The 111618-nt window shown below is 37.6% G+C and overlaps 1 protein-coding gene across 1 annotated transcript; it reads left to right on the forward strand.

The window, feature by feature from the left end:
• The first annotated feature begins 1646 nt into the window (after positions 1–1646).
• LRRC63 (leucine rich repeat containing 63) lies at positions 1647–70742 on the forward strand. The gene is made up of 12 exons (XM_014789935.2): positions 1647–1807; positions 3156–3270; positions 3369–3700; positions 4716–4831; positions 16011–16700; positions 17169–17237; positions 20609–20769; positions 38373–38471; positions 43219–43355; positions 54428–54511; positions 59109–59348; positions 70502–70742. The coding sequence occupies exons 1-12, from the start codon at positions 1647–1649 to the stop codon at positions 70740–70742; spliced, it is 2445 nt and encodes an 814-aa protein (XP_014645421.2).
• Positions 70743–111618: the final 40876 nt, after the last annotated feature.

Here is a 111618-nt window from a genome sequence, read left to right on the forward strand (position 1 = left end):
AATCCTCACAATACTCTGAGTTAGGTACCATTTTATCCCAGTTTTACAGGTGGGGAAACCACAGGGGCTTAGGAGGTTAAGCAGCTAGTCCAAGGGCACAGAGCTAACAAGTGGCAGCCAGGGATTTGAACCCAGCCAAGCGGAGCTATGCTATGCTGCCTTTGAAATCTGATGCAGATATTAGAAATTTCAATTAATGTGATAATTGTGAAGTAGGATAAAACAAAAAGCCAACACTTGGAACATTGTCTTCCACATGGTAAGCAACCAACATTGACATTTCATCACTCACAGCACTAAAGGCAATGTTGCTTAGTCAACCTAACATTAAAGAAACAAATATTAGTTACATTTTTTTGGTGAAGGACATAATCACACAATATACACAGATATCTAATATCACCTGGGTGCAGGCAAACAGTCCAAAACCATCACCAAAGCTAAGGAAATGCAAAATTGTTTCTGAATATTTGGGGTAGTGTGAATAAATAACACTATACTACCCAAGCAACGTAATAAAAAAATGTTAAAATTTTAAAAACCTCAAGTAGTTATAATTATAGAGAAGCAAAGCCTTTGAAAATGTTTTAAAATTTAATTGCAATGTCTAAGATTACAAAGCCTCAAATGAATCATTATAAGTTGTTTTCATAAAGCTTAAAGTTTAGCACCTAGTAAAGTACCTTATGCACCATACATTTCCGATAAATCGTTCTGGAACGAATGACTGAATTCATGAAGCTCCTTTTAAAAACAGATAGGCATTGTCCTTTCATTACGTTTGGGAATTTTTTTAAATTTTACGATGCAGGTTGCATGACATTTCCTTACTAGCAATGATTTTTTGAAAAGAATCTCAGGATCAATCTCTAGTTCAAACAAAGTAAAGGAAATAACTATCACCTTGAAAGGCAAAAATAACTAAATAACTGGACCCCAAATAATTAAGAACAGAAATGAAGTTTTTGTCTTTGCAGTGAGACAGCAGAGGTCAAAGGAAAACCAGCTTCTTCAAAATATTTTTATTAACATTTATGAAAATACAAAACTGCTCTCTACCAAGCAGCATGAAAAAACATGAAATAAATGTACACATTTAAGCCACTGTGACTGGTGAAGAGCAAAGACATTTCCCAGTATATATAATTAAACAGTCAGGTAAATTCCAACCAAGAAAATACCTCTTCTCAAAAGCATTTTAGTGCCCTGGGTTACCCTGGGGACTCAACACTTTACCCAGTGTGCACTCAAAAATAACTATTGATTTTTTAAAAGAACTTCTGAAAACTAATATGAGCATAAAAATACAAATTTACTCCAGCTATTTCCATAAGGCAAAATGTTAGATTAAATCCACACTGACCAAACTGTTCAGTAAACTTCTACCCCGTTTCAAAGGAAAACAAACAAACAAATAAATAAACGAGAGGAGAGAGGTATATGGAAAATAGTGAAGATTTCTAGCAATAATTTCTACACATTTCCAACAGAGCTGTGGCCTTTCACCAACAGCAAATCTGAGATTTCCCAAGAACTCCCCACTCATTAGGAAAATCAATAGCATTACCTGCAGGGTGCCTAGGGTGCTTTTGCATAAGGCTTTTATCTCATTTTAGCAACATAAAAACAAAAAGCAACAACGCAGGATGTACCTAACCTTGGCGCTCACCATTACCCTGGCCTCCTCAATACAGTCTGCTAAAAGAGCCAAATTGTTGTGGTTCACTTTGACAAGTTTGATCACATGGTCCTGCCAAATTGCAAAGCTAACAGGACAAACAAATGGGCTGACTATACCGTACATCAGGTAAAGCAGACCCTTAAAATCAGAGTGAACCATATTATTTAAAGAGACATGATTATTTTTAAAAAAGGAAATTGAGGTAGTAATATTTTCAAAAATAATAAAAAATTAATAAAATAAAAATAATAATCCAAATTGCATGTGATTTGTGCTTTCTAACTCCAGCCTGCATTTGCACATCATTTCCATAGATGAAGCATGTAAGATGTTAGAATAACTGATAGATACACATAAAACACACCAAGCCATGGATTTAATTTGCATAATACCTGTCTTATTTGTCTAAATGTTTGGTGCTAGGTAATAGAAGTAGTAAGCAGTAGAAGACAAAATATTCACACCTAAGGAGGTTACATATTAAACAGCTCTAATTTGTGCCCGGTATTTGCTAGAAGAAATCTGTAGGCAGTGAAGCCTGATGTCCGATTCCATGTGTGACAAAGCATTTTTTAAAAAACTATTGATAAGCGCATTGCCTTGATTTTGACTATGCAGTATTAAGCATCAATTTTAAAGGCCAAGAATTGGTCAATAAAACTGAATCCCAGTAGTTCTCATGGTTCAAACAACTTTTAAAAGCGTAGGAACCTGACAATTTATATATTGGAACATACACATTTTTTTATGCTTAAAAATATAAACATTTTTCACACTTACAAAATATGCACAACAAATATTACTTGAGACAAAACCTAGCAATCAGATCTGCCTATTGTTGTCAACTTTCTTGTCTGAGAAGCTAAACAATCTGTGAAACAGGCAAAAGTAGAATAAATTCATGGTCTGGGATGACAGTCTAATGGGGACACAGTAATCTCACATGGAAAAGAAACCATATGCTAATACTGTAAAGGAAAACAAGGTGCATAATATTTCCCAGAGTCTGATGAAATACTTTTTTTACTTTTCCACTTTTTTCATTGACCAATTTAAAATAATGCTTGGGAGAAAAAGGAAGACTTGGTTAGGGAGTAAATTTTGCAAGATCCCAAAAGCTAGAAAGATTTATACAGAAGTCTCTCCCTTCCAACACCTGTTACTAAAGTTCCTACATTTGTACTTAAAAGAAAAAAGGAAATACTGGAAGGGGGCTCCATCTACCACACTTTCTGAGTTGGGATTTACACATCTACCTAACGAGTTCTCTCGTGCGCTCTTCCTCCCTCAAAACTCCAGAGAAACATGCACATACATGCAAACACACACGATATATTGATCACTGTACGTACAGCGGAGACAACTCACAAAACGACAACCAGAACAAATGACTATGACGGTGAGAAATAGGTTTCTTTTCAAGTCTGCTTGGATCCTTAATTCCCCTATTCCTAAACAATTCCTCTTCATCTAGGAACTTTGAAGGATCAGAAACACAAAACAGGCTGCATTCAAGGAAAAGAAAGAAACCAGAATGTTCGCTTTTCGGGGGCACTGCCAAATCAGCAACGGGACCCGGCTGCCCCCAAGTGCAGTTTAAAGAATGCCAGCCCAGACCCTAGATACTCGAGTTAACCATGGTGTAATTGGGAAGAGTAAATAAATAAGAGTGGTCATTGTCATTAAGAATAAATATAGTAATAACGAGTGTCACCACGGGTTCCGTACAGCAGCTGCACAAGAGCGGACTTCTCCTCCAGCCCCTACCGCCCGCGGCCTCCCGGCCAGCCCCACACAGCGGCCGAGGAAGGCAACTGGACTCAGCGCGCACGGCGCCGTGGGGCGGGGCCGGCTCCGCGGGGCTCCGCCGGCGCGCGCACAGCCCGACCCCGCCCTCCCCGCCCGGCCCCGCCCTCCAACCCGGCGCCTGCGCGTCCCGCAAGCAGAGCGGGTGTCTCTGCTTCTGGTTGCTAGGGCGTGTCTGCTTGGCCTCGGGCCTCAACTTGCCAGCTGGGGAAGGTGGCCTGGGTGTTTTCTTTCTTTCGAAACAGCATCCATCGGGAAGACCAGGGACTTCGCTTGACCTTTTCCTCACAGCCTAAATTCCGAGGAAAAGGAGATAAAAGAGGAAAGACCGGTTGTTTTGAAAAGCAGCTGATTGCCCTAAAGGATAGTGTAGGAGTCCAACGTTTCCAAGCATCTCTTCCGATAATACGGAAGGCAAATTACATCAAGTGGGACGTACTACCAGGGAACAAACCTTGAGGGCTTGTGTGCAAAGTTATGTTTTGGGAATAAAACGACCCATTCACGCAGCTCCAAAGCGTTCCCTTGTAGACTGTCAAAGGAGTAGCGATGTGCCGGGCACTTTGATGTTGCCCTGAGAACTAAGCGCACATATTTAGGGTCTATCTTCTGGCATCGTTTCTAAACAGTACTAATGGGGACAGCGATCCTGGAAAATCTCATTATGTTGAAGACTGTCTTCTTTTTGGATTAAATAATTATGGCTCGACTATAGTGGTTGAAAATTAAAATGTCATTATTACAGAAAGAATACAACCTTTTTGGAATAGTTATATATTGTGAGTCTCCAGAGGCAATCACAGAGGGACTTCCTTATCTTTTTGACCAAAAATTCTTTCCAAATTTATAAAGTGATAACATTTTGGAGATAGAGAAAAAAATGAGTGTCGTTTCTACCGTTCTGGAAAATCGGTATTTACTAGCTGAAATAGCCCTAGCAGACTGAATGTTTTGCTAACGTGGGAAATTTTAGAATGATCCTGATTGGTAATAGTATATGTATTTTAAAATTCTGTATTAATTATAAACTTAAATTTTAGCTAGATTCTTTCTAGAAGTTTTAAAGAATTATTTTCTTACCCTCTTTTTCTTTTATAGGAATTCTGCTTGGACTCGCTATAGTATTGGCACAGACTGATTTTCATTAAGATGTAATCTAGATTCTAATGATTTTTCAGCAACAATTCAAACATATTCAAAAACTTTTCAATTCTCACTTAACCACTAGCTGTGAAAAACAGTGCTTATTATTAGTTAAAATGCAAAACCACCCACAACTTCTTCGAAGACCTTTACCTCCAAAACTCCCTAAGCTGCCTTTATATAAGAAGAAAGTCCGTACAGGTATGTGTATTAATCACATATGTTATTAACTTTATTTATTTTTCATAGAAATTTTTCAACCTGCACAGCTCAGAATTACAATACTTAAAGATATTCACTAATAACCAGTAACTTAGAAATGTTTATTGCAAGATGATAACATCCAATTCAATTCTACATGTACAGTCGATCCTCATTATTTGTGGATTCTGTAGGTGTGAATTTACCTAACTGCTAAAACTTATTTGTAACTCCCAAAGTTACAAATTTGTGCTGTGCTTTGTCTTTTTAACTCAACAATATATCATGAAGAACATTTCAGAGCAGTATATAGAGCTCTGTCTCCTTTTATGGTAGGTGACTGTGTGCAGAAGAGTATATATGGTAATCTCCGTCATTCGTGGCTGTGCGCAGCACAGTGAAAACGCACATGTTCCCAGCTGAGATTGAATGAGGATACACTCCACCTTCTCATTTCAGCTCTCATACTGTAAACAACTGTCCTTTTCTCCGTCTATTTAGTGCCATATTTTTCAAATTTTTGTGCTTTTTGTTGGTGATTTCACTCCGTGCAGAGCTACAGTAGTTTGTAGATGTGAGAAAGCACTGGGGCAGGAATGGGGCTTGAACTAAGACTTGAGGAATTAGTAAAAACAGAATGAAATATGTTTAATTATAGAGGAGACCTGTGTAGTTTTTGAAGGCAGAGGAGAGTCAATTGGAAAAGTAGTAATTTAATACACTAGGAAAAAAAAGAAAAGAAATTGTGGGGAAATGTGTCAAAAATACAGAAGTGTGGATTTGAGAAGACAGATATCATCTTCACTGGGAAGATTTCCCTAAGCACCTCTTCCCTCTGCACCCAGTCAGAGTGCCTTCCTGTATGCTCCCATAGTATATCCCATACTTACCCCTACCAAGCACTTATCCTTCTCTAGGATAACTGTTTACCTGCCTAGTTTCTAAATTGTAAAATCTTTGATGGTAGTAAGTTTTGTGTAGTGTGATTGTATCCTCAGCATTATGTGTGCAGCTGGCACATGGTAGGTGTTAAATGTTTGTTGGATTAATTAATGAGAACAATGTGTGTGTTGTATTAATCAAGAAAGGTGGATTCCATAAGGTTTAGGGTAGACTTCAAAAGAAGAAAATGATTTAAATTGCTTAGTAAGGGAAGGTATTCCATGCAGTGTGATGAACATAAGAAGGGAAGTTATAAATGGGCAGTATGGCCTTTGTGATTGTCAGTAATATTTAGGGTACCTAAGGGTTCTCATTGGAAAGTAACAGGTCATCACATAGCAAGGTTAGATGAAGTGCATCCAGTTCACGTAGATTTTTGTATACCAAATTAAAAAATCTGAATTATGTCTGATAGGATTCAGATACTTTGATGAAAACACTATAAGGCTATGTCAGAAAATCAAGGGGAAAGTTAAGTCGATGTAGACTAGGATGACAGCAGTGAAAGTCAGAAGGGAAAATCTGGGGTTTTTTGATCACTTAACTATGAGAGAAGAAGGTTAAAATGCAATAGTCTGTGTGAAAGCACTTTGTAAAGTATAAAACCACTGTATAGTTGTAAGATGTTATAATACTTCTCACTTGGCCTACAATTATTTGCTGACTTGCAGCGACCTGGAACAGTGCAAAATGGTCTAGGATGGAAGTCCAGGGATTTGACTTCTGGTCTTAGCTCCAATACTAATGTGATGTACGGCTTTAGCAAGTCATTTAGTCAGAGGGTCTTATCTTTCTATTCTGAAATAGCAGAACTTAATTAGATCACTGATTTTCAATCCTTTTCTCCACTCTAAACCAAAAGAGAATGGGACACAAATCCATCAGAACAATAGCTCACTTCTTCAGTGACTCTTATGGTGGAAAAGGAAAGAGAGCATGCCCTCTTAAGGTGAGGGGTGGGGTGGAAGGGGAAGAGGTGGGGAATTAGAAGCTTTTGAGTTGACATGTATAATTTGAATAAAGCCTGAAGGTGATTGATTGGATGTGTTAAATATGAGGAATGAGGAATGGGAGGTGTGGTAGACTGGAAAATGACCCCCCCCAAAAGCCTGGAACCTGTGAATGTTATCTTATATGGCAAAAAAAAAAAAAAAAAAAAAATTATATGGGGTTGCAGATATGATCAAGTTAAGGATCTTAAGATGGAAAGATTGTTTTGAATTATTCAAGTGGGCCCTAAATGCAATCACATATATTCTTATAACAGAGAGGCAGAGGGAGATTTCACACTACATAGGAGAAGGTGATATGAAGATGGAGCAAAGAGAGATTTGAAGATGCTAGCCTTGAAGATTGCAGTGATGTGGCCACAGCCATGGAATGCTGGGAGCCAACAGAAGCTAAAAGAGGCAGGGAATGGATTCTCCGTGAAAGACTCCAGAGAGAGCATGGCTTTACTGACACCTTGATTTTAGCTCAGTGATGCTAATTTTGGGCGTCTGCCCTCCAGAAGTGTAAGAGAATATGTTTCTGTTGTTTTAAGCCACCAAGCTTCTGGTAAATTGTTACAGCATCCAGAGGAAACTAATACAAGAGGAATCAAGGATTCCAGTTTGTGTGTGTGTGTGTATGTAACTAGATAGCAGGTGTACCTCTATGAGATAAAGGAAAACAGAAATTGCTGATGAGTTTGTTTTGGACGTGATATGTATGAGATGTTTGAGGTGCTTAGGGCTTCCAGATCCAGATTTTAGAATGTTCTTGTATATGGAAAATGAGTTAGAGTGAGAAGAGGGATGATGTTAGAACCCTTAAGAATGCTATATGGTAAATTGAGAAAGAGAAAGATTTGCCTAGAAAGGAAAGATAAATTACCAGAATGGTAGGAATGGAGAAATGATAGACTGTTATCATGGGAGCCAAGGGGAGAGTGAATTTCATGGAGAAGAGATTAAAATATCAAATGCTAAAAAAGAGGTCAAGTAAAGATAAATAAGGATGTGTATCCATTGGGTTTAGCAACAAGATATCAATAATAACTTTGTGATTACAGTTTTCATAGTAGAAGTGGTAAATTTCAGGTCATAATGGTTTGAAAAATAAATAGAAGGAGACTTCTGGTTTTAGCTTCGAAATATAGAGGTTAGAAGTCATTACTCTCGTCTTCATAACAAGAAAAAAGTGAACAAACTGATAATGACTTTTCTTAGATCCATCAGAGAATTCAGCTCCCTGAGCAAACCACCATCCTGAAATCTGGAGAGAGATATAGAGAATATAGAGAATCACAGCTGAGAATCACAGCTTATTGGGATCATAAGATGCTTAAGCCAATAACTTAAGCCATTAACTGTAGGAACACATACATGCCAAATTTGACAAATTGCTAGAGGTTGAGTGTGGACCAGCTAGAGAGTTAAAACTTTCTGAGAGCTTAGTCATAGGGGGGCCTCTACACTGTCATGGAACCCAGTAGACCCAGCAGGTTCTCATGAAGATCAGAGAAAAATTTGCTCAAATTTCCTCCAGAAGAAGGAAGAAAGTAGCCATTTTTAAACACTCCCAGAGCATTCACCATAACAAAGACCTGCCCTTTAAGGGAGACTAGATTATCAGAGCCTTATCTGACCTGGGGGAAGAGCAAATTAGGCAACATTAGCCCCCTGTAGCCTTTCTGTCTCATGTAAGGGGAGGAAAAGTCTAAGAAACACTTCTGAAAGCCAGAGCCCAGGGATTCAGGCACACTAAAAAACTGAGATTTAATCATAAGAATATAGAACAGTTCTTTTCCCCAACACCTTACCACCTCATCAACAGGGCTCTGATACAGTAACAATGAATTAAAACTGAGAGAGCTGTGAGATTCAGATTTTATTTAAGAAGGAGTTTGTAGGGAAACCCAAATACAATAAAAAGGGAACTAGAAGAAACTTATGCCTCTGACACCTGGAGCTACAACTACTTCAGTTCCTGTTACCCAATACATCATGTCCGGCTTTCAACAAAAAATTACAAATTATGCTTAAAGACTAGAAAAAACATAGCATGAAGAGAAAAAGCAAGCATCAGAAGCATACTCAGATATGACACAGATATTAAAATTTTCAGACAGGGAATCGAAAATAACTGTGATTGATATATTAAGAGCCTTGATGGAAAAAGTAGACAACATGCAAGAACAGATGAGTAATGTAAGCAGAGATATGGAAACTCTAAGGAAAAGCCAAAAGGAAATGTTAAAAATAAAAATAAAAACACTGTCATAGAAATGAAAAATACCTTTAATGGGCTCATCAGTCCTGACATGACTGACGAAAGAATCTGTGAGCTAGAAGCTGGGCCAATTGATAATTCTCACACTGAAATGCAAAAAAAAAAAAAAAAAGAATAAACAAAAAAGAAGAACAGAATACTCAACACCTATGGGAAAATTACAAAGGGTATAACGTGCGTAATGGAAGTATCAGAGGAGATGAAAGAGTGAAGAGAGCAGAAAAAATATTTGAAGTAATAATGGCTGAGAATTTTCCAAAATTGATGACAAACCAAACCACAGATCCAGGAAGCTCAGGGAACAAAAAACACTTAGGCATATTATTTATATTCAAACTGCAGAAAACTAAACACAAAAGGAAGATCTTGAAAGAAGCCCAGGGGAGAGGGGAGAAATACCTACCTATAGAGGAAAAAGATAAGAATTACATTGGATTTCTTGTCAGAAACCATGCAAGCAAGAAAAGAGTAGAGTGACATATTTAAAGTGTCTACAGAAAAAAACCCGACCAAACTAGAATCTGTATCCAGTGAAATTATCCTTCAAAAGTAAAGGAGAAATAGACTTTCTCAGACAAACAAAAGTTGTTGCTGGTAGATCTACCTTGCAAGAAGTGTTTAAAAGAAGTTCTTTTATGCTAAAAGAAAAATTATATAGGTCAGAAACTCAGATCTACTTAAAGGAAGAGTGTCAGAGAAGGAACAAATGAAGGAAAATAAAAACTTTTGCATTTCTTATTCTTACTTGATCTAATAGATAACTGTTTGTTCTAAGCAATAATATCAGCAACGTATTGAATGATTATAGCATAGGGAAAAATGAAATGAATGACGGCAATGTTACAAGAAGCAGGTGAGAGGAATTGGGAATACTCTTTGAAAAGATACCTGCAATACCCATTAGGCGGTGTACTGTTATCTGAAAGCAGACTTGATTAGTTGTAAATGTATATTGCAAACTCTAGGGCAACCACTTAAAAATTTTAAAAAGAAGTATAATATAGATGTACACCTGAAATTTAGATAATGTTATAAACCAATGTTACCTCAATTAAAAAAAAAAAAATAAATGATCAAAAAAGTAAAAAAAAAAAAAGAAGTATAATTGATATGCTAAGAGAGGAGGGAAACTGAACCATAAAATGCTTAATTCAAACCAGAGAAGGCAGAAAAAGAAGGGAAGATTTTAAAAAAGAAGAAACAAAACAAGTGCAATGAATAGAAAACTTGACAAACGTGGCAGGTATTAAGCCAACAACGTCAATAATTCATTAAAATGTGAATGGTCTAAGTACACCAATTAAATGACAGAAACTATCAGAGTAGATAAAAAATAAGACCCAACTATATGTTGTCTATAAGAAACTTACATTAAATATAAAAACGCAGATGAATTAAAAGTAAAGGGATAGAGAAAGATATACCATACTAACACTAATTGAAAGAAAGCTGAAGTAGCTATATTGATTTCAGACAGAGCAGACTTCAGAACAAGAAAATTTATTAGGGATAAACCAGGGCAATACTTAATGATAAAGGGGTCAGTTCTCCAAGAAGATATAACAATCCTTAACTTATTTGCACCTAAAAGAGAGAGTCAAAATATTTGAGGAAAAAACTGCTAGAATTGTAAGGAGAACTAGAGAAATCCATTATTATAGTTGGAGACTTGCACACCCCTCTATCAGTAATTGGCAGATCCAGCAGGCAGGAAATCAATAAGGATATAGTGGAACCGAATAACACCATCAATCAATAGGATCCAATTGACGTTTATAGAATACTTCATCGAACAGCAGCAGAAAACACATTCTTCTCAAACTCACTTGGGACATTCACCTAGATAGACCACATTCTGGGCCATAAAACATACTTCTAAAAGAACAGGAATCATACATTGTTTGCTCTCAGAATACAATGGAATTAAACTAAAAGTCAATACCAAAATGATATCTGGAAATCCCCAAATATTTGGAGATTAAACAACACACTTAAATAGCACATGGGTCAAAAAAGTCACAAGAGATATTTAAAAATGTTTGGAACTAAAAACAAAAATATGACATCAAAATTTGTGGCATGCAGCAAAAGCAGGGCTTAGAGGATATATATAGCATTGAATGCATATATTAGAAAAAGATTGATCTAAAATAAATAATCTAAGATTTTACCTTAGCAAACTAGAAAAAGAACAGTATAAACCTAGAGCAGGGAGAAAAAAAAATAATAATAAAAGTTAAAGCAGAAATCAATGAAGTTGAAAAAAGGAAATCAATTGAGGAAATCAACAAAACAAAAGCTCGTTTTAGGAAAATATTAATAAAAGTGATAAAATTCTAACCAGGCTAAACAAGAAAAAAGAGAGAAGACACAAATTGCTAATACCATAAATGGAAGAGGGTTCACCATTTCTGATTCCATGGACATTACAAGGAAAATAAAGGGATACTACGAACAACTCTAGGCCCACACATTTGCTAACATAGATGAAATGGACAAAGCCTCTGAAAGACATAAACTACCAAAACTCAAGCAAGGAGAAATACATAATATATTGTAAATAATCTTTATAAATGATCTATTATTATTGGCCTGAATAGGCCAATATCTTTTAAAGAAATTGAATCAGTAATTAATAACCTCCAAAACAGAAAGCAGCAGGCCCAGATAGGGTCACTGGTGAATTCTACTAAACATTTAAAGAGGAAATTATATTGATTCTCTACAATCTCTTCCAGAAGATAGAAGCAGAGGGAACACTTCCTAAACCAGTCTATGAGGGCAGCATACCTTAATACCAAAACCAGACAAAGACATTACAAGAAAAGAAAACTACAGACCAATATCTCTCATGAACATAGATGCAAAAATCCTCAACAAAATATTAGCAAATTGAATCCAACATAGTATAAAAATATTTATATACCACAAGTAAGTGGGATTTATTCTAGATATACAAGACTGGTTCAACATTCAATAATCAATTAATGTAACCCTTCACATCAATAGGCTAAGGAAGAAAAAATCACATGATCACATCAATAGATGTAGAAAAAGCATTTGTCAAAATCCAACATGCATTCATGAAGAAACTCTTAGCAAATTAGGAATAGAGAACTTTCTCAACTTGATAAAGAACATCTACCACAAATCCTACAGCTAACATTATCCTTAATGGTGATAAACTAGATGCTTTCCTCCTAAAATCTGGAACAAGGAAAGGATGTCCCCTTTCACTACTGCTATTCAACAATTGTACTAGAAAGTCCTATGCAATAAGACAAGAAAATGAAATAAAAGGTGTACATGTTGAGAAGAAAGAAATAAAACTGTCTTTCTTCTTTGTTCTATGTAGAAAATCCCAAAGAATCAACAAAAGAGCTCTTGGAAATACTAAACAATTATGGCAATATTACAGGATACAAGATTAATATACAAAAATCAATTGCTTTCCTATATACCAATAATAAACAATTAGAATTTGAAATTCAGAACACTACACCTTATGTCAGTATCAAAACTCACTACAATTTATTTAGACATAAATCTAACAATATATGTACAGGATTTATATGAGGAAAACTACAAAACTGTGATGAAAGAAATCAAAGATCTAAATAAATGGAAAGGTATTCCATGTTCATGAATAGGAAGACTCGATGTTAAGATGTCAATTCTTCTAAACTCGATCTATATATTCAACACAATCCCAGTCAAAATGTCAGCAAGTTACTTTATGTATATTGACAAAATTATTCTAAAGTTTATATGTAAAAGCAAAAGACCTAGAATAGCCAATATAAGACTGAAGATGATTAAGGAAGTAGGATTGTTACTCCCCAATTTCAAGACTTTGTAGTAATAAAGCTACAGTAAGCAAGACAGTGTTGTATTGGCAAAAGAATAGACAAATAGATCAAAGGATGAGAATCGAGAGCCAAGAAATAGACACACACAAATATAGTCAACTGATCTTTGACAAAGAAGCAAAAACAATTCAATGGATAAAATATAGTCTTTTTAATGAATGGCACTGGAACAAGTTAACTGGGCATCCACACACACAAAAAATGAACCTAGACCAGACCAAATCCAAAACACTGACAACACCAAATGCTGAAGAGGAGCAAGAAGAACTCTTATTCATTGCTGGAGGGAATGCAAAATGGTACAGCCACTTCTGAAGGCAGTTTGGCAGTTTTGTACAAAGCTAAAAGTACTCTTTTTTTTTTTTTTTTTGCTGAGGAAGACCGGCTCTGAGCTAACATCTATTGCCAATCCTCCTCCTTTTTTTTTTTTTTTTGCCACAAAGCGCCAGTAGATAGTTGTATGTCATAGTTGCACATCCTTCTAGTCGCTGTATGTGGGACGCGGCCTTAGCATGGCCAGAGAAGCGGTGCGTCGGTGTGCGCCCGGGATCCAAACCCAGGCTGCCAGTAGCGGAGCGCACGCACTTAACCGCTAAGCCACGGGGTCAGCCCGCTAAACGTACTCTTACCATACAATCCAGCAATTGAACTCCTGGATATTTAACCAATTGAGATTAAAACTTACATCCACACACAAACCTGCACATGCATATTTATATCAACTTTATTCATAATTGCTCCAAACTGGAAGGAATTCAATAGGTGAATAGATAAACAAACTGTGGTACATCCACACAGTGGAATTTTATTTAATGAAAAGAAGAAATGAGCTATCAGGACATATAAAGACATAGAGGAACTTGAACTGCATATTGCTAAGTGAAAGAAGCCAGTCTGAAAATGTTACATACTGTAGGAGTCCAACTACATGGCATTCTGGAAAAAGCAAAACTGTAGAACAGTAAAAAACAAAATCAGTGGTTGCCAGAAGTTCAAGGAGAGGGGGAAGGGATGAATAGAAGAAGCACAGGGAATTTTTAGGGTGATGAAAATTTGTATGATACTGTAATGGTGGATGCATGACATTATGCATTTGTCAAAACCTATAGAACTGTACAACACAAAGAGTAAACTATGGACTTTGATTAATCATGTATCAATATTGTTTCATTAATTGCAATAAACATACCACACTAATGCAAGATGTTAATAATAGATGAAATTCTGTGCAGGAGAGGGGGGTATATGGTAACTGTACTCTCTTGCTCAACTTTTTTATATATCTAAAACTATTCTAAAAATAAAGTCTCCTAATTTATTAAAAAGTTAGAGAATAAATAAAGCAAAACAACAGAGCAGAGCAAAACAGAGCAGAGATGAGAGGAAAGGAAGTCAAACCAATGAGTGTAAATTACTTCAGTTTGCTATTGAAGGGAAGGATAAATATGGTGGGATGGTGGTGGTTGGAAGGAGTTCTGGAGTCTATTGAGGGTTTTTCTCGTGTTATCATGTTTTGTTCTAACACGGGAGAGAGAGAAAATAAAGTTGAAGATAGTGGTGTAAACATTTTATCGAATGAGCTAACTTTGAGTAGTTCCATGTAAACAGGAAGCAAACATTATTCTTCTCCTACTCCTGCCCTGCAAACTCACATAGCATGCATCTTTCTCCCAAGACTTTTTTAGTCACTTTCCTCTATTAGCCTTATCTCATTTTCAGATATTAAACAACTAGTCTAACCTAAACCAGTAATTTCATCCAGCCTGCAATCAAACCTTGCCCCTTTCCCAGCTCAGACTAGGTCTGCTAACCTTTAGACAAGCCAAGGGAAACAGGAGCATGATAAGTCCTTCCTCCTTGTTCTTTTACTTCTCTTTCCCAACTCATATTATAGTTTCTGGCTTCTCCATAGGTGGAGCTAGGAGTGGGGACGAGTTGAGGAATTAAGAGTTAAGAATTAAGGTGAGAATCAGACATCAGTCTCTGCACCCCCTTGAAATGCCAGGAGATACAGGTCAAGTAGTTTCAAGGATTCTCTTGCTTTACTCTAGTTGGGACACAGCACTGGGAAGGCCAATGTATTTTTGCTACTCAGTGAGGGAGGTGGGTACGGGAGTGATGAGATGTTATTTTCTTTTGTAGTATACACTCCTGTTCTCTATAAATGATTCTCTGAGAATCCCCCTCATTTGGTTTGAGGTAGAGGAAAAACCATGCTCCTTCACCACCATAGGGAGGGGAAGATCAGGGAAACATATAGCACTCCAGTAGCTCTATTCAGAAGAAATCCTCTCTCTGAACCTAGATCAATCTCTAGCCATCTCTTATATATAGACAACAGGTGGGTGAGAGTTCAACTTGTTTTGGCCATCCTTTTTCAAGTCTCGCCTTAATAAATCTATTATCTCTGTATTAAAATGTAGAGGTCCTCATCATTTATTGTACTCAACTGAGAATAGAAAAAATATCATTTAACATCCTGTCACGTGAAAGAATATTTGATGTAGGGAGGTGCCTAAGAATGCAGGCACAATGCATTTTCTGGACCCAAGAGAGAAAGGAGTACTTAGTGTTGTAACCTAAATGAACTTGTGGTACCTTGTAGCCAGTATCAGAATGTTATCAAGTTCAAAAGACACCTTGGTCTGGGGTCTGGCATTGAAAAGAAATGTAAATCTTTTCTCAAAGAAGTTTCAAATGGGGAAAAGATAATGATAAATAATAAATAGCAAAACTTTATCCAAGTCATTTTTACCCATCCACAGTGCCAGGGTTTTAGTGGCACCTGCTCAAAAATCTCCCTTAATACTCTACTCTTCTCTCCATCAATTCTATTCTTCCAGGAGTAGCTCCTTACCCATTCTAAATCTAATACAATTTAGCCTTTTCACTTCTCCAATTGTTTAGCCAAACTTTATCCCAGTCGGCTAAACAAAAGTCCTGATAGCTGAGCGAGTATACGCAGAAACATTTTTAGAAGGTGAGAGGGGGTGAGTGGATAAAGAAGAGCTATGAATGCTAAAACATTAATAGTTTTGTCCCTGACACCTTGATAAATATAATCTAATTGTGTTATTTTCCTTTTTCCGGTTTAGCGAAAACTGTTGAAACTCAGCCACCACGTGTAAAGTTCGCTCAAGATGAAACCATTTCAACTGAAAGAGATAAAATTAGTTTTCGCGATGTTTCAAGAAATCAATCACAAACACTTTTCAATATCCAAAATCTCTTTTCTGGTCGTCATATACAAAAAAGAGTGACTACTATTTCAACACCCGAAAAAACGTCTAAGAAAGGCTATTGGCACATTCCAGAGATTGCCACTGGTTCCAAATTTTTTCCAAGTTTTCATTCAGCTTCAAGTCAAGTTTTGGGGAAAGAAACAAGCCAAATGGAAAGTTCAAGAAAATCAAAAGAAAAGCCATCGAAAATAAAAAATGTTTATGTTGATAACATGCTAACAGACGTTCTGATTTTCTCCTCAGCATTCTCTAAACCTTCAAGTGCCCCTTCCCCAGTTACCACTCCCACACTCGCGGAAGTTCACTCTGAGTATCTACATTTACCAAACAGTAGGACCTTTACTTTTAACCAACCTCTGATGGATTTAACTAGAACAGTACCAAGTCCTCTACCAAGAAGTATACCTGTTAAAGCAGAAAGACAGTTGTCTGACGGTTCACAACAAAGTACTACAGTGGTACTAAGTATTAGTCATTTTCCAGGTACCATCTCCCTACCACCACCAACTTTACCAAGAAAACCTCGAAGACTGTCTATGATAGGTAAATCCATTTGGAACATGGTCTGTAATAATGGGCTCAAGTAAAGCAAAAGGGAGAGAAGGCATGCAAGCAAATGGTGGCTCCCCACATTGGGTTTGCAGGATGGGATCATGGGATCGCTTTTTACCTATACATTTACTATATGGGCCAAAATGCAGTAACAGAAGTCCTTACCTTGCAGGACTGCCAAGGTAAAACTGGGTTATTTGACTCAGATGGTGGTGGGAACCAGATGAGGGAATTCAAAGGATCAGAAAAGCTAATATAAAGGACGAGTGATGAACAATTATTCAGAAGGTGATCTAGATGAGCTCTAGAAGCAGAATGCTGATGGATGCCTTCATGGGCACATTTTCATGGATAATACCGATTCATTAAAAGATGGATAATTATAATAAAATCATTAACACCCTCAACATGAATTTTCACAAGTGTCCAAAAGTTGTCCCATTTTTTTCTTTTTTCTAGAAAATCTTGTAACAGAATATGAAAATGCGGAAAATGTCCCAAGGCAAAAAATGCCAAGCCTACCTGAAGGTAAATGCTAAGTTTATACCATTCTTTTAAAATCTGTATATAAGATTATCTCTCTATAAAAGTATTCAGGATTTTGTGTGTTTGTGTATGTGTATGTGATTCACACATATGTCTCATCTCATTATCAGTTCTTTAAGCCATTTACTCAGCAACTATTTTTTAAGTATTGACTATAAACCAAACTTTGTACTGATATTGGGAACATAAAAGGCGGAGTATTCTTAATATGGATGGGGCAGATAGACATGCAATAATGAGAGTTAACTACTTGCCATGTGCCAGGCACTGTTCTAAGTGCTTTGACTATAGTTACCTAGCAGAAACAAATGAAAAATCATCTTTAAAGAAAGATTACATCATCCTATACCTCACATTATTTCTGTAAACAATTTCACAAATACAATGTGTAGTAAGCAATTCATAATTACGAGGCACACCAAGAGAGAGAAAAAATGAATGAAAACTAGCAGAAACAGTAAGCAGTAGAAACATACCCACAGGAGTTCCAGGTATTAGAATTATCAGATACAGATGAAATAACCTGATGACCTCTGGTTCTGTCCAAGATTCAGTAGCTTGTATCGGACAAACCCTCCCACCAAAATCAACTATTAAATTTGCCCAAAATATATAAAATAGCTATTGAAGTTATTGGAGAGTAACCATTGCAGGCATGACTTGAATGGCTATAATCTTTGAAATAAGGGAAGTTTATGAGTTAGCTCTACATTTACCTGGGTATTTCCCTGAGGGCTTTTGTGGTGCCAGATAATAGACCCCAAGTAGAAAGTAGTAGTATTACTGGATTGAGGAGATCGCAGTCAGACTTCAGAGCTTCCAATTTAGCTGTGACTTGAGGGGCAAAATCTCAAAGAGGAGAGAAGTGAATCCAGCTATCTACATACAAACTCCCTTAAGGGTATTGGCTGATTTCTAAGCTGTGCATGTGCAGGACAATACTCTAAGAAAAACAGCAGAAAACATCAGCTGAAATACTAAGGAATTGAGCACAGATTTTCACAGTTGCACAGGAAATGGTCATTGGAGTTCAAGCTCTGCCACAGTGGAGAGGCTTGGTAAACACACTGGGCTTTCAGTTGAAGACTCAGAGGACCTACGCCTTAAGAATAAGGATGATGTTCTGGGAGAAAAGACAAAACTAAAATAGATTATTCCTAACAAAACTCAAAATCAATCCTTGATAAATCAAAGTGATATTTTCAGCCTAAGTGAAGAAAATCAGCACTTGTTAGAGAGACATAGTATTATCCAGACTCTTTAAAATTTTTGTCTGCAATGTCCAGCATTAAATTAAAAAATCACAAGGCATCCTAAAAACAGGATAAAATGTCTGAAAACCAGTAGAAAGAAATGGACGATAGAAACAGACCCATAGCTTCAGATATTAGAGTTTTCAAATAAGGATTTTAAAATAACTGTGATTACTATGTTCAAGAAAATAAAGAAAAAGTTGCAGAATTTTACCAGAGAAGTGGAATTTTTGTTTTTAAAAAATGAGTCAAATAAAATTCTAGAACAGAAAAAATAATATAACAAATTAATGATTCAATAGATGTGTTTAACAGGGGATTATACACAGAAGAACACTCCAACCTTAGAACTTTTTTCCAGTTTTATTAAGATATAATTGACATATAACACTGTATAAATTTATTTTTTATTTTATTTTTTTGTGTGAGGAGATCAGCCCTATGCTAACATCTGCCAATCCTCCTCTTTTTTTGCTAAGGAAGACTGGCCCTGGGCTAACATCCATGCCCATCTTCCTCCACTTTATATGGGACGCTGCCACAGCATGGCTTGCCAAGCAGTGCGTCAGTGCGCGCCCAGGATCCGAACCGGCGAACCCCAGGCCGCCGCAGTGGAGCGCATGCACTTAACCGCTTGCGCTACCCGGCCAGCCTCAAGACTGTATAAATTTAAGGTGTACAACATAATGATTTGATATATGTATAATCGTGAAATGATTACCACAATAAGTTTGGTTAACGTCTATCACCTCAAGTAGTTACATTTTTTTCTTGTGATGAGAAATTTTAAGATTTGCTCTCTTAGTGGCTTTCAAATATACAGTATAGTTTTGTTAGCTATAGCAACATTAGGACTTTCTGAGCCCACTATTCCTCCCAGTAGTTCTGTATCACTGTCTGTGACATAAATTAGCTTTTGGATGTCCTCCATATCATAAGTCTAAACAACTCATTCTGCCATTTCTGTATTGAATTTATTCCATTCTGGTGGTTTCTTCTTGGAAAAGTTTCAGGTAAGTTTAAGAGTCCACAGATCCTTCAGAGATCTATCAGCAAATTTCTAACCACCTCCCCACCTCCATCTCCCTCCTTTCCACTCAAAAACCAACTGCTTGGGCTTAGACCATGAGGGTGGGTGAGCTGGGAGCAGGCCACAGACTTACGTCTTAACTTACTCTCCTTTCCTTTTTGCTCCATTCCATCTCCCAAGACAAGGAATCTCTGTATCATATTATACATCTTACTTTATTCTGTGGTTAATGTTCACGTCTATTGATCTGAAATGGGCACACAGGGCCTATTTTAGAAATCAAAAAGTGAACGTTGTTTTCTTTGTTCTAGGACGCATTATTCCTTTCATTGAAGGAATGACATAAGAATTATCGAGATAGTAAAATATGTTGCTGCAAGTAATGCAGCAAGAATGACTGGGAATGTAAAATATATTTCATAAAATTTCAAAATATTTTCCTGCTGCACTTGGGTGTATACTTGGATAGGCCATTTTTGATGGAAGGCAAAACTCACAAGGGTCATGATAAAGTAAATTTAGATGGTCTCTGTTTGGCTAACTCCTGAGTTGTTTGGGTTTTTACCCTTTCTTGTGTGAGGTCTTCAAACTAAGGGAAGACTTGAATTACATAGGGCATTTGAATCATGCATCAAGGTGATATTAGGGGAAAAAGTGAGGTTGCTCCCTGGGAGGTGATCTCTATCTAAGTGATGTTTATATGATGTCCTTTACTAGTTTTGTGAAGCAAGAAGTTGTTTATGTAATTCACAGTAAAATTAAAAAAAATATTTTTACATATAGTACAAAAAGAGTGAGATTGATGGAATCTAAATTATCTAGGTAGAAATCTATGAGCATATGATTTTCTTTTTGAAAGACAGTTGTGCTCTCTAATGTTAAAAAAAAAAAAAGTTTGGCAAACAGACTAGCCGAGATTGGATGGGTGAAGATTATGGGGAATCTCTTCCAGAAGATCTGTACAGCTAACCTATTTATGATGATTTATTGTTATCATAACATAAAAACTTTTTACCTTTAACTCTGAGTGATAATACATTTAATTTTCATGTTTTATTCTCTTTGTGTAGGTCTCATTAAACCTAGAAAAAAAGAAGAATCAGAGGGATATGTTATATACGGTGAAGCCTTTAAGACTATTGCCGCCACACAATATGAAACAATAACAGCCATGACCAACCTGGCCATAACAAACTGTCAAATACATGGAAGAAATGCACTTAATCTTAAGGTATGCTAGATCTTTTTAATGGCAATTTCCCGTTGTATTATCAATTATTTTTGCTTTAGGTTTCCTAACTTAGATTAGTTTCCATAGTATTGAAGGAATCTTTCTTGTTGCAATAGAGATTTCCCTGGAACACATTCAAATTGCATCTCTAAACCTATCTGTTCTAGTTTGCCTTCATTCCAGTTTTAAAAAATGCTCGGATCCAAAGCAATTATAGTGCTTTTTACACCTAGCATGATAAGAAAATTGGGAGTCAGAGTTATCATATTTTTGTTATCAGCAATCTTTGGCTCTTGTGCCAAATTTAGCACTAGGCTAGCTTTTCACTGAACACAAGCCCAGTATGCTTAATAACAATGATAATAGTTACCATCTATTAAGCACCCGCTATGTGCAAAACGAATGTTACTCTTAAAACTTACAATTCAGGGGCCGGCCCAGTGGCGCAAGTGATTAGGTGCACGTGCTCCGCTGTGGTGGCCTGGGGTTCGCCGGTTCGGATCCTGGGCACGCACCGATGCACCACTTGTCAAGCCATGCTGTGGCGGTGTCCCATATAAAGTAGAGGAAGATGGGCATGGATGTTAGCCCGGGGCCAGTCTTCCTCAGCAAAAAAAAAAGAGGAGGATTGGCAGATGTTAGCTCAGGGCCAATCTTCCTCACAAACAAACAAACAAACAAACAAACAAAAAAACTTACAATTCAGAAAAGTAGGTATTATGATCTTCATTTTACAGCTGAGAGCACTGAAGCCCAATGAAAGTAACTTGCACAAGATCACACAGCAAGCAAGTGGTAGTGCTTGGGTTTGAACTCAGAACTCTTTGGCCTCAAAATCTATGCTCTTTTATTGTAAATAAGTTCAAACTCATAGAAAAATTGCAAAAATAGGAAAAGCTGCAGGGAGAATTTCTTTGGGAAATTAAGGCATTCAAAAATGCCTATGTAGCGACCAGCCCAGTGGTGTAGTGGTTAAGTTTGCACACTCTACTTTGGTGGCTTGGGGTTCACAGTTTCGGATCCTGGGTGCGGACCTACACACTGCTTATCAAGCCATGCTGTGACAGGTGTTCCTCGTGTAAAGTAGAGGAAGATGGGCACAGACGTTAGCCCAGGGCTAATCTTCCTCACCAAAAAAAAAAAAAAAAGCCTATGTATACTACGGAATTTAGAAAGTCAGGTGCATGCACAGGGCAGGACACATTCTCAGAAAAGACCTCAGAAGACCCTAAGTTTTCACCTCTGGCTGATCTCTAGGTATGACATATGCAGGAAGTTAAGGCAGAGTTTTTAAATGGCCTAGCTACTCATTGAAGGGGTGCCCTTGCATAGAGCCAATCTGAAAAAGACTAGGAAAAGTATTGTTCTCTCTCTCTCTGTGTCTCTCTCTCCCTTCCTCCCTCTCTTCTCTCTCTCTCTCTCTCTCCTAGTGTATAGGGAAATCTCTGTCAAAACACTGAACACAAGCTAAAGGAAAAGAGATTGCAAAGATGACACATGAAAAAGAATATAGACCTAACAAAAATAGTTTAGAAAAATTACTTAACAAACCAACAGCTACAGCCCACAGCAAGCAACACAAAGAAATCCTGAAAAGGGGGAAGAATCTGATTTTTAGAGTTACCACATTATAACATTCAAAGTATCCTGTTTTCAGCAATAGATTATAGCACATGAAAAGAAAAAAGAAATATGGCTTTCTCATAGAATAAATTAACAGAAATTGTCTCTGAGGGAGCACAAACATTGGACTTACTAGAAAAAGACTTGAACTGTCTTGAATATGCTCAAATAGCTAAAGAAAATCATGGACAAAGAGCTAAAGAAAACCAGAGGAATGATGTGTCAATAGAGATTATTAAGAAAGAGACAGAAATTACAAAAAGGAATCAAAAAGAAATTCTGGAACTGAAAAATACAATAACTGGGGACCAGCCTGGTGGCATAGTGGTTAAGTTTGCACATTCCACCTCAGTGGCCTGGGGTTCATGGGTTCACATTTGGTCACGGACCTACACACTGCTCATCAAGCCATGCTGTGGAAGTGTTGCACATACAAAAAAAAAAAAAAAAAGAGGAAGATTGGCGCAGATGTTAGCTCAGTGACAATCTTCCTCAGCAAAAATAATAATAATAATAATAATAATAATAACTGAAATGAAAAAGTTACTGGAAGTTTTCAATAGTAGATTTAAACAAGCAGAAGAAAGAATCAGAGAACTGGAAGACAGGTCAATTGAAATCATCAAGTATGATGAACAGAAAGAAAAAAATGAAGAAAAAGTAACAGAGCCTAAGGGACCTGTGAGACACCATCAAGAGTACCAATATATAGATAATGAAAGTCCTAGAAAAAGAGGAGAGAAAAAGGCAGAAAGAATATTTGAAGAAATAATGGCTAAAACCTTCCCAGATTTGATTAAAGATGCAAATCTATATATCCAAGAAGCTCAACAAACTCCAAGAAAGATAAACACAAAGAGATCCACACTGAGATACATTGTAATGAAATTGTCAAAAGCCAGAGAGAATCTTGAATGCAGCAAGAGAGGAGTGGTTTGTCATGTATAAGGGGTCTTCAAACTTAGTAACCAATTTGTCATCAGAAACCATGGAAGCCAGAAAAGAATAGGATGACATTTTTAAAGTGATAAAAGAAAAGCAATACCTCAACCAAAAGTTCTATATCCAGCAAAATTGTCCTTCAAAAACAAATAAGAAATTAAGATGTTCCCTGATAAACAAAAGTTGAGGGAGTTTGTTTTTAGTACACCTGCCCTATATGAAATGCTAAAGGCTGCAATGAAGAGACATTAGAGAACAAACTGAAGCCTTAAAAAGAAATGAAGGACTCTGACAAAGGTAATTATATAGGTAAATATAAAAGCCAGTATTATTCTATTTTTGGTGTGTAACACTTCTTTTTATTTCCTATATTATTTAAAAGACAAATCCATGATGCAACAATTATAAATCTATATTAATGGACACACAATGTATAAAGATGTAATTTGTGACAAAGCAACATAAAGTGGGGGGTGGGGGAGATGGAGTTGTATAGGAACAAATATTTTGTGTGCTGTTGAATTTAACTTGGCATCAATCCAAACTAGATTATTATAAATTTAGGATGCCAATTTTAGTCTCCATAGTAACCACTACTAAGAAACTATCCAAAAACGTACACAAAAGGGAATGAGTAAATGAGGAACAACCACAACAAAATATTCTGGAAAAGACAAAACTATGGAGACAGTAAAAATATCAGTGGTTGCCAGGGATGTGGGAGGAGGGAAGAAAGAATGAGGAGGAGGGGCACAGGGGATTTTTAGGGCAGTGAAATTATTCTGTATGATACTGTGATAATGTATACATTTGTCAAAACCTGTAGAATATACAGCACAAAGTCTGAACTGTAATGGAAATTAGGGACTTGGGTTGATAATGATGTGCTAATGTTGGTCCATTGATTATAAGAAATATATCATACTGGTGTGTGAGATGTTGATGTTGGGAGAGGCTGTGGGTATGTGTGGGGAAGGGGTATGTAGAGATAAAGATCTCAAATCAATAACATAACTTTACACTTTAACAAAGTTGAATAAAAGAGCAAACTAAACCCAAAACTAGCAGAAAGAAGGAAATAATAAAGATTAGAACAGAGATAAATGAAATAGAGGATAGAAAAGCAGTAGAGAGAATCAACAAAACCAAAAGTTAGTTCTTCGGAAAGATCAATAAAATTGACAGACTTTTACCTAGACTAAGAAGAGGAGAGAAAAGATACAAATGACTAAAATAAAAAATGAAGATGGAGACATTACTACTGGCCTTACAGAAATAAAAGGGACATAAGAGAATACTATGAACAATTATATGCCAACAAATTAAACACTCTAAAATGAAATGGAAAATTGTCTAGAAAAATACAAATTACCAAAACTGACTCAACAACAAATAGAAATCTGAGAAGACTTATAATAAGTAAAGAGATTGAACAAATAGTCAAAAACCTCCCCAAAAAGAAAAGTCCAGGACCAGATGGCTTCATTGGTGAATTCTGCTGAACATTTAAAGAAAAATGAACACCTATACTTCTCAAACTCTTCCAGAAAATAAAAAAAAAAAAGGAGGGAACACCTCTAATAGTATTCTGGACCTAATTCCACCATGGAGAGGGAGGATCCTCACACCAACTAGCAATTCTCAGACACAAGCTAGGTGTCCTACAATTCAACTCAATTTTGACACTATCTACCCAGAGATAACATCAGAGTCCACAGGTAAAGTACTCAGTTCCACAAGACTGCTCTCCACTTCAGATGCCAGTCACAAGCCCAAGTTGTTACCTGTGCTTCTGACCAACTGGCTACAGATTGGAGGTTCCAAAGACCCCCTCAAACTCAGGATGACAATCACAAGTCCAGGTTGTTACCTGTGCTTCTGTCCTACTGGCTATAAACCAGAGGTTCCCGTGACCCCCAATCTTGGGTTTGATTAATTTGCTAGAGTGGTTCACAGAACTCAGAAAACCCATTTACTTACTAGATTACTGGTTTATTACAAAGGATATTAAAGGATATGAATCAACAGCTAGATGAAGAGATACATAGGGCAAGATATGGGGAAAATGTGCAGAGCTTTCATGTCCTCTCTAGATGTCACTTTCCCCAAATCTCCATATTTTCACCAACCTGGATGCTCTCTGAACTCTGTCCTTGTGGTTTTTCTGGAGACTGCATTACATAGGTATAATGATTAAATCATTGGCCATTGGTGATTGAAGTCAATCAACTCACTGGTGATTGAACTCCTACCCAGGAGGTGAGAGGGTTTGGGACTAAAAGTTCCAAACTTTTAATCACATGATTTGTTCTCCTGGCAACTAGCCCCCATCCTTAGGTGCTTTCCAAAAGTCACCGCAATAACATAAACCAAATTGTTATGGAAAATGGCTTGTTATGAATAACAAGACACCTACTTCACCTTTATGGCTCTGAAGCAATTTCAGAAACTAGGGACAAGAGACCAAGTATTATGACAAAAGATGATCCCATTGCTCTTATCGTTCAAGAAATTCTAAGGGTTTTGGGTGCTGTGAGCCAGGAACTGTGGGCTAAGACCAAATATATATGTGGTCATTTAAATGTCCCAACCTATAACACATTCTATTCTGTCAGTATAACCCAGATGCCAAAGGAAGACAAAGACACCACAAGAAAACCACCGACCAACATCTCTTATGAATATAAGTCATGCATGGCTTAATGACAGGGATATGTTCTGAGAAATGTATCTTTAGGCAATTTTGTCATTGTGTGAAAATCATACAGTGTGCTTACACAAACCTAGATGGCATAGCCTACTACACATGTAGGCTATATAGTACTAATCTTATGGAACCATCATTGTATATGCAGTTTGTCATTGACCAAAATGTGTTATGCAGCACATGACTGTAGATAAAAAATCCTCGGCAAAATACTAGCAAATTGAATACAAAAAAAATTAAAAGGATTATACATGATGACCAAGTGACATTTATTTTTGAAACGAAAGGATGGTTCAACATAAGAAAATCCATGTAATAAACTACACTAATGAATGAAGGAAAAAAAAAAACATGATCATCTTAACTGATGTAGAAAATGCGTTTGACAAAATCCAATATCATTTCATGATTTAAAAAAAAAACACTCAGGGGCCAGCCCGGTGGTGTAGTTGTTAAGTTCATGCATTCAGCTTCTGCAGAAGCCCAGGGTTCACAGGTTTGGATCCCGGGTATGAACCAATGCACTGCTTGTCAGCCATGCTATGGTGGCGTCCCATATAAAGTAGAGGAAGATGGGCACAGATGTTAGCCCAGGGCCGCTCTTCCTCAGCAAAAAAAGAGGAGGATTGGCATTGGATGTTAAGTCAGGGCTAATCGTCCTCACAAAAAAGAAAAGAAAAGAAAAACACTCAGAAACCTAGCAATAGAAGGATACTTCCTCATCATGAGGAGCATTTAGGAAAACCCATGGCTCAATATGAAACACTCAAAGCTTTCCCTCTAAGATTAGGAACAAAACAAGGAAGGATACTTTCACTGCTGCTATACAACATTGTACTGGAGGTCCTAGCCAGAGCAATTAGGCAAAAAAAAGAAATAACAGTCATCCAAATCAGAGAGGAAAACATAAAACTATCTCCATATGTGGATGGCATGATTCTATATATAGAAAATCTCAAAGAATCCATAAGGAGGCTACTAGAGCTAACAAAAAAATTCAGCAAAGTTTCAGGGTATAAGATCAACACACAAAAATCTATTGTGTTTCCATACACCAACAATGAATATTCTGAAAGGAAATTAAGAAAATAATTCTATTTACAATACCACCCAACAGAAAAAAAATGGACAAAATATTTGAAAAGATAGTTCACCAAAACAGAGATACAAATGACCCTTATAAACATGAAAAGATGCTCAACCTCACTCAAAATAAGAGCAATGAAATTTAAAACTCCACAAAGATACAATTTCTCTCTTAACAGATTGGGAAAAGTTTGATGGCATATCTTATTGGTGAGATTGTAGTATTGTTAGGAAGAATACAGAATGGTGCATTCCTATGGAGAGAATTTAGGATATTTGTCAAATTTACATATGCAATTACCGTTTCACCTTGCCATCCCACTTTATGCTCGCAAAGTATAAAATGACGTATGCATAGACCACTTATTGCAGCATTATTTGTAATATTAAAAGACTGAAAACAACACAAATGATCATCAATAGGGGCTAGTTGAGTAACTATAGTATTTCTACACAAAGGAGACAGCTATAAGGGAGAGAAATATTTAAAAAGTGAGAAAGAGCTTGATATACTGCTGAATCATCTGAAGCATTTTTCATGATATATTATTAAGTTAAAAAGACAAAGAACAACACAATGTTTATGATAGGCAACATTTTGTTTAAGAAAAGGGTAGGGAATACTTTTAACAAGAAAAAATGGCAGGAGAAAACAAAAATATTAAAAATATGTGTATATGGATAGGGAGGAAATTGTGTGGATAGAACAGAGATAAAAACTAAACTTCTTTGAGTGACCTTCATTTTATAGTTTTGACTTTGGAACTGTATAAGATTTTACTAATTAAAAATGAAATTAAACCAAAAAGAAGAAAAAAACAAATCATCCTCTAAAATTAAATATATCCATATAGATATATAGATATATAAGGGTGTGTGTGTGTGTGTGTGTGTGTGTGTGTGTACTAAATGAAACAAATAAACCTACCTAAAATAAAGTTGGAAAAATAACCACATAAACAAGAAATATATCAAGTGACTATAAAACACAACATTTTGACCATAGTTTCTTAGTGAGGACATATTCTAAGGACAAAAATTCAAATGTTAGTGTTAACTATTTCTAGTGAAACTACTGTTGTTATTTTGAGACTATTATATTTGTTGTGGGAGGTGTATGTGCTAACACAACAAAGGAAAGCATCAGTGAATGTAAGATAGGTAATTAAAAGTTATCCAAACTATAACACAAAGGGAAGAAAGATGGAAAAAACAAAGCCACAAAAAACCCAGAGCATCGAAGAACAGTACAACAATATCAAATCCATATGATAGTGATAACATGTATATAATTACATACCATACTTATAAGTGGAATCATAGAGGGAGAAGAGAGAGATTCAGGTAGAAAAAACTTTTGAAGAAATAACGGCTAAGAATTTTCCAATATTGATCAAAAGCAGTAACCCACAGATCCAAGAACTTTAGCGAAGGCCAAACAAGATAAATACAAAGCAAACTGCCACTAGGCATATTATATTTGAATTGTGGAAAACCAAAGGTAAAACATTTCTAAAAGCAGCTAGAGTAGAAAGATTTACCCCAGGGAACAACAATGCAAATTATAGCTGACTTCTTGTCAGAAACAATGGAAGCCAGAAAACAATGGAATAACATCATTAAAGTGCTGAAAGAAAAAAAATCTCACACCAGAATTCTATAGCCAGCAAAAATATCCTTCAAAAATGAATACATAACAAGACATTTTCAGGCAAAAAAAAATCTGAGCATTCAGCTCCAGCAGATCTCTTCTATAAGAAAATGTTGAAAGTAAGCTTGAAGAAGAAAGGGAAATGTCAGATACAAACCTGGTTATGCAGGAAAGAATGAATAGCAGCATAAATAGTACATAAATGGTAAATACATCAGTAAATAAAAAGGACCTTTTAAAAGAACCTTTAAATCTCTTTAAAAGACTACCAGTTATTTAAAATAAATACATTAAAAATATATTATGGAAATTATAACCAATATAAAAACAAAATATTGGGCAACATGAGTACAAAGGGTTGGGAGAGGCTAAATGTATGTTTCTATTGTAAGGTTCTTACTTTATTCATGAAGTAGTAGACTATTTTCTGAAGGTTGCTTGTGATAAGTTGAGGTGCATATTGTAATCTTTAAAGAAACTACTTTTATTTATTCATTTTTGTGAGGAAGACTAGCCCTGAGCTAACATCTGATGCCAATCCTCCTCTTTTTTCTTAAGGAAGATTGGCCCTGGGCTAACATCCGTGCCCATCTTCCTCTACTTTATATGGGACACCGCCACAGTGTGGCTCAACAAGCGGTGCGCGGGTGCGCGCCCGGGATCCGAACCTGCAAACCCGGGCCACTGAAGCAGAGAGCACGCACTTAACCACTTGTGCCACCAGGCCAGCCCCCTAAAGAAACTACTTTTAGAAAGTGCTAGGAAGAATAACTGAAAAATCATTAAAAGAAATAAAATGGAATCTTAAAAAATATTCTGTTCACAATGAGGAAGGCAAAAAAAGAATAGAGGAACAAAGAGTGGATGGGACAAATAGAAAATGAGCACCAAAATGGTAAAGTTAAATCTAATAATTAATTAATATATTAATAATTATGTTAAATATGGATGTGCTAAACACTCCAATAAAAAATACAGATTGTCAGACTAGATAACAAAGTATGACCCAAATATATACTATTTACAAGAAATATACTTTAAATATAAAGACACTGATGGTTAAAAGTAAACTGTGGTAAATGATAACACTAGGCATTATAAAGCTGTTCTGGCTATATTATCAAAGTAAAAGATAACACTAAAGACAAAGAGTATTACCAAATATAAAGAGAGACTGTTTTAAAATGTCTAAAGGATCAATTCATCAAGAAAACGTGATAACCTAAATGTGGATAGATGTGACCAGAATGCTTCAAAATTCATAAAGCAAAAATTGACAGAACTAAAGTAAGAAATAGACCAATGCACAATCATAACTGGAGATTAGAGACTTTAACATCTCTTGCTCAAGAATTGATACAACAAGTAGTCAAAAACAATTCTGTAAAAATATAGAAGATCAGGGGGCCGGCCTGGTGGCCTGGTGGTTAAGTTTGGTGTGCTCCACTTTGGCAGCCCAGGTTTGGTTCCCAGGAGCAGACCTATACCACTTGTCAGCGGCCATGCTTTGGTGCCAACCCACACACAAAATAGAGGAAGATTGGCAACAGATGTTAGCTCAGGGTGAATCTTTCTCAGCAAAAAAAAAAAAGACCAGAAATAACTCTATCAACTAACTTGACCCAGTTAATATTTATGGAATCCTAGACCCAACAACTGCAGAATATACATGGTTTTTAGGTGCACATGGAACAATCTCAAGACAGAACATATGTTGGACCATAAAACATGTCTCAGTGAATTTCAAAAGATTGAAATATTACAGTTTGTTATCTGACACCAACAGAATTAAAATAGAAGTCAAAAACAGTAAGATACCTAGAAAAACACTAAATATTGGGAAATTAAACAACACACTAAAAAAATAGGTCAAAAAAGAGAACACAAAGGAAATTAAAATATTTCAAACTGGATGCAGACACAACAGATCAGAATCAGTAAGAAACAGCTAAAGGAATCTTTCAAGGGAAATGTATAGGTTTAAATGCATGTACTAGAAAAGAAGAAAGGTATAAAAATCAGTGATCTATGCTTCCATCTTAAGGAAGCAGGAAAAAAAGAGCAAATTAAACCCCCAGTAAGTAGGGAAATGGCAATAAGAGTGAAAATCAATGAAGTAGGAAATGGACAAACAACATAGACAAGTCAACAAAGTCAAAACTTGTTTCTTTTAAAAAGATTAATAAAAATGCTAAACCCATAATACGATTGATTAAGGGAAAAAAAGAAAACTCTAAATGCCAAATTCAAAATAAAAAAGGGATATCACTGCGTTTCCTACAGACATTAAGATAGAAAATAGTGAAATATTAAGAACAACATTTTGCCAGTAAATGCAACAACTTGGATGAAAAGGAAAAATTCCTTGAAAAACACAACTTACTGAAACAGGGACAACAAGAGCAGAACATCAAAATAGTCTTGTATCTGTAAAAAATCCAATTGAAATTTTAATTAAGAGCCTTCACACAAGGAAAGCTCCAGGCACATAGCACTGGTGAGTCTATCAAACGTTTAAGGAAGAAATAATATCAATTTACACTAACTCCTTCAGAAAGTAGACACTTGCTGACTCATTTTATGATGCCTGGATAATTCTCACACCAAAGCCAAGCAAGAATACTACAAGAAGGGAAAATTATGGACCAATTCATTGTTAGTGCTGTGGCGTCAATTTCAGTTCCTAGACACCCTGTGTACAGCAGAGCAGAACCCTGCTGGGTCTTTTAATGCCATCCTCTCACCTTCCAGTGCTATATCAGACAATGCTCCACTGCTATTCACAGGTTTTTCATGGCCTACTCTGTCTTAGCCTGGAAGCTCTGCTGAAACTTGTCCACCATGGGTGACCCTGCTGGTATTTGAAATGTCGGTGGCATAGCTTTCAGCATCATGGCAACATGCTGCCGCCGCAGAATGACAACAACAGACAGGTGGTGTGGTTCCCTGACCAGGAAACGAACCTGGGCCTTGGGGGTGAGAGCACTGAATCTTAATCACTAGACCATCAGGGCTGGCTATAGACCAATATTCTTCATAAATATAAGTGCAAATATCCTTAACAAAATATTAGCAAATCAAATCCAACAATTTCAAAAATTAAAACAGGATAATGTATCATGACCAAATGAAGCTTTCCCAAGAAATTCAAAGGTGTTTTCATATTTGAAAATCAATGTTTATTCTCAACAATGTCATCTCAATAGATGCAAAACCTTTCCAAAATTCAACACCCATTTAAGATTAAAAAAATAAACAAACCTCTAAGTAAACTAGGGTTAAAAGAAACATTTCATGATCAAATAAAAGGTGTCTATGAAAAATCTGCAACCAATGTCGTATAATCAATAAAGATTAACTACTTTCTCCCTAAGATTGGAAGCAAGGCAAGAAAAAATTTCCCTTCATTTTTATTCTACATTGTAATGAAGCTTCTAGCCACTTAAATAAGGTAAGGAAGAAAAAGGCATAAAGATTGGAAAGGCAGAAGTAAAACTGTCTTCATTAGCAGATGGCATAATTGTGTATGTAGAAAATCTTAAGGAACCTCCAAAAAAAATCCTACTAATAAGTAAATTTGGCATGGTTGTTGGAAGCAAAGTCAATATTTAAAAAATTGACACATGAGTGTCACCAGGGACAAAGTCATAGGGGCCATCTAAAATTTTGCCTTTCACATAAATTAAAACAGCAACAACAACAATAAAAAACAAGACAGAAGACTTCAACAGATCGTTCACAAAGGATGACATACTAACAGCCAATCAGAACATGAAAACATTCTCAACATCACTGTTCATCAAGGATGACAAATTAAAACCACCATGAGATACCACAGCACACTCACTAGAATGACTAAAATTAAAAACTCTAACAATATTCCCTTATTTTCTCTTATTTGTTTTTCAAAGAACCAACTTTTTTTTTTTTTGTGAGGAAGATCAGCCCTGAACTAACATCCATGCCAATCCTCCTCTTTTTGCTGAGGAAGACTGGCCCTGAGCTAACATCTATTGCCAATCCTTCTCCCTTTTTTCCCTTTTTCTCCCCAAGGCCCCAGTAGATAGTTGTATGTCATAGCTGCACATCCTTCTAGTTGCTGTATGTGGGACGCTGCCTCAGCATGGCCGGACAAGTGGTGCATCGGTGCGCGCCCGGGGTTCCAAACCCAGGCTGCCAGTAGTGGAGCGCGCGCACTTAACCGCTAAGCTGTGGGGCCGGCCCCCAAAGAACCAACTTTTTGATTTGCTCATTCTTTCCATTCTGTATTTTTTATTTTATTAATTTTTGGTCTTATCTTTATTATTGATACCTTTCTATTTTTGGAGGGGTTCATTTGCTGTTCTTTTTCTAACTTCTTTTTATAAATATAGGCATCACTGATTTTCAGCCTTTCTTTTTCTTATTTATGTATTTAAGGCTATAAATTTTCCTGTAATCATGACTTTAACTGCATCTCCCAAGGTTTGATATGTCATATTTTTTAATATTTTAATTTTGAAATAATTTAAGTTACAGAAGAGTTGCAAGAAAAGTACAAAGAAAACTGCGGACATTATGCTTCATCATCCCTGAATACTATAGTGCACATTTCTGCAGGCAAGAACACTCTTCTACATAACCACAGAGAAGCCCTCAAAATCAAGAAATTAATATTGATCCATTACTCTATCCAATCAAGAGACCCCATTCAAATTTTACCAATTTACCCAATAATGTTCTTTATTAAAAAAATGATCCCATCCAGGGTCACATGTTGTATATAGTTGTTTTAGTTTCTTTCAAGCTGGTATGTTTCCAGCTTTCTTTGTCTTTCATGACTTTGAAGCTTTTTAAGGTAACAGCCAGTTATTTTGTAAAACGTCCACTAGTGTAGGTTTGTCTTATATTTCTCACGATTAGATATAGGTCATTCACCTTTGGCACTGATATCTCAAAAACTTTTCCTCAATCTTATCTTATCACATGGTACATGATTTCAGTTTATCCCATTACTAATAGTGTTCACTTTGATTACTTGTCACTTTGATTACTTGTTTAAGGTGCTATCTTCAGGACTTCTCCACTGTTACTCTTTTCCATTTGTATTTAGTAAGTATATTGTGGTACTTTGAAAGTAATCCTCTTTCTCATCAAATTTTCAACTTATTTATTTATTAATTTACAACCATTTTATTTGGTGTGTATAATCTGTTATGCCATTATTTATTTTTATTCTAAAGTTTCCCCAGATTTCGCTAAAAACCCATTCATTGGTTTCTGTGTCCTTTTGACATATTCCCATCATTTTTCCAGGCTTATTCTGCACTCTCTCTGCCCTAGCCCTGGAGTCTGTCATTCCTCCAAGGACCCTTGGTTATTTTTAGTGGAGAAGCCAAGATCTGGGTGCTAGGTGCTCATTGATATTAGGGTACTATAGACTCTTTCAGTGGGTGAAATCAGGTAATTGGCATATGCACAAACACACACACATTGAAAACTGAATTCATAGCAATACATCCAATTCTAATCTAACACTACAAGAGTCATTCTAATTTTCTCCCATTTGTAACTCTCTTCTCCAACAGGGAGAAATTTGGCTTCCATTATCCTTATCATATTTACTTTTTCAACCAATTTGCTATATGTAACCAACCTTGCTTCTTTTGCTGTCATCCCCTCACACATGTATAATGCTTCCTTTCCTTGCTTGGGATCTTAGGCACTCCCCTATGTTGACACCCTCCTCACATTATTTGGGTTTTTTCACCCTACACTGGAATTTCTCTTGGGTAGATGTCTTCCCTGCCCTACTCAGGCTATAACTGATTATGTCAGGCTGATCCTGTCCTGCCCACATAGATGTCTTTCATTTTGGCTGATTTTAAGATTTTCTCTGTCTTTGAATTTAAGATGTTTTACTATGATGTGCCTAGGTGTAGTTTTTAAAGTATTTATCTTCCTATGGTTCATAGAATTTTTTTGCATCTATGGCTTTATATCTCTCATGAGATCTGGCAAATTTTTGTCAGTGTCTCTTCAAATATTGCTCCTGTCTCATTCTTCATGTCCTCTTATTGGAACCTAGTTACCTGTGTCTTAGACTTTTTCATCTTGTGCCATATATCTCTTACTCTCTTTCCTGTATTTTCCATTCCTTTTACTCTGTGCTTTATTCTAAGTATTTTTTTCTTACCTAAATTCTAGTTCAATTATTGTTTTTTCAGCTCTGTGAAATCTGCTGTTAAACCCTTTACCAAGTCTTTAATTTTGGTTATTTTATTATAATCTAAATTTTTTATTTAAATACTTATATTGTTTAAATTTTTACTTTAAATTCTTTATCTTATAATTTAATTTCTTGAGCCTATTAGTTGAGGTTTGTATTTTTTTTTAAATGCATCTAATACATCCAACATGTAGATTCTCCATGTGCCTGTTTCTATGGTTTATTATTTCTCTTGATTTTTTATCCAGTCATTTTCTTTTTGCATATATTAATTTTTATTGCATGATAGGTATTGTGTAGAGATAGTTTGAGGCCCCAGATGATATCTTCTTCCAGAGAATTTTTATTGTTACTTCTGGCAGGCAGAGAGGTGAGGGCATGTTCACCTTAATCCTATCAGAGAATAAACTGGTTTAGTGCTGGGCTTCAATCTTTGTAGCGCTTTCCTGTTAACTTTTTCTCCTACGGCTATAGCCTTTCAGCCATCTCACACCAAGTCTGAGGCCCCTTCTTCTTGGTAAGCCCTGAATTTCAATTTTTGTCTCCCTAGCCCTGTGAGAACTCTGGCTATAGTTCTACTCAGCTTCTCGACCACAGCTTTGGGTTAGGCAAATAACTTGAGGAGAAAAATCATGTTGAGTGTTGTGTTTACCACCCTGAGATTCCCTTCTCTCTGAAATTTTGGTTCATTAAATCCTAGCTACCTTGGTAATTCCCCAAGCCTCTGTTGTGTTATGTTTGTTTCCCTTTTTGGTTTTAGTGGGAGGATTGGTTTGAAACAAGGTTGTTGACCATTAATAGAAGTGAAAAATCAGATTATCTGGTTTTGAAGTGAATTACTTTAAATCAGAGGTTGGCAAGCTTTTTCGGTAAAGGACTAGATAGTAAAATTTTAGACTTTGAGGGCTACATGGTCTCTGTCACAACTACTCAACTCTGCTGTGTAGTGCAAAGGCAGCCATACACAATACCTAAACTTATGAGCATGGCTGTGTTCCAACAAAACTTTATTTAGAAAAACAGGTGGCAGACTGTTCTTTGCTGATGCCTGCTTTAAATGGAGGGAGAATACAGCTTTTAAAGAGTTGAGTGGAGCTAGTAAAGAAAAAAATTTATTTCCACGGCCATTAATATTATTTTTAAAAATATTTGACTCCAGAGTAGAATCCTGAGCTCTGTGGGGGTAATATAAAAGAAATAAAAGTCATAATTTCTGATCCATCTCAGGGGCTTATTAAAGAAACAGGTTTTAAATGAATAAGAATTTACACAAAACATATGTACTGATTAATATAATACAGACTCAGTGTATAAGTGCTTAAATGTTGTTAGAGCAATTTGAGAGATTGAGAAAGCCTCCACATTCCTAGAGCTGTTGAGTTCTTCACATCCCTTCAATGACAACCACAACAAACAGGTTTTATGTTGTGATGGTAAAAGAGAGATCCAGGGTACCTGTGGTGGGTAGGGTGAAGTCCACAGTGAAGGTCCTTTGGATTCCATGAGGCAACATGAAGTCCTGGATATTCATTCATTCAGCAAATAATTATTGATTTATTTATTTTTTGTGAGGAAGATTAGCCCTGAGCTAACATCCCTTGCCAATCCTCCTCTTTTTGCTGAGGAAGATTGGCCCTGCACTAACATCTGTGCCCGTATTCCCCTACTTTATATGGGATGCCACCACAGAATGGCTTGATAAGCAATGCATTGGTCCACACTCAGGATCCGAACCCGCGAACCCCAGGCTGCTGAAGCGGAGTGCATGAACTTAACCGCTATGCCATTGGGCCAGCCCCCATTCAGCAAATATTTATTAAGAACCCACTATGTACCAGTGGTAAACTATGTATCTCACTATGTATCAGTGTGCAAAACAGAAAAAAATGCCTATTTTATGGAGCTTTTACTTTAGTAGGGTGGGGTGAGACCATACATACATGCTTTCATACATACATCTGTACATGTCTGCCCTGTGGTGATAAGAGCTATGAAGAAAAATAAAGAAGTGGATGGGACAGGGAGCCCTCAGTGGAGCACTGGTTTGAGAGGTTGCTATTTATGATAAGTTGGTCAGGGAAGGCATCTCTAGTTGGATGACTATGAGCAGACAGCTGACTATAAGCAGGCTGCTGAATGCAGTGAGAAGATAATTCAAGGGAATAGATGGGGGAAAAGCTTTCCAGGCAGAAGGAAATGTAAAGGCACTAGTTATCTGAGCACACTAAGTGGAATGATTAGAGACTGTGACAGACACATTTCTGCTACATAGTTTAGTGTACCACCAGTTCTGCAGAGAAGAGAACATGTTTAATGACAAGAAGAAAGAACACCTACTTTTGTCTACTACTAACATATAGACATTTACAAATATTAATTCTTTAAGAAGAGGTCAGTCTTGAAACCAGTACTGTCAATTCCAAGATTCTTTAGCCGTGAACCTTTTCATTCTTATATAGTACATGCCATAGCCTAAGGCATTGGCAGCAACACCTCTCTTCATTACAAGCTGTTTCTTTCAGTTGATCACTACCCATTCTAAGATCCTTAAGAAACAAATGTTCCAACCTCCCTGGAGCATTAAAGATACTGGGGACACCAGGCATATCTTAGACAATTTGGGCTACTGTGATAAAATACCATAGACTGATTGGCTTAAACAACAAATGTTTATTTCTCACAGTTTTGGTGGTTAGGATGTCCAAGATGGAGGCATCAGCTGATCTTGTTCCTGGTGAGAGGTCTCTTGTTCACAGCTACTTTCTTGCTGTATCCTCACGTGGCAGAGAGAGAGAGAGCTCTGTTCCTCTCCTCTTCTTAGAAGGCCACTAATCCCATCATGAGGGCTCCACCCTTAAGATCTTATCTAACCCTAATTACTTCCCAAAGGCTTCACCTCTAAAAACCATGACATTGGGAATTAGGGCTCCAACATATGAATTTTGGGAGAAATTGGCATCTTTAAGCAAGAAGTTTTAGATAGATGTTAGACCGATAGAAAGATAACAGAGAAATAGAAGTAGAGACATGAAAAAAAAACAGATAAAAGAGATAATTAAATATAAAATATATTTAATTACTTATATTTCAGCATGTAGTGGACAATAAATGTTTGCTTGTTATTAATTGAAATGATGCCTGTCACACATATAAAACTATACTTATACATAAATACTTAGTAGTATTTCTATTTTGTTTTTAACCTTTACATATTTAAGAAGTTATTATCATGGCAGACTAAAATAAATGAATGGAAGATGAGTATAGGCTTGTTAGCATATTGTGTCAAATACTGTCACTCAGATTATGTGCTCATTATTTTTTTTACTTTTGTATAAAATATTTTGTGCATTGTTAATAATTAACCTCTTATCACTTTCTTTTAGGGCTTTTTTATCCTGAATTGTCCAGACTTAACACCCTTGGCTTTCCAACTGGTATATCTTAACTTATCATTTAATGATATCAGTTGCTTTCCCACAGAAGTGAGTCCATTTTATTATTGTGTATATTACAATAATTTCTTATTATGAATAATAGTTGTAATTTAAAAATAGACGCTTATGATACCATGGAGTTACTGTAAAGTAAATATATTTTGGATTACATCCCAAAAGTCTTATTTTCAGAAGCACCAAAAATACAATACATCTTTCTTAGGAAGCCCCATGACATAATCCTCAAAGACTGTGTTATATAGTTAGGCTCTCAAATATGTTCTCATAATGATACAATGTACATAAAATGTTTTATTCTTCTAACTTTGAATAAAACCTAAGATAAACCTTATCGATGTGTTAATCAGGAGCTTTAGAAACAAAGTTTAGTGACCCAGTAATATGAAGATATAACAAGTTTTAATTATCACAGGATGAAATAGGATATTCTGCTTAATAAAACATATCAAGGATAATCAGATATGGGGTGGGCTAATTCAGCATCATTTTAAATAAATGAGTCATTATGAGTAATTAAGACTGATTACATTTTCAATCGTTAGTCATTGCTTCATTGGTCACTGAATTATTGGTTGTTTTATGAATTGACTTCCAGAATATTGACTTTTAGTGAATTGATTTCTAGAAATTGACTTGCTTTCTATTTCAAACATATATTTTCCATAATTTCTCTATAATATTGTTTTTATTTTCACTAGAAGAGTTATTTTATCTTTTCTAATACGTAATACCAGTTTTATTAATTTGACTAGGACAAATTGGCAAGAATTCCCAAGGAATATAGGGATCTTAGTTCTTCACATTAATAATTTTAATCTTTCTTTTAAATAGTCATAGATTAAGCTTAAGTACCTGCCAGAGAATACTCTATCCACTAAAAAGGAATGTATAAATATAAGGAGGCTCTTCAGATGTAAATTATAAAGTGTTCATTTAAAAAGTGAAAGAAATCAATAAAACTTGCCATTAAAGTGCAGATCTGTATTATATAGCTATAAATAAAATGTTCCAATGAAGTTGGAAATATCCAGGTTTGGAAGGGCACAGGGTAGGCTAATGATGCCCAGTTATTAGCATAGTGTAAATGCAATGATTAGAAGACCAGAGGCTGGTGTAAGTGTGGTAATTGAAATTATTACAAGTTTTATAGAATATTCAAGACGGTGGACTCAGGCAGAGGACAGAGTCTACTAAAATAGTTTAGGATAGGAAAAGGTAGAAGCAGAAATGGTATATAAAAAGCTTAAAATAACAAACCCTATAAATATATACTTGGTCTCATTTCTTTTTTCAACTTCTTTAAAAGATTAAATCATATACAGTAATAATTAATTAAAATAATGTATTGTTAGGTCTGTAACACATATGGATGTAATATGTATAACAATATAGTACAAAAAAAGGAAGAGGGAATAGAACTACTTAGGTACAACATGTCCATATCTCACTGGAATTAAGTTAGTGTAAATCTGAAGTAGATTCAGATAAGTTAAAATGTATGTTACAGCCACTAAAGCAATCACTAAGAAAATAACTCGAGTATATAGTGAAAAAAAATCATTAAAGTAATTAAAATGTTTATACTAAAAAATATTCAGTTGATGCAAAAGAAGGTAGTAAGGGAGGAACAGAAAGAACATAAGACTTATAGAAAACTATAAGTAAAATGGTAATGTAAAACCAACCATGTCAATAATAACATTAAATGTGAATACATCAAACAATCCAATCAAAAGATACAGATTGTCAGACTGGATTAAAAAAACAAGCTCCAATGACATGCTACTACAGGAGATATGCTTAAGATCGAAAGATACAAAGAGATTAAAAGTATAAGTATGGGGAAAGATATTGCTTGTCAAAGGCAACCAAAAGAAAGCTGAAGTGACTATACTAATATCAGACAAAATAGATTTTAAAACAAAACAATGTTACTAGAGATAAAGAGGGACATTTTGTAAATCTCTCAGGATGAAATAACAATTATAAACATATATGTACTTTCAATACAACCCCAGAGTATATAAAGCAAAAAGTGAAAGAATTGAAGGAAGAAATAGAAAATTCAACAATAATAGTCAGACACTTCAGTACCCCACTTTCAATAATGCATAGAACAACTAGGCAGAAGATCAACAGGGAAATAGAAAATTTGAACAATACTATAAACCAATTACACCTAACAGGCATCTATGGTAGCCTCCAACCAGAAGCAGCAGAATACATAATTCTCAAATTCATATGGAATATTTTCCAGGATAGACCATATGTTAGGCTACAAAACAAGTCTCAATAAATTTGAAAGAATTGAAAATCACAAAAAGTATATATTTTTGGCTACAATGGGATGTAATTAGAAATCAATAACTGAAAGAAATTTGGAAATGTATGGAAATTAAAGAACATGCTCTTAAATAACCAATGATTCATGAGGAAATCAAAAGAGAAATTAGAAAATACTTTGAGATGAATGAAAATGAAAACACAACATACCAAAATTTATAGGACTCATCTATAACAGTGTTCAGGGGGAAATTTATAGTTGTAAATGCCTGAATTAAAAAAGAAAAAATCAATAACTTAACCTTCCATCTTAAGCCACTAGAAAAAGAGAGTAAATCAACCTAAACAAAGAATAAGGAAAGAGATAATAAAAATTAGCACAGAAATTAGTGAAATAGAGAATAGAAAAAAAGAGAAAAATCAACAAAACCTAGAGTTGTTACTTTGAAAAGATAACATTGACTAACCTTACATAGACTGACCAAGAAAAAAAGAAGACTCAATAACTAAAATTAGGAATGAAGGAGGGGACATCACTACCAACCTTACAGAAATAAAAAAATTTTCAAAGAATACTACAAATAACGGTGTACCAACTAACTAGATAACTTAGACGAAATGGGCATATACCTAAAAAGACACAAGAATGGACTCAAGAAGAAATACAAAGTCCGAATGGCTCTATAAAAAGGAAAGAGTTTCAATAGTAATTTAAAAACTTTTCACAAAGAAAAGTCTAGGACCAGATAGCTTCATTGGTGAATTCTACCCGTCTTAAGAAGAATTAACATCAATCCTTTACAAACTCTTCCAAAAAATAGAATAGAAAGGAACACTTCCCAATTCAAACTATTAAACTAGTATTACACTGGTACCAAAACTAGACAAAGATATGGAAAGAAAAGCAAACTACAGAACAATATCTCTTATGAATATAGATTCAAAAATCTCAACAAAATGCTAACAAACCAAATATATAAAGAGGATTTTACAACATGACTAGGTGAGATTTATCCCAAGAATGCAAGGTTGGTTAAATACACAAAAATCAATCAATGTAATACACCACATTAATGTAGTGAAGGGAGAAAAGTACACAATTATCTCAATAGACAGAAAAAAGACATTTTACAAAATCCGACATCCTGTCCTGACAAAAACACACAATACCTGAAAGTTTTCCTCTAAGATCAGGAACAAGGTGAAGATGTCTACTTTTGAACCTTTTATTCAACATTTTACTGGAATTTCTAGCTAAGGCAATTAGGCAAGAGAAAGAAATAAAAGGCATATAGATTTGAAAGGAAGGAGTTAAACTATCTCTAGTTGTAGATGACATGGTCTTGTACATAGAAATCATGAAGGAATTCACTAAAAAACTATTAGAACTAGTGAATGAGTTTAGCAATGTTGTAGTGTACAAGATCAATATACAAAAATCAATTGTATTTCTACGCACTAGTGACAAACAATCCTGACAATAAAATTAAGAAAAAATTCTATTTACATGAAAAAGAATAAAATATTTAGGACTAGGTTTAACAAAAGTACTAAACTTATACTGTGAAAATTATAGAACACTGTTAAAAGAATTAAGAGACTTACTTAGATGGCAAGACATCCCATGTTCATGGATCTGAAGACTTAATATTTTTAGGATGGCAATTACTCTCAAATTGAGAGAGTAATTTCAGATTCATTGCAATCTCTATGAAAATACAACTTGCCTTTTTTGTGGAATTTGACATGCTGATCCTAAAGTTCACATGGAAATGCAAGGGACTCGCATTTCCAAGCCAAAAGCATTTTCCAGCCAAAACAATCTTCAAAAAGGAAAAACAAACTTGGAGGACTTATACTTCTTGATTACAAGAATGAGCATTCCCTACTCCACCAATTTTAGATCTTTATGATGAAAAGGTTTAATTTAATGTAAAAGGGAGCTAATGTAAGACCTTATTAAGATTCACCAGAGAGCAACAAATATATTAATCAAGCAAAGATCATAGATTTAAATAGTGTATTCTATTTTTAAATTTCATATGAAAAATCAGTGTATGCAAAATTACTATGACATTAGAGTAAAATAATCCGGCTATGATACCTGACACCCCACTGATTAGTAAGGTTAATTCAACTTATTTTCCTGGTTCTTCAGATATCTCCTTCCTCCCTCATTCTTTGCAAAATTGCCTCTTATGAAACCATCAGCTTGATGAAACATATTGACTTTCCCATTTAGAAAAGAACCATTCATGAGTCAAGAGTATATGAGTACAGTAGTTGCACTGTCTTACCATATAATACATATTAATGCTGGCCAGTTGTTTTGAAGGCTTTCCAAAGGTATTTGTTGTGATATGTGATACAGCCAATTAATGTTACTATACTGATGCTACTACATTAGTTCAAACGGTTTATAAAACATAACAAACAGGGATTTGCATACTTTATTATTCTACTCATTTTGTTTCTCTTTTCTGTGCCTCAGATACTTTGTCTTCAGAATTTACAAATACTGAACCTGAGAAGTAATCCTATCAAAGAAATTCCTTCTGAAATTCAACAACTTAAGTTCCTTAGAGTTTTCAACGTTGCCTTTAATTTGATTACTACTCTTCCTCCTGGGTAAGTTTGATAGTCTGAGATTATAAACACAGAAAATAAAGAGCTTATAATTTAGAAAAGGATCAATTTCCTTTTTGAAAGAAGCTAGCAACTTTTTAGCCATTTAATAATTCTTATTCTGTTTCAATTAGCTGATTTTCTTCTTATTATTGTGTTAAAAATAATCCTACCAGCTATCTAGATGGCAAATAATATGGGGCTAGTGAATACACATCTAGAGATCCAACGAACACAAATCATATAAAGAAGCTCAGGTGAGAACCTTGCACTTCTCCCTTAACAGCCTTTGTGGATAAGGACAGAACACTGAACTTGGAATTAGGAAATCTAGACTTTTAACTTCCAAGTTGATAATTATCTATTTGATCTGAAGAAAGTCATTTCACCATTCTCAGCCTCAATTTCCTAATCTAAAACTAAGAAATTATCCTGTATGGTACCTAAGATCCTTTAAACTCTAATAGGAAAGTTGATTTTGGGTATAAAAGAGATGGATTTTTTCCTCTATATGGACTGGTAATTATTTAACTCCTAATGAAAGTTTTAAACAAAAACCTTAACCGAATGCCAAAACAAGATACCCCTTCCAGATAGAGCTTAACAAATCGAATGTAGGTTAAGGGCAAAGGGACAGGGACTTGTAAATAGTTGAACAACATTTTGCAATGGAAGATTCTTATAGTAATTAACGAAGTACATCAAAATTCACTTATAAAGTTAGTTCACCTAGCATTGTTTGGAAATAACAGTGCAAAAAATTCTACATTCATACACTCTAAAACTATTCAATCATTTAAAAGAATTAAAAAGTATGTAAAAATTATACCATTTCTGTATAAAAATACACATATACACATCACACGTTACACACAATATATATAAAAAGAAACACTAAGGAAGTAAGAACTGCATTATGGGTATTTTATTTCTTTTTGACTCATCTATGTTTTTCCACAGTAACATGAATTGTATTTTCTCTCCCTTGATACTAGAATTAGCCATTTCTCTAAGGAAACCCTGTTTCCTTTTTATTGGAGGATGGTATTTAAAAACCAAGCAATGAGTGCATCTCGTTGCTATTGAGATGATATTGCTTCTAGACGCTCTCAGTGGACAGAGCTAAGTAATATATGTATGTATACTAATCTGTGTGTACACACATATCTATAATTGTTTCTGTGTGTATATAAATATACACACACACCCCTACATATATATATATATACACACACACACACACACACACACGCACAACTACATACATGTATGTATATATATATGCATCTAAACGTGAATTCATACTGGATAATCTATAATTATAATTATGTACTTTAAATAACCACAACTGTCATTTAAACAAAATGTAAAAATTCCTATAGCAGCTAAAATTTGATCATAATTAAAGGGTCAACATTGTTCATTGTTTAGAGATTAGGCAAATTAGTTTGAACTATTGGTTATAATCAAAAAATTTTAAGGAGCTATTTCTCAAAAATATCAGTTTCTAAAATAAGGCAATATATTTTTTATTAAATAACATAGGACATGTATGCAAATCAAAGGAAGATTGACAGCATATTGAAGCCAAGAATGAAAAGCACAATGGGAAATATGGGAATAGTAATAATATAATTATTATAGTAATTAATAGGGGGATTAACTTTATTGACCTCAGAGAAGATTTAGAGCAAGCTCTGACATATGTGAAAATGTTAATTTGCGGAGCTTTTAGATGAAAACTCACATAGAGGACACTTATATAGTGAGAAATGAGGGTGTTGAATTCTTTGTGTTTAAAGATTGTTGTCAGAACTCTAGCTTGCTGAGCAAAGAAGACCTGACATAGAGTGGCAGGACTTAGGGAGCAGTAACTGGATGAAATTGAGTGAAATGCAGTGAACCAAACAATTATATCATTGGCTGTTATTACCGTTACCAGCAATTGCACTGATGAACTTTGAATATTATATTTTCATTTTTGTCATTAATTCAGTAGATGTTTATGAAGTATCTACTGGGTGCTCCTAGGAGCTCACCACCTAGGGGGAAGGCAAACAATTGAATACAATTGATTAAAGTAAACTAATGAAGATGCACATTGTAAAATTCCAGGCAGTTGCATGTAACCCAATCTGAAGAGTCAGAATGACTCCCTGGAAGAGATGATATTTGATCCAAGTGTGAATGAGTATGAATTAGCCAGGTTAAAGGTGAGAGAGAGCAAGGGATGGTTGGCATGATGATGGGGTGGATATTTCTTCAAACAAAAGTGGCCAGCCCAATGGCGTAATGGTTAAGTTCGTGCACTTGGCTTCGGTGGCCAGGGGTTCGCAGGTTCGGATCCCAGGCACAGACTGATGCACCGCTTGTCAGGCCATGCTGTGGCAGCGTCCCATATAAAGTAGAAGAAGATGGGCATGGATGTTAGCCATGTCTTCCTCAGCAAAAAGAGGAGGATTGGCAAGGGATGTTACCTCAGGGTTAATCTTCCTCACAAAAAATAAATTAATTAATTAAAAAAAGTGACAGCATGTATGCAAAGAAGAGAGATGTGAAGAAACTTATATAATGTGGTATGGGAATTACAAGCAGTTTGCTGTTTTTGAAGCTTAGAAAGCAAGGCGATGTGGTGAGAAATGAGCCTGGTGCAGTAAACAGGAACCAGATTATCTGGGGGCCTTGTAAGCTAAGGCAAAGAGTTTGTACTTTATGCTGTATGCAATGAGGAGCCATTAAAGGGTTTTCCATAGAGGAGTGGTGGAGTCTGACTTATATTTTAGCTCATGCTGGTGGCAGTGCGAAGGATGGATGTGAGGGGATAAAACAGAATACAAGGTGACCAGCTGGGAGGCCATCATAGTAGTACAGGCAAGAGATGAAAAGAACTTGGATCAGAGCAACAATAGCACAGAGAAAAAGGAGCAAATTGTTAAGAAACTGAAGTAAAATCTGCAAGATCTGGTATTGATTAGACATTGAAGGTGTAGGGAATAGAGAAGTCAAGGTAAAAAGAAGTCAAGGTGACTCCAGATGTCTAGCTAAAGCAGAATAATTCAATCATGTAAAATATATTTATTGAGTATTTATGAAATACCAGGTTCTGTGCTAAGACTTGGGTTTAAATTGGGAAGTGAAAGGGTCATGATCCATTCCCTTATGAAGTTTAGAATCCAGGGAAAGATACAGGAATATTAACAAAAGTCACAATAAATATATAAATATAACACATTCTAAGGGCTATGAAGAGATGTCAGGAGGGACGTGAATTAAAGTGAGTCACTAAGAAAAGCTTATCTGAGGAAATGGCATTTAAGCAGAAACTTACAAGTCCAGGCTAAGAATGATGAAAATAATATTTCATACGGTGGGAATAACATATGTGAAGCAAGTAAGAGCTTGGACTCTTCAAAGGCTGACAAAAAGCCAGTGTGGTTTAGGATATAATGAGATGAGAGTATGGTCCCAGGTGAGATTCAAGAATTTAAGAGGGGCTACATTCTATGAAGTCTTGCAGGTCATGTGAAGAAATTTATATTTGATTTTAAGTTCATTGAGAAGCCATTGGTAGGTTTTAAGCAGGAGAGTGACAAGACTAAAGTTGAGAAGGTTTGAAGGAAGGAAAATAATGAGTTCAGTTTTAAGTTAATAAGTTGGTTCTGAATTATGTTGCCTATCACAAAGTTGGATAGTTTTGCTGAGCAAAGAAGACATGACATAGAGTGGCAGGACTTAGGGAGCAGTAACTGGATGAAATTGAGTGAAATTCAGTGAACCAAATAATTATATAATTGGCTGTTATTACCATTACCATTTTTTGTGCTGGAGATAAAAGATTTGAATTATCAATACATAATAATTGAAACCAAGGAGAATGTGTAGAGCAATCTTCTGAGGAGATATTCCTGGAGAAATACCAGTGTTTCAGGCATGGACAGAGGAGAAGGAATTATAAAGGCTGATAAAAAATGCTCAAATTGTATAAATTGAACCAGATGTATCATGGAAGCCAAGCAAGTGGATTATTTCAAAAAAGGATTACCAACAGTGCTGAATACAATAGAGAAACTTGGTAAGATTAAAGATTAGAACAGTTTCAGTGGAATGATGAGAATAAAGGCCAGTCTGAGGTAGGATGAAATGGAAGGAGGAGAGAAACTGGTAATGGAGAGTGAAGACCACTCTTTGGAGAAACTTGGATGCAATATGGAAGAGAGAGATTAGATAAAATCTCAAAGGAATGTGGGATCTTAGAAATGCTTTTTGTTGTTATTTGTTTTTTAAAGACTTAGGCATATTCACAGAATGATGGAAAGGAACCAGTAGGGGATAGAATGAAGATATGAAAGGACGACTGATGGTGCAAAATTTCACAAAAGGTGAGAGAGAAAGGGGTTATGGGCACAGATGGAGATGTTGATATTGAACAGGAGGATTAACCCTCATCTCCTAAAACTGGAGGTGGATAGTAAGAATGAGTATGGAAAATATACAGTTATATGGGTAAGATATAGGAAATTTGCTTGGTCAACAAAGATTTACTTAGCCCCTACTATGTATCAGTTGAAGATTACTCTGAAATGACTTAAGATTATCTTTGAGAGCAGAAAGAGTGAAGACCGAGAAGACGACAGTTGTGATGATTTGGTATTAATTTTGAGAGGAACGCAAAAGAGAACAAAGCATGCAAAAAATGAAACTTTGACAGACATGATGTGGGCTTTGCTGAGACTGGAAACCATGAATTTATAGTAACCCTAATCTACATTACTGTGTGATTTTTTTCAGTAGCTCTCAGTCACTCACAGGTAAGAGGGAGAAGGTAGATTTTAGCCTCAATAAAAAGACGTCTATGAGAATGTCTTTAGCAGCTTTATTCATAACAGCCTGAAACAGGAAACAATTCAAATGTTCATCAACAGGACAATGGAAAAACTAATTATTTTACTTGCAATAGCCAAAAGGTGGTAACAATCCAAATGTACATTAGCAGATTAATGGATAAACAAAATGTGACATACGTACAATAGGGTATTATTCATCCTTTAAAAGGAATTAAATTCTGGTATATGCTACAACAAAGATGATTCTTGAAAATATTACGCTAAGTAGAGTAAGTCAGACACAAAAGGACAAATATCTTATGATTACACTTATACAAAGTACTTAGAATAGGCAAATTCATAGAGACAGAAAGTGAAATAGAGGTTACTAGGGATTTGGGTAGGGAAGAGAAGGAGGAATGGGGAGTTATTGTTTAATGGGTGTAGAATTTCTGTTTGGGATGATGGAAAATTTCTAGAAATAGATAGTGGTGATGGTTGCACAATGCTACTAAATGGTACACTTAGAAAAGATTAAAATAGCAGATTTTATGTTATATATATTCTACCACAATAAAAAAAGTACTTATTAGTACCCTGGATTTTTTCCCCTTGCCTCCTATTCTTTCTTCTTTCTAAAAATTTTTTGAGGTATAATTTACATACAATATAATGCACAGATCTTAGGTATTTGATTCAAAGAGTTTAATACATGTATACACCAGTGTAACCATCATCCAAAACAAAATATTGGGCATTTCTATTACTCCAGAAAGTTCCCTCATGGACATTCCAGTCAATCTCCACACTTCTAACATCATAGATTTGTTGTGCCTGTTCTAGAAAATCATATAAATTGATTCATACGACAAACATTTTTTGTACTTGTCTGACATCTTTCACTCAACATAATATTTTTAAGATTCAACCATGTTGTTGTATGTATCAGTATTCCATTCCTTTTTTATAAAGACTAGTATCCCATGGCCTCACCCATTTCAGCAAAAGCCAAAAATAGAGATGGGGATATCTAGGAAAGATCTATAGACAAGCCTTACGTGTCATGAAATGAATTCCCACTACACGGGTGGGAGACCCACAAGGTTCTTGAAAGTTTTATACCAGCAGAAACACTTCCAGCTTTGATCAAAGGGGCAAAAAGAGTATGAAATGAAAAAAGACTGTCAGACTCCATAAATTCTACAAGCAGGAAATAAGTTGATAAAACTATTCACCTGCAAATGTGTGCTAACTTTCATGAAAAAGGAAGGATGACTCAAAGAGTGGAGACAGGAGCCCAGGAAGACAGAGGCAGCCAGCCAGTGAATATGTTATATTACATGGCAAAATGAATTAAGACTGGAGATGAAATTAAAGTTTCTAATAAACTCGCCTTAAAATAGGAAGATTATCCTAGATTATCTGGGTGATCCTACTCTAATCACATGAGCTCTTAAAAATGGAAGAGGGAGGCAGAAGCATGGGTCAGAGAGAGGCAAAATGAAGACTTAACTTGCTGGGCTGGCCCCATGGCTTAGCAGTTAAGCGCGTGCGCTCCGCTACTGGCAGCCCGGGTTCGGATCCCGGGCACGCACCAACGCACCGCTTCTCCGGCCATGCTGAGGCTGCTTCCCACATACAGCAACTAGAAGGATGTGCAACTATGACATACAACTGTCTACTGGGGCTTTGGGGGAAAAAAAAAGGAGGAGGATAGGCAATAGATGTTAGCTCAGAGCCGGTCTTCCTCAGCAAAAAAAAAAGAGGAGGATTGGCATGGATGTTAGCTCAGGGCTGATCTTCCTCACAAAACAAGAACAAAAACAAAAACAAAAGACTTAACTTACTGTTGCTGGTTTTGAAAATGGAGGGAGGGGGCCATGAGTCAAGGAATGTGACAGTTTGTAGAACCTGGGAACAGCCTTCAGCTTATAGCCAGCAAGAAAACTGAGACATCAGCTCCACAGCCAAAAGGAACTGAATTCTGCTAACAATCTGAATGAGCAAAGAAACAGATTCTCCCTAGAGCCTCCAGATAGGAGTGCAGCCCTGATGATGCCTTAAGTTTAGTATGGGGAGACCCATGCCAGACTCTGACCTATAAGATAATAAATGCATCATTTTAAGCCATTAAATTTGTGTTGCAATTTGTTATGGCAGCAATAGAAAACTAATACAAAACCAGTCAAAAAGTTTTACTATTGAGGAGATTACATTCTCATAGTGGGAGACAGTCAATAAACTACACACACATATATAAAATAAGTTAGCAGTATAAATTTAGCAGTTCAAATAAACTTTAGCAGTATTTTCTTAAATAAAATAGTTGGTTACCTAATTTGTTTGAAATCATAGTGTTAGGATTTAAATTAAGATAGATACTTTTTCTAGATTTATTCAACATAGAAAAAATGGTTGTTTATTTTATTGGCTAAGCATTGTATTTAAAAAGGTTTTTTCCTATTTTTGTCATTATTAGTCCAAATTTTTCTTACTGTTCCTATGTTTTTTAAAAATATATGTTTATTCCAAGATATATTATTTTGGTGACTTCTCAAAGTTATTCTAAAAATATGATGGAGGTCTTTTGCTATTTGCATTCCTAACTAGATCTTTCCAGTTTCATGAGACTCACAGTGACATAGTGGAAAAAGCAAGGTAGTTTCTGAGCCAAGCTCTGCATCTTAGATGCTACAAACTTTGGCAAGCTACTGACCCAATCTTGACTGCAGTTTCTACCTGAAAGATGAGAAAAATTGCACCTGTTTTCAAGGATGTCATAAAAATTAGACACAATCTAGTAAATTCTTTTAAAAATTCTTTTAATTATTTCAACAGATTTTCCCCCTTGACCTAAATTTCTAAAACAAAATAAAATATCCAATATTTTTTAAATTATGTAACGGTTGATTGTGGCAATGTAGGCCAAATTAGAAGTAAATAAGGAAAAAAAAAGTCTATTTGGTTAAAGCACAAATTCACTGAGGCCTAAATTTTTGTTCCTAATATTTTGCTTTGACTGGCTTAGAGCATAAAGTATGAAGCACCATGGAGATAGGAAAGCCCAGGGTTTGGAGGCAGAAAGAACTGGGTTCTCATCCTAGGTATGCCCCTTATAGTTACAGTTATGCCCCTTATTATACCTATATGAAGGTATAATCAATTCTCCCGTGTTATGTTTGGAGTTTTGTAACCAGGAAAAGCTCTTTGATTTGTCTTTTTAATTCTCTTGTAAAATAAAGACAATGAATCATTTCAAAAATCTAAAAGGTTTCTTCTTTTTCCCAAAGCTTTGGGATAGAAAAGACAAGAAAAGGAAAGGACAGAAAAAAAGAAGAAGAAAGAAAAGGAAAGATGCACATTCTGATGATGTCATTATCCTTTCAGTTGAACACAGAAAAGCACATATTTCATGAACAAATACTATTTACTGCCAAAACAATTTTTTAGACTCAAACCTGAGGTTATGCAAACATAACTGTCACAAAGGTAAAAAACTTTTTCTCAGTGGATAGCAGGAGAAAAATGACATGAGAATTGCTACTTTTAACTAACAGAATCAAGTTTTCACTTTACTTCTTTGATTCAATTTGATTTAATTAGCAAGTATGTTCTTTGGGAAAAAGAAGCTATTTAGAACAAAGAGCCTAACAACATACTTGAGAACCCTGTAGTAAGAGCTGATTCTGGAAATGTACACATTTATTTCCCCATATTGTTATTGATTAAAGATAGGGATTAAATTATGTTGTATTCATATATCTGAAAGAAAGGGCTAGCTATATTTAACTTCATATTGACTTGGGTAAGTTACTTAATCTCTTGTAGCGTCCAATTTTTTTGTGTGTGAGGCAGATCAGCCCTGAGCTAACATCCATGCCAATCCCCCTCTTTTTCTGAGGAGGGCTGGCCCTGAGCTATCATCCGTGCCTGTCTTCCTCCACTTTATGTGAGACATCGCCACAGCATGGCCTGACGAGCGGTGTGTAGGTGCACGCCCAGGATCCGAACCCGGGCCGCCAGCAGCGGAGCACACGCGCTTAACTGCTACCCCATGGGGCTGGCCCAGTAGCTTCAGATTTTTAATCTGTAAAAAATATTAACAGTCTTGCAGTGGTCCAGTGAAAGATCATTCTAAATTGCCATGAGCACATAGTAGGCTCTCGATAAATGATATTTATATTGCCATGGTGGTGATTAACGGTATTATATGCAATTATTAATGCTAGCCTAATTTTCCAAGCCATCAGCAGGGCTTTAGTTTAAGTCGCTCATTGCTCAATGATGTCCTGATAAATAAAGCAATGAAATAAATGTAAAACATTCTACACATCTAAAAATTATGATAGATTTGGTGCTAGTGGGGTATAAAGTATCAAACCAAACTGATGTCTAAACAGATTTTCTCTCTAAAATCATATATATAGATGAGGTAAATTTCAACTCTAGAACCTATGAAGTTTCTTAATTAGCTTCTTCAAAGCTGTCTGCAAGCGCTATTAAATATCATGATCAACAGGAATATAACATCAGTGGTAAAAGCCTGGAACCAGACTAGTTTGCCAGTACTGAAGTAATAAGGGAAGACAAAATGATTCTAGAAACTGCCTGAGGCCAATAAAATAAAATAACATAATTTTGAACTGAAAAATGGAACAGATGGTATTAACATTTTCTTTACAGAGATGATAAGAAGTCTGAGAAGAACACTGAACTGAAAAGGCATTTCTTTTATTTTTCTGTTCATTCTCATTAATTTCTCAGAGCAAATGATTTTAAGGTAACTGGGATCACCATTGCTCTCATTCAATTGAGATTTACTAAGCACTTATCATGTAGGCACTGTGCAGAGCATTGGATATATAAAAATGTAAAATTGAATCCTTGGCCTCCAGAACCTCATAGTTTAGGAGACAATTATGACACAATGTGATAAGTTCTATGGTAGAGGTAAGCAGAGAGGTACAGAAGAGGCAGCTTACCTGGACTGAAAGATTCCAGAAGAGTTCCTTGGAAGAGGTGATATCTGAGCCAAGGCTTAAAAAATGAAGACACTGATAGAAGAGTCAAGTTTGGGGGAATTGTATACGGTCGGTATTGGGAGATATGTGAGAACTGGCTAATTCAGGGAATTTTAGCAAATAAATGCTGGACCGTCAATGAATATGGGGCGGGTGTGTGAGAGGTGAGCTGGACAAGTGGTCTGAGGCCACATCCTGAGGACTATTATATGCCACGCTAAGATAATAGGAAGTTAATGAAATATTGTGCTCATGATGCTTCAATTAATAATTATGCAAGTAATTTGTCATCTTTTATTTATATGGGAAACAGAAAGGTATTTGAGAACAGTATACACAAAAAGGGGGATATGTACGAGGGATTTTGGTAAATGTCCCGCTTAGTTCTTCAATTTCAGTCTTTAAGAAGCAACTCCAACTCCCACCTCCTAGGAGACAGGGCTCTCCGTGTTACAGAATCTTTGTGTTCTTTGGTTCTTACTTTTAAGTTCTTAGCTTAATGGAAAGAAAGACCAAAGATGTTTCACTAGGAAAATCTTAATGCAACTACACTAGGTTGAATAGTGTCCCTCAAAAATTCGTGTCCATGCAGAACCTCAGAATGTGACCTTATTTGGATATAGGATCTTTGCAGATATAATTAGTTACGTTAATATGAGGTCATACTGCATTAGGGTGGGCTCTAAATCCAATAAATGGCACTCTGGCCATGTGAAGACAAAGGCACAGATTGGAGTTATGCTGACACAAAGCAAGAAACACCAAGGATTGCCAGAAACCACCAGAAGCTAGGAGAGAAGCAAAGAATAGTTTCTCCCTCAGAGCCTCCAGCCGACACCTTGATTTCGGACTTCTGGGCTCCTGAACTGTGAAAGAATAAAGTTCTGTTGTTTTAAACTGCCCAGATTGTGTTAATTTTTTATGTCGCCCTTGGAAACTAATACAGCAATCAGGAAAAATTATATCTAAATGTTGTTAGGAATTTCTCAGGTGGCTTTTTCTAGACAGGGCTTTTCTACTCCAAACATTCAAACCAGTCTGAAGGGATAGATGAATAATTTTTAGGAACTTTCATTGTAATTACACTACCTATAATGAAAAGAAGTCAATATAAATTTCAAGATCTTAGAAAAATACAGTTTCTCTGTACTTCTACCTATATTCAAGTATTTGATTCTTTATTTATGCCCAGTAATGACAAACATATAATCATTTTTTCTTTTTATTTAAGGTTATTTTCCTTGTTCCATCTTGAGACATTTGATATTTCCTACAATAATATTGCTTTTATTCCAAATGAAATCCAGAAACTCAGGTATTTTGGAAGTAGTAAGTACACACAAAGTCATAGGCCCCTTAAGGGTATATTTGATGATGATCATGATGGTGACGATTGAGTCTTTTCATTTGTTTAATAGCTGTAAAGCATAATATGTAAAGCGTGAAGTTTACCAAAAGGTAATTTGAATGATTGGTGTATAGTATTTTTAATATATAACATTTTCAGTAATTATTTAAAGGACACTACTGATGCCCACTTAATAGAATGACAAACTACTTTTGTCCATTTTTCATGTGTGCACCTGCAGTTATTATCAGTTTTATTTATTCTTTGTAAGGAAGTACATATATACAAAGTGCTAATAATACACAGTGTAATTTTAATACTAAGATCTAATTCTTTCTCACATTAATTTTTTTTTTAAAGATTTTATTTATTTATTTATTTCCCCCTCCAAAGCCCCGGTAGATTGTTGTATGTCATAGCTGCACATCCTTCTAGTTGCTGTACGTGGGACGCGGCCTCAGCATGGCGGGAGAAGTGGTGCTTCGGTGCGCGCCCGGGATTCGAACCCGGGTCGCCAGCAGCGGAGCACGCGCACTTAACCACTAAGCCAGGGGGCCAGCCCCTCACATTAATTTTTAAAAAATCTCTGAGGTTCATCTATGTCCTTCTGGGACAGTAACCATACTATTTTTATTACGACTTTAGGATAATTTTTAATAACTAGTAGGGAGATTATTTTTCAATAGTCTTTTAACTATTCTCTTTAAATCGTGATCTTTAAGATAATTCGAAGCCCCTCCTCCCCCAAAAAACACAGACATCAAATTGAGATTTTGACTGGAATTGCACTGTTTACATGTAAATGTTGAAGAATTTACATTTCTGATGATAATAAATTTTTCTGTCCTGAAACAAAATGTATTTTCTCATTTGTTCAGATCTTGTTTTATGTTCTTCCTAAAAATTTATGACTCGCTTCATACAAGTTCTTTATCTTTCTTACTAACCTTCTCTAAGTATTTTATAATTGTGTTGCTACTATGAATGTAATATTTTCTCTGATTTCCATTTCTACCTGACTATTGCCAGTGCAGAATAGAGAAAAGCTATGTACTTCTTTACATTAATTTAAAATCAAGCTATGTAACCAAATTATCTTAGTTCTGGTTGAGTTTTCTAGGAGCATTTATCTTCAGTAAAACGAGATAATTTTATCTCTGCTTTTAAAATATTTATACCAATTATTTAATCTCTATGTGACGATCTTTGTATTTTAAAAGGGGATTTCAGCCTCTTCGCATTTGTTATGACTGATTTATTTATCTTTTTGTCTTTTATTTTACTTTGTATTTACTAATTACTTACTTTCTCCTTTTCGTTTTTCCTTTTTGTGTGTGTATGTGATTTTTCTTTCAGGATGCTGTTTGTTCTCTTTTTTCTCACTTGTTAATTTTGGAACTCTACTGTACTTTCCCAGTCTTAATGGCTATCTTTCCTTTCCCCAAACTCACAAACAAACATGTTTTTCTTTAATATTTTATAAAAGCAAGATGTAAGCTAGTTCCCCCACCATGATGATCTTTCTCCCCACTGCTGCCTTCCACCAGTAGTTGAGCCCTTTAGAATACTTTTATTTTCCCACTTTCCCTCCAAATGCATTCACCCCTTATCTAACTCTAGGTTTTGCTGAGAGAGTTTAGAAACTTTTGTTTCAGATTCTCATTAGCATTTCCCTTTGCATTTTGTCTCTTTTTATTTGAAGACTATTTATTTAGCACTTAGCTCTCACAAGCATTTTCAGTCATTCCCCGTTTATATTTAACTCTGTGTATTTCAAGATTCATTGCTTACTGCACTCCTTTCATCTCCTCTTCAACCTGGAGATGTCTCCTTTGATTCATTGGCCCTTTAGAGATTTTCTTTATTTATTTTCGTCAGATGGAGTACGTGCATGATTTTCTCTCTGAACCTTTAATCCTGGTAGATACATGGTGTCTCGAATGGGTGGGCAGTCTTGCCTTGCAGCCCTTCTCACAAGCAGTGTCCATCAGCACGTCCTCCTCTAGCTTCCAGTGTCGCAGACGAGGCACCTGAGGCCAGCTTGATTTCTTTCTCTTTGTAAGTAGTTCTTATTGTTATCTGGAAAGACTGAGATTTTTCTCATAATCCTTCATCTTCGAGAATTTTATCAGATTATCCTTAAGAGTGTGTCTTTCTTTTTTTAACCTAGCTTCCCTGGAATTAAACGAGCTCTTAGGTAGCCAGCTCTAGTGTTGTTTTTAGTTAAGGTAATATGTTTAATTATTGCCTCTCCTCCTCCATTTATTTCATTTTCTCTTCCTGCAATGCCTTTAATTTTATCTTAGGTCTCCTGTATCTGTCTACAGCATTTATATCTTTCCTCATGATTTTTCTCTATAGTTTTACTCTGAGTTATTTCTTCTACTTTGTTTTTGCCTCTAATTCAGATCTCCTCAAAGACCATGTTCTTCTTCAGTTCACCCACTTAATTTTTTGAGCTTTACAAATCGTGTATTTTGGTTTTAAGAAAGTCTTTGTGTGTGTGTGTGAGTGCGTGTATGCACGTGCCATATTTGCCTCTCATTGTTTCTCCTGCCCCCCGCTCCAACTTTTTGTCTGTCTCCACAGAATGTGCTTGCTTCAGGAACACTATTCCGTGTGTTTTGTTTTTCTCCTCTGGCTGCTCTGTCTTCTGCCAGGTCCAATGGCAGTATCAGAGCATCATTCAGGGCACCGAGAGCGTCAGTGGTGTAGCAGGAGGAAGTTTCTCTGCTTCCTAGGATGCTCAGCTGCAAAGGCTGTCTAAACATGGAGCTCCTCTAGCTTTAAAGATTGTTTAGCCTACCGAGCTCCCCCAGAACTCACTGAGAGGAAGGGTGCACCCAAACTGGTGGGGCCTCTCAGATAAATCAACTCAGGCAGGGGCAGCCTCATCCGTGGGTGTTCTGGAGACCCTCACTGGCGTTTCCCTAGAGAGCACCACCCTAATTCTGGTTGTTCTCTGCTGCTGGCCCTGAGGCTTGTGTTTGATGTAGAGGAAAAAAGTGACCATGCCAGCTCTCTCCTTCAGGACTGAAGCAGAGCCTGGGGTCTCCCTTACCTTTTGCAGACTGTGAGAAGTGCAATAGTCAAACTGTGGTTGAGGGATGAAGATAGCTGAGACGCCATCTTCCTAACCTCCTTGCTTCAAATAATGACCTGCTTTGACCATGTTTTAATGTTGTGAACAGGAGTCATAATTAAAGAACTTGAATCGTGTGGGTAAGAGATGTGAAACTAGACTGCAAATGAAAACCTCTGGGCCCCCAGCTGCTTGTTACCTGAAGGCCGTGTGTCAGCCTCTTCACCCCAACACATTTGACAAGTTGGACTAGCCTTTGATTTGATTTTCATATGTTCCCCCATGAACAGACACTTTTCTGCCTGTTTCCCACACTAATTAAAAAGGAGATAAGTGACTGTAAAAAACACCATCAAGACAAGTGCATTAACAGACATTTGATCCTATCCAAGACATCTATAAGACATATGGTCCGTGTCAAAAGGTCCTTGATATTTGGTTCTCTCCAAAATGTCCCTAAGACATTTGGTCTATCAGAAATTTGGTCCATGCCAAAAGATCCTTAACGTTTGGTCCTGTCCAAAACACCCATCAGCATATTTGGTCCATGCCGAATGGTTTTGGATGGGACCAAATATCAAGGATCTTTTGACATGGACCTAATCTCTCCATAGATGTTTCCAACAGGACCAAATATGACCAGATATTAAGAAGCTTTTGGCATGGACCAAATGTCTAATGGACACTTGGGACAAGACTAGATGGTCCTGCAAATATCAAGGAACTTTTGGTATGGACTAAATATGACCAGATATTGAGGATGTTTTGGCATGGGCCAAATGTCTGATGGACAGTTTGGACAGGACCAAATGGTCCTGCAAATATCAAGGACCTTTTGGTGTCGACCAAATATCTTATGGACCAAATGTCTTATTGACATTTTGGACGGGACCAAATGTCCTGTAAGGGATGTGCTATAAAATGAGAAAATCAGTAATGTTGATTCTCTTTGAGTAAAGGAATAAGAGTTATTAGAAGCAACTGACACAGTAAAAACCAAGGGGACTCAGGTGATGAAAAGTTAAAGTACAATATAACACATAATACCTTTTGATGTGTTAATTTCACTGTTTTAATAGGGCTTGAATGAAAAAATATGCATTGGTGTATAATTTGTCTGTGAAAATATATTTTTTCTTTGTATCATTATACTATACTACATTGTATTTTATGTAATGTAACATTCATTCCTCTTGCAATGTTTGTGAATATTATTTCTTTTCCCATAGTGATGACATGTTGCAAAGACCTGAAATACATGCTTTAACTTTATTATTCACACAAATGCACTTATTTGCATAATAACACACGGGTTCAGTTGCTTTTTAAGTTAATTCTCTTGATTCTAAGGAAATACTTAAACATTTGTATTTTATTGCTACTAAGTTTAATACCAATTTTCAAGACCATTGGGACAGATTTTTACTTCAGTATTATAAATTGCATGGATACCTTTTAAAATATAGTTTCCTTTATTTGCAGATCACTTGAAAAATTGCTTGTTGATGGGAATGACCTGACTGCTTTTCCACCTGGAATTTTGAAGCTTAACCTGAAAAGTATCCTGTTTGAGAATAATTATACTCATCCTAGTCTTTGGAGAGAAAACTCTTTGAATAGTCCACAGAGTCTTACTCAACTTACTTCTTTGTTCTTTTTAAAAAATAATCTATGGAAACGTTATGATGTGATCCCAGGGAAAATTCAAAAGTTACTAAAATGGTGAGCAAATTCTGAAGCCCTCTTTTAAGGATTTGAAATGTTCTTCATTACAGGCCCAGATGACAGTTTTACTACTAAAACACACACACACACATTCACACACACACACACACGTACCCCACACCACACACCAAAATATACACACAGTTCTTCAAATTGCTCCTTGAGGCTCTGCAGGCATTGTAATGTAGTCTGAATTCAGCCCATCTTCTAATATTCTCAAGTTATTACTTAAATCCAATGTGAGGTATAGATTGCTGAAGTGTGGCTGGCAACATCTACACAGTTGTGGTATAAATCTTTTCTATGAATTACTAAGGTCATAGAAGTAGGTTCTTCCAAGAAAAGATTCTCTAGTCCCAGGCACACTATGCAGGACAATGCTTTACTCTACTCTCACTTCTTAGAGACCTGGAATACAGCAGACACGCATAGGGCAACCTCTCTTCCTCGGGAAGACTAGTGTGAGTCTAGTGTGAGACTAGACTCACACCATCAATGACTAGTGTGAGAATCACTGCCTACTCTCAGGACTGGGGTTCTTAAACCCCACACTTTCAGTCCACTCAGGCTTATCTCACTTACTTCAGATGGTATAAAACTATTTTTACTGCAGTATTGATCATCAGTGCTTGTATTATTGATTTAACAAATATTAGTTGTATGCCTAAGTAAAATGTCTTCCCAGGAGTATATAAATTACCAGTATTGACTCAATAAAAGGCAGGAAAACCTGAACAGACTGGTAAACATTGGAGAAATTTAAAAAGGTGATTAAAAATCTGCCAATAAAAAAGGAACCAGGCTCGGGGCCGGCCCCATGGCTTAGCGGGTAAGTGCATGCACTCTGCTACTGGCGGCCTGGGTTCGGATCCTGGGCGTGCACTGACGCACGCCTTGTCTGGCCATGCTGAGGCAGTGTCCCACATACAGCGACTAGAGGGATGTGCAACTGTGACAGACAACTATCTACTGGGGCTTTGGGGAGAAAAAAGGAAAAGAAAGGAGGAGGATTGGCTTGGATGTTAGCTCAGGGCTGATCTTCCTCACAAAAAAAAAAAGGAACCAGGCCCGAAGTTTTCAATTTTAATGCACTGAAATGTCAATGCTCATAAGATTTGAATGCACACGAGAAAGTAAGAAAAATGTCCAAGGACAAAAAATTTTTTAAAAGAATTAAGACCTAACTAGTGAGTGGTAAACAGATATGGGACCAAGAGATTTGAATGCACCACAAAGTAGGGAAACTGAATCTGACATTTCTGAGTCAAATCTGTACCCAAAAATGAACTAAGTGGTCCCAGAGCAGTGAATATGTCTCTTCCAGAAGAACAAACGTTTCTGAGAGAAACGTTATCAATTTAGACTTTGAAGATTCCAGATAATTAAGTTCAAATGAATATTATCTCACAATTTAAAGAAATTTCCAAAGACATGAGGAAATAAGCCACCAAGAGTAGAATCAGCAAAAACAATCAACAGATGCAAATCTCCAAGGATCTAAGGTATTAGAATTGATAACAGAATATGAAATATCTACTTGAAGTGTTTAAAGAAATAAAATATAATTTTAAAAATAATTAAGGAGGAAAAGACCATCAAATGTGACCAGGCAAATATGAAAAAGAAATTTTAAATGAAATGAAATTCTAGAAACTAAAAGTGTAATAGTTGAAATTAACTTGGTGCATGGGCTAAACAGACAATTATACACACATGAAGAGAAATCTGAAGAAATTATTGTTTATATGCAGACAAGAGGTAAAGAAATATGGACAATAAAAAAAGAAGATTTAACATACACTTAGAGTCCCCGAAAGCGAGAATCAAGAGAATGTTGACAGTCATTGTCCAGTGAGATAATGACTGTAACTTCTCAGAAGTAATGAAAGATGTGAATTCACAGACGCTGAAAGCTCTCCACAAGCTAAGAAAAACTCCTTGTGGTACAACTGAAGAACACCAAAGGCAACAACAAAGACTTAAAATCAGCTAGGAAGAAAAGTCACTTACAAAGAACAACAAATCAACTGGCAGCAACAGTGGAATGATAACTGAAGAGATGTTATTTTGCCCAGCAAAACTAACTTTCAAGAACAAAGGAGAAAGATTGGCATTTCCAGAAAGAAAAAAAACAGAGAATTTACTCTGCATAGGTTTTCACTAAAGGACCTTGCAAAGGATGTGCATCTGAAAGCAAGAAAATGACTCCAGAAGCAAGTTATGAGATGTAAGAAAGAATGGAGGGAAAATAAATTGGAAAATATGTAGGTAAACAAACATGATCTCTATGATCTGTGAAATAATAATAACAACATTGTCGAGAGTGTGGCATTAAAAAGACGATGTAACTAAAACCAAACATCAAACAATTAGAAATATAATTTTGAAAAGGTACTTTTTATGATAGCAAGAAAAAACATAATGTACCTAGGAATATATCAAGTGAAATATGTACAAGATATTTATGGAGAAAAAAATTAAAACTTTACAAAAAGGTAAAGAAGGCTGAATTAAATGAGAGAGAGATACATATTCAGGTATAATAAGATTCAATACCAAAATATATTAGTTCTCCCAAAATAGAGCTACATATTCAATGTATTCTGGTCAAAATCCCAACAGAATTTTCTGAGACACCGACAAGCTGATTATAAAATGTGTATGGAAAAGCAGAGACTCCAAAATAGCCAAAACAAACTTGAAAAAGAAGCCTAACATAGGGACTTGGCCTACCAGATATAAAGACTTATTATAGAATTAGAGAAAGGAACACAGTTGGTTTCATGTGCAAGGAAAGAGAATTTAACCAATGGAACAGAATGCATAGCCCAGTTGTGTTCTCATGCATGTGTAAAAACTTGATATTGGACAAAATAGCACTGTGGATCAGTAAAGAAAGGATAGACTTTTCAATAAACGATACTGAGACATTTGGCGGTCTATAAGGAAACAATATATAGTGATCCCTGCTATGTATATATATGTCACTATCATATACAAAATCATTTCCAGTTGGATTAATGATTTAAATATGAAAAGCAAAAGCTCAAAGCCTTTACAAGCAAGTATAGGAGACTATCTGTATGACTTCACAGTAGGGAGAGATACCTTAAACAAAACACAAAAAATATAAACAGTAAAGCAAAGCTTCATAATTTGACAAAAATGTAATATTTCCACATAATATGACACTATCAATGAAATTAAGAGACAAGCCATTAACTGAAAGGAGATAGTGCAACGCTCGTAACTGTTGAAACATGTATGTATGTCTCCCACAAATCAATAAGAAAAGATAGAATCCACAGAAAAGTGGTTATGTGATAGGAATATGCAATTCATGGGTGACGATATATAGATAGATGACAAACAAGAATGTTAAATCTCACTAGTAATCAAGGAATTGCAATGTAAAAAAGCAACATTAGATTTTTTTATCTATCTTTTTATAAAACTAAAAAGATTAAGTGTTAGCTTTGGATGCCTGAAAGGAGGATTATTGTGTACATTGGTGGCGCTGTAAATTGGTGAAGGCTTTGTGGAAGGCAATTTGACAATACCTTACTTGCTCCTTAAAATAGAAATGTGTTTTAGGAATCTGTCTTATAGAAATAATTATATGTGAACACAAATTTAGGCAAAGGAATGATAATTGCAGCCCAAATGTGCATCAATAAAAAAGTGGTAAAATAAATTATGATGTATTCCTGTTGTGGAACATTTTAATGCCACTAATAAGAATGAAGTAAAACAAAATGTATTGACACAGAAAGCTGTCCAAGACATTTTGTTAAATCAGAAAAGCAAGCTGTACACGCAGATACATACATACAGAGTGAGTGAACACACACATGAGAGCAATTCCATTTATGTAAAGAACAGTCACGTGCTCGGAGCTACAGAGTACAACCCGAACTATGAGCTTTGGGTATTCTGGAGAGGGGAGCCAGTGTGAGTGAAGGGAGGAATAAAAAGGGAAATTCTGTGTTTTCCTCTGCACACTTCTATATTGTTTGGAAATTTTACAAGGACAGGTTTTCATGTAAATAAAAAGTGATACAAGTGAATGATGAATAAAAGGGGCTAGAGAAGGAGTGATTACAACTACTTCCAGGAAAGTAGGGAAAAGATTCAGGCCTTTGTCAAGAGTTGGGTCAGAAGACTCATGTTCCATAGAATTTTACTTTAACTTCCTTGGGCATGCGAATGATAGAAATGTTTAACCAGAGGTGTAGACTAAAGTTTCAAAAGTATCACTCAGTTCCACTAAACTATAAAGCCTTGAGAGTACTTAATACTCAGAATTCATCTTTACTAAAAATAACTCATTATGTCTTTTAACATCTTTATAGCCTTCCATTTTTCATTATTGTGCAAAAATCTTTGAATTTTGATGAAATTGTTATATTACTACAATTTACTTTTCCATGTAATTTTATTAACATCAGTGTATTTTCTCAAATACCTATTACTTACTTGGGGAGAGTAATAGAAATAGTTAGAGAGAATTAGGAAATAATAACTCAGGCCACCAAACCCACTTATTTTGAAGATGTCATTCACCAAGAGTTTAGGTGACCTGCTCAACCAAATTTTTTTTTTCATTTTAATATAATTTTATTTTTTAATCAACATAAGTATTTAGTTTAAAAGATGAAACATTTACTACTGATATTATAAAGAAAATCAGTCATCCCTGCCCACATCTCTTTTCCTCCCTCACTCTTTGCTCCCTGAGTCACCTATTGCGAAACTCTTTTTTCAGTTCTCTTCTGGTGTTTGCGTCCATATTTTTAAAATTTTATTTTCAATTGTGGTAAAATACATGCAAAATAAAATTTATCGTCTTGACCATTTTTAACTGTACTGTTCAGTAATAAGTACATTAATATTATTGTGCAATCTCCAGAACTCTTTTCATCTTTCAAAACTGGAACTTTATACCCATTAAACAATAACTCCCCATTTCCTTCTCCCCCTCACCCCTGGAACACAGCCTTCTCCTTTCTGTCTCTATGAATTTGACTACTCTAGGAACCCCCATATGAGTGGAATCATACAATATTTGTCTTTTTGTGATTGGCTTATTTCACTTAGCATAATGTCCTCAAGGTTCATCCATGTTGTAGCACGTGTCAGAATTTCCTTCCTTTTAAAGGTGGAATAAAAGTCCATTGTGTGTATATACCACATTTTGTTTATCCGTTCATCTGTCCATGGACATTTGTGTTTCCGCCTTTTGGCTATTGTGAATAATGCTGCTATGAACATGGATGTACAAATATCTCTTCAAAATCCTGCTTTCCATTCTTTTGGGTAAATACCCAGAAATGAAATTGCTGGATCATATGATAATTCTATTTTTAACTTTTTGAGGAACCACTCTGTTTTCCACAGTGGCTGTACCATTTTACATTCCCACCAGCAGTGCGCAGGGTTCCAATTTCTTCAAATCCTCACCAACACTTGTTATTTTGTAGTTTTTTGATGGTAGCCATCCTAATTGGTGTGAGGTGGTATCTCACTGTGGTATTATTATTTATTTTTTGTGTGTGTGAGGAAGATCAGCCCTGAGCTAACATCTATTGCCAATCCTCCTCCTTTTTTTCCTCAAAGCCCCAGTAGATAGTTGTATGTCATAGTTGCACAGCCTTCTAGTTGCTGTATGTGGGACGCGGCCTCAGCATGGCCAGAGAAGCGGTGCGTCGGTGCGCGCCCGGGATCCGAACCTGGGCCGCCAGTAGCGGAGCGAGCACACTTAACCGCTAAGCCACGGGGCCGGCCCCTCACTGTGGTATTGATTTACATTTGCCTAATGGTGAATGATGTTAAGCATCTTTTCATGTGGTTGTTGGCCATCTGTATATCTTCCAAACTTTGGAGAAATATCTGTTTAAGTCCCTTGCCTATTTTTTAATTGGGTTGTTTGTGTTTTCTGTTGTCGAGTTGTAGTTGTCTATATATTCTGGATATTAACTTCTTATCATATATATGATTTGGAAATATTTTCTCCCAATCATCAGTTACCTTTTCACACTGTTGATGGTGCTCTTTAATGCAACAAAAGTTTTTAATTTTAATGAAGTACTATTTATCTTTTTTTTCTTTTATTTGCTCCCTGTGCTTTTGGTGTCACGTTTAAGAAATTATTGCCAAGTACAATGTCATGAAGCTTTCCCAGTATGTTTTCTTCTAAGAGTTCAGTAGTTTTAGATCTTATGGTCAGGTTTTTATCCAATTTGAGTTAATTTTTGTATATGGTATAAGGTGAGAGTCTAACTTTAGTTTTTTGCATGTGGATATCCAGTTTTCCCAACACCATTTGTTGAAAAGACTGTCCTTTCTTCATTGAATTTTCTTGGCACCTGTATTGAAAATCATTTGACTATATATACAAGGGTTTATTTTTGGGTTGCCTGAATATTTTTAAATGGCATTCTTGAGTCATTCTCTTGTGTTTTCAATTTCAGCAAGCTTCCTACTAAGCAAGATAGGTGTTTAGGACTCTTATCAACCCTCACATATATATGTCTCCTCCCTCCAACTTTCCAATATAGTTATGAACACCCCATTTAAAATTTCAAGCACCCTATGCCTCACATTACTAGTACTCCTTATCTCTCCTTCTTCCCTGCTTTATTTTTCTCTGTAGCACTTACTATCATCTCATTTTATATTTTACCTAATTATTTTGTTTAATATCTGGCTCTCCCTCTAGTATGTAAGCTCCATGAAGACAAGCATACTTGATAGTTTTGTTCATTAATATTATTTCCAGCACCTAGGATAGTTCCTGCAACATAATACATGCTTAATATTTCTTCAGTAAAATAATGAATTTAAATCAATAATTATTATAAAATCTAAAGCTACACAGCGTACTATGAATACCTGTCCTTTATTGTACAACTTTTTGTTTTTACTAGAAAGAGTAATTTACCTTTATTCATTTACTTTGTTTTCTATGTGTTCATCATTAATTCTGCCCTGAACATTCTAATAGAATTATTTAAATCTCTATCATATGAATGTATCAGATAGTCAATCAGTCCCATTAATTTTTTTTAAATTCACCCTGGAGCCCTGTGTGTTCCTGCTCCAATCTAGAAAAGTTGCTGTCTAGATCTGGTTCACAACTGTTATTCCAGGACTTCCCTTCACCATCATCTTGGAATTTCCTTTGTTTACCTCCTCATTTTGGTGAAGCCTGCCCTCCAACATCTCCCTGCAAAAGAATGCATGGAAATACAATTTTAAGACCATGCATGTTTGAGTACGTCTTTATTCTGAACTCAGACTTGATTGATAATTTGGCTGGGTATAAAACTCCGTGTTCAATCATTTTCTTCAGGATTTTGAAGACATTGCTTCATCATCTTCTACTTTTATGTTTTGTGTTTGAGATCTGCGGCTTTCTTATCCTTTATTCTTCATATATAACCTATGCTTATTCTTTGGAAGTGTTTTGAATCTTCTCTTTTTTTTCTGATTGTTTTAAATTTTCATGATGACATGCCTTTGTGAGATCTTTTTTTAATTCAATGTGTTGGGCACTCGATATATCTTTTCAATCTGGAAACTCAGGTATTTCAATTTTGAGAAATTTTCTTATACTATTGCTTTGAAAATATTGTCTTCTATTTTTCTGTGCTTTCTCTTTCTGGGACTATAATAGCTGATATTGGACCTTCTGAATTTTTCCTCTTTATTCTGAAGGATTCCAGAATATGCCACCCTAAAATATGCCTCTTTTACCTATGGATTATTTTGGGCTGAAGGCAATTGAGATCCAGCAGATGCAGGAAAAGCTCTTTACTTCCCTTTAACTGCCTAAAAATAGAATATAAATTTCCCCTTCTATAAAGGAAGTTTCCATTTGTAAAATTGTCTCCACACCTGGAAGACAACTACTCCAGAAGACAACTGTTATCATCTGAGAGACTCTTATCTGCATAACAAGGCAACTTTTATTTACCATATGTTTCCTCCCCTCATTCTCCCATAACTTGCCTCTCTGGACCAGAAGCCCCAAATCCTTTTTCCTTTGTTTAGCCTAAGATGGTATATAAGCCTCAGTCATCTGGCTACCTCCTTGAGCCTCATTTCTTTGTGAAAGTCTCATGCATGTATACTTAATTAAATTGTTTTTTCTCTTGTTAATATGTTTGACAAGTTTAATTTCCAGGGCCCCAGCCAATGAACCTATGATGCGTAGAGGAAAAAGATTTTTTCCTCCCTTACAATTCCCAGCCAGAGGAGGCTTGTTTCAAAAGCCTCAATTTGGTTTTAGTTTTGTTTGTTTTCTTGACAAAATTATATATACTTAAAGTGTGCAATGTGATGATTTGATATACACATACATTGTGAAATGATTACAAAAATCAAGTTAATTAACACATCCATCACCTCACATAGTTAACTCTTTTTTGTGTGTGGTAAGAACACTTCAGATATACTCCTAGAAATTTCAAGTATACAATACCACATTACTAACTATAGTCACCACGCTGTATATTAGATCCTCAGAACTTACTCATCTTATAAGTGAAATGTTGTACCCTTTGACCTACATCTCCCCATTTCCCTCTCCACCCAGCACCTGGCAACCACCAGTCTACCCGCTGTTTCTGTGAGATCAGCTTCAAAAGTCTTGATTTGACTCAGAGCTCAGCCTGCTTGAGTTATGGCATGTAACATAACTAGACAGTTTTCTTTACAGAGTATTCATTTGCTAATTTAGCATACGTTGTTTTTCTATTGCGAACTATATATTAGCATTCTAATCTATATACTGAATATAGTTAAAACTGAACACCTCATGGCTTCAGCAAATCTTATCATCTTTTTATATTTGCTTCAGATCTTTATTTTAAGTAAAACATTACATATACAGTTAAAGCCGCCTTTGACCCTTCTCTAATCTCATTTGCTTCCTCTCCAGAAATAACCTCTCTCCTTAACTGGATAGTTATGATTCCCCTACATGTTTTATTCTTACTACAGCTGTATATTTCCATCCACAAGATTGTGGTATAAGAAAAAATATTGGTCTTTGTCCCCAGTTGCTGGCACAGAGCCCCTAAGACCTTTGAAATTTCCTCACTGATAGGAGTGTCCTTTGTTATTTGTAAGGAGCCCCTTTCAAGTGGCTGAGTATCTGAGTTTATGCAAATAAGGTGATTCTTGGGGTCCCCTAGATAGTTTCAGGATGTGGGGCTGGCAGCGAGAAAGACCAAGCTTTCATGAGAAGGCTGGAACTTTCAGCTCCACCTCCCTCCGCCTCCAGGAGGAGAGAGGGCCTGGAGATTGTATTCAATTACCTATGGCCAATCACTTAATCAATCATGCCTATGTGATTAAACTTTCATAAAAACCCCTAAACCATGGGGTTCAGAGAACTTCCGAGTTGGCAAACACATCTCCTGCCTGGCGGATGGTACACCCTAACTCCACAGGGACGGGACTCCTGCCCTCAGGATGCTCTCAGACCTCGCTTTATCTGGCTGTTCATTTGCATCCTTTATAACAAACTGTAGTAGTGAATACAGCATTTTCCTGAGCCCTGTGAGTTGTTCTAGCAAATTATCAAATCTGGAGGGGGGTAGCACAGGAACCTCCAATTTGTAGCCAAGCTGAACAGAAGTGTGGGTAACCTGGGGACCCAATACTTGCAGCTGCATCTGAAGTGAGAGCAGTCTTGTGGGACTGAGCCCTTAAACCTGTGGAGTCTGAGCTAACTCCACATAATTAGTGTCAGATGGAATTGAATCGTAGGACACCCAGCTGATGTCTGCAGGGAACTGGAGAATTAGTTGGTGTCATAAAAAACCTCTAACAGATGTGTAGTATTATTTTTCATGTTTTAAACTTTATATAAATATCACAAAATATGTTCTTCTACAACTTGTTTTTTATGCTCAACAATTTTTTTTAGATTTATCTATATTGATTTATATAGCTATAGTTCATTAACTCTTGTATAGTTTTCCACAGAATGAATAATCTATCCTTTCTCTTGCTGGTAACCATTTGGACTGTTTTCAATTTTACTATTACCAAGAAGTCTGCAATAAACATTTTAAAGCATATCTCTTATGAAATTATGCAACGTCTCATAGAGTATGTGCATCTTCAACTTGAGTAGAAATTGCCAAATTGCTCTCCAAAGTGATTATTCCAATTTATACTCCATTAAGAAAGTATCAGTGAGGGCCAGCCCCAGTGGCCTAGTGGTTAAGTTTGGCACACTCTCAATTCCTGGGTGCAGACCTACACCACTCGTCTGCACACCACTCGTCTGTCAGTGGCCATGCCGTGGCAGTGGCTCACATACAAAAAGGGGAAGATTGGTAGCGGATGTTAGCTCAGGGTGAATCTTCCTCAGCAGAAAAAAAAGAAAGAAAGAAAGAAAAAGTATGAGAGTTCCTGATAGTCCTCATCCTCACCATGAGGAATATCCTCACCAAACTCTGTACTGTCAGACTTTTACGTCTTGCCCATCTGATGATTATGAAATGGTATTCCTTTGCTGTTTTGTTTTGTGTTCCCTGATTACTAATGAGATTGAGAAGCTTTACCCTTCAGTGTTCTCTGGACATTTAGGTTTCTTCTTCCGTGAATACCCTGTTCACGTGCCAATGTTAATGTACTAGGGAGTTGATGTCTTTTGTTTTTAACTGACTTGTGAACATTTAAAAATATATATGGACACTAACCCTACACTAGATTTTGATAGTCCCTTTATTTTTAAAATAATATATTTATTTTGAATTATAAAAATAATACATATTTATTATAGAAAATTTGGGAAATCAGAAAAACATTATAAAGAAATTTAAAATCCCCTGTGATCAACCGTCCAAGGATAATTACTATTTTCTCTCTGGGATCTATCCTTAGAGTGTTTTCTTACCATGCATCTATACTTTTTTGTTTTGGAAAACTAGGATTGTTTTATACACACGCATCTACTTTATTTTTTCACATTTAATTTTTCACTTGTGTGTGTCTTTGCTCCTCAGTTAGATGGTAAGATCAATAATGTTAAAGGCCATATTTTTTACTGCTCTGAGTCTTACATAGCATCAAGCAAAACGTTTTTCCTTCAGTAGAAATCTACTAGATATTGATTATTGTTTCCTCTACTGCAGGACATCCAGATGTGAATGGTGCCACGGTCCCAAGTTTGGTGAAGGTTTTCGCGTCATCCGATCCTTCGATATCTTTGGAGCAACACACCTACCCGTTATGTTTCATGTCTGTTCTTCTTCTTGCTATAGAAAAGCAAAGGAAAGCAGTTTTGTTGTAGATAACATTCCTGGTAAAAGAACAGCTCTAAATTCCGAGTTGAGTCAGGCGCAGATTTATGAGTCCCACTTGAAAAGCCATTAAAGTGTATGTATACGGTAATTCATTTGTGTATGTATACGGTAATTCATTTGTTTGAGAGTACAGGTTCTGGATGGAAGACCTAAGTGTCTTCTCAAGTGAATCCTCTTTGTAATCCCAGCTTCTTAAGAAAGTTTGTGATTGTTAGGGAATTGTTGCATAATCATTACTTAACAAGGATTAGTAAAGGTCTTTGGATTTCAATGAAGATCTAGAAAATTTCTTTCAGAGCATGTTTACCATAAAAAGAAAAATCTTAGAATCCTTTGCAAAAAAGATGTATCTTACTGACCCTTTCAAGCTTTCATTCTAAGTGATAAGCTAGCATTTCAAAGTCATCAGTGGAGTTTGTGCCTCGTACAGTTTCAAAGTCCCGTACCCAGGTCCTCAATGTTTGTGCATTTCTGTGGAAATCTGTCCAGTTCCAGTGATCTCAACTGTGGATTACTTTTGGGAATAAAAGATTAATTCCAGTCCTATCTTAGTTGTTTGAATTCATTACCCAGGCTCTTAGAAAACTGGTACAATCTCTCAGTTATCTTGACCTTCCTTTCATAAAGCTTGATTCCAGGGGCTAGTGCCAGCAGCAACGGGTCTTCAGTAATAGGCTGGCAAGAAAATAAAATAAAACTTACAAAATTACATTGCAAAGCAATATACACATACAAGCCAACTTGAGGCTTTAAGAATTAGTGTTTAGTAAGAGGAAGGAAAAAGAGCATTTTGATACAACAAATAATTTTAGAATGGCATGGAATTGTTTCATATATAGCATATCTTTTATGTGCAGTTAACTTAAATCTAAACTGTTGTTGCTAATTCAACTTGAAGAAATGAGATGATTTAAATTTACACAGCTATCTTATCATTAGAGAATGTCAGAAAATACACATTATGTCAGGTTTGTGTGTATCATTTAGTAATATCATTTAAATCAAAGATAAAATAAACCAGGCAAAATAATTTTTCTGGCTATTGATTTCAATAAATTGGAATGCTTGTATTCTTCTCCTTGAGACTCAGTCTGATTTTAAGCAGAAATAGGAAAACTTTGCCTGAGAAGTACACACCGTAATCTCCAGCAAAATAATAAAATTATTTATATTGAAGAAGTAACTACCACATCACACACATAGTCCAGAAGAGGGTATTTATAGCATGATAACAAATAAATACATTAAAAATGTAATATACCCATAATTATAAAATAAGATAAAAAATAAGATTAAATCCTACTGGCATATAACCTATTAATACTCACCCTTGTCCCTGAAATGTTTCTTGGAGAAAGAAGTACTTTTTTTAAATTAAAAAAATGTTGATTTTTGGTTTGAGTAGCTGAGTGGTGTCACATTGAGCTAGGGAATAAACAAGAAAAAATAGGTTTCAAGGGAAATTACAGTATCTTCGAGATACTGCAGAGAAACGAATAAACCTAGACATTTGGACAAATATGAGATATACTTAGAGCTCAATCTCATGATTTCCTCATGGTTAGTATAAACCTTGAATCTAAGTGATCTCTTCTTGATCTTTTAAAAAATAACTTATGGTGTGTTTTTTAAATATGAATGTAAGACACACTTATCACAAAAATATTTGAAAATAGGACTAAACCTAAGAAGAAAACAAAATCCCCCTTGTCATGCCACCACCCAGTGAAAACCAGAGATAATCATGTTCACATGTATATGTGTATATGCACACATTTATATAATGTATTAGTCTTTTTAAAAAATGGGATTATCTGCCTCACACCACACACAATTTATTTCCAGATTCCTAAAGGTCTAAGTTGAAAATACAAACATAAAGAGATAAATGGAGTCTTAATAAAGAATCAGAATGAGAAGGATCATTTTAAGCAGGAAATGAAAACCAAAGGAAAAGATAAACAGATTCACTATGTAAAAATTTTGAAAATTCCTGTACCGCCAAAACCACCTTTATGGCACGCACTTAGGAAAACGTCTGTAACACACATGACTGACAAAGAGCTAGGCTATTAACCAAGGAATCTTGTGAATGACAGAAACCCACTTGAACCAGCTCAAGCAGCAAAAGGTAATGTGAGTATGAGTTTGTGCGTTTGTCTTCAGGCAGAGCCAATTCAGGAGCTCAAACTCTGTCATCAAGGCATTATCACTTTTTCTGTCTGTCTGTCTATCTATCTATCTATCATCTGTCTGTCTATCTATCTATCTATCTATCTATCTATCTATCTATCTATCTAATCATCTATCTATCTATCTATCTAATCATCTATCTATCTATCTATCTATCTATCTATCTATCTATCTATCTATCTATCTCTTAGCAACACTTTAAGTTTGCCTCATTTCCAGGTAGCAAGGATGGCCACTGATGATTCCAGGTTTATGTACTGGAATGTCAGGAACCTCAGAGAAAAATGCACCATCTATCACAACTGTTACTGTAAGACATATTAGGGATGACTTTCATTGGCTCAACTTCGGTCATATGTCCATTTATGAACAAATCATTATAGCCTCATCGGTGGAATGCTCTGATTGGTCACATCTCTGGAACTGGGAAAGGGGGAATTAGCCCCTCCGAAAACACATGAAATACGTTCTTCACTAGGAAGAAGAGTTCTGGAACTGATAATTGAGGAAAGGAAAGGAAAAATGGGGCAGCTAAAATCTGGAATTATCAGAGACCTCTAAACTTCCTAATGTCCAATAAGCCATTACAAATAAAAATAACAACAAAAAGATGAACTAAATAATTAAATAGTGATAATCAAAATTAAATGTATGTATTTTTCATCATAATAATTACAAGAAATTGTTCAAAAATATTTTCTACGTGTGTGCAAAAATATATCCAAGGATATTTACTGCAAGGATATTTACTGCAATAGTGAAAAATTGGAAACATTCTAAGTTTTCATCAGCAGAAAACTGGTTAAATATGTAAATCCAACAAGGTAATATCACTCAGCCATTTAAAAAATTAGATAGCTCTGTTTTCACTGACATGAAAAGATATCTACCAAGTGTTTTTGAAGGAATATTTACTAGGTAATATAATCACATAATCCAAAAATCAAAAGGTACAAAAGAGTATACCTTAAAAATTCTTTAACCCCCATGCCCTGTCATTCATTTCCCTTCTCAGAGGCAAACAATGATACCAAGCCTTTTGTATTCTTCCAGGATATTTTACACATATATAAGCTAGTAAATAAATATATTTCTTTCCAACTATTTATACAATATTAACTTAGTATATACTCTTTTTCTGCATCGTTCCATTTAATATTATCACAGAGGTAGTTCCACATCAGTACATTATTAGCTTACATTATTTTTATGATTGCATATTATTCCATCAAGCAACGTATACAGTTTATTTTACCAGTTTGCTACTAATGGATTTTTAATTTTTTGTAACCTCTTACCACGAAAAAACAAATGTTGCAAGGAATAACCTTGTCATTTGCACATGTTTAGACATATCTGTGGGATAAATCCCTAGAAGTGAAATTGCTGAGTCAAAATGTATGTGCATTTATATTTAATTGGGAGTTGGGGAGAATATATAATATGTTTATTTTATTTACTTTTGAATAAGTAATACTAGTATATTGAACCCAATTCAAAAAGGATTTAGGTAAGAGTGAAAAGTAAGTCTACTCTATCTTCATTTCTCGCAGATGCCATTCTCAGAGGCAAACATTGCTATCAGCTTCTTGTACTTGCCTCTAGAGAAATTCTAAGCACATACAAGCATGCAGCTATATACAGAAGAATCTCCCTTGTTCCAGTAGATTTTTAAAAATTTTTTGATTTATATTCTATAGCAGCAACATTAGCATCATTTGTAAGCTTCTTGGAAATGTAGATTCTCAGATCCACCCCAAACCTGCTAGATCAGAATCTCTGGGGCGGGTATCCAGGAATCTTCATAATTACTGGCTCTCCAAGTGATTCTAATGCTCACTAAAGCTGAGAATCACTAGCCTCCAGAGGTCAGAAAGCTCATACCAAGATGTTGGCTGAATAAGAGATGCAATATACTTTATTGTGTTCTCATTTAGTCTCAGTCATACACTGTCATCATTGAGATCTCATCTATAAAAATTATCCCAGGAATGCAGGACAGGTTTGTTTTTATTAGTGCCATGGAGTTGATTCTGGCTCCCAGTGACCCTGTGTACAGCAAAGCTGTACCCTTCCCAGTCTTTCACCTCTCGCCTTCTGGCACTGTATCAGACAATGCTCAGCTGCTATTCATAGGGTTTTTATGGACAATTTTTTCGAAAGTGTGTGGCCAGGTCCTTCTTCCTAGTCTGCCTAAGTCTGGAAGATCCACTGAAACCTGTCCACTATGGGTCACTGTGCTGGTGTTTGAAATACCAGTGGCATAGCTTTCAGCAGCATAGCAACACGCAGCCACCACTGTATGACAACGGAGAGATGCATGGTGTGGTTCCTTGACCCGGAAATGAACCCAGGCAGTGGCTGTGAGAGCACTGAATCGTAACCACTAGACCGCCAGGGCTGGCTAGGACTGGTTTAACACTCAAAAAGCAATCAGTGTAAGCCACTGGGCATCCACCATAATTTCCAGAACTCCATGAACACCAGAGGTGGGAGACTAGAGATGGGTGAATATTTCTATTTCTAGGTTTTCATTATTCTTGTCCAAAACACCTCAATAAATAGGCTCTTTTTCCCCTCTTTCCTTTGCGTCACTTGCTTTGCCTTTCATTTCTTCTCTTTTCTTCCTCCCACACTTCCTCTTTTTATTGCTTTCTTTGGGTCTTTATTTTTTCCTATCTGTTTCTCATTCCTGATGTAGAGAGTGCCTAATCCAATGTAAACATGAAGGAGGACTAGGGGTAATGGAAATTGTCTGTCTGTAAAATACTCAAGATAAGCCCAGAGTCGTCCTGTAACAATGAGCATGCGTGTGTGTGTGCATCTGTATACACACAGAAAAAGGTTGGAAGAAACAGTCTGAATGATAAACAATGGATTCATGGTTACCTCTGGGAGATGGATTCTAGGGGCTGGGAATAGGGTCATTCTCTTTCTGCCAAATTTCCCTCCTATTGTTTGAATTTAAATATAATTATGGCTTATCTGGTAAACATAAAAAATGTTTTAATTTTTAATGGGATCATGTAATGGCGACATTTTGTTTCTATTTTTCTCCCCTCAATCCTATAGCAGAAACATTTTTCAAGTTATTATATCCCATATTGATAAGTCATCATGGAAGTGCCCTAATTTACTCATCTAATATTCTCTTGCTGAATAAATTATCTTCAGTTTTTATCTATTATAAGCAATAATTTTAAAAAATTCCTATAGCTAACTCTTTGCCAAAATCTATACTTGTTTTTATTTGATTTTAATATAAATTTCTGACATTAAGATTGCTAGACAGACATTGTGCAGAGGTTTAAGGCTTTTTTTCTTGGGATGAAAGTGTGCTCCTTCATCTCTGTTTACCTTGTCACCAGCAGTGTGTGACATGCCCTTTTCCCCAAGCCCACAACATCACTGATATTAGTCAATTAATTAACTGTTAATTAATTCGATAGACAAAAAGTACATTTGATTCATTTACTTTCTTTTATTACTAACAAAGTTGATTTTGGTTCCATGTTAAACAGTCATGATTCTATCATCTTTTCTGATTTTCCCTTTGTATCTTTTTCTGATGTTTCTATTGGTATGCTCATCTTATTGATTTGTAATCGTTTATATATGAAAGAATATTAATCCTCTGTCATGTATGATGAAAATATTTTTCTCAGTTTACTGCCTGCCTTTCATTTTTATTTGAAGTGGAGTTTTTTTTTTATTGATGTCATAATAGTTTATAACGTGAAATTTCAGTCGTACATTATTGTCAGTCACCATTTATATGTGCCCCTTTATCCCTTATGCCCACCCTTCAGCCCTCGTCCCCTCTGGTAACCACTAATCTGTTCTCTTTGTCCATGTATTTGTTTATCTTTGAAGTGGACTTTTTTTTACATGAAGATTTTAAATTTTAGGTAGTAATATCATGGATGAACCTGGAGGACATTATGCTAAGTGAAATAAGTCAGACACAGAAAGAAAAATACTGCATGATGTCATTTGTATGTGGAATCTAAAAAAGTCCAATTCACAGAAGTAGAGAGTAGAATAGTGGTTACCAGAGGCAGGGGGTGGGGAGAATGGGGAAACGTTAATCAAAATCTATCTACTTATTTACTTTTTTGTTTTCTATTGCTAAACTTAACAAATCCTTCCTTACTCCAAAATTACATAAGTATTGATCTATAGTTTACTTATTTTACGTTTTAATCTTTGATTCATCTCTAAATTACTTTAGTATGGTAAGTGAGGTATGGTTCCAAAATCAAGTCTTTTCTAGAGTGCTGTGAAGTTGTGCCCTCATAAATTATCTATTGAATTTTTATCCTACCAGTTTGAAATGTTCCCTTTATGATACGCTAAATTCTTACATAGTAAGGCCTATTTTTTCTCTTTCTATTCTGTTCCATTAACTTGTCTACGTAATGCCAACACCACACTGTTTTAATTATCTTTGAAACCACACCTTAATGCATCTGATTTATCAAGTTCCCATTTATTACTATGCTTGTTCAATACTTTTTACCTCTTCTTATACCTTTATACAATAATTATTATAATCTTTAAAATTGTTTTGTTTTATCCCCCCCAAATAAACTCTTTTGGATTTTGGTTAGAATTTGAAGAAAACTAATATCCACACAATATAGAGTGTCCCCATCCAGGAACATACACTGTGTAACTTCATTTTTGTACTAATAATGAGAATGATAGTAATAAGTCAGTCATTGGGGGATTTGCTTCTGTATGACCCATGTTGTTTATGATGAAATGTCTGCATCTTATTTGGGAGCAGTAATCACGGGTATAACTGCTTACGCATTTACTCAAGATCTATCATTTTCAAGCTCAGAGTTTTGATCAATGTAGCTCCAAAGAATACTCGGCCTTGCTCTGAAAATGGATGTCAGCACTGCTTGTTCTCTGCTTTGTCCTCTCAGCCACTGTCAGAGCTCTCTGTGGAATCAGCATGTTTAGCCGGCTGTGGTGAGAGGCAGGGGGTAGGGACAGGAGGTCAGGGCCTTGTAAGCCCCCTTTGCTGGGGACTGTCATTTTTTGCTTGGAATCTAAGGGAGCAGAAGTATGTAACGTCTCCTGGGCAGCAAGCGCTCAGAGGTCACTCACTGATGTCACTGATCAGCCATAACCTGTCCATAGAGGTCATGCTTTACTTTTACATGTCTGACTTCATACATCCTGAGCCTGTACTCTGGATAATCTGACTCCCATAAACTGCCCTTCCAACAACACCCCATGAGTGATGATTTGAAGATATTCCATGATGTCACTGTTTGCCGGAGATAGCAGAGGTGGGAATGAGGAAAGCCCCAGTCTTCAACCACGGCAGCCCGGAGCATTCCTCAGCTCAGGCTTTCCAGCTGGTACCACTCAGGGCCTCTGCTGCCCACAGGCTCAGGGGGTCAGGTCGTGAGGCCCTGGAGTCGGCTTGCTCTCTAAGGCCGGGGGCGTGTCCTGCTCTGTAGTGGTGATGAGGCCCTCTGCAGGCCAACCACTCTCCTCTACTAATGCTCCATCCCTCCCAAACTCCCAGACTCAGGGGCCTTCCTTCCAATATCAAGAAAAGCAGAGGCCGAGAGACTCACTTAAGGCTCCTCAGCTCATCACAGGTCTGACAAGGTTCCTAGTGCAGAACCTGGCACAGATCAGGGGCTCGGAAAAGGGTAACTCTTATTTTTAATGTCAGAATATGTCTCCTCAGGCCCAGCTCAATTCTCCCTCTTCCTATACCTTGATGGCTGCCTCCGAGGGCCTTATGATTTGTCTTTTTAAATAGATTTTAAACATATATTTCTTCAATTTTTAAATTATCAACATAACGACATTTTCAACTCATTGAATGCCACTTTAGATCTCTAATTTTTTTTATTTGTTGTTTTCATTACATTTAGGGGAGGGGGAGGATGTAGAGATTAATGACAAAAATTGATTCTTCTTTCTATTTTCTCCAAGTTGTGCTTAGTCAAGCACTTCTAATCTTTAAATAGGATTCCTCTGGCTAGAAAGCAACACAAATGTTCCAAACGTAATGAATCTCAGAAATCCATACCTCCACAAATCAAGAGTGCCAACCCATTTGACTATCTAATTACTCTTTTCTAACACGTTAGGAAGTCCTATTTTTTACCAATAAGAAATGCTGTATGTTTGATCAGAAAATGGTTGTTGGAGGACATATGTGTGGGCGGCCAAAGGGTCCAGCGTGTCCTTCTGCTGCATACCTCTGGGGAGACCTGAAGATTTGTTGTTTGGTAGTGGAAGAAAGAAAATAAATAATAATCACATTAACTATATTTGGGTAAAACTTTCAAACTAGTGTTCCCCGGAGATCACATTTTTTTCAGCTGAATTCAATTCACCAGTGATTTATTGAGCACCTATTAGGTGTCAGGCACCATGAAATATAGGCCCTTTGGATAAAGTATAATGTGGAATGTTCTATGACAGAGGCGTGCCCAGCATGCCATAGGAGCACAGAGAAGTAGCACAAATCCCATTCTGGGGACTCCAGGGAGACTTCCTAAGAGCACATTAGTCAAACCAAATGAACAGGGTTAATGTCGTAAAGTGTACAGCAGAGAATTTTGGGAGATAAGGCTAGAGAAATAAACAGCGCCGGGGTCAAACGCTCTCACATACCATACTAAGGAGTGTGGTTAGCTGCCGAAGAGTCATTGAAGATTTTAACAGAAGAATAACATGACTGATTGTGTATTTTAAATAGATTGGGAATTCAGAGAAAGTGCTAAGGTTTCCAACCAAGCAGGACAGTCATAGTAGGGAGGAGAATTTTCAAGAAATATTTAGAATATAAAATTGGCAGGTTGGCATGGCAGTTAATCATGAGGGAGAGCAGGAATTCTCTAGAGTGATTCCTTTGATTTGTATTTCATAGGAGGAAATATGAAAAAAACCTTTACTTCACTCATTAATTCACCAAGGCTATAACTTGGTCGCAGGAAAAATAGTTTTACAGAACTGATATAATGTTTCAAAACTGTATGTTGATTTTAATTCACATTCTGTTCTCTTCTGGGCACTAAAGTGGAGCTGAGGCCACATTATGCAAATGTTACATTTTAAAAATCTAGATTTGTCAAACAAACAAAACAAGGGGGATTATTCTCTTTATAAAAGGATTCTTTGTTTTATAAACTAAATCTTCATGAGACATCTTTAAATTGTCTGCTCTAAATATGATTTAATATACTGCTCCTCAGAAACAAATCTCTTTTATAAAAACAGACATGTGTACACTTTTGAGTTGACTTATGGTTTTTTTTTTCCAAGATATGTTTTTTTACAGTAAGTGGCAGGTCAGTATTTTCTAGGATGCATTCATTCATTCATTCATTCATTCAGTGAACAAATATTTATTAGGTTCCTATTGTATGCCAGACACTGTCCTAGACACTTCAGTTACAGCCGTGAATGAAACAGATGAAAGTTTTTGTCCTCATAGAATTTACATTCTAATGGATTGTCCTTTTTTTCTCTTTTTAAAAACAGAGTATGCTATTTTCCCTTTTGCTAGTTTTTAAGGTATTTTCTGGCACAGTGCCTTGCACATAGCAGGCACCTTCCATATATTTATTCAATTGAATAAATTCTCAACAGAACCAGAAGTGACTCTAATAATATATTGCATAAATGACTTCACAATTTTAAATATTCTGATCTGTTGTCAGACCCAGATGAGATGCTGGACTATATATTCTCATTTTTAAAAAATTTCATTGTTTAAGTTATTTATCAGGAGAAAGACACTACGATTTGAATACTCTTAATTTGCTCAATCTATCATCAAATAGTGCATTGTCTTTGCATCACTTCAAACTCTTACATCCCATTATACACAAGATTACATTGCCTAAATGTTTTATAATTTGCAAAGCACTTTCACATATCAAAGAAAGGGAGGGATTTTAAAGCCATTGTTTTTCTGGTATTACCCTTGTGGCACAGAAGACTGAATACCCACAGCATTTCCTTTCTCCTTTTCCTCATTAGGAGCAGAATCCTGATTTTTAGCTAGGCCCAATTGCCTCCCAGTATAAGATACTACATTTCCTAGGCTCCCTTGAAGCTATATCTGGTCACTAAATTATGGCCAACGTAATATGAGTGCAAGTGTCAGTAGGACTCCAGGAAGGCTCTTTAAAGAGAGCTGATTAATCTGAGAGAGTACCCTTGTTGCCCTTTGGTCTTTCCTCTTTCCTCCAGCCTAGAATGCAGACAGAATGACTGGAGTTCCAGCAATCATTTTGGGCCATGAGGTGACTTTGAGAACAGAAAGTAGGAGCTCAGGTCCCTGATGACACCATAAGCCACAATATAAGACCTGGTATTGCCTACCATGTACATGAGAGAGAAATCAATTTCTACCTTGTTTTAGTCACTGATATTTTGTGTTTTCTGTTGTCTCCAGCCAAACCTAATCCTAACAAATACAGCTTGTTATAGTCTCCAATCATCCACATCAGCAGAGTCATACTGCCTCTACTAATCTGTCTGGAGCTCACTTCTTTTTCCCTTCAAGCTGCTCCTTACCTGTCAACCTGATTTCACTTAGGTTTATGTGTTAGGCTGGGAAAAAAGTTAAGCAAACTGATTTGCCTGTGATCTCACTTGTGAGGTGGGGCGGGGGGCCTGGTTCTCTTACCTCACCAGACACTGGTCTATATGCCCTATTGGCAAGGAAAAAATGACCACTTCTGGCCAAATTATTTTCCTTTTTGTACTTCTGTATAAAGAAAAATAAAGTCTCCTAAATCAGCAAACCAAGAAAGCCTGGGAACAGCATGTAAGATGTGGTTTGTTACTGAGTCCCCCAATATCTCCTGGGACAGCGAATTCCTAGCCCCACATCATCACAGTCCCCAGCTCACTGCACACATTACTAACCAATCCTAACGCTCTCACCTGGTAGGCCCTGACCTGCCTCTGAATCCTTGTCAATATAACTCGCCAGACTAAGCTTCTCTTTGTTTACATGTCAGCACCTTATAAATGCACCTGATATCATCTCTTCTTAGGTTGCTAAGCTATTGTTTGGTACTGGTTAGCAACTGTAACAGGATGTTCAAATGAGACTCTTGCTGTTTCCATTTTAGCTGGGGCCCAAATGCTTGAAATAAAATCATAAGTTTCTAAATGGAGGTGTTATTCCAAATCAAAGTGTTATACAGAACTTGGAAAGGATTTGGGCTAGCTAGTCCTATATATATTTGTATATATATATTCCAACCACCTGGAAGATATATAAGAGGTAGCTGGGAGGTCAATCAAAAATTGAGGCAGCATACAGAGGAGTTCCTTTAGAGAGGACTATTGGAGAACTAAACCTTCAGAAATCATGGTGGTTGCTTCCCCCTTGCCTTAAGCCATGTGGGAGAGGCTTCCAGGGCCTGCTCGATGAGCTTTACATGTGTTCACTGGAGCTTCATGGACATAGGGCGCTGGCGTTAGGACACACAGAGATCTAAAGGAAAGAGACTATGGCTGTCGGCCTGAGGTGGCCAAGCAAAGATAAAGGAGACAGGGCAGCTTGGGTACCGGTTGCAGGACCACAGACAGGGACAAGAGTGTGTGAGTTTAAGATCAGGCCCGGCATCACTTTGGAAGGGTTCTCTTTGGGCCCTCTCCCTGGGGGTGGGGCCGGCAGTAGAAAGATCTACTGCTGGAGGTACAGGGCTTGAGGGAGAAGATGGAAAGTGGCCATTGACAAAAGCATCACCAGAATGGTGGGAGCTGTGGTGGGAGATTCCTGGTGGGTGCGGGACTCTCCAAGAAACCCACGTAATTGCCCAGAGAGAGTCAGCTTTGAGCGTCCACCAAGCCCGCATGGCACAATGCCAGATCATGACAGTGCCAGTGACACAAGACTTGTGTCCTTTTCTCCTAATCCCCTTCGTCCTTGGGAACCACTCTGAAAGGGTCAGAAACTGCAGCTAAGCAGTGGGAGAGCAAGGTGGGCGAGGGGAGTGAGGGGAACAGACACAGCTGATCACATTCCCTACCCTGCTGTGGGTTTCAGGCCTGACCCAATACTGTTCTGTTCACACTTGTTTGAGAGCTCGGAGTGTGATTGTTACACTGGACCAGATGCTTTGTTGCTGCAGAGATATTGCTCTTATGACACAAAAGGGTGGGAAGGACTTTGGGATCTACCAGAGATTTCATGCAGGGGTGGGGAAAGAACCAGTCATTGGAAGAGGTTATAAAGGGCCGTGGAGAGAAAGCATCAAGTTCCTCCGTGCTGCCCCCCACTGCCTCCATCCCTCACTGGGTCCCACTTACTCAAAAAAGCAGCCGCACCGCCTTCACCCTCGGGGCGCTGGTGGCCCATGGACAATGCGTGAGTCCAGGGCACTGGAACCCCTGCCCCTTTTGAGAGAATTTCCACCCTGGCTGCTCCTGAAAATTGGAAAGGATGTTTCCTGACACCTGGAGCATGAGAAGAATAAGGATCAGTCTCCTCAAAGTGTCAAGTCAATTTTAAATGTTGTCTGACTTTTCTTAACAACATTTCTACAGCAGCTGGCTGAATTTGTTTGATCACTGGGAAAATCTGAATCAGTTAAGTTGTCATTGTTTCAAATACAGAAAGCTGATGTTAGCAAATTCTGCAGAAACCAGAGTTATCTCCAGAATACTGTTATGACTAGATTTCCCTTAAGTTGAAACTTTATGGGGCCAATTGGCATATTCCTCGGGAACTCAGCCAAGACACTTACCATAATTTTTAAAAGTTCAGTGAGAACCACGGGCTTGCTTGAAACTATACAAATAATAGCCAGCTTGGTTTTCTTCCTTTAATTTTCTCTGGCTCAATTTCATATAGCTTATGGGTTGTATAAATTTTTTGTACTAAAAAGAGATGCACCCTAATTGCACTTTTTGATCCTGAGTCACTCTTGCCTCTGTCATACACTTTTAATTTAAGGAGTGAGGCACTAAAAAGTAAGAATTACCCAAGTAATTTACAGTAATGCAAAATTTGGCTCAGTAAGCAGATCAATAGTCTCCATCAGGCCTGGGATAGCCACAGAGACCGTTACAAAAAGTCATTATCTAATTGGGAAATGTCTGCTCAGACACCAGATTTCCCATTGACCTTAGCTGAAGAGTCTCTTGGCCCAGAAAGCATGATAATAGACAGTCCTTGAAACAGTGTCCAGACAAGGGCAATTCTTTGTAACATCATGCATCATAGAAAGAATTGCCTTAACTGGAACTTTCCAATTTCATTTTCCCCTTCTGGTTGGCAATACACCAAGAAAGAGACCCAAAATGAGCTACAGTATTCCTTTTGGCAAAGCTCAGAGAACCCTCAACTGTCCCTGTATTTGGATTCCAACTGCACTCATTCCATTAGGAGGATAGAGGTGTTTGTTATCATGATGACTAGATCTAGCTCCTTGTCCCCACTTTTCACAGGGCAAATGATATTACAGCTATTCCTAGTTCTCACTGGACACAGTGAATAGTATGTTCTGTGTAAAAGACAAATAAGTTTAAAAGTGGGATAATAATATTACATTATAGAGGTAATGGGGATGCCATTAAGCATTGTCTCAGCCTGAGGGTCTAGATCCTTGCTCGGTTCGGCAGGATTCCTGCCCAGGCACAGGCCAGGGAGCTCTCCCAGGCTCCTTTGGGTTTATAGGTATTCTGGGGAGTCTTGAGAGGTGTCTGCACAGGTAAGTGGACAGAAGCAAGCCTTGTGGCACTGCTGGAGGTCACCCCTGCTAGTCTGTTGTCTGGCAAGGCACAGGGGTAAGTGGAGCTGAGGTTTATCCTGCATGCAGCTCAGAGATGGAGGAGACAGAGGTCTTCACATGTGTAAAGGCTGGGTGGTCAGTGATGAAGACGCCATGCAAGACAGCCTCCCGGTGCATGAGAGGGACCGGACAGGGCCTGTCAGTCTGCTCCCCCTGACTCCCTCGACAGTCTCTCCTCCCCATTCTGACCATTCCCTCTTGCTCAGGCCCCAGGTAGCTGGGTCTCCGTCCCATAACCACCACTTGCAGCTCTCTCTTTTCTATTCTCCCTGAGTTCCTGTTGCACACTGTCTTTATCACCTTCCCAAACAGCTGTGCTCTCCTCTTTTCTTTCACAGCAGAACTTGATTTGCTCATCTAAACCACAGACATCACCAGCCAAAGCCAATCTGCACCTCCTTTCCTCAGGGGCCTGGGAGGTTCCGTCTTCAAAGCTCTTTGAAAACCTTCAAATAGACCCAGATCCTAGACCTACAATAGTGCCCACTGAGAAAGGTTGATAAGCCCACAATAAACTCCAATTCCAGGAACTCAGTGCTCACTAGAATGTTCCCTTAGGAGAAAACTAAGTTCGCCCCAAGAGTAATCCATAAAAATAACTTGTTGCCTTCTTACTTGAAAGAAGTTCCTGAACCTTTTTTATGACAATATGTCTGAATTCAATCAAGATCTCCAATCAGTGTAACTTGGAGACATCTTAAGAGATCTATTTCAAGAACTGAATGGGAAGTGGGTGAGCCAAAGCTCTCTTCCTAAAATGGTTTTCAGGTTTGCTCAAGCACATGGAGCTATCCATACCTGAAACTTCTATGCCACGATGTTGTAATAATTTTTATCTGAATTCTTATTTTTCCATCAGTAATTATGCCTAACAGTCGTCGAGCACCCATTATGTACCCGTTGTCCATTATTCATTTCTCACATCACTCTATGAAATAGTTTCTATTAATGTCGATTTTAAGGTGAGGAAACTGAAAGGATGAGTTAAAACAGGATTGATTCTGAACAGTATAATTTCAGGGTTATAAATATAAATATGTTTAAGGCTTTTGATACAGGAAGCCAGTTTGTTTTCTGGAAAATTTGTACCTCCCACTTGTGTACACACCCAGCAATCTACATGGTCATCCTTTCCACCACACACTCACCAAAACATTGAAGATTGTCTTTTAAAATATTTAATCATTTGATAAAGGAAAATGGTGCCTTATTGCAGTTATTTTAATTGTCGTTATTTTAAATTCCCTAGTTTCTAATAGTTTAATTTTGTAATTCTTCTGAATTTTGTTGGGAGCAAACACGGCATAAATCCTAAATAAATGGATTAAATGCTTCACTGTTTTCCCAGGAGCCAGCCTTAGGTATTTTACTTTTAAAAGGAAAGAAAAAATTAGAAAAAAGAGAAGCTAAAAGTATCCTACACTTCTACAGCTTGTCCCAGAACTAGGAATATCTTCTTTACTCTGAGGAGCCAGAAAGAAGTTTGCTCGGTTCCTCTTCTCAACAGCCAGTGCTTCGGCAACAGTATCAGCATCATCAGAGAAGCTGAGAGCGACACAGCCACGTGACTGGAAGCATGTGGGCACGTACGTGTCAAAACTAGGGTGAGCCTCACTCTGTTTTTTGTCCTTTTCTTATACAAACTCGTCGCTGGCAATGGTCGTGTCATGGTATCTCCGAATGATGAGAATTTTAAGCAACTTAATGAATACGTGGTTATCAAACATGCAAATCCCAATACCTGTGCTCCAGTATAATGAAGTGGGTCAAACAGAGGAGCTCGCTCCTGCTGCAGCGCCGTTCATGCTGCATCAAAGTGTTGCGAACGAACAGGATGATGGGTGTTGCAATGGGCAGAGACCACAAACCGTCTGCCTCCACCACCAGGCACCACGGAACCTCAGTGTTGCCTCTCTCTCAACTCTTTCCTGGCAAATAGCATCTGACACATTGCAAGAGGGCAGCGCTGTCTGGAAAGACTGAAGTTCTAACTAAAATGTACAATCAGGCAAGAGGAAAAAAAATCAGATTACCAGCTATTTTGGAGTACATTTGAATTCCCAAGCGCAATGACTCCCAACTGCAAACCATTGTTTTAAAATTGAAGTCAAATCAAAATAGCTAAAAAGAATTGAGAAGCAGTAAGAGAGAAGCTTCATGCTCAAAAGAAGCAGCCTTTCTGCTTTGGCTGGCTCGTGTTAGAGCAGAGATTCTGCCAAAGAATACCACGATAAGGTGTGCCCTGCCAAAAGCTGTGTCTTCCAAACGATGATGGAAAGGCTGCTCTAGGGGAGTAGGAACAACGTTCAGATGAAAGCTATATTCGTCTCCTATAGCTGTTGTAATAAATTAACACAAATCAGTGGCCAAAACAACATAATTTTATTATCTTACGGTTTTGGAGTTCTGAAGTCTGAAACGGATCTTGCTAGGCTAAAGTCAATTTGTCAGTTGGGCTGTGCTCCTTCTGGAGGCTCTAGGGAAGAGTCCATTTTCTTGCCTTTTCCAGCTTCTAGAGGCTGCCTACAGTCCTTGGCTCATGGGCCCATTCCTCCATCTTCAAAGCCAGCAATGTCAGGCTGAGTCATTCTCACGCTGCCCTCTCTATGATTCTTCCTCTTCTGCCTCCTTCTTATAAGGACCATCGAGATTACACTGAGCCCACCCAGATGATCCAGGATAATCTCCTCATCTCAAGATCAACTAATTAGCAACCTTAATTCCATCTGAAACCTCATTGCCATATAACATAACATAGTCGCAGGTCCCACAGATTAGGATGGAGACTTCCTTGGGGGGGGCCATTATTCTTCCTACCACAAGAAAGAACACCAGAGACTTCAGTTTTCTATCTCTAATCCTCACAGAAACCTTCAAGATGGAACATTTACAAAGTAAGAAACTCAGGCTTTGAGAATTTAGGTAATATTCCCAAAGATATTCTGCTAGTAAGAGATAGAGCTAGAACATGACCCAGAACTGTCTGACTTGAAAGCCATGCTTGTGATCCCATCCAGAAGGCCCCTCTACTGAATCCCTACACTGGATGGAGCCCTAAAGACTATTCAGCAGGAACCTCGGAGGAAATTCATCTTCCTTCAGGAATTTCAGGGAATGCTGGTGGGTGAGAAAGAGTCAGGACAATTGGCCTCTACTTCATATTGCATTGCAACCACTGCATGACTGGGCAATTTGCTAAAACTTTCAGGTTCTCAGGATCCTCAACAGTAAAACCAGAGATTTGGGCTAGATGGCGTCTAAGACACCTTCCAGCTCTAAAATTCTAAAATCGAGTAAGTCTATTGGTGAAACCACTGTGTTGCAAAACAGTGCCACTCAAGGCATGGTTTGTGGATCACTGTCAGACCACAAACTGTTTGTTACTTATCTCTCTTAGTCCATTTGGGCTTCTCTAACAAAATACCAGCAACTACATAGCTTATAAACAACAGAAATTTATTGCTCACATTTATGGAGGCTGGGAAGTCCAAGACCAAGGCTCCAGCATGGTCACTTCCTAGTGAGAACCCTCTTTCTGGTTCATAGCTGGTGCCTTCTTGCTGTGTCCTCACATGGTGGAAGGGCTGGTGATCTCTCTGGAACCTCTTTTACAAAGGCGCTAATGCCACTCATGAGGGCTCCACCCTCATGACCTAAGCACTTCCCAAAGGCATCACCTCCTAATACTGTCATCTTTAGGAGTTAGGATTTCAACGTATGAATTTTGGGGGAACACAAACATTCAGCCTATAGCACTATCCACAACAAGACAAAGAGCTTAAGCCAAAATATTAGCCAATTACATCAGTAAGCACAGTGTTTAGTATTGATGTCGTTTCATTGTTTTGTAGCAAGACTTTCATGATGAAGGAAGCAATGTGTTGATTTACTTTTTGGCACAATCTTCTTATCTCACTGCAGATAGTTAACAAATAGTTCCTGGATCAGAATCTGAGTAGCACTGATGTAGAAAACCTCCAAAATTGAGAGAGTTAATATGAGAAAAATTTTAGAATATGACAGCTGACATTTTTGTGTGATAAGTGAGGAACTATATCCAACAACTATTTGTAAAAATATAAATGAGAAAAATATCTTTGGGATGTGTGGTAGATTGCAGTATTTTTTCCAAATTATTTACCACCCTCTGTAAGAGAACTGTACATTTATGCCTATTGCCTTGTGACTTACTGTGCCTTCCTGTGGAACATATTTTATCACACTGTTGATAACAGGTTTGAACAAGGACTTTCCTTGGCTAATGGAATGTGAGAAGATGACTTACACTATGTCTCAACAGAAGTTTTAAAAGCTGTTGTGTGGTCCAACCATAGCTATTTTCCTTCTTCCACAAAAATGGCATGTCTTAGGTAGGCTGAATCTTGAGGCTGTATCCCAGAATGAAGTAGATATATAGAATAAGGCTGCAGCCAACTCCAGCGGACATGTATTGTGAGCAAGAAATAAATCTTTATTTCTTTGTTGTTCTAAGCCCCTGAGATTTTGGAGTTGTTTGTTATTGCAAACTAACCTAACAAAAGCTGACTAATACAAGTGGTACATCTTTGATAAGAGAGAAAAGACCTTTCTCACTTTTTTATATCTTGTGGTTCAGAAAGTAACAGTCCAAGATTTTTTGTCCTCAACTTGTTTGGCAAACCTGGGAAACTTGGTGTTTTGTTTCTGCATTTTTTTTTTTCAGAGAATCGAATCAATAGTACTAACATTTATAAAAGGTATTATGGGGAAATGCTAATTTTTAGAAGAAATATATTTTAAATACAAGAATCAGGGCCGGCCCCGTGGCTTAGCGGTTAAGTGCGTGCGCTCCACTGCTGGCGGCCAGGGTTCGGATCCCAGGCGCGAACCGACGCACCGCTTCTCCAGCCATGCTGAGGCCGCGTCCCATGTACAGCAACTAGAAAGATGTGCAGCTATGACATACAACTATCTACTGGGGCTTTGGGGGGAAAAATAAATAAATAAAAAGTTTAAAATAAATAAATAAATAAATACAAGAATCAGTTCTATTATGTGATAAGTGTTTAGGTACAAAATGCCTTTATTTTTCTTCACTCTAAAATAATAATTTAGCTGAGTATATGATGGCTATTCACTTCAGCACTTTGACATTTATCTTCCAGAACTATTATTAATAACAAGTCTGTTCTTGGTAGGTAACCTGTGTATCTTCTCATCACGTTTAATATTTTCTCTTCATCTTTGATGTCCCAAACTTTCACCGTGACATATTTAGTGCGGATTTGGTTTTATTTGTTATGATTGGGAATTTAGTTTGCTTCTTCAAATTGAGCCTGCATACTGTTCCTCTCTAGAAAATTCTTAGCCATTGGCTCTTCATTATCCTCTCTCCCATTCTCTCTATGCTCCCCTTCTAGAAGACTTGCTAGATGTAATTTTTAGTTTCTTATTTGGTCCTCCACATCTTTGAACTTCTCATTTATATTTCCATCTATTTATTTTGGTGTATTGCATTCAAGACGATTTCCGCATATTTATCTTCCAGTATTTCAGCTGTTTCCAATATGCTGTTTAATTCATACACTGAGTTTTTGTTTTCAATGACTTTTTATTTCTAGAAATTCTATTTGATTCTTTCTTAACTCTGCCTTAACAGTCCCCATGCTTTTATTATCATTTCTAAGCTTATTAAAAAATATTTAGTCATTATAAATATGCTTATTTTATAGTTTCTTTCAGATTATCCTGTTATTCCAAATTCTCTGCATGTTCGTCTTCTATTTATTGTGTGTGCCAACTCCCCCTCATGGCAGATGACTTCCTCTTTTGGCTAGACATTTATTTTTATTGTACTTATCTTTAGTAGGGAGTAGGGATTATTTTTTCCATGGGAGTCCCATGAGCCCTGGGTCATGAAAGTCTTGCATTTGTTTTGGCCAGGACTCTAGAGCTTTCAACGGCTCTGGATCAGTTTGCGTGTTCATTTCTTGGCTTGAGTTTCTCAGTCCATCCAAGTAGGATACACTGAGACACAATACCTATTTGTGGTGCATGCTTAGGGTTTTTATTTTTCATGGATGACTTTTTTCCTTATGTGCCCACAGATGTGGTAAATTTTCTCACAACTTTCTCAAGCAAGTGGTCAAAATTTTTCTAATATGTATTGGAATTTCCCCCCTGTTTTTACTGTCTTGAGATAAAATTTAGATTCAGCTCTGTTTGGGGCTTGAAAAGTTGACATTCCATGAGCTTTCTCACTTGAGTTGGCATCCTACAGTCATTCTCTTCACAGTTCTGAGGTTTTGTTAAAACTAAATATTTTCTTAACTCATAATTCATCATCTTAGTTTGGCACCTTGGAAATATCGTGAGGAAACTTAGAAAGAATAATGGTGGCATTCCTGTGGTGGTTTTATGTGTCAACTTGGCTAAGCTGAACTGCATTTTCCAGAATTCCCTTTCCGATATGTTCCCAGTTAGGGTTGGCCACAAGAGAAATTTGCATGAGGCACTAGCCATGTTTCCTCTCTGAGGATTGACGGAGGTCAGACTCTATTGCAGCTCATGCACATTTTCATGGATCTGCTGGCTCATCTTGTTGGTGGGGGGCTGCGGCCGGGCACACAGCTCCCACAGGGATCTCTTCTTTTGGCTTCTCCACATCCTAGACCAGGCATAAATGCAGCTCCACACTAGCAGCACCAGCTTCTCTGCAAGCCATCTATGGCGGTGAAATTGGAGACTTGGAGGTGGGGAGGCAGACACAAAGATTGTATGCTCACAAAGGTGTAGAGAGAGTATAGTTGAACCTGAGATGGTGGAGGGACCTGGGCTAGCAGCAGCGGAGTGCTCATCGCCCTCTACCCTGAAGGGATGAGGAGGATAGAAGTTTCCAGAATCAAAAAGGGGAGAGAGCTATGTAGAGTAGGCCACCTTGACAGGCACTGTGACCTTTGATCAAGGGACATGGCCAACTCAAGGGAGCCTCAAAGCCTCCAAGGGGGAACAGATATCCTGACCTTACCCTCCTTCCTCTCTCAGGTCTCCTTTCAGAGTTCTTGATTGTCCAAGCCCACCTGGAAGCCAGAAGGCAAGGGATCCATTGAGACAGAGCTTACAGGTTGGCCTCCTGGGGCAGACAGCAGGGTGGAGAAGGGTGGTGAGTGCATCTGGGGGAGTAAATACAAGCTATCTGGCACAGGCTCTAATTTCTAGTGTCATTTCTTATCATATTAGTAAGTACAACAAAGTTCTTAGTTCAATAACCTCACACTCCATCCAGGACTACAGATATTATAAAGTCAATAAAAACAGCATTGTTTACTCTTGAGTGAATAGATTTCTGGTTTCTCTCTGTGTCTCTCATACACACATGCACACACACACACACACACACAGTAGGGATTAAGTTAAATGGGTCAAGTGATTTATGATTTATGTTTTCATGGTCATATTCCACTTCTAATCACTTATTAAGTCCTGTCAATTCTATCTTCTAAGTGTTTCTCCTACATACCTCTAGCCCCCCTGCTACCACTCCACTCCAGGGGAGATAACTCCATTATCTCTCAACTGTACCATTGTAATAGCTTACTAATTGCTATGGTCATACGCATCAGTTCTCCAGCCAGCTTTCCACACAACTCGCCAAGTGTGAGCTTTCCAAAATGTAAAGCTGATGGTGTCATTGCCCTGCTTTACATTGTTCAGTGACTTTCCAATACCTCTTCCCAGCTTATCTTTCTGGAATTCTGTCAGTTCCTCATGTGGGCCATACTCTTCCAGCCTGGTGACCTCTGCATACGCTAGAATCGTCTCTCAGCTAACTCATTTTCTTGATTCAGCTTAAACATCACTTCCTCAACGAAACATTTCCTGACCTCCAGACTGGATTATAGCTCTCCCTTTCATTCTCTTGTGGCACCTTGCCCACTCCTTTATCATACTCAGAGCCCACATAATTATTCAATTTCTTTGGTACTCATTGGTTGTAGGCTCCTTGAAGACAAGCACCATGTCTCTCTTAATCTATAATTAAGAGGCTCTATAATCTCAGCCTCTAACTCACTGCCTGGCATGAGGTGCTTCATAAGTAACCACTGAATTAGTGAGCAATCATTGCAATATCTCCTGCCAAATGACCATTGTTAGTTTCTTCCTTTTCAACAAATAAAATATTGCTGTATCTGTTTTTCAGTAAAATCCAATAATTTATCCTTGTCCAGGACATGCCACAATTCATTCATTCCACAAATGTTTATTGAGAAACTAATGTGTGCAGGGCACTAGTCTACAGACCTGGAATAAAGAGTAAAAAAATGCATATCTCTGTAGGTTTCATACTGACATAGTGATATTCTCTACTCCCTTTGTTTTTGTATTTTTCACAGTGTGATCCACGTACTTCATGTCTGTTTTCTACAATGAACTGATCTTCTCAAAGTGAGAACCCATATGTGTTGCACCTATTATCTCTATCTTTCTTTTTCTTATTTGTACATGGTATATGTTAGTGAATGTTTCCTAAATAAAAGACTGAAAAAAAGCAAAATAAAATAAAACAAAGAATGTATACCTCCTTCATCTTACAAGAAAAACAAGACATGTATGTGATGTACTGTAATACAAAAAGAGAATACCTACCATGTACCATTCACTTGCCCAAGGAAACCAATACTTCTAGCACTAGTACGTTCTTTGTACTGAAATACTTATCGCATGTCCATTTGTATTTGCTCTCCTCTTGCATTTGTAGAAACTCATAACAAAACTTTCTTTGTGAACATCAAAACAACAAAGTCTTAGTAACATATTTCAAGTTTCTTCTGGTGAGACTCATTTAGTTGCAAGCAACACAGACTCTTCAAGCTAGCTCAAGTAAAGGGAATTTATATAAGGATGCAAATAAATCAATTAGGAAACTGGGCTGTCTCTCAAATTTTAAAGCAAAAGCTCCTATAGGGACTGGATTTAGAGAGGGTTTCTGGATCCATGGCCACTCTGGGGGTCTGAGCAGCAGTCTTGGCATCCCTACACTCCAGGTTTTAATATGACTGATTTACACCCTGTGGGTCCCTTTATTGTCATCCTACTACCAACTGGCTTCCTCTACTTATTCAGTTTCTGCTTCTTTATCCCTTTGGCTGGAACATGGCCATGGCCTCTTATCGCCCCCACTCTACACTGTGGCATCCTTTTGATGGTTGTCACTAGAACAGACTGACTCCATCTCTCCATTTTCTAAGTTCAAATTTCCAGGACAGAGCATTTGGTTGGCCCAGGTTATTTTAATGCACCAGAGGTTGCCAGCCAGCCAATGGATTGCCTTCCCTCAGGTCAGGTACCCATTCCTGGTCAAGTCAACTGAGGCCAGGAAACAGCATGAAATGCCGCAATATGTAGCTAGTGCACCACTGACTGGGGAGGGATTGACATTTGTGCAAGGATGCGGGGGGCGGGGGGGCAGCCTTGTGTAGCCGGGAACTTGAGCAGTGCAGATGCCAAGAGAAACCAACCTTGTTGTCAGACAGACTTTGAAGATTGACAAGTTAGTGGTTTATTTATTGTAATCTTAAAAATATAAAATTATTCGTTTAATTGGCAAAAACTAAGTCTGTATCAAAACCAGATATGTGGAATGTCAATTTGTTACATTTGTAAAAGCCTGATGAATCAGAATGCAAAGAAGGTAGGATCTTCTGATTGAATGACTCTCTCAGCTAACAATAATCATTCAACAAATGAGAATTTATTGAGTACTTACTATGCACCAGATATAGCTCTAGGTCTGGAATGACAGAAGTGTATAAGATGGATGTGACCCCTGCCCTTTGGAATATAAACTATTGACAGTTAAAACTCTTAAAATGTATTAGTCTATTATCTTAAATAAGTAGATCAAACGGAATTGAGATTTTTTTGGTGATTGAAAATGTTAAAGATGATCTTACCCAAGATCTACATAGATCAATACAACGAAGATGAAGATAGGGGAAGCTGGGCTGACAATATACTGCCCACAAGATTCTTTAGGAATTTGCTATTTAAAAATATAATCTCTTGGGGCCCGCGTAGTGGCCTAGGGGTTAAGCTTGGCGTGCTCCGCTTTGGCAGCCCAGGTTCAGATCCTGGGTGCGGACCTCCGCTACTCATCAGCCGCCATGTTGTGGCGGCAAACCACATACAAAATAGAGAAAGACTGGCATAGATGTTAGCTCAGGACTAATCTTCCTCAGCAAAAACAAATAAAATATATGTATAATCTCTTGGATTAGCTTGTTCAGTCTTGATTTGTACCATTCTTCTACATTTCACAGACAGAGATAAAAAGAACACTTGCTGAGATTCCCGTGAAAATTAATTTTGAGTAAAATTTCATTTTTATTTTAATTTTTACTCACTGTCATTACACATACTTAAATAGTTACAAAAGTTTTGTTGATATTATTCTTACTAATTTTTAACATATATGTACATAATTTTAAAACTTAAAAAGTACTGAAGTCTGATCATGAAATCCACAGCCCTACTCCCCAGGTCCTGTTCCCAGCTGCAACCACTCTCAACTTTTCTAGCTCTTCCCACTGGTAACCACCTCCATAGTTCCAAACAATATGCTAAACTGCATTTTGTTGTTCTTGTTCTATCTATTTTAGATAATATTTTTTGATTTTCTGCCATGGTAGAAAAAAAATCTGACCTACTCCATCTCCCAACCCCACCTCCCCTCCTAACATCCCCTCAGTACAGTTATGACTCAACTTTTGGTGAAGTCTCACATCACCCCCTTCAGTGACTGTACACTACATCCAGGCGTCTCTATTATATAAGGCTTCATTGTTCTTAGAATAAGTATTTGCTTTATTTTTGTCTGCCAGTTATTTTATGTACCTATGGCTAATTTTGCCAAATCCTCCTTCATTATTGTCATTTGCCCATCGTAATATTTTCCAGACACTCAAACATATCAGCAACCTTTTGTGGTTTTCCCTGGAGCCCTCTGTGCTCCTGCTCCAGGCCTGCTGCACACGCTTTATCCTGTCACTTTCCTTCACCTCCATCTCAGGACTTTCTTTCTGCCATTCTCCTGTGTTAGATCCTCTCTTTTCTGGACCCATGTCTTCCTCTTTCTTGGTTTACTCCTTTGTTTTGGTGGAGCACATCCTTCAGTAGTTTCCTAAGAAAGCGTAAAAGGAAGATCATTGTTTTGAAGCCTTTGAAAATGTCTTTATTCTAACCTCAATGTGTGTGGCTTACAGAATTCTGGGTTAAAGAGCATTGTCACTCAGCATTGCTCCATTGTCTCCTAACTCTCTGGTACTGCTATTCAGCCATCTGATGCTGGTCTGATTCATGATACTTTGTAGATTGTTCTCATTGTGTTTTTCTCTCCAGAATCCTTTAGAATCTTTATGTTTGTGTTTTGCAACTTCATAATGACAAGTGTTGGTGTGGGTCTTTTTTCATTTATCGTGCTGGGCACTCAGGGAGCCCTATTACCTGGGAATTCAAGTCTCTCAGTTCTGAGAAATGATCTCATTTTATTGCTTTGATGATTTCCTCCTGTTTTCTCTCTTCTCCTTTCTGAAACTCCTATTAGTTCATACTGGACATTCTGGACTAGTCTTCTAATTTTCTTATTTTTATCCCATATTTTCCATTGCTTTAAATTTTATGTGAGATTTTTTCAATATTATCTTTATGGCCTTTAATTTTTTGAAAATGTACCATTTTTAACCTCAAAGAAATTTTTCTTCCTTTGATTATCTTTATCGTATCTCATTCTTGTTTTGGATGAAATACCTTCTCTTAACTCACTAGGGATATTAGTTTTTTAACTTTGCATTTTACAGTAAATATAGATGGGCAGGATTGCAAAGATGTAGTACAGGGAGGTGCCAAGTCCCCTTTGCCCAGTTTTCCGCAATGGTTACATCTTACATACTTGTAATGCAATATCAAAACCAGGAAAATGACATTGGTACAATGTGTATGTGTAATTCTATGTCATTTGAGCACATAAGATACATCACCAAGAAGATGGCCCTGTGCTTCCCTTTATAACGTCACCCTCCCTCCTCCACCATACGATGTTAATTTTTTTAAGTTATTTTTTTTGTTGTTTTCAACATGGTCTGTTTCCTCCATGTTCATTCGTCTATTTGGTCACTCTTTCTTTTATCTCCCTTTCATTTTGTAAGCTCCCCGCAAATGTCTGGTGATCTTGCCCATTCATTCATATTTAAGCGTGAGCTAATTGCAAAGCTCAGATGTGAGCGTTGGTGGGGCCTCACCACAGGGAGATCAATCGGTGAGTTTGCTTTTTCATTGGAGAGTCCTCCAACGTTGGTACCCAGGATCTTTTCTCTAGGTTCATTCACAGGCTCCAGAGGAGAATCCGCTGATCTTCTTGCCAGGGATGGGGAGGACTGTAAGCCTGGCTGCCAGCTTCCTGAAAGCAGAGTGTGGGGGAGGGGGCTGAGAGCCTACTATTCAATGGGCAGATTTTTCACTTAATTCCTTTGTTTTCAGCTTGTATCCCATCTCTCCCCACTCCCCTTCACTACGATTCCCCTGAGTTTCTTAAGTTCAATTTCTCTAGAGAATAAACCTCCAGTGTCTGAGAGGTGGGAGGGCAGTTGCCTAACTTCACGAGGACAGGGGAGGGTGTCTAACTGCTCCACAGACAGACTTTCCAGCAAATTCTGGTTCTCAGCCTTTTGTCTCGTGACACCTGATATCTGCATGCAACATTTCTGTGGGTCTGAAGAAGAACCCTGGCTTCCCATCCTGCTCCCTCTCTGAAGACACCAAAGTTGGTTACAAATCCTCCATCACCCAGAATTCTGTTGAAATTTCTCCCATTTGCTCTTGTTTCCTGTGCAATTCACTTTGCCCTCTTGGATTTTTGCTTTTTTTTTTACTTCCTTTACAGTCATTTTAATAGGATTCTAGGAGGGAGGAGTGAAGGAGCATGTGGTTAATCTGCCATGCCTATGCAGCACACAACAATTGTTTATTAAAACAATATTTGAAATATATGATGAAAACTGAATTTTTGTCTTAGTGAACTTTAAATATAGAAGTAACATGGGAGTATATTTGTTACCGCACAAAATTGGGGTTCTCTGCCCGATGCGCATAAACGAGCCAATTAATTACGGCACCAGCTTTTGAGGGGAGAAATCAGCTTTTTATTCCTTTTTATATCCATCACCAGGGAGACAGGGGGTGTGTGCCCTCAGATCTGTCTCCCCAGTTCAGGATTTGGGACAAAATTTAATAGGTTAGGAAGAACAAGTCGGCATGCGGAAACGCTGGTGGGACAGGTTTCCATTGGTGGGCTTCAGGTGTTTATGGTAAGGTTTTAAACATTTATGATGAGGTTCTAAACATCTATGATGAAACTGGGAAGGAATTTTAACACCGGATTTTCCTGAATGAGGGACCCCTCGCTTCTGATACTAGCCGGCTTTCAAGCTCCGGTTACATCCGGGTCCTTGGGTTCCATAGAAGGAGGCTCTTTGGTTCCGAGGTCGTTTCAGGTCATGATTTCTTCTTTTGCGCATGCCCTCGCTGCGTGACTTCCCAGTTTTTCTGAAAGACAATCCTTAATCACTTTGTTGATAAGAGAGGGGGCTGTTCAAACTGGCTCTAAATGGGACAGTGGTTACATATTTCAGAAAAAGTATCACAAAAAAAGATTAAGATTACTTCTACTTCAGAGGAGAAGTAATATTTTTTTCTCATTTGTCTTTAAAACCTTGTTGGGTGACATATGGCTCTATCTTCCACATATATTTCTCCCCATTTGCTGCTACTGCAATATCGATGTTGTGAATTTGACAGGATATGTGAGGGAAGGCTAAATTGAAATGAGCTCCAGACAGTATGTACCTCTTGCCTCCACAGTTAATCGCCTCTAACAAAAGACACAGACCCACAGGACTCTTTCTTTGAGTCCTTGGCAGATGACTCGAATGAATGATTATTTTGTCTGCTCTTATCTTCTTTGTCTTCTAGAATCCACACTGCTTCAGACCATGGCCCGAGGGGATGTCAAACAGGTGGAAGGGGGCTGGGTATAAGGGTTATTAATTGAAGAGTTGGTTTTGAAAGATATGAGTAAGGTCTCCTTAAGGTTGAAGACTGGTAACAAACACGGAAGCAAGAGAAGACGAAAGAAGTAGCGAGAATGAGAACAAAGAGAAAAGTCCAGTAATGGAGAGAAAGACAATGGAGAATATATAAGAGGGAACTGAAAGCAATGTGAAAGACAGAACGTCAACCAAACAAGAAGGAAGATAGGACCATTAACCAGCAAATATTGATCTGAACAGAATTGAAGTTAGCACATCCATTCATTTAACAAATATTTAATAAATATCTATTGAGTAGCCACTCCGTACAAGCCCTGTGTAGGGAGGAATAAAATAGACCAACAAACATTTTTTAAAAAGAGACAAAGGAAAGAATCAGATAGTGAGAATTAAAATAGGATGAAGTGGTTAAGAGTAACAAGGTGTCTCAAAGTGGTGGTGTTTAACTTCAAGTTTGAATGACTAGAAGAAGCCGGCCCTGCAGAGATGAGGGCAGGTAATTAGCAAAACACAAATTAGAAGCACAGTGAGATACCACTTTGTACCTACCAGATTGGCAAAAGTTTAAAAGCCACGTGACACCAAATATTGGCAAAGATGTAGTGTAATCCAAATTCTCATTCCCTGCTGAAGAGAGCACAAATTGGTACAACCATGTTGAAAACAATTTCGTGTTACCTAGGAAACTTTGACATACGTATATCCTAGAACCCACAAGTCCACACCTAGATACATACCCTAGAGAAACTCTTGTACATGTATATTAGGAGATATGTCCCAGAAAGTTTGGAGTTTTGTTGTGGTTGCAAAAAGTGGGAAAACCTCAAATGTCCACCAACAGTAGTATATAAAACGGATACATTTTGGTATTTTAATGCAATGAAATACTATACTGTATAGCAGTGAAAAGGAATGAATTATAGCTTCACTCAACATTATGATGAACCTCAGGAACATAAAGCAGAGTGAAAAAAACAAGTGGCAAAAGTAGTGTGATTTCATTAACTTGCAATCTAAACAATGTGTTGTTTAGAGAGACAAACAAACAAACCATGAAGAAAAGCAAGAGGGCAGGCCCGGTGGCATAGCGGTTAGGTTCACGCACTCCCCTTTGGCGGCCCCTTCGCAGGTTCAGATCCCAGGCGCCAACCGATGCACCGCTTGTCAAGCTGTGCTGTGGCAGAGTCCCATATAAAGTAGAGGAAGATGGGCACGGGTGTTAGCTCAGGGCCAATCTTCCTCACAAAAAAAAGAAAAAAGAAAAAGAAAAAGAAGAGAATGCTCAAAATTGTACAAAATTCAGGCTAGTGTTCATCTCAGAGAGGGGAGAGGAGGGGCTGGGGTCAGGGAGGAGCTCACAAGTTGATAGTAAACCAGTGACGTTTGGTGGGTACATGAGTATAAGGTATGTTGTTTTTCTTTAAGCATGTTATGAATTTTACAAATGCTGCATGTATCCATTAATTAGTCATTAAAGATTACTTTTAGTTAAAAAAAACAAAACAGGGAGATTATTCCAGTCAGAGGAAATAGCAAGCACAAAGGCCTTAAAGTGGGAAAAGCTAGATGTCTTTCAGGACATGAAAGAAGGCCAATGTGGCTGAAGCATAGACAGTAGGGACAGGGTAGAGAAAGATGAGGTCAGAGGGCTAGAATACGTAGGGTGACTGACGATGAGAAAGTATTAGGGCCAAGATATTGCCCGACTCGATAATGCTGAAGAGTTGCTGGAGCGAGGATAATAGAAGTATTAGTTCGGTTTGATAAGTAAGCCAGAGTGGCAGCATACATGGGCTTCAGGAGGGGATAGAGTTCAAGGGCACTGGCAGACTGGTCCCAAGTGGGCAGAAGGCCAGGCAACGGGCCACGTGGTACCTCCCCACAGCCCCTCACGTCTGCAGGGAGCTTAATGAACTGAAAAACAGTGAGTGTGTTTGAATTCCTTTTTAAGAATGATGAAAGAGATGAGCCTCATGTCTGGATCTGATACAAGGCCAAAAGATAGCACACTCAGGTGTGGAAATGGAGAAGAAGAGAAAAGCATGAGAAGTGAAGACCAGAAACTTTCAGAAATCATGGGAAGGACTTGAGGGGCTATAGGTCCTGGAAACGAGGCATCTGTCCCGAGTAGCTGCACCTGTGACAGGCAGCGGGGCATCACCTGGAACCTCCATTTGTCCAAGAAGGAAACTGGGTCTCAGAGAGATTAAACATTTGCCCACAATTGTTCACTTGCTAAAGTGGCAAAGGCAGGAACCCAGGCCCTTTGGGCTCCAAACCTGTGCTCTGTACCACTCTCTGGCAGCCAGAGAAGAAAGCACTTCCACTGGGTTCTGAAGGCTGAGTGGGAATTTTCCAGGAAAGGGGGAGAAGGGAAGAGGTGGGGCAGTGGTACCAGGCAGAGGAGCACACAGAGTGACAGAGCCAGGCGGTGAGACAGCATGATGTTTGCAGGCTTCTGCAGCAGCCACACAAGACGACCAGGAGGTCCCCAATGCAACACATTTTGTCACCTCCAAGCAAGTGAGCTGTTTCTTCCCTCCAGAATTTCTTCCCCTCAGTCTTAATCTCAATAACTTTTTCTTGTTCTTCAAAACTTATTTCAAGGGTCGGTTCTTCCAGGAAGCCCAGCTTTTCTCAAGGGCCTGGGCACTGGCTAGAAGCTCCTGACACTTCCAAGAAGTGCTGGGCTGCATTGTGTCTGCAGCAGAGAAATGAGAACATTCAAGATGTGTCTCCCTGCACTGAGAAGGACGCAACCTCACTTCTGCGATATTCCTGCCAAAAGTGCACAACATGATGGCGGTCATGAGGAAACATCAGACAAACCCAGACTGAGGGACATTCTACAAAATAACTAGTCTGTCAAGGTCACGAAAGACAAAGAAGAGCTGAGGAACTGACCCGGATTAAAGGAGACTACAGGGACACAACAAATAAATGTATGACTAGATTACACACAAGTGGCAAATTTTAAGTAAGGCTTATAGACCTTTGAAAAGATAATACTACTATATCAATGTTAATCTCCTGATTTGGATCACTGAACTCTGACTATGTAAGAGAATGTCCTTATTTTTTGAAACTACCCACTGAAATATTTGGAGGCAAAAGGGCATCATTTCTGCAATTCTTCCCAAACGTCTCTGAAGTACACACTCACACACACACACACACACACACACACACACACACAGAGAAGTGCTGGGAACATGTCAACATTTGGGGAATCTAGGCAAAGGGGGATCGGACATCTTTGCACTACCTTTGCAACTTTCTGTAATTCTTTGCAACTTTTAAAAAGTTTTTAAAAATAACTGTTAGAGCAAAGGGCAAGGAGGAAGAGAAGGAGAGGAAGAAGAAGAGGTAGGGGGAGGAGAGGAGGAGAGAGAGGGGGAGGGGGAGGGGGAAGAGAAGGAGGAGGGGAGGGGGAGGGAGGGGGAGCATTTCTCACTCTGTTCCCTTTGAACACATGTACACACCTGCGGGCTCTCTCACAATGAGGTTCCACTCCATATTACACACCATCAATGCTGCCCTTGTCGTGAGGTTTCCAATCTGATAGTGCCTTTGAAACTTTCTCTTTATCTTCCTTAAGCAATTTAGTTGCAGGAAACTAGAGATCCAAACAAATTGCTTCAAGAAAGCAGGGACGGGAGATGCACTGGTGATCCTGCGTCTCCTTTAGCTCTTCCGTGGGGCACACGGCCTCGTCCCGCTCGTGGCATTGCTGCTTCTTGCAGTGCGCTGACCCCTCTGCTGACACCTAAGTTCTGCTCCCTCACGCGCTGGCCTGCGTGTGGTCACCCAGTCCACCCTTGCCCCTTCTGCCTCGTGATTGTCCAGTTTGAACTCCCATTGCCCATCACCTCTGTCTCTTGATAGTTTAGACCTCAGGGAACAGGCATCTGACCCCGTTCGTCTGTCCCACCAGGCGATAAGCCACATGTCCCAGGCCAGCTGAAGGACTGGACACCCTTGGGCTGGGTGTGGTTGGAGACGAGGGAGAAGGACAAAATATGGGGACTGGCCTGTGTGTTGTAGGATGTTTAGCGGCATTCCTGGCCCACTAGAGGCCAGCGGCAGCCCCCCTTCCCAAGTTGTGACCGTCAAAAATGTCTCCAGACATTGCCAAATGTCCCCTGAGGGGTGAAATTGCCTCTGGTTGAAACCACTACTTTAGACCATAGAACTCTTTTCTTCATAGAGCGACTCAAAGGACTAATGTTCCAGGAAACTCTCTTCTGGAAACACTGATTTAGCTCATTTGTGCTCATCTTATAGGTGAGGAAATGAAGACCAAGGGAGATGAGGTGACTTGCATGCATCAGTCATATAACTTGAATGATGCATATAAGAGCTATGTTTCCCAAAAAACCCTAGCCCTTTGGGCTTCAACCCTATCCTAGCTTCTCTTAGGTGATGCTGACGGTGTAGGCAGGGGTGGGATCTGGAGACAGCCCTTACCTGGCTCTGTGAAGCCTTATCGTTGTCGCTGGTGCTGCTTCACAGATAATCAAATACTCTATAGGTTTTTTTCTCCTATAGAGTATTTGATGCAGCTCGTGGACCAGGGCATCTGAGGCATCTGAGGCTCACTGAATGAAAGACCAGCTCTTGGCTGACCCTGCCGTCAAGGTCCTACTCTAATGGATTTCTGTTTTCCAATCAAAAGCGAGGGGAGGCTAAGTTCAGAAAGAGTCCCCTTTCCTTAATGAATTTTCCAGCAGTCCTGTTTCCTATGGATTTCCCAACAATGGTAGTATTTGGGGCCAAAGTTGGCATCTAATGCCTCTTTTTTCTGAAGAACCTTTGGCCTGGGGTCAGATTTCCAGGTATTGAGGCTGATTTGAATGCGGAATTAGGATCAGGGTGTAAATGCTAGGGAGTCAGATGACATCTTAGAGAGCGTGTGCTGTGCTTTCTGAGAGCTCAAGCAGCAGCCAAATCCTGAAGGCGGGACCCCAGAGGAGGGGGAGGTTGGACTAGGTGCAAATTGAGGTCCTACCCTGCCTTTACATGGCCTTGTGTACAGTGCATTCTAGAAACAGGGACACCCCTTATGCCTCTCTCAGTTCACTCCAACTTTGGGTTTTGACCACCTAGATTCTACCCTGGGGAGAGTAAGGAGGTGTTCTGTGGCCAGCTGCTCCTGGCTGGGGGCGATGAGCACTTGGTGCTCTGTCAAGCTGTGCTCACCCCTGAAGGCAGGATACCAGCCATCTCTCATGCCACGCTTACCACGCAGCCAGCACCACTCTACATGCCATGCCGTACACTTACACCTCATTGCATCTTCTCAACAACCTTAGACGGCAGGAGCTATTATTATGCCCATTTTACAGATGAGGAAACTGAGACACAAGAGTTAAATAACTTGCACAGGGTCACAGAACTAGTCAGTATAGGAGCCAGCTTGGAAATCCAGCTTTGAACCTGGACCCTGAGGCTCTTTACCTCTGTGCTACCCAGCTCCCCAACAGACCTAAAAACACAGCCCTAGGAACCCCTCCATTACAGTGATGGGGGTAGACTTACCAGGAAACCACTCACGGTACAGTATGGTGTTTTGTAATGACTGGGAAGACAGAAAAAAACAACTCTTCCTTTAAAAAATGTGAAGTGTTGGGGCCGGCCCGGTGGCGCAAGCTGTGGCGGCCCGGGTTCGGATCCCGGTCGCGCACAGACGGACTGCTTCTCCGGCCGTGTCCCACCTACAGCAGCTAGAAGGATGTGCAGCTATGACATACAACTATCTACTGGGGCTTTGGGGAAAAAAAGGAGGAGGATTGGCAATAGATGTTAGCTCAGAGCTGGTCTTCCTCAGCAAAAAAAAAAGAGGAGGATTAGCATGGATGTTAGCTCAGGGCTGATCTTCCTCACGCACACAAAAAAAATGTGACATGTTGGAGCCAACTCATGGCACAAGCAGTTAAGTGCGCGCGCTCCGCTGTGGCAGCCCGGGATTTGCTGGTTCGGATCCCGGGCGCACACCAACACACCGCTTGTCAGGCCATGCTGTGGCGGCATCCCATATAAAGTGGAGGAAGATGGGCACGGATGTTAGCCCAGGGCCAGTCTTCCTCAGCAAAAAGAGGAGGATTGGCAGATGTTAGCTCAGGGCCGATCTTCCTCACCAAAAAAAAAAAAAAAGTGACATGTTGTAAAAAAAAAAATGTGACGTTGTTCTTACGGGAAAATGACATGTTCAAATTGCAATCCGATCAACCGCCTTCCTAAAGGGTGATTTTTCTGGATAATGATAATGATTGATTAGCTGCTTCTCTTCCCGTGGAGACACCAGGGTGAGCTTGAAATGCTGTTGATTTTGGGAGCCTTGACGAGAGTGCTTCTTTGCTTGAGGCTTGTGATATGCAGAACTCTAAGCAACGCTGCCACCTGCTGTACAAATGGAGAATTTTTTCCCCCTTTCCTAAACAAGGTTAACAGAGGTATGAAGGAGAGAGCGAGAGAGATGTCAACCTCAATCAGTCTCCCCATTGCAACTTGATGCCTAGTTGCAATCATGGCCAAAGACATAATTTTGCTTACTGCATTTCTTCACCTCACATTAAAGCATAAGTATATCTTGAGGTCTTAATCATAACGTTGATGCTTGTACGGTAGACCATCAGCTTGTCTCAACCTCCACTGCTACCACTGCAATTCCAGGCACCATTATCTCTCACCTGGACCTGGAACCGCCTCCAACTGATCACCAGACCACCGTTTCTTCCCCTAAACACTCCCTTCTCCAGGATGATCACCTTCAAATGTAGAGCAGGGCATGCTGCTCCCCTCGTATAATCCTCCACTGGGTTCCTGTGGCACACAGAATAAAGTCCAGACTCTTACCATGGCCTTGGCAGCCTTACGTGGCCTGGCTCCTGCCTGCTCTCTGATCTCTCCCTGAGTTGCTCCAGCGGTGATCTTTCCCTGTTTTTTGAACATAGCAAGTTCCTTGGCACCTTGAGTCTTTTTGCATTTGCCATTCTTTCTGTCAAAGGATGCTCTGCCACAAATCTTTGCATGTCTGTCTACTCTTTGTTACTTAAGGTTCAGAGTCAATGTCACTTCCCCACAGAGACCTTCTCTGGCCATTCATTTTAAAATATAAAACCTCAGTCTCCACCACATAGTAGATGCAGGATATTCGTTTCCTTCCTTTTATCAGACAGCATAGGCTCGGGTGCTGTTGACACAGACAAAGCCACGAGTATAGAGAATTATTGTTTGAAGTCCTCACCTGCTCCCCAGCTCCAAGGTTGGTGCAGGACCCAGAGAACACATTAACCAGTTAGCATAAGTTAGTATAGCTGGGAAGGCTGAGGGAATAGTTATAAGTGGATTAGTTTGGCTTGTGTCAATGTGGGGCCAAGTTCTCCACAGGATTCCCTGAGGGGAACTTGTAAGAGGGTTCCCTGAGTAAAAACTTGTTGGAGAATAAATTGTATGTAATTAGAGTGTCCAATTTTAGAGTTTGGAGTGTGATTACTACTCCAAGTCTGTTTCCCAGGGCAAGGTGTGCACATTGACCTTACATTTACAAATCAGTGATCAGAGGCTACTTAGTGGCTGTTTCCATGACGATAAATCTCTTCAGTGACTTGCTGACTTGAACTTTAGGTCAAGAAAAGTGATATACTTTTAAGCACCTTCTTACTGGGACCCAGATGTTAAAAAAATAGCCAACATTTTTAATGCCTTGGGAATATAATTTGGATTTGCTGCTTGCTGGATCTGTGACCTATCAGCCAATCTCACCTATCAGGGTGGTGATGCGTTATCTTTGAGACCTTGTATGTGAAAACATTTACAATCTGTGAAATGCCATCCAAATGTTATCTTCTATCAGACACCCCATAAACGTGGAGGGACTGCTCTAATGAGGACATTAGGAAGGTGATTTACAATCATCAAGTGCCATATTTTATGCCTGAGACCCTTCTCTGACTTTTAGTCTGGGAGGAGAGAGCTGAGGTAATCTGGAGGTGTTTGTTTTTATGAACATGGGTTTGCAGCTTCAAAGTGAGGGACCAATAGTGTGGGTAATGGTAAAGACGAACGTGTGTGGGAGGGTGTATATGGGGCTATGGGAGGACCCCAGCCGTCCTTTGGTTCAGTCCAGCTCCTTTAATGAGATCCTCTGGGGCTCCAACCTAGAGCTCTTTGCATGCAAGATGATAGAAATGCTCTATAGCTTGCTTGAAGATGTATACATGTATGTATATATTTGTCAAAACTCACCAAACCATACACTCAAAATTGGTACATTTTATTGTATACAAGTTATATTTCATTATAGTTGATTTTTTTAAGTGCCATATGTGAGTCCCGGAAAAAAAACTCTCAGGAATCTTACATGGACATCATCTCTCCAAGTTTCCTCATCCCCTTTGAAGTCAAACTCTTCCCCACAACTCCTGACCCAGGGAACCACTAATCTGCTTTCTATCATTATTGATTTGCCTATTCTAGAATTTCATATAAATGGATCCATATAGCATGTTCTCTTTTGCATCTGGTTTCTTTTACTCACTGTAATATTTTGGAGATTTATTGGCAGTTTGTTGCTTTCTATTGTTGAGTAGTAGGCTACTTTATCCATTCCCTTGCAAATGGGCTCCTCAGTTATTTCCAGTTCTTTTGGATAAATATCTAGGAGTGGAATTTCTAGTTCATATGGTAAATCCGTGTTTAACTTTGTAAGAAAATGCTGAACAGTTTACCAAAGTGACTGTACTATTTTGCATTTCCAAAATCAACCTGTGAGAATTCCTGTTGCTTCACGTCCTCACCAACATTAGGTATTGTCAGACTTCTAAATTGTAGACATTTTTGATATAAAAACAGACACATAGACCAATGGAACAGAATAGAGAGCCCAGAAATAAACTCATGCATCTATGATCACTTAATTTAAGACAAAGGAGCCAAGAATATACAGTGGGGAGGGGAGAGTCTCTTTAACAAATGGTGTTGGGAAATCTGGACAGCCACATGCAAAAGAATGAAACTGGACCACTATCTTATACCATACACAAAAATTAACTCAGAATGGATTAAAGATTTGAATATAAGACCTGAAACCATAAAACTCCTAGAAGAAAACATAGGTGGTAAGCTCCTTGATTTTGCTCTTGGCAATGATTTTTTGGATCTGACACCAAAAGCAAAGGCAACAAATGCAAAAATAAACAAGTGGGATTACATCAAACTAAAAAGATTCTGCACAGCAAAGGAAACCATCAACAAAATGAAAAGGCAACCTACTGAATGGGAGAAAATATTTGCAAATGATATATCTGATAAGGGATTAATATCCGAAACATATAAAGAACTCATACAACTCAGTAGCAAAAAAACAAACAATCCGATTAAAAAATGGGCAGAAGATCTGAATAGACATTTTTCCAAAGAAGACATACAGATGGCCAACAAATATGTGAAAAGATGCTCAGCATCACTAATCATCAGGGAAATGCAAATCAAAACCACAATGAGATATCACCTCACACCTGTTAGAATGGCTATTATTAACGAGACAAGAAATAACAAGTGTTGGCAGACAAGGAGAGTATGGCACCCCTGTGCATTGTTGGTGAGAATGTAAATTGGTGCAGCCACTATAGAACACAGTATGGAGGTTCCTCAGAAAATTAAAACTAGAACTACCATATGATCCAGCAATTCCACTTCTGAGTATTTACCTGAAGAAAAAGAAAACAGTAACTCAAAAAGATATATGCACCCCTGTGTTCATTGAAGCATTATTTACAGTAGGCAAAATACGGAAACAACTTAAGCGTCCATTGATCGATGAATGGATAAAGAAAATGTGGTATTAAGTATATATACAATGGAATGTTATTCAGCCATAAAAAAGAAAGACAGCATGGATGGACCTTGAGGGCATTATGCTAAGTGAAATATCAGACAGAGAAAGACAAATACTGTATGATCTCACTTATATGTAGAATCTAAAAAAAAAATGAAGCTCATAGAAACAAAGAACAGACTGGTGGTTCCCAGAGGCAGGGGGTGAGAGATGGGTGAAATGGGTGAAGATGATTAAAAGGTACAAACTTTCAGTTGTAAAGTAAATAAGTCACGGTGATATAACAATGTACAGCATGGTGACTATAGTTAATAATACTGTATTGCACATTTAAAAGTTACTAAGAGTAGATCTTAAAAGTTCTCATTATAAGAAAAAAAAATTTGTGTGTGATGATAGATGTTAACTAGAGTTACTGTGGTGATCATTTTACATATACACAAATATTGAATCACAATGTTGTAGACCTGAAACTAATATAATGTTATATGTCAATTATACCTCAATAAAAAAGTATATATTTACCCATATATGAATACATATATATATAAAAGAGAGAGAGAGAGCAAATGATGAAACATATGGGCAAAATGTTAATAACAGGTAAATGTGAGTCAAAAATAGGTAGATATTCTATGTCCACTTTATATTCTTGCAAATTTTCTTCGTGTTTGAAATTATACTTAAAACTTACTCTTTATCTGAAATTCGAACTTAACTGGGGGTCCTGTATTTTTATTTGCTAAATCTGGCAACTCTAACAGAGCTGTGCCACTACCCACACCAATTCTCTCATCCAAAGGTGGGGCCCAGGGAAGCTCAGCCAAAATATGGCCAATCCACGCTCTGACAATGAAAGAATGTTGGTTGGAAAGTGACTCTCAGGAAAGCCAATAGCAATTCACTTGTGCCCTGAGAGTGAAAGCTGTAGACAGGCATTAGGTTTTCATGAGCATTAGCATCCGAAGAGAGTAACTGTTCTATGCGACATCTCTATAGTGCTTTACATCAAAGTACTTTCACTTATATTGTCTTATATTATCACAACAACCTTGCAAGGTGGATATTAGGTGAAAGATGTGTGAATTATACCAGGGCTTGAATCAAGAAGTGTTGAGAGGTTATGACTCAGAAAGGAAAAGGGTGATGCACTGGGCTAGGCGAGATGGCTTGGAGGCCAGAGAATAAACTGATTTTATACACAAAATGCTAGACAGGGTGCTGAGCACTTTTAGTAATTTACGTCATTTAATCTGCACAATAGCCCTCTGAGATAGGTTAATACCATTTTACAAATAAGGAACTTGCGTCTCAAGAAACTCAAAAAACCTACCACAGGGCCGGCCCCGTGGCTTGGTGGTTAAGTGAGCGCGCTCCACTGCTGGCGACCCGAGTTCGGATCCCGGGCTCGCACCGACGTGCTGCTTCTCCGGCCATGCTGAGGCCGCGTCCCACATACAGCAACTAGAAGGATGTGCAGCTATGACACACAACTATCTACTGGGGCTTTGGGGGGAAAAAATAAATAAATAAAATCTAAAAAAAAAAAAAAACCTACCACAAATCACAGAATTAGAAGTGAAAGGATCCAAGTAGTTTTCTGACTCTAAACCCTGGGACTCTATAACTCACTGTATCCCAAGAGAAAATATGGGATGATTTGGGGGTGCAGTGAGGGGGAACTATGGAAGGAACAAGAGGTATTTTTCAGAGGTGCCTGATTGAGGAAAGAGTGAAATTGTTCAGTAGGTTGACAGGTCAAATCTGACAGGAAACTGACTTGGGTAAGGAATTTGGACCTAACTTTAAACGCAATGGAGAGCCTTTGGAAGGTTTAAGCCAGGGAGAGACATGATCTGCTTTATATTTTTTATGAAGACTACTCCAGCTGCTGTGTGGAGAACAGATTGTAGAGGGGCAAGGGTGGAAGCAGGAAATGGTGAGGAGGTTATTAATTAGATCGAACCATATGAAATTACCATTTTGTGGCTCAAAATGATAAAATAGCAGCAATTCCATCTGGTTTGGCCTAAGAGAAGTCCAGGAGAGAGATGGTGGCTTGGACTGTTGCAATAGCAGTGGTAGTGGTGAGAGGTTATCAACCAAAACACATTTTGGAGGTAGAGTTGACAGAATTTATTGACAGACTGGATCTGGGGAGCAAGGGAAAAGGGAAAGCAAGAATGACTCCTAGGTGTTTGGCTTAAGCAACTGGGTCTATGGTGGCACCATTTTCTGAGAAGGCAGAGACTGCAGAGAAATACAAGCCTGGCTATCAAGCAGGCTGGTTGGTCACATTACTCCAGAGCTGAGGAGAAATTTCAGGGCTGAAGCTATAAATCTGGGAGTCACTTAAAGCTATTTCATTGGATAAGATCATCCAAAGAGAGAGAGAAAAAAAGAGATTTTAAAACTGAGCCCTGGAATATCTGTCTTTATTTAGAGATGAACGGAGAAGGAAAAGGAGAACCAATAAAGAAAACCAAGAAGGCCTGCAGAGACAACAGAGGAATCACGAAAGCCAAGATATTTCAAGAGGTTCCGAAAGTTTCCAGGAGGAAGTTAAACAGATGCATCCAGGCCATTTGGTCCATCTGACAGCCAGGCCTGGTCACTTTTGTTCGCATGGTCTTTAGTGAAATAACAAAGAGAATCAGGAATTTTGGGTACCTGGCAGCACCTCCATCACCAGACTCAATAAAGATGGAGGTGACAGTTGTCCCCAAGAGATAATCTGATTTCTCCACTGTTGGCAACAGCAGAGATGGAAGCTTCACTCTTTTTTATATGGTGGTAGTGCTGATCTGATTTTCAAAATGATATGTGTTCTCTACAGTAAAGCTTACAAGAGAAAAATTTTAAAATTATTCTAATTCCACTACAGAGATATTCACCATTAAAATAAATATGGTGAATTTCATTCTAGTCCAGTTTTTCTATTTTTGTAGTTATATATTTTTAAAATAATATTGTCATAGCTCAAAAAAAATGAATGCAGGCAACTGTGGCAGATGCTCCTGAGGGATAGACTAAGATGAA

This window comes from Ceratotherium simum, chromosome 10 (genome assembly GCF_057802395.1).
Source record: "Ceratotherium simum simum isolate JZ-2026a chromosome 10, ASM5780239v1, whole genome shotgun sequence".
Taxonomy (NCBI): Eukaryota; Metazoa; Chordata; class Mammalia; order Perissodactyla; family Rhinocerotidae; genus Ceratotherium; species Ceratotherium simum.

What these genes read in the sequence shown, in the direction of transcription:
- LRRC63 (XM_014789935.2), top strand. Translation starts at nt 1,647, where the DNA reads ATGTACCTAACCTTGGCGCTCACCATTACCCTGGCCTCCTCAATACAG. An exon ending in TAAGAAGAAAGTCCGTACAG is followed by an intron (nt 4,832 to 16,010) that starts GTATGTGTATTA and finishes TTTCCGGTTTAG; the next exon opens with CGAAAACTGTTGAAACTCAG. An exon ending in GAAATGCACTTAATCTTAAG is followed by an intron (nt 20,770 to 38,372) that starts GTATGCTAGATC and finishes ACTTTCTTTTAG; the next exon opens with GGCTTTTTTATCCTGAATTG.